Here is a 144,179-nt window from a genome sequence, read left to right as displayed (position 1 = left end):
TACTCACCCCGTGTTGTGCTTAGGGACACGCTTCTGCCAACTTAAAGGAAGAGACTGATTTAAAATTACAGAATTCTTTAAGATCAAAATACTCTTTGAGCAATTATCCTGTATGAAACATTATAGCCAAACCACCAGAAGAAGTGCTACAGAAATAAACAATAGCTTATATTATTAACTTGTTTGCGAAATATCATGCACATTCTACATGTTCAGAGAAAGACAGTCACAGCCCAGAGAATCTAGTTAATGCTGTAATGACAGCATACTGGAGAGAAATCAAAGCACATGGAGAAAGCAAACATCAACAGAGGCACCATTAAAACACAAATGAGACATTTTGCCTTACCTAGTAGTAAAGTGGAGGGCATAATAATAGCTCTCCAAACATTGAAATATATACAGCTATATAGTAAAGAAACTTCCAAAATTTATCGTCATTTCAGTTCATCTTAGACAAATCTAACTGAATCACAGAACCCTGCAAGTCAGATATTTGTGTGCATGCTGCTGCTTGTGTAATTTACACTCCAGCCCTAAGTGATTACTGGATCAGACAACTGACATATGGGAAATATTTGCACAGAGCTGTGACACAGGGAAGTCTGTGGTTAAAAAAAAAAAAAAAAAAAAAAAAAAGGTGCTGTTAGTAAGGAGACTGTGCCACTCCAGCTGAGCGAAGTCAAAGTTTCGCTTGGAAGTTTTCCCACCAGAACTTCCATCCTCTCAACAGTGTTAGCAAGACAAGTCTTTGCATTCATAATGCTTTGCTTTTACAGGACCTTACAGGAGAGATCTATTGCAGTGGATCAACAAATGCATCTCTCTATGAGAATCTATCTATTCAAAGAATTGCTACAAATTGGAACATTACAAAGTGAAAATAGAGCTGCCACAGGAGCCAAGATGTTGCTCTCTACTGATGTCTGCAGGGTGTTGTTGTAGGAGAAAACTCAGCTGCTCCTGGCAGCGCTGGTAACACATTCAAAAGGTTCTTCTCCTTTTGAGCCCACATGATCTGCTGCCACTCTATGGTGAGAGCGGGCATTGAAGTGCCATCTTCTAACCGAGCCTTGACATTGTCAATCACGGACACTGATCAATAACAACCTCCAGCTGTTTTTTTTTCCATAAGTCAATTCGAGTTGCAAGTCCTGCCTAAACATATAGTGCAATTCAAATTTATTCCTCCTGACATTCTCTGGGCCCTTTCAGCTGGAGACGTTCTCTGCGCTCAGCGCCTCCCGTGCTGCACGGTGCTGCTACACGCTGTTGAACCGGTGCCATGTTTCAGTCCACAAGTGGCTGGCTTTCGACGGCAGGAGACCTAATACACATTAACACATTGTATAAATGAGCCTGGCTGTAAAGCCCTTTTAAATCCACCTGAATGATAATTGTTTACATATAGCAAAGGCAAGGGAGTCCACGTTCAGTTTGTCCTTTCTGATGTTATTACCCCAGATGCTGAGTGACTTTGCTGAAGAGGCAAAAATCTTGTATGGTGAATCACCCACCTATTTACGTGCTTTGGGTCTGATCCAGTAGTCATCTTGGCACAGCAGAGACACCTCTAGGCTCTCAGGCCTCAAGTTTGCATCGAATAATTTCTTGTCCTTACTGATTCAGTTATAAGAAAATGGCTTCTCCTCAGTATGACTCACTCTTAATATTAAAAAGACTGTTCAGAATTCTTTCAGGGTTCTTCATACTTTCAAAAAAAAAAAAAAAAAAAAGAAAAAAAAGATTCACACTTCATATGTGAGATGAACCAAACCAATTCATGGAAATGTACATCCTATAACTAGGGAAAGTATTTTGTTACTATTGGTGTTACTAGCTTATGAGAACTGACAAGATCACAGCCCATGGTGGTGTGGCTAACTGCCTGCAGAAAGAAAAAGGCTTTTGTACATTTGCTGGAAAGAACCGACTTGCAATCCTGACTTGTGACTCCAATGGAAGAAATATCCTACTTTCAAATGCGAATCCAAGAATATTGCTAACATATTTCTCTCCATCAGCCAAACGATTTGTCTTATAAATGTGCTTTTTTGCTAATTCCTCAGAGGATGACAGCTGGGTGGTAGATTTATACAGCTAAGAAAAAGTTTTGAGCAGAATCCAAGCATTCTGAGGCATCTGAACTTTTCCAAAAAACTTCCAAACCTTTAGAGCTTCATTCCTCACTACTGAACACACAGTAGTTCCTGTAACATTAGGGCTTACTAAAAAAAAAGGGGGGGGGGGAGGGGGGAAAAGAAGAAAAAAAAAGAAAAAAAAAACCCTGCATCTTTAAATTGCTGAAGATGAAAATAAATAATATCTTGCAATTTAATCAATTTAATCTGAAGTAAAGTATCGAGTATATTCTTGTCATTCAGTCACAGAGCATTCAGTGACAGGGATATTCTTTCGGCCAATAATTATGGGCCCAGGAAAACTATAAACAGGAGAAGAAGGAAAAATAAAAGAGATGGCAATTCTTTGAGTCTCTCTTCCTCTTAACTCATTAAAAAATGAAAAATCAATTAAGCCTCATATCCTTTCTCCAAAAGGTTCTTATAAATAAGAAAGGTGCCAATGGAGAACATGGTGGTGTGAGGCAGCTCAATAATAGAATTACAACCAGAAACCAACCCAAATTCAAAATTCTAGAGCAGGATTTCAGAAAACTTACAAAAGATGTTAATTACCACTAGCAAGCAAGTTTGGAAAAACTTCAGAAACCTGAGACATTTTCCTGTAAACTTAAAAACTGGAATATATAGGTACACACAGACACACATGAAAAGGATAAACAAAAACTAAAAAGAGTACCCCTGCATCTCTGGCTACACTGAAAAAAAAAAAAAAAAGTTCAAGATAAATGAAGAACCAAAAGATATTTGGATTTTCAAGTTAAAAAAATAACTAAATAAACCATGTTTGATCTGAACAAATGTAAATAAATAATTTTGGATCAAAGAAGTCATACAGGATGAGGTCTTTTGAACTGGCAGCAAAAAGCTCACTGGAGATGGGCAGACAGTGCAAGGTAACATCTCTAAAGGAGTTCAGTGCTATCTGTGACACGTTCTTAAAACTGGCATATGATGGGGCAGGTTATACAATGCTCTCAGACATATGGTCACAGCACCTAACCTCTACCAACCTAACTTAAATACTAAGAAGAGCAAGGCACAGACTTCAGTGCAGGTTGTCCAAGCGCTACTATTGACCTCACTGTTTTCTGTGATATCCGAAGTTTTCATATTCTGTTTTTCTGCTATTGGTATCCACCTTCATTGACAAAAATAGCAGATACAACCAACTATGCCACAATCACATTTCCAATTTTAGTCCAATTTGGTCAGATTAGTGAGACTGGTAAGACTGCAGATACAATGTAAGCAGTTTAGAATCAGAAACATGCTTAACAAAACAAAACAAAAAAAGAAAGAAGAGTGGAAGAGCAACGGGAATTATTATATTCTTTGGATAAGTGACTGAGGATTGATAAAATAGCCATTTTGTGCAGTTTTCTTTCCTGGCTCTGAAGTCATACAGTAATGGAGATAAAAAGATAAAAGGCATATTCTGTATGTGATAACTCTGCATATTTTGTATCCTTAAAAATATCCAGTAGTTATCCTGTCTTAAATGCAGGGTAACTTTGTTGTGTGCTTTTAAATGGCAGCCATGTTTTGACACAGGATCCCCATACTGCAGTGGTGAGAAAAATCAATGCGCTACTGTGTAAGTGGTGTGCAGAGCACTTGGAAACCCAACCAGCAAGAGTGCTCTGCATTTATTTCATTATTTATTGTTATTGTGTGAAGGTGGCTATAAAGTCAGCTGGAATTAATTCCTCACGTGTGCTTGATGGCTCGGCGAGGGGACTGAGGGCAGTGCTATCCAATTAGGAGCCTTCCAAGGGAACGCGGCAGTTTTATTTACTTTGCTTCTTAAACAGAAATATCAGCCAGTCTTCTGATGCTGGACCAGTCCTGACAGATCTCATCATGTGGAAAGTCAAAAGATTTTTTTTTTTAATGTACACTACACTAAGAACTGAACTATATGAAAGTCTCTCTTTATTGATACTAGTTATGTACATATGAACTGTATGAGCTATATGCATCGCATAAAGCGGTCAATTATTTAGTCCCCTAAACAAATGTATATTTTTCAGTTTCATCTGGCCAAATATACATGATACTGAAAACACCTCAGATGCCCTGGATTTATTCAGGTGATAAGTTATTCAAATGACACATTTCAAATACAAACTGAAACTGTGCAACATACAAACCCTGTAGCAGCACAAACCCCATGACTTGCCCAAGTTCTTGGCAATTCTTTCAAGGAGTTTCTTCTCTCTAGCACAAACATACATTGCTATTAAATTATGATCAGTCATTTAATACAGGGTTGGTTTTTTATTTAAAACTGAGTGCCTAGACAATAATCACTAGGAAAAATGCAAAACAAACATGTGAACCATCGTCTACACCAATTAATAAACACTAGCTAGTGGTAAGAAATTTCTCTATGTCTATGTCAGGAAATCAACAAAACAAAAATGAAACAATTTCTTACAAATCATTATTACTTATTAAAAATATTTAATGGCATTATCAAACCTTAATAAAGATCTCCTCAAGAGACTTCAAGCTGTTTGAAAGGAAAAAAAAAATCTACTTTTCATATGATCTCAGACCCTAGACCTTCAAAACAACTAAATTGAAAAATTTTCATGGAGCAGCAGAAGGGATTCGACATTTTGAATTCTTTTCCAATCCTAATCAGAACAAAAATTCAGATTAAAAGACTTTTATGAAAGCAGCATACGTTAAAATTTCATAATAAATTCCTTTCCTCTAAAAGAATTCTCTTGCTTTCAGAAAAGCTAAATAGATTTCATCAATTCCAAAGCACTAATTTAAAATTTTTACATTGGGAGATGTAGCTAAACCATTTTCTTTCTCACACAAATTTTGTTTCCACAAGTTGCATTTTCTGACGAAATATGCCTCACCAAAAATTCCTAAGCCTAAGGACCTGGCGCAGGAGAACAACGACAATACAGTAGAACAGAAACGTCTTCTGGTCTCTTAACCTTCAGGCAAGACATCCTGACATTGCCTAGCACTCCTGAACCATTGAGCAGATCCAATAACTGCTCAGACATCAGCTACCCATAAAACCATATGGGTAATTGACGAGAAAGAACAAAGAGATTCATCATAACCCTGAAACCAGCCTTTGGAACACTGAAAAGTTTAAGCTTTTCCCTTGCATAAATGGCACTTCTCTGCAAGTAGATTTTTGTGCATGGCATGAGAAAGTCTTCTTTATTCCTTCTTCATCTTTCAAGAGGAGTTAACAGTAGAAGTTAATTGCAGCACGCACATGATTCTGGGCTTTACAATCAAGAGACCACCAGTCTCTAGATATCAAGATGCTTGATGCAAATATGAGCCTCTCATGAACCAGCAAGGATAATATCCTGCTTGTTCTTAGGACCTAAGCAACGTTTTTGAAGTAGTAGAAATACAAATCAAAGTATAGAATGGACCAGTGACATTCTGACTTCAGAGAGCAAAGTTGCCTTCCACAACTGGGCATCAGCTACGTAAATGCAAAGAGACCTGAGCTCCAGTAATAGAGAAAAGGAACATCAAAGACTCCATGAACTCCATCATCTATTCTCTTTTTTCACCTCTTCTCTCTCCTGCTTCCACATGGTCCTTCTATGTCTTTCTGCTGTTCCCTTCATTAGCATACAGTTTTTTTTTTTACTCAAGTAATCAAATTATCTCCAATTCTTGGAGATAGATTATCATTTGGGCTATGGGCTGTGCAAGTTAGAGCTGCTGCCTTAGAATGTCTGTAAACACAGTGAGGAATAAAGGAATTATCTTTTATTTTATTTTGATTATATGACTGAGTTTTGAGTAACTTGCCCCAAATCCTATCTCATATCCTATCTCGTATCCTATCTAGATCTTCCAAATAAAAGCTTAGAGATTTAAATCAACCTGCTCAGATTTCTTTTACAGTAATAAACAGAAGGAAAATGCAAAAGCAAATTCCATCTGCAACCTTTCCAAGAACAATTTTTCTCATTTGCATTTTTCTTTCTGCCAGGTGCAGTAGGCAGAGAACAACTCATACACCCCAGTCATGTTCTTTCACTTGTTTCCTTGTGGTGTCGTACTCCAAACAGAGACAATTCTGGGGACAAATTGCAGTCTGACTTTCATCCCCATTCTCTATATCTATTAGCAAACTTCCAAAGAACTTGTGGCATGTTCTCTGCCCTACATGCCAGAAGTAAAAACACTTCAGTGAAAGATACAGTGATTGCCTATTTTCTACTAGGGAGCCCTTTAAAATGCAGGATTTCTGGAAAGAACTCTTGGACTCTTGCCTTTAGTCTGGAAAAAATGCAGCCCATAAACCCATAAGGAAGAGAGAGGCAATAAGAGATAAACAAGGGTAGGAAATTTTAGAATGAGGACATTTAAAATCTTTTTATGTCCCCTTCTCCTCAAGAAAGAGACTTATGTCCAGTTATGTTCATGGATACAGATTTAAAAATAGCTGTGTGACTTCCTGGCTGAGAGAAACAGAAAGATATAATTCAAGTTTATTGGCTGCCTAGCAGACATTACACTGAGTTTTTTTCAGTGCATTTGCACAAGTAATTGCCTGTATATACACAGTCCTAGATGTGAAAGTTACATTCAGATTCATGCCATGCTTTTCCAGTTATTTGGGTGCGCAGTGGCTTTTTGAAACCACTGAATATTCCTTCAAATTATATCCAACTTTTCAGATAAAATAGCATTAGAAATATTCAAATATCTTACCATTCAAGTGCATAGACTGAATTCATTGGTTTCTATCTCATTAACATCCATTCATTGCCAAATCATCCACATACCACATTTTGTAAAGAAAACACTAGCTTTTTAGTTTATCTAATTTCATAATTCCACTCCCAGAGATCTTAGAAAGCCACTGTGTTACATTTCATGCAATATTATGCAAAATAAATTAATATGTCTTCCCAGGGCATTCATCAAAATTCAGAAGACAGCCCCTTTGAATCAGGATAGAAAGGGGAAACCCACGTGACTTATGCCTTGTCCAAAGCTATTTGTCCATGAAAATGAATCTACTACTGCCACATGTGAGACTTGGGTGCAAACATTCCCAGGAGAGGAATCCAGAAAGTTTTCTTCTTTTTCTATGCTGTTTTTGTATATTTACTTGTTTTATAATAATCGATCAGATTAAGCATGTTCTTCATATCTGCCTCTCAAATCCTTACTGTCAAAGCTAAGCTCAAACCAAAATACCAAACTAATACACGAAACAACTACCATTTGAAAACAAGCAGCTCACAGCATAGTCTGAACTGCTAAAAAGCACAAGAAAAGATGTCTTCCCTAATTCTGCTTCAATACAAAAAATAGCCACATGAAGATATGAGCAAAAGGATGGTTAACAGTAGTAGAATATAGTCCGTCACAACATTCACAAGGAAACAGATCTCTGACTAAAGCATAAATTAGTCAACTTTACAACCCTTAGATTCTCAAAATAGCACTGTAATAAGTAGGAAATATTTTTAATAGGACACATCCAGAGATCTTTCTGAGGAGTTTGACTGCTCATTGCTTAATATCCATTTGAATTACTGATTCCACAATTCTAGCTCAAACAGATGCCAGCATAGGCTTCACTCACCAAATAAATTTTGTCAAGAATCATTAAAGAGAGGCTTTCTGCAATGGACATTAAGGGGTTTGGGTGACCCTTTCACAGTCCTTCTTTCCCCGTTTTAGTTTTTGAAGGAGGCAACTCAAGTAATATCCCAGAGGCAGAGATACCAGAAGCCAGACTGAATAGTGTTCACTTTGCTCTAGCAAAGCTAATGTACTACATGTATTTCCTTGCAGTAGGGCTCACAGAGGAAGCATGTGTGAGGTCCCCCGCAGTGAGAAAAGAAAATAGAAAATCTCAAACTGGAAAGCTGCATACGGACTCTAACATCTCACATCCCAGTGAACGTGTCCAAGTGACCAAACAAACTCACAGCTAGAAACAGTAACTTAATCCCCCCATCCAAACACAGTTCAGCAACATGTGGAAGCCAATAAGTGTCAGAACAGATAAGTGACCACACAGAGCAAAATGAGACTTATCAAAATAGATATAACTGTCTGAGAAGAGGAAGTTGGGAGTAAGGAAAAAAAATTAGCACACTGGAAAGCAAGCATAGCAAACCAGGCCTGGTAGATCTCCATAAAACCTAGTTTGTCTAACTTTTATAATATAAAAGTTGGTTTGAAAAGGGTGTCTGATTTTAGCAAAGCCTTTACCTTTCAAATGAGCACAAAAAAGGGTTAATGGGAAATGTGTTGCAGCATAGCATAGATCTGATATCAGAGAGAAAATTTCAGAGTAAACTGCTTTCAGCTAGCAAGGACAAAGGTGGAATAAATCCTTGAGTGAGTAATATACCTATTCAGTACAAATGTGAATTAGTACACAGAAAGAGAGAATCAAATCCATACCTTTCTGAAACCAAACTGCTTTAAATAGAAATACTATATACATTTATAGAAACAAAAGGGTGACCCCCTAGTTGGATGCAGGTTTACTTAATTTTTTTTTCCCTTATTTGTATGTTTAATAGGTAGGTGGTCTCCTCTTTTCGAATGAATATTTGCACCCAGGCAGCTACACAGCTTATAAAATGTTAAGATTTCTTTCAAAAATCCTGCCATTCTGCACTATTTAAATAGCCCAACTCTAGAATCCTACACTTTTTGAACTCATTACCCACCCGAACTACTTGACATTATATGAACACCTGTGCCCCAAGGCCTTATGTGGATTGGAGGAATTTGGAGGATCCCAACTTCAGTGTGGGATCTACCGACCCACACTGCTCCTCATCTGGTGCACTTAGACAGGAAATGAGGCCAATGTTTCAAATGCACCTCATCACCTTGCTTTGCTTCATTCTTTGTGCTTTTCACAGAGTGACCTTTTCAGTCACCTGCACATTTTAGTTTAGAGGTCTTTGTTGGTTTTCTGAATAGCTCATATTTGTGGCTATTAAGCATGTGCCCTTTGACTCCATCTTCCCAAAGGACAGTCACTTTGGTCATACCTACTTGCTTTTTCTAAACCACAAAACAACACTCCAAGTCTCATGATAAGGTGGTTACTCCTGCTGCTAAGATCTAGCCACACAGCACTTCACATCTGTTGCTATTGTGTTAATTCTCTTTGGAGATATTTTAGTTCCCAAAGTTCATTTCTCTTTGAGGTTAACTGAGATGATAGATTTATTCCAGATTTGGTCAAAACAAAGGGACATTTGCTTGTTCCTATCTTGGGGAATAATTTCCATGAGACCATTTTACATTGAAGAATATCAAATAGATAAAAATGTCTCCTTGTTTGATTTCAGGTGAGTGCCACTGGAGACACCTTTGGATTTTCCAGCCCTGTCTTTCACAGGTCCTCTATCATGTCTGCCAGTTACATACAGCATACAGTCTCAGATACCCTTGTGAGTTCCTATAGCATGGATGATCATGGCTGGACAACAGAGATGTCCTACATCTTTTGTATCATGCTAACAATACGCTGAGCAAACAAAATATCCTGGAAATCCTTCACGCCAAAGAGTGAACAGCAGAAGTATAGGTAGGAGACAAAATTGTAACAAAATCTAGGCGTACTTGTACCTGCAAAGCCACTTAAGATGAGGACTGATCAGGGTATAACAGCTGATACAAACATTTTGCTTTGAGAGAGCAGAACAGTAAACCAGAGAGAAATGCAATTTCTTCATTGAGCAAGAGCTTAAAGGAAACATGCAGAGGTGAAGGATCGAGAAGGTTTGAAGTTTTTGCTTGTTTGTTTGCTTGCTTTATAATTTGCAGAATAGACAGCAGTAATGTATCTAGAGAGGGGCTCGCATTAGCAGCTTTCAAAGTCAGAAATCTCTCTGTAACTTGAGAATATCTAAAATTAGAAAGATTTGATCAGCAAAGGTGGGAGGTCTCCAGGGTTTTATGTGCTGCATGTTATGTATAAACACACAAAGAATGCCTTTTCCCCCATTTCCCTCAGACTCTTACGAATCTAAATAGCTAAGAAAAGACAGAGTTACTTAATAACCCCTCTATGTGATAGAGGGGTGGTTGTGAAATTTTACATTGAACAACTCCATAGCAAAACCGAAAATTTAACCTAATAGTCTGAATTCTATGTCAATGCTTAAACATATGTATATATATAAGCACACACAGACTCAAACAACTAATATATCTAATATAAATATATGATTGGAAGATCTAGATTCTGTTTTAAGCAATGCCATAGCTTTAAGTTATGCCATCGTTATGTTATAGTTATAACTATAACCATAGTCAGAGTTAAATTATTCCATAGTTTTAAGTAATGCCATAGAACGTAAGCAGTTCCCAGATAACTGAATTCCCAGATAATTCCCTGATAACTGAAATGATCACAACTACATTGAAATGAGCTATCCTGAAATATTCTAGAAGAGTTCAGAATCATTAGTAGGTTCAAGACTGTCATCTGTCACCTGACTTTCTGAATAGGTTGACCACCTTTGGCTGGCATTGATTTCAACTGAAGCGTAGTTTGCATGCCAACTCTGCACCCATGTACGCACAGAAATAATCAAGAGAAGAGTTACAGAGAAATAACAGAATGGAACAGAATGGAGCGAAACATCCATATATGCCAGTGACCAACAGTAGATCTCATTTGTATTTGACACTGAGAGGGAAATCTTGCCATGCTTTTGAAAATAGCTCTACTGGTAGTTGTAGAAAAGCTGTCAGAGGTACCTGGCCTTCTGCTGGTAGGTCACTCTCTTGTGGAAGATTTTTAGCCAGTTCAGCCTCCCACTAATAACAAACAGATGTACTTAATGCTACTGAATGTAAATATTATTCTAACACACTTTTGCCTAGTTTTCCATGAGGCCCTATTTTGAACTGTACATGCTTGTGCATCCTTCTGCCCAAGGGTTGTGCAGGTGGCCTATCTCACAGTGCCATTAGAAAGTTAATTACCTACAGGGGAAGTTTAAACAAGTTGTTCCAAAAGCAGTAGAACTAATAAAGCCTGGTTTCCTACAGATTTGTGGCTTGCATCATTCCCCATCCCCCTGCACTGCAACAGCCCAAGCCCCTTTTACATATTTCTTTGATAAATTCCCCTCATTGCCATTGACACCATCCGTCCCCCATCCCTCCCATATCCATCAGCTTCAGGTCAAGCAAGAGGCAGCACACACCGTCCTTGTTTCTGAACATTGGGTATGCTGCCTGGCTGGCCACGATGAACATGCTCATTGCCTTCAGATGGAAAAGCAGAGGACTGAATGATAAATACTGGCCCTTTGCCTTCCATAGGGGCACTAATTTCTTTACTAGCTCCAGTTTTCTTGCAATATGTATGTGTGGGAACTACACAATTTTGAGAGATCGGTGGTGCTCAAATTTGGTTTAAATGGTCCAACAAATTCAGAATTTGTTACTTCTGAATAATTTTCTCTAATCATAGTTAGAAAATGACATTGTTAGCTACACTCCTTCTCAGTTACTCAAAAAGATTCCCAGCTGTTGGATCATCTGTGTGTATTTTCCCAAATAATTCTAAGGATGTTTTGTCTCTTATTCCTTGTAACTATTAATACATCTTTGAGACCATTTTAATAAATACCTCCCCTATTATGTTTCTGTTCCCCCATCTCAAAGGAGAAAGTACAAAAGCTCTAAAATGCACTCATAACTTATCATACACCATTAAAAGTAGAAACAGAATTTTAATGTATATCTGACACACAAAGCAGATCACGTTTTTTTCTCCCTGCTTGTCCCATAGCTCTCCTGACATCTTCTCTTCAATGGTCTGAAAGCAGTGATTTGAAAGTATAATGCCCTACAACAGTCCACTCGGTCCTGCCTCAGCAGGGTGCAAATGTCAGAAAGGACACTATATATTATGTCAGCCAGAAAGTTTAAGCTTAAAGAGATCTAATCTAGAGGCTGAAAGTATGAGAGTCACATGTTAAAAGGTATGAACCAAACCTTTTTGTTAGTTACTTTTCCTCTTATGCTGGCCTGTGAATGTCATGTGTCTGTAAACTATACAACCCAGGTTTCCTAATCCTTTGCTCATGGAGAGATTAGGCTTACACCAGAGACCTTGCTTAGAAGAAAAAATAATAAACGTACCTCCTTAAATAGCATCTCTGTGTTTGGCCCAACTCCTCCTAAGATATTTTTCTATCACCCAGTAACTATATAATATGAAATGCATATTACTATCCCTGAGCTTTCTGGGCCAGTTCTGATTAATCTTTCCCCAGAACACAGCTCCTTCCAAGCCATGAATCATTCTGCTTGATTTTTGTCTCCACTTTTCCATGTCAGCAGTTTTCCTGCCCCACCACATGATGACAAGAGCAGCATGCAGCACTTTTTGATTGCCAAGCGCTACGCTAACTGTCACACAAGTATGAAAGGCGGTGAAAACAAATCTGCTTCATTTGAGGATGTGCCGCATCTCCCTGCTCTCTAGCTCCATCTATAGAAACAGCAAAACTCCCTTCCCAAAATATTCCACAAGTATGTCAGATTCCCCACAGAGTACAGGAACATTTGAGGCAAAATTGCTTTACCACAAGAGAGTTTGATACATCCAGCAAAAGCTTAAGTGGTAACTGCATAGTTACAACGCCCTATTATAATACTAATCTTTTCAGACTGATTCCATCTGAAGTGCTTGACCCTCTAGCATCAGAAATCCATCGTAATATATTTGGCTTCCCCAACATGCTTGCGTTGCCCTCTTTAATCAGTGCACAGCTGCTAATGCTCTTTCCAATGTCCATCATTTCCATATCAACCTTGCCCTTTGAGTCTCTCCCTTGGTTGCTCCCATTTTGATGTGTTGCTGACTCCACAGCAAAGCTACACCCTTTTTCAGCAAAGAATACGTTAACTACTTTTTCATGACAATAGTCATTAAAGGTCTATCATGAGTCAAGTCTTTGTTTATTCTGTATGAGAGCTTCAATGAAACTTGTTCCAACTGTATGCATTTATCTTAGAGCTGATGAGAGACAGAGAGAGAATTTTGTTTTGATCTTCCCAAAACAAACACATTGAAGAAAAGAGATACAAACCAAATAGTAAAAAGACTGTAAAATATTAAGAGGAAACTCGGAATGTCTGAAAAGATTACATAGTGTCTTTCAGTTTCATGAGATTAATTTCTTCTCAAACTCATCTTTAAAAAGTAAATTATCAAATAAACATCTATTTCAGTAATTACTTACAACTTTAAAAACAGAGATGAAAACTTAATGGAGAGAACCATTAAAGGAAATCAGGGTCCTAGCACTAGTCCTAGCTGAAATCTCCAATAGGGTGTTGGGCACATGGGCCTCAGCAAAGGAACCTAACAAAACAAAGAGGCTCTCACTGCACCGGGCTTGGAGGAAAGAAGCACTAGGGAGCGCTCTGAAGCCTGAGCCTGGGAGAGGTTTACTCCCAAACAAGGAAAAGGGTTTTTTTACCTGCAGTTCCTCCACTTCTTGGAGGAACAAAGAGAGACCGCAGAGAGGAGAAGGTGGGAAAGACAATGAGCACCTGGTTGTTCCCACTGAGCGCAAGGATGAAGAAATAAACAACTTGCAGTACTCATAGGAGGGGCGAAAGGAAAGCAGAGGCAGACTGGACAGGCTGGATTTTTCTGGCTCCAGCAAACCCCTTCTGGGGCACCTCACCCGCTTTGCTCCTGTATCTGAAATACACAGTCCGCTTGTTCGCTTTTTGCCTTTACACACAGTTGTGCCTCCAACTGCTTCTTTAGGCAGAAAAACAGAAAGCAAAGGAGCCCAGAGGCACAGGCAGACTCAACAGAGAAGGCTACTGAAGTCCAAAGGAGATAGAGCCTCCACTGCCACCCAGGAAAGAAATGGGAATAACCAACAATATTTGATGTCCTAGATGTAAAGTTACCAGCTTTTCTTCTGATGAGTCAGTTTTCATTTTGATGACTTTTAGTCACCTAGCTAGCATATAGCAGCCTAGTAAACTGCAGAGAAGAAAGTAAAAATAAGATTTCTATTTACTACATCTGACTCAAGATTTGAATGGCAGAGTAGAAAATTGGCAACAGGGGGTAAAAAAAATAAAAGGAAGGAATAGTCACTTCTAGTGTATTTTGCCTTCTTCGGAACTTACTACACCTTACATTAGCTTTAGCAACTCATGCACAGTATCAGAGAGACGGATTTTCGCTGATCATTTCTTTATGCTTCCCAGTAAGTAAGCAAAACGAGAAAATAAGACACAAATGAGACCATTGTGACAATTTTACATAATCCCCCCAAATTACAAAACATAGTGTGTTTAGCAGCCCAAGTCAAATGGCACCCTGAACTAAAAATCTGACAGCCATCTTCATTTCACTGCGTCCTTGCCTGCTTGCGTGTTTTGCATTAAGAGATAAAAAGTATGAACCACTTTGCAGAGAGGTGCTGAAACCAGGACTCCCTCCTCACCATGGGGCTATAGAATTAGGTTCTCTTCATCCTCGTTGATTTCTTTGCCTTAGATATTTTGCATTCTAGGCTACATAATAGTGCAGCCCTGGACAAGACATGAATGGATCAGTTCCCTTCTCCATATCTTGCTTCTAAACAGCTAAGAAGGGTAGTGGTGTGAATCCCATAAAGAGGAAGGCACTGAGCGCTGGTCTCCTTCTGCCTGGGTTAACACTATAGCCTGCAGGATAAAAAGAAAAAAAAATCATTAGAATCCCAAGCAGAAGCTTCCCACTGGTTGTCCAACATTTACAACACAGTACTTTGACCCAACACAGTTTCAGGTAATCCATTGTCTAGCAAATGTACAGATTTTATTATTGAGCCCCCAGCTATCATCAAAATATTACAAGCTTCAGCTAACAGGAGTCCATGCTAAAATCATCAGTGATGTGCTTTCCAGAAAGAAAATTTCTTGGGAGTCATTTTGCAGCCTGGGGCCAGAATGAGACAACTTGCAAGACAACTTTTGTAAAAAATAATAATAATAATAATAATAATAATAATTTTACATGTACTTCCACTGGAGCTGGCCAATAACTGAAAATTAAACAATTCATAGACAAAATCCTGACCTCATTGAAGGCAATGAGCAAAAGTCTTACTGATTTCAGTGAGATCTGGATTTCTCCCAGATGTGCTCAGAAAGAGGGTCAAAAAAAAAAAAAAATCACCCTACAGGCAGAGCCAAGCACTCACATTCCTACTTCTATAAAGAATCCAAATGCTCTCAACCCCAACTGCACAAAAACGCCCCCGTATCTAATGTAATTGCTTTTATCTTCAAAAACATAGCAACTGGCCCAGAAAATGGATCAAGAGGCTTGTTAAATGTTAAACAAGTTACACTCTTCTGTCTCTCCCCTGTGTTTCCTCCTGTTTATTTTAAAATGGAGCTTTTTAATCCAAGAACCTAATTCCCATCCTGCAATGTTTCAAGTGTGTGAGTTATGGGTATTACTAGGCCGATAAAATACTTACAGGATTTCTGAATTAGCTTTACCTTTTCTAAAATCATCAATTCTTAAAATAAAGTAAGAGGAATATCCGGTGGATGCGTTTTATCAAAAGGAAAAAGAGTGCACCTATATTTAGTCCCACTCAATACAGTCAGTTTCAAAGCAAGACTGTAAGTAAAACTCTTAGACAACACTGTATAAACACATTATTTAAACTACATTCTGGATCTGATTAATTATAACAGGAGATCAAATGTTAACAACTTAAGAATCTTCACTCCCATCTACACATATGGAGTACTTTAAAATGTACTATAATTTCAGAGTAATAAATAAGAGCTCTCACCTAAATTATACAAGCATTATCTTTCAGCTTTAAAGGTGAATACAAAATACAGAGTTTTTATTGCAGGTCTGTTTGATAGAAGTTGCCCATATATGGCCTATGAGAGAACCAAAGAGGAAAATTATGTCCTTTGTAAGAAGATTTAATTCACATTCCTGTTCTGTTTTCTGTACAGCAGTTATGCTTATGACAAGTATGCATTCCTGCACTACTTACTATGTGTTTTTATATGAAAAAGACATTCCCATTTGTTCTTAGCTGAGAACATGTCATACACTGAAGTGAGTGTTACAGTAATCCTCAGTTTCTGAAAAGAATAAAGCAGGCCAACTTCCTTACTATTCCAACCCCAAATTCAATTTGTATCCGCGCTATTTTGCTTCCAGTTATTATTCTCAAATACTGGAAAACTTCCATTAAGCTCTAAATCTTATAAAAATATGTTGAATGTTTATTTCCTGATAACAATTACAGCAATTTTCAGTATAATCAGAATTGCCACATCCTGTAGTCACCAATTTAACAGAAAAAGAAAAGCTATCTTCCACCCAAACCACAACACAGATAGTCAAGCTCATTCCAGATGGAGAACATATGATTCCAAGCTACCAATATGGGATATTTGCCACATATCACTTTATAAAATTCAATAATGGACATGAATCTTCCATTTAAGGTTTCATTTATTTTCCTTTCCCTTCTCCTTTTCCAGAAGTAGAAATAACAGGCCAGAGTTTCATTTTGAATTAATACTTAAAGTGATCAACCTTAAGATGGTAAACTTGCAAGGAAAGTCCAGTATTTCGGTGAAATGACAACCATAGCAATAACCTTGAATTTTACTTCTACAAATTTCTGTGATGCAGGATCAGACTTCTAGGAGTAACACCTTTTAGATTAGACTAGACATACAAGTCTAGCATCAATCACTAAATTAGCCCTTTTGCAAGTACTCAGCAGTATCCAGACCCTGAATTTGGTTGACCTCAGATTATGAAACAGTGGGGCAGCGAAGGAGCATGGAAATGATGGTGTTTGCTATTACTCTTACTTCAGTGCCATGTTTGAATTAGGAGTAGGCTAGTTATATCCCATCACAGGTGACACCATGGCATTCTCTTCATTCAAAAGGTACATTATCTTTCTTTCTGCTGCTCTGACTACTCACCATTTACAAATGAACACCAGAGACCAAACTATGTTCTTACTCCCATGGCTGAAACAAAAGACAAAGGATACTTTGGAATTCAAATGTCTATTCATCAATAGAATTACCTGTTGCATATTTTTCCCACTCATAAAATAAAAATAAAAGAAAAAGTTGAATTTTTTCCCACTTTTTTTGCCTTAGAAATCAGCAAATATAAATAAAGTTAGGAGCTTTAAGCACAAACAGAATGGAATCATTCTAAACATTGACCTTCAAAAGTGCTTTCCGTTCCGTTCCATTGTTTTCTAGTGATAAATGTGAATTAGAATACTTCTAAGCAGCTGAAATCGTCATTTCCAGAAATGTTAAGATACTAAACATAAACAGGTGATAGGTGTCAGATCTCAATGGAAACCTGGCTTGTCCAATTGCTAACTGTCTCAAAACGAGCCTCAAGGCATCACACCTGAGCTATGCTCTCTCCCTCTTCACTATCCTCCCAAGAACCATCCCACTCCACAGTAGCACTGGAGGCAAAGAACTCATCTGAAAAGTGACTGTATTTCAGCACCTCCATTTCCTTCTTTGCCCACAGAAATTTACATTGTGTCCACAAGCATTCTTCACGTTTTCTTTAGATATTAACCTGATGCTTGCACTTGAATGTGCAGTACAGGGAATCCTACAGTAAGGTTGGCAGAAGACACATGCTAAAGCTCAGGAGCCTGGAGCTCTTGCATGCTTCATCTTGCTAGGCAAAACAATTTGCTGTAGGTCTGATATGACATTATATTATTCTTCAGCCCTGGCCAGCAATGGGCATATAAATATTCCTATACAGTATCATTTCCTTCTAGAATATGCCTGATATTTAAAATGTAGATCTCAAATCAAAGGATGATCTATGTAGAAAATTTTTATGAGATGCTACAGCAGCAGTAGCATTTACTTGTAAAACTATCAGTATATATTTTTTAATTTTAATATTTTTCTGCATCATAAGGACATGACTCTGAGTAGACACTCAAAATAGCAAATGTCCACTCTGAGGACACTCTAACAACTGGATAGTCATATGGATAATTGTATTTCTTTAAAATGTTCCCAACTGCAAAAATTCCACAAGGAAAAAAGCAGGCAAGAGACCCTCCAAAAGTTAGGTAATACTTTAAAAACAACTTTGTGTCTAAGGAGATTAAACATATAACCTTTGGGTATGCATTTAAGCAATTATAAAATATGCTAATGCACATAAGAAGAAAAATGCTGGAGCCTAACACAAGCAAAAGGGAAAAAATACACGAGGAAGCCAACATATCTTTTCTTCCTCACTGGTTAAGTGAATTAACAAAGGTACCAGCTGCTAAAGGACTTAAAGTAGCTGGTATTAACCTTGTGCAGTATGTTTGCTCTTCTAATCTTACCTCAGGATTAACGACAGCAGTAAGAATGAGAATTAAATCCAGAGACTGGCTCATTGGGAGATAAATGGATAGTATTAGCTTATAGAAACAGCTCTGGACATTTTACTTAAATAAAGGGTCAACAATACAAAAACTGGCTCTAGGTTAAAGGCACATATTTGGCAAGACACTCTGAAGGAAACAGGTATCTCTCTCCCTTTCACTTAGCAACAGGGCATCTCCATCACTGCAGTTTTCAGTCTATCACTGCTTTTCACTGCTTCGATGTTAAAGTTTTAGGAGGATGGAGTCCTAAGTCTTTTACGTGATGTAGAATCCTTGGGGTGAGAGCCAGCCCTCCAAATGACTGCATACATGATTCATGGCAACAATCCCCTTCATTTATTCTGTGTTCTAAATGCTGCTAACAAATTCCCTCAGAACATATCCCTCTTGCAGGTGAACACAGAAAGAATCATGATCTCTTTGGCCTCCTTGAAACTAGAATGAGACAAGGTATCCTTTGGCTTTGAAAGTTCCTAAGTCCTGACAAAAAGATGATGGATCATCTCAGAAGGCCTAAGAACTGGCTGTGCGTGCCTAAGAACTGGCTGTGAGTCCAGGCCTTGTGTGTGCACAACACTGAGACATCTGAGCATGCAGCCAGCTCATGTCCAAACAGCTTTGGAGCAGTAAGCTCACAAGGCATAAGCTCTGTGTTCTGCTGCACACAAAGTCAGAGACTATCTCCATGAGGGTCCTCTTTGAACATGCCCCTTCAATCCACAGTTCTGACTGGGCTGGCCCTAAATGTAAGTGAAATATCCAGAACAAAGATCTTATTCTTCCTATGTCTCATCCCAGAAAGCCATAGTAAAAGCAGATCTGTATTAGGAACCTATTAGTTTTCAGCATACATGGGCTCAGTGTCACTGAATTAACTATAGGAATTAACTATAGGACAAGGAAATCACATACATTATGTGTAGCTGGGATCTGAAAACAGAATCTGCTGCAATCAGAATGAAGTTCTCTGTCTCTAACCAGAAATAATGTTGCATACATAAACACAACTCAGCGATACTGAGCTCTAGGAAATGGTTAGATTAGGTGATGCGGCCAATCTCTTTAGCATTAGGAATTGTTGGTGTCTGAGGGCCTCTTGCAGACCATGTGAACATAATAACAGAGAGGACCAACCTCGTAGGTTTCCTAGTTATGGGAGGAATCTCATCCATTGCCCTCATCCAGTAAATGAGTTTTGCTTCCAATAAATGATTTTTTTAAGGATCATTCACTGCAAATCATCTTCCGTGAAAGACACAATTGACAAACTCTGCTATGTCTATAATTGATAGAGGCTGGTTTTGAGGGGAACAAACTGCTGAGGAGCAGTAGAATCTGCTGGAACAGTTGTGTCTCATAAATATCTTGCTGTTATACAGGGACTGTCATTAACTTCTATATGAATGGAAGTTTTGCAAATTAATGGAGGTCCCCCCTCCTTCAGAAAATAAAAATAAACAACCATGGGTGAGCCAGTGTAAAAATTCACATCGAAAGCACTAGAGTTCAATGTGTTAAAACCCATTAATCACGTTGAGGTCAACCAGCGCTTTACATATTTCCTCCCCAAACTCTGTCTTGTGGGTGATCTGTATCCTAACAGGTTTTGTATTGCTGAGTTGTAAAGCATTTCTGATGAATTGTTTTTGGCACTCAGTCCAAAGCCTTGAAAGCCTGAGTCCTTGAAAATAAAAAGCAGAGCCTTCCTTTAACATTCGTCTTGGACACAACACTGGAACACAGTTTGCACTGTAGGCATCACAAGAGAATAGCCTATAGTCTGTTCATACTTTTCACTGTGACATCAGGAAGAGTCAATAGGCTATCAGCAGTGCCATAAAGTAAAGCCATTAGAGAAGTGATAGCACATTTGAGCTGAAGGCTATTAATATTAGATTTATTCTTCCTTCACTCTGTCACAGGATCTGTGCGACTTGCTACTCTATCTCTAACTCCCACCATCAGACCATGACCCAGTCCATCCTTTCTGCTGTCCTTCTACACTCCCTGCATTTCTTTAACCTTAGTTTCTGGAGGCTTTTCACAGAAGTGTGCCTTCAGCTGTCCAAAAACAAATACTGGATGGCCTTCTCCTCTGTGTGAGGAGCCATAAGTTTTAAAACAGACATATTTATTATCTTCAAATTTATATCTCCTCCATTTGTTCTTAGGAGTAACTTTCACTGTGGCCAAGTTATACATCTAACTTATATGTCTAGGGTATTGCTCCTGCTTTCTTCTTATTTTATTATATCACTATAATATTAATTTATCTTTGATTCTTGCCATATCACAAAAACTTTTCTTCAAGTCTCTATCATCTCATGTCTTTCTTGTTTAAAGACACTTTCAGTCAAACCTAGAGGTGTCAGGCATTCCCCTAGTATCCTCCACTTGTCAAAGAGCCTATGATAAACACTTACCTAAAATAACTCCTTCCACAGGGTTGGTGAAGTCTTCAACATGAAAATTTGAGCAACTTAGTAATATATAAATTCTGCATTCTCTCAAACTAAACTTTAAGAGTTATGTACACCCAACATAAGGTTGTATGTTATGTACGCCAAAAGGGAAATAAAAGAGGTAAATACTCTGTCTCCCAAATAGAAAAAAAAATATTAGAGAGTCTGGAGAGAAAACAACTAATCCACCATTAAATTACATCTTCAGTCATTAGAAATGTGTAACTAGGGTTAAATTTGCAGGAAAATCTCTCATGTAGAATGAATTTATCAGCTGTGTATGAAAGAAAAATTCATTAAGTGCCCCTTTTTTGGAGGAATTTTGACTCCACAATTTCTGCTTCTCCCACAAATAATTAACAATTCTAAACTAGCAATACTCTGAGACTGCAGAGAAGGACAGAGAATATATCTTTTTTTCTTTTTGTTTTGGTTCTGTTAGCATATAAAGTTATTTACTGAAAACTGTTATACTATTGTTAGGCAATTAAAAAAATACATTGAATAATTCATTGTCATATGGCATAGTATATCACATCAACGCACACTTTTTCTATTGCTGTCATAATTTATTCTACTCTTCTTAAAACCACTCTGGTATTCCTAAATGAGTCATAACAGTGTAAAAGAGCAACCCTTCCATCCTCAGACAAATAAAACTGCTTATCTACTGATAACCTCTTATAGGTCTAAAAATCATAGTACTGTAGCACTCTTATGGCTGAGAATTTATGTGGTTTGTACTCTGAAGAGTAATTTTCAATATAGCTTGCAGGATAAACCAGAGACCATTTCTCCATTTGTTTTTGCTAAGGTCAATAGGAATCTATTTATGGATTTCAGCAGAAGCTGGATCACATACCAACTTTCCATGATGCTCAGATTCATTCATCATTGTTATCTACTATTTATTCTTCACCACTTGACTAGGGTTGTGATTAAAACACAAGTAAATTAAACAACTCAAAGTTAAAAGACATTAAAAAACACTCCTGTTTTAATGAAATGTGTTAATACATGGCAAATAACCATTTACAACATAAGACAAATATTGTCACATAAGAACTAAAATTTAATAAATTTAATAAGATTCTGCAGTGTCAGCATTCCAAACACATTTTATTTAAAAAACAATATATAGTAGCTTTAAAAAATCAACCACAAGTTGTTCATAGTAACTACTCTTTTATCCATGACTGTGAAAAAGAATATTATGTTAGGGCTGTACAGATCAGCTGTACTACTATTGATTTATATGGGCACTTTCATTTTATTTTCCTTTTTGTTTGGTTCTTTGTCCATGTCCTGTCATGTCCGTTTTTTGCAATTAACTGCTCAGAAAGTATTTTCTATTCTATGTTTACAAATAAGCTGATACAACAGGATTCCAATCCAGGTTAGCAGATTCAGGTATTTCCAGAAGTAATTTAATTCCTAATTAATGATTTGATATTTATTTATGCCCAGCCACAAGAAAAGTCCCATTTAATTGTGTTAAATAAAACCATAAACATCATAGCTGTCAGTTCCTTGTTTTTATGATGGAAATTGAATTAAATGAAAGCTTTCAGTATTATAATTTTGACTCTTTGTGTATGAGAAAGGATTTTATATAGCCTCTCATGTCAATAACGGAATGTATCATTTAATTTCTTATGGAAACCAATGATCGATGTTCCACCTCAAAATTGCTAAGCAGCACTATGTTAGCCTCTAACCTTAGCTGCCCCAGTATCTGCTGGGGGTAAGTGGATGTAGCAAAAAGTTCTTGGTTCTTAGGGCTTGCCAGTGGTCTGATTTAGAGCAGCTCACGTCACATCTGGCTAGCTGTGACCCCAGAAGGCTTACTGCCAGCTGGGATTTGCCAGAACATAGTGTGCTTTGGACATTCCCCTGTTCCCACAGTAACGTTCTTGTCAGGGACGGCAGGGAATATACTCAGCCATGAGAATACCCAGCTGAGGAGACACGGCAATTTTCCAGTCATCTACAGCATAGAATAAAGGGGCTCAGAGTGACACCCTCTGAATGTGTTTGCATGAACAAATCCTCTTATTGCAGCATTGAAAGATCACACCACCCTATCCCAGTTCCAGTTCTGGAGGAGAGAAGGGGAAATGTTGCCTATTTAGGCATTTCTATTTTAATTAATTAGCTAGGTAAGATAAGTAGCATTAAGCTAGGGCTATATTTGGATAGTGAGCACTAAGAAAAATCCTGATAACAAGCCTTTGTGCTTACAGGACATGATTCTGTCTTGAAGCAGTACTGTCAATCTTTTGCAGTATTTTACATTTTGCATTTATCAGCATCCATCCATATACATATGAAATAAATATTTTGAAATAATATTTTAGATATTTATTAATAATTATTATATTTATTATTATTATTAACTAATTATATGTAAATATCTGTGCACTTCATCTCTCTTTGTAGCTTCAAATATCTACTTGGACAATCCTGAACCAACACCCAGCAGGCCGTTAAATACTGCTCCTCAAAATATCATCCTCTGAAAGAGACATGGAAAGCAAGTCTCTAACTACCAAGAGCGCTTCAAAGTCCACCCCGTTTTAAACAAGGACCTGATCAACTACCTTGGATCACTGTTTTCCTCTTTCACTTCCTGTCCCAAACCACTGTCCGGGATGGCTCGATAGCGTTGCGCAGTTATTTAATTCCTAGCCCATCGATCACTGTGCTCCAGTGCGGTGCTTCCGAAGCTGCAAATAGTTTTGCAAATCCCTGATGAAATGCATAGAGCACTTTAGGGGAATGTTGATAAATGAAAGCTCAGTAGAACTTTTTTGTTTAACACAAAAACTTAATGGAGCATGAGCGTGGTGGGTGGTGTGCACCTCTGATGGGGGAGAGGAAGGAAAATTCAGAGAACAACTTCACCAAGTTAAAGGAGACAGAGACAGTAAACATGAAGCCATGGACTGTTTGAGAGATGATTTCTTAAACAAGCATATTCGAATATGCAACACACACTTTCTATTGCTTTGAAAATGCATCTGTTTCTTATAAGAGTAGGGTGATTATTATATAAGAAAAGCCTATTCACTTGAGTATGTGGTCACAAATTTTCTACTGACTTCACAAATTGTTCAAATTTCAGTATTTGTTGGCTTCATTATAGACCAGTGTTATTACTGGCAGTCAACAGAAGGTATTAAAAAGACACTTTTTTGTTGTTACGATAGCATGGCATTAAAGATCAGAAATTCATCTGAAAAAAGTTAAAGCTAAAAGGGAAAGAGTCTATCCTACATCAAAGCATTGCCTTTTAATTTAAAACTTCAGTAATATCATTTATTATGTTTTGTTTACTATTCTAACATACCAATAGTTCCATGAGATGCGTGACTTCTAAGATTTTGCTGATTGGAGTTCTCTAGTTCAAATCAAATCACGGCCTGAACACCAAACCCAGTTAAGGAGGCTAGCTTTGACTTGTCCTTGTACTTTTATACATCTTCTGTCAGATCCTCCTTCTGGAGGCTTTTAGAATTCATTATTCCCCCCATACTTTAATATTTTCTACCAGTTTTAAGTCATGCTGACAGAGAACATGCTTTCCACCAGAATCATCCACAAATATAAAACAGTAAGGAGGCAGCCACACAGTGACAACCTATAACACAAACTAAAAGAAGTAGTATAGGCTACAATGAGAACAAGCCACAAGTTTTTTGACATACTCACCCTTCTGTGCAACATGTTCCACTCTTGCATTCCTACTACTGTGAGGCACAGTGTTGTGGATGGAAACAACAAGGATTAAAGCAAATGTTCATCAAAGATAACATGGTACCTAACATTCTACAGCATGAACATAGGCTCTTTTGTAGCACCACAGAACTAGATCAAACTTTATAAATGGTTTCCAGTAGAAACATAGGCTTAGAAAGACCCTGCAGGTCAACAGATCCAGCCTTGGTTATCACAAGCACCACTTCACGCAATTGCTTTTGCATAACTCACCCCACATAACTCAGTGTTCATTTTGTTTGCATAGGTTTTGTTTTCACCATTCATTTTATTAGAAAACCATTTCAGAAATTCACTCTTTGGGAGGGTTGGAACCTTCAGATCTCCAGACTAACTGCGTTTATGACCAGGTTGCATCCATCTGTTCTTCTCGTCACACTTGTTCTCTGAAGGCTGGAAAGCAGAACATTTTTCCTCAATGAAGCCTTTGCAAAATCACTAGTTCTCTCATCATCTGTTCTGTCATAACCATCATAAACAAAGCTGGGGGGTCTGAATTTCAGAAGAGCAACTTTCTCACCTAGCCTATGCTGGGGATCCTCACCAAAGCTTAAAGGTTGTCTGTTTTGCCACACATGGGTGGATCAAACCTTAAATAGTCTAAATCCAATAATAGTCATAGGTTCTTGGCCCTTCACAAAAATTTGGTCATCCATATACAGTCACCTGCAACATTTCAAGGAAACCAGAAAATCATACAAAAATCTATTCCCAAAGACGACTGGTAAAAATGTTTCTTGGCTATCTCTCTCTTTCTTTCTTTCTAAACTCTATTTCACTAGTAAATGAAGGTTAGAATGTGGTTTATAAAATCTCAGTTATGGACCAGGTAAACATTTCTCTTCCCAATATCCCAGTAAAATTGTACAAACATATTTAGTTTTAGGACAGCAAATCTGTGCCTACCTTCATATCGGTAAATTGAGACCGCAGAATGTACTCGTATGCATTAATAAGTAGGAACATTTCAAGCTGAAAGGAATAAACATATGGGTGAATATTATGAGATCCTGGAACACAGCATAAAACCACTTTTTGATATTTTTAATGTAAATTACTTAAAGAAAATGAAAATTGCTCGTATTCCAAATGTACTAAACACAGAGGGTGCTTAATTTTTCAGTGAAGCATAGAATGGAAGAACAGGTAAACTCTTTCACTGCTTTGTGACTTCTCAGTCTTATGGAATGTCAAAGGCAGCAGAAACCACCTTGCACTTCTAGGGGCAAAACCAGGTCTGTTCACACGTACAAAAAAGCTCAAAAATAGGTTAGGTCAAATGTGGTGCAACAAAAGGGGGAAAAAAAAAGAAAAAAAGTGAGCTACTAAAAATCAACAAAATAAAACATTTAAATGTGGAACAAAACTTACAGGCTATTTAGAGAGCATACATGGAGTTTGCTACTGGTTCCACCAGATTTGCAGCCATACCTGTCACATCTTTCTTGTCACCAATGCTAAACCCTTGGGAAGATACCACAACTTCAGCTCTGTTCTTGGGCTAAGGACGCCGGACGCTCGCTGACCCAAGCTCTTCATAAAAAGTGGACAAAAGATCTCCAGTTCCGCAAGGAGCACCGCGGTGTTCAAACGGCAGGTTATTTTGACACCTACTGGCCAACTCCGAGTATAGCGCTGTTGAATTCCCGCATTGAGATAGTGCCAACAGTAAGCAGATGTTTAAGCCAGCCTCAATAAAGTAAAAATCCTTTCTTTCTCCTTTTTTTTTCCTTCTCTTTTTTACTGGAAGCCAATGTACAGTTGGAAACTGGAAAGTCAGTGTGGATTGCCAAAGAACCCAGGCTAGTCTGACTCTTGGGGGTTACTTTAAAATTATTTGAGGGAATAGGGACAGGGAAAGGGAGGGGAAGGAAGAGGAATATGGGCCCTGAGGAGCAGGATGCTTCTTGGAGTGCAGCATTTACATTTGTAAGCACTGGTGGGGCTAATGGCGCTGAAATAGCTCTCAGGCATTGATGCATGAAATCCATTGCCAGATCCAGGTGTTGAAAAAGGACTTGGCTGATAAGAAAAGGCTGGTCAGAACTGCAAGTGCTACCAATGATATAAACAACTGCCATTTGGAGGAGGGAAAAAAGAACAGAAAAAAAGAATCAATCACTGGAAGCTAATCAGAGCACCATCGCCCCCAAATACCATTTCTAGGTTATAGGATTTGGGTCAATTCAGATATATGAGTATTGTTAGATTTCAAATTAGGTTGTTAGGTTTCGACTCAGTTATAATATATGATAAAGGATGTAGGGGGAGGTGATGAAAAATCAATGGACCTCATCAGCTTTTGATGCTGGAAGTCAAAAAGTGCCGTGATTGCCCATTCTATCCCCATACTCACAGAGATACAGAGACACTAGATGTAGGCACATAACGACAATCCTGCCTCACTGGCATGGTCTACAAAAAGATAAGTCATTAAAATCCAGAAATAGAAAGCATGTGAAGGGAAGAACCAGGTGCATCTGTGTTTTAATTTAAGTATCAATGCTGGAATTTTCCATTCTTCTTTCCAAGAGCTTCCACATTCCCACACTTTCCTGGCTGTGCATCTGAACAAAACAGGGATCTTACACTGTGAGACAAAGTGTTCAGTGTTCTGATAAAAGCCAAGTTAAAGAAGTTTTCTAACCTTCAGCTGTTCCCAGTCAATCCTTTGGATTCAGCTGAACTGTAGGTAATGTGAACAACAAATTATGACATACCTTTCACAAATAAGAAATATAAGCAACTTGTTGCACACAAGCAGGTAAACATACTTTCTGATTTTTTTTTGTTTATTATTTTTACTAAGGAAATTTAGCAAATAGCACAACAGTTGTCATTATCACATTGCGCGTTGAGACGGGGCAAGAGATGGGGAAAAGACAGACTGTCATGTAAGTGGTGAAAATTAGTTCTATCCTATCTCAACAAGCCAAACTTGGACAGCCAGCAACTACTTAGTTGTAGCACTGAGAAAATACAGAAAATAGATGAGAATGTGCAGATTTCAGTCATGTTTGGAGCAGAAATAGCAGTAGAGATAATACAGAGTTTCTGCCCAATTAAAGGACTGGAGCAAGGTATGGACAAATTTTCCCAAGGCAAAAAAAGATTGTGAAAAATCTTCCTTGTGAATAGTGGTAGTAAGAATGATCAAAGTTTTCCAAAACGAATCTCCCTTTTCTATTCTCACTTTTTTAATTTAATTTCAAACTTTTTTTTTTTAAATTGCCTAATAAAATGGAAACCTGTTCTTCATGGATGGGGAAACCTTTCCAAACCCAGCACAGTGACTGTACTGTATAATATAGAAAACATTGACATTTTCATATGAATCTTTCTTCTTTCTTTATTCCTCTCAACCTCTGAATTGGTTTTCCTGAGGGAGAAACACTCCACTGCCCTTTTTGCTTTATATTTTATCTGAATTTTATTTTCTATGCTCCTTTACCACTGCCTTGAAATGAAACATGAAACTAGAAACATTCAAGCGTGAGCTGAACCTTGAAAGCCACAATATCCGAATGGGTTTGAAAATATAGACACAAGTTCTCCCTTTCCTCATTTGAAGGCTTGGGAGAAGGTGTCAACCTGTTTATGGAGATATAGTGACTGAGTTGTATTTTCAAACAGCACAGAATGCTTTTACAGGAAACCTGTGCAGGTTTGGGATACTGGGCCACTGAAGATCGACCCAACTATGGAGAAGGTACCCAGTGTCGAGAGTGCTCATCTAGCTGATTGAATTCCAATTTCACCTTAGATAAGAGAATGACATCCAAGACAACGACTAAGCCATTTTTTGACAATGGCAAAGCCATTTTTGAGGCAATCGATCTAACAGCTACCATAACCCCTGCATAGTGACTATAAAATAGCAAAGCCCATACACCTAAATAGCACCAATCATAGGCAACTGCAGGGTGAGAGCTGCTGAGACTAATTCCTGAAGTTTGCTTAAAATCATCCTTGTTTGTCTTACACATAGGCTGTGGGAAACACAAGTGCTGAACCTGCACATTATTTGTGCAGTAACCTGACTGTGGGCAGAGGAACAACTCCTGCCACAAAAACCCCACAGTTCAAGCAGACAAGAAGGTACAGGCCCATGCAGAGGAACACATGAGAAAGTATAAAGAAAACTGAACCCTGAAGTGTCAGCATGTCATATGCTTCATGAAAAACAAGAGAATTTTAAGAAGCAATACTTAAAATTTATCCTCCCAGAAATTATCAGGGACTGTTATCTAATAAAATAAGGAGAAATACTCTTGAACTCATACCCTCCAGAAAATTCAGCCAAAGAATTAGAGGCTACATCCACAGCGCCTGAAATGTTAGCAGAGCAGAATCAGTGTTCTTGAAACTTTATACCACCAAATGATGAAATCCCAAGGAGCTATTAAGCCTTAGGTCAGATATTCCACAGCTGCAGTCCAAACACAAAAACAACTTTTATCTTAAGCCCTCCACAATACTTCAGATGCCTTAAGCAAAATTCTCCTCTTACACATGCACTCTGGGTTTCATCTCTGCTACTCTTTGCTCTCCTTATGTGGGCAGAGACCTTTGGAATTCCTGCATGAGCAGGGCAAGCAGAACAGCAGAGCTGAGATCTTCTCTGTGATTCCTGAATGGAAGAAGCTGGATTTTAGCAAGGCTGCCCAGAAAGACCAGATGCATATTATCATAGAAACATTTACTTTACATTTCTCCAGCACGAAAAATGCAAGTGTGTCTCTTCCAATTCGATAGATGGGAGAGCAGGAAAAATTTGGGAACAAGATCCAAATAAATGGCTTGATCGCACTACCTCAAAGATTTTATCTGCTCATTAGATTTTCTTTTTCTGATGGATAAGGAAAGATACCATATTGTATCTTTTTGTGTAGTATTTCAGGTATGTCTTAAGTGAAGCAGCCACAAAAGCACTTAAAAGCAGATAAGGCTTTAGCAATGACCTTTACTTGCAGGGATCAAGGGTACATGCAGGTACTGAAGAGGATAATCACAGGAGTGCTAAGGGTAGCCGTGGAGTTGCATGCTACCATCACTGCAGCTATAGTTTGCAAGACTAGAAAGAGGTCATGGGCAGGGAACACGGAGACAGTCATTGGCCAAACAAGGTAATTTTGCTGTGTATGGGCTACGGATATATTTGGGTGAAACAAAGGAAATTCAAGAACCAATTCCCCAATCCTCTCCCTGACTGACTGGCCTCTGATCTCCAGTCATCTGTTTGCTCTACAGCTATACCTCCTCTACTTTATCTGAGGATTTAATTTCAAATTATACATGTGAAAGTGCAAATTGAAAGCCCATTTTACCACCAGTTTGATCATTGTCCAAATTGTAATTTTAAAATGCAAGGACTGTAATATAGCCATGCTTTTTGTCTGCTATTTCTAGTATAAGATACAGAAACCAGGAATCTCCTGTAACAGGCACTGTGCAAACATATTCCTGTACAGTTCTTTCTCCACGAGTTTACAATTTAAGTATACAAGAGCTGAACTATGTTAACAGTACTGCTACTTTTTTTTTCTCCTTTCTAGATTGTAAAAGACCTAAACATCAAGTTCACTTATGAATAGTTCATAAATATTTCTAAATACCTTTTTTCCCCCTGAAATAGGCAGAGTAACAGCTTTGAAAGCATAAGTACAGTGTAGCAACACTAAAAATACAACCAGCTTTCCTATATCTCTCCTCCCATCCAGTGCATTTAAAGGAAATGAGCAATACTGTTTTCTCCTAATATCCTTATCTCAAGCATTTCCAACAAAAACTTCTCGTTACCTTCAAGGCACTAGACATCATCATCCCCACTTAACAGTCAAGTCGTTCCTTCATCCAGACAGCAGTATCTTCTAGATGTTCCCTCACATATTTTTTTCTGACTGTAGCTTTTTCATACACTACCAGCAACAATTAACACAACTTTCAAATAGAAATGGCACAATACCCTTAAAATTACTTCTGTCCCAAGCTAATTTCTCATTGCTATATATAATTGCTAGCAAGCTTCTCTGTTGTGCTAAGCTCCCTTTTTTTTTGTCCTGGATTATGCTTAAAGATGGCAAATCCTCCAGGGACTATAGCTTCAGAATGGGTGCTCCAGTACACACTATGAAGCATTTTGTAAAAGAGAAAGAGAACTAGAGTTTATGATAAATACAATGCCACTCTCACTCCTGAATCAATTCCATCTTCTTCTGTCAAAAAACATAACTTGAAAGTTAATCCTTCCAATGGGTTTCCCAATGAATATATTCTTTCCATCTTTAAGCATTAAACACAATGAGGAACGGATTGTTTCCATTTTGCAAAGAACTGAGCAGTTCTGGAATTCGTGATGCATTAGTGAAAACTAACAACAGAATTTACCAGCTGAAGTTTTCACACTACGAAACAAATTCATATTGCAACCTTAAATGTGAACGCCTTTCAGAACAGACTAGAATAGTTTCTCTTTGATGACCCACTAGCAGACCTCTTGTGACTTAATCTTTGTCTTTCAGGAACCATAGTTAGACTAAGAGCTAAACTCATTACGAAGTTGAATAAGTTTATGATCTCCATGGAGATTCTTATTTGTTTTAACAATTTGTCTTTTCAGTACTCCTGTTAGAAACTATGAGAATCTATTACAGTCGTAATTTATTTCAGACACTATTAGTAATATAGAATAATGCCCTAAAATCATCTATCATGTGCACTGCTTAGGAAAAGCTTCCATATTTTAACAAACAGCTGGTTGTCTCTTACAGCAAGTATATTCTTCTTAATATCTTGAATTTCAGAGAAACCATTTCAGTGATTAAGGAGATCCAGAAATTTCTTTAACGGGCATTTAACTGCCAAAGAGGCTACAATTTTAGAGCTATTCATCATGTTTTAAGTAGTTTATTACACATAACTGGCCCATTTAAAGCTCAAGGAGCTTTGATTTCACTAATATTAATATTTGTCCTAAGTTACTACTAATGATGGATACCAGTGTGAAATGATCCATTTCTTTTATATATGTGACCTGCAACCACCCAAGCTGTGAGCCCACTACAGACGCACCAGAGAATCCATCTTATAGTTTCAGTCTAGGTTTTCCTCTTTGCTTTATAACTTATCAAAACAGCTGTAGGAGTTTGGAGGGATATGAGCAATTTTTAATTATTGTGTATTCTAAATAGCTGACTTCTCAGCCAAAATAAACTTTGGCCTTGTAGTAGCTTTAAGGCAGTATGGGCACATGTAAAACAAAACATATAACAATACATACCACGATGAGTGCCAGATGTTCATGGGAGAAAACACACAGCTGTTGAGCTTAGATCACCTGAACTCTTCTAAAAGCCAAAGAAACTGGTCACCTTTGTTGAGCTGTCAAATTAGAAAGGACTGTAAAGACTAGAAGCAAGGAAGGGTTGTCTCAGTTTCACTGAAGAATGCCAATTTATACCTCATCAGTCAGCTGTCATGTAAAATTCCTTATGATAGACAGAACTAAAAATAACTAATTTATCTTAAATATACTGTAGACACATTGAAATAATCTAGTCGTTGTTACTCTTTTATTAGGAGGTGAGTTTTTCCTCAAGTTTACTGTAAAAACCCAACTGCCTCCAATTTTTCTGTTCTTCTATCCAGAAATAGCACCGAGCAACTCATGATTGAGAGGTAATTCAGCAAGGCTAAATTTCAGCATGCCGTGAATTATAAGCAAGTGGACTACAAACTCCTGAATTCTGTATAAAAGTAAAATATAAGAATATTATATTTTTATATACACAAACAGAAGAAATAGATTGGGTCAGACATATCCTTGACATGGTGTATCAGTAAGCATGAATTTTACTCAAAGGATGAAGATGGATTACAACAATTTTTTGGACAATCAAAGGCAAAGTTACTCCAGTGTCAATATGACTATGGAAAAAATTGTCCTAAAAAGAACACGTCACAAAGATAGCTCTAGAATGTTGAGTAATTTTCTTTATATTTTTATTAAAAAACAATCAGAAGACTAAACAGAATGTTCAGCACCATTCCTAGGGCTGAACAACAGTAAAAACAATAAAGTTTCCTGAGCATCCAAAAAGAAGAATCTCTTAATTCTTCTTATAAGAAGAATTTGGAGGTTGTGGTCTTTGGATCAGTTATCTACAATTGTCTTAACTGTGAGAAACATAAGCATTTAAAGGCATAATAAACAGCTAAATAAAAATCTATTTTATAATGCTATTTTTACTTAGTTTATGTTATGCAGGTATCAAATTTTTAAATATTAGATACTTACAAATGTGACATTTTCACACTCTGTTTTTTTCTCTTCTCTAAAATTCACTTAGGGAACATCTTTTCCCCAGAGATGTTTATCGATGTCCAAATTTCTGTATCACACCAAAATGTGTAGATTAAATAGAAATTGCTAGAATCTTTTCAGCTTCCCCTTGTATGTCTGTCCAACAGAATAGTTTTGTCTTCAATTTTTAGAGAAGTCCAAAAGACATAGAGAGATTTTCAACTGGCTGGCCTATGCTCACGGTGAACCTAGAATTCACTCAGGCATTTTGAAGAGTTTTTTTTTTCAATATAAAAATAATTTATTCAAAAAACTCTTCTGAAGAATGAGCATAAACAGCAGAACTTTACATTTTCTATGTTACATATAGCTGTACAAACATGGCAGCCAAACAAATCAACACAGCGACAGTATGTAAACAAATACTTTGCTACCATGAGTAGTTTCACTGGAATTATTAGAACTATTTACATATAATGAACTCAAGCCTGTGTTGCTAGTAGATAATTATTATTGTACATTATTTTCTCACCTTCTAACTATTCAACTGATTGATTTTGATATTTTTCAATGAAATTCATATTTAAAGTAATGATCCTTTAGGACAGATATTCTTGCCCATAGTGAGCAAAAGGAGAAGACCTGTTTCTGATTAGCACCAAAAAAAAAAAAAAAGAAAAAAGAAAAAAAAGTGTTCAAACAAAGCCACATCAACATCAACTCCTACCTCTTGCTCAATTACTGTTCCCTGGTTGTAGTTGACACTAGTTACAATGTTAATAGTGAGTATAAGACATTTTCTCTCACTGAAGCTGAAAGCAAATGTCAAAAGTTCTAATTTGGCTCTGCCCTTGCCCTTTATTCCTACATGTCTACCTCACTTCTATGCTTTAGCACATGTAGGCAATACTTTCCCAGCATTACTACATTACTACACAATTACTCTCTAATAAACCCATTTTTTATGTCCCAGACATACTCCCTGCTCACTTGGAACCAATATGTACTAATATTTGTTTGATAAATGATTTTTTTTTCATGGTAACAAAATTCAGTATGCATTTGCTGAGAAGTTTAGATCAGTCTTTAGGGAGTTAGACTTTATGCAAAGGGTCTATTAGCTCCATCTGCTTCCCATAAAATATGAGACTCTACGAGATTCCTATTGTTCCGTATTCTGCTATTAGTTAAGGACTCCATTGCTCCCTAAATAAATATAACAACTCAGTCCATAAACTCACTACTGTGTAACATTTACTACTGCAGGCTTGACATTACAGACCTAAACATATCATTACAGAAAACAAGTGAACAATTTTTTGTTCAAAACATCATACTTCTATATGAGCTGAAAGAAACTTAGAGAAAACATGAAAATAAGATAGCTGTTGCATTGCATTAAGATAAATACTTTGCTTTCTGAAAATCTTATGAAATTTCATGGAAACATCTCCTTTTTGCTAAGCATAAAAAATTCAATGCTTCCCTAAGTTGTTGCCTCAACTGAAGATTCTAATTGCTATAGCAGCACAAAACATTTATTCATACAACTAGTTAGAATTCTTTTTCCTTGACAAATTTAATCAGCATAATTATCTATTTGACAGATGCATAGTTGTACAAGTAGAAACCTCAACAAGATGTAATTTACATGCTCCAATTAATCTTTCTAAAAATTTGTACGATCTAGCAGATGGATCAAACTCTATGCAAGTATTTGACCAAAGGCTATAAATCAACATTGACGTGTTTTCTTTTAGGCAGTAGCTTGAAAAGTTAATATTGTTTCACAAAGTCAGACAAAGGAATTGTAAATCTAATGACTGGAATAGCTTCTTTCTTCATAAAACTATTTATTAAATACAGAATAATAATGATGCAGCTTTCATACCTATGACAAAGAAAGGATTGGTTTAAAAAATATCAACATTATTCAGTAGTTTTATTCATGTAAAAAAATTCATCCTTCTCTACTACCAAAACTCAAATCGCATAAAACTTGACAAGCAAATAGGCAAGTTCCCCAAAGGGCAGACAACACTGTTATCATCACAGCATACTTCCAAAGCAGAGAGACTTCCCTGGTTTCATATTTTCTATCAGCCCAAGAAAAAGGCCTAAAAAGGCATGAAAAATTTTGATACGAAAACAAAAATAACACGGGAAATCTGGGAACATTATTCTACTGAAGGCTCTAATAGACACTTTGTGCTGTCCAGGAGAGAGGATTGTGTCACTCTTGACCCTGCTCAACCTCTCTACGCAAGATGTCACAGCACTACTCACTGTCCATGGAGGCAGGGACAGGGAATCCAAACTGCTCCACGGCCTCCTGAGCTTCGGCACCATGATGACCATGGTAGATGAGTTCAGCACCCACAGTAGACTTAGGTGAGAATGGCTCTGGGAGTATAGGCTAAACGTCCCTCAGCTTAGATCAGCCTGGACCTCCCAAGCAGCCTTCAGAAGGATAAGTTAGCTCACTCCTCCACTCTCCCAGTAATCAAAATACACAGTAGCTGAAGTGAGACAGTCTGCAGAAGGTCACTGCTTTTCTATTCTTAGCAGCGTTTTGTGCCCACGTGGCCATGCAAAGAGAAGCCTTCAAAGCAATGACACGCACAGTGAGATCCCTGGGATTCTCCCACGGCAGAACAAAGCGGCTGATAAACTGTTGATCTCACCAGGGAAAGGGCTCCTGTTCTAACTAAGTTCTTGCCAGACTTATAGAGATAGCCAGACTTGCTGCCTTGTACGGAGAGAAGATACTGCTGTCAGCAGACTAATACCATCTATCCACGATCATCTATCCTCTCAGCAAGAAGAAAGACTAAAATGTTTAAGTGGAATGCCCAATTCATTCACTATTTAGGCAACCTTTCAAACACAGCATCCTTTACTAGCAGAGCATGCCACCATGCTGCTGTCACAATATACTTTTAATATGAGATGCATTTAAATGACAAGTAGTATTTCCTGTTTTTACACTAGCACAAGTGAGAGAAGCCAGAGGAAGAATGTCTGGGTGGCATCAAAATGTAATCATACAGTTTGTAGCCTTCCTGGTTCCTCACTCGGAGAAGTAAATAAGAACATTGACAGTGCCTAAGGAGCACACTGCATGCAGTACAATCCACACCAAGTAGGAGAAGTTAGGTGGGAGCAAGAATTCATTTAACTTGATCACTTGTTAAATGTATGTTTTTATCTGTCTCTCAAGAGAGAACAGAAAAGCCTCCAAAGTATTTTCAAACTTAATTTATAGGAGGCAATGTTTTAAAACATTTGAGTTTTACCCTGCTTTAAAACTGGGAGGGTTCCTTTCTGAACCATGAATATGCTCAAAGGCAGGCTCCTTTCACTTCAGTGTGAAAGACAAAGACTTCAAAAGCCTCTGAATACACTAAAGTCGTCATGTCCAAGTGCCCTTGATGTCTTAAAGATTATTAAAAAAAAAAAAAAAAATCAAAATCAATACCTGAGGAGAAAGGAGACCAGAAGGAGAAAACAGATTAAAAAAAAAATCTGCATTTACTTTTGGCATTTAACATTGGTACTTTAATCTTCCCATTCAGCCTGCTGTGCTATGACAAATTCCAAGCTTAAATGGTACTGACTAGTGGCAGCTTTGCTCACTTGTCAGATAATCACAGCAGCTGCTTTTCCATCTTTCATTTAACAGTGTTAGGCAAATATATCAAAATTTATTTGCAAATACTATTTCCTTGCCTATTATTTCTTCTGTTGATTCATTCCACTGGTATTTGCCACCCTGTTTGTTTACTCAGGCCTTGATCCTGTTAGCACTTTTGTTCATGCCTTGCAGCTCAGGGAGAGCCATGCACGGATCAGGAACAAGACACGGAGTTTAAGTGCTCATGTCAGCAAAACATTCTTTGTGAGACTTGTGGACTGCAGTGCAAATGTTCATGAATGAAGATAAGATGCAAAGAGCAGAAGTTGCAAACACCGTGTGTGTATTTAGGGGCAGTACAGGGACAAAGGGGCATGACAGTAGTCGGTTCACGTAGGAAGGAGGACCAGGACAGAGCACTCCTATCTCACATAAACCATGGATACGTGCAGTCAAGCTCTGCATCCTCAGAAAAAAAGCTTTTCTTTTTCTATTTTACAGCAATAGAAGTAACGGTTACAAAATCTTCAGGGAACTTGGAAACAGAAAACAAGACAGTACATTTTTCAGTCTTCAGATTTCCTCAAGAATATTGCAAGCACCACAATGATTGTGTTCTATTTATGCATAATCTTAATGCTCAACCAGTAATCTGTGTAAATTTACACAGATTACTGGTTGAGCATTAAGATTATGAATAAAATCAGAACACAATCCATTTGTGGTGACTTGCAATAATCTTGAGAGAAATATTTTAAGAAGCCAAAAAGGTACATTTTTATAGTATTTGTAGTTCAACCTAAGTGAAATAATTGAAAATTCAATTTAGAGGCAAGATAATTTGATTTAAAGTCTACGTCTACTAGCTGTCACATTGCAGTCTTGGCTCCAAGCCCAGGGTATTTATTTATATAGGTATATCATATTCAAAAAAAGCCATGACAGAAAACACAGAGTTCAAAAAAATCCAAATAACTGAAAAGTTAGCAAAATGCCAGAGTTAAGGTCGCCTGTTCCACCATAACGCTGACTGCTTGCACATACCTATTATGACACCAGATCTAATTACACGACAACTTATGCATTTTCCTACAGAGCCTCTCTCCCGCTCAGACATTGGCCACCTCGCTCTCCCTCCCCGAGCAAGGTGTGGCAAAGAATTTTTATTTACTGCCCCCGCCTGAACATCTTGCTGAGAGGGCAGAACTCATTTCCTCGGTAGGCTATTTTGTGTTGCACTTCACCATAGAAACTGAGTGCTCTAACCACCCATTAATTTTCACAGCACCCCTGCCTTCCTCCTCGGTCCCTCCTCTTGGTCCCTGGTCTTTGGCAGCCTCTTGCCTTTCAGTTTCTCACGCCCCAGTCACCCAGTTCCTCCCATGCTCTTGCTCAAAGCCCCACCTAGACTCTCTAACAATGAGGTTTCCATCTGTGTTCTAAGTCTGGAGGAGGGGAGAAAAAAAAAAAAAAGTGGGTTTATTTCATGACTTTCTCCTTTTTTTTTTTTTTTTTTTTTGGATGAAACCCATCTCACTCAGATTCCTATGGAGGCACTGGAGGGGAGAAACGTCAGGTCAAACAGCTGAACTTTAGCAAAGATTTTTGGAACCAGGTAAAGGAAATTGGAATAGGGAACACTGGATAGATCTTTGTATAAGGAGTTATAGGCAGCTCTACCTATACAGGAAAATACCAATTTCATCAAAAAGCAACTCTATTGATAAGGAAGTCAGTTGGAAGCACAAAAATGAATTCACAAATTCCCTTTAAAGCTTGTGTTTCTCTGCATCCCATTCTGCAGGCTCTCTCAGACCAATCTGCTATGGATGCATTTTTCTGATCAAATATGTTTTGTCCACTTTATCTCATATATTCCTGAAAGGAATCCATCATGAACACTATGCTAATTGAAATCTTCCCCATCATAAAATCAATCTGAATGCTCTTTTTTGGCTTCTGAATAGATGCCTCCCAAACACTGAATCCCCAGCAGTTATTTTAAATTTTGGAAGAGGAGAATCTCAGCGCTATCTTTACACCTTAGTTAGAGTGTAGACCCTCAGTCCTGAGACTGAATATGCTGCAATCCAAATGCTTGCTGGGAGGCCTGTCTTGGCTCCTCTGCTTCACATTGTACCTTGAAGGTCACTTCTCCAGCGAGCAGTACAGTACAGTTAAATATATACGTACTAGCATGACCAAAAACTAAGCAGTTTTGTTTACACAGACCAAACGATTCCATTACATTGAAGAAGGACTGATATTCTTTGATCATCTCTCGTAACAACACCCTGTTAGAGGTGTGAGGCTTTCTTTTTGTATGTGTATCTGTGTGTGTGTATATATGTGTATATGCATGTGTGTATATATGTATGTATCAAATGAATCATGGAAGAATCACCCTTGTAATGTGAGATTCTGAAAATCTCAAAATGACCAGGAGCACCCAGTTCTCCTAGGAAGTGCTGAGCACCTTCTGATACCAGAAACCAACAGATATATTTTTTTTTCTAACTGAAACTTCAAAAAAAAGTAAAATATCTGAAGTTCATTTTGCTTAGCAGCACATTGACAAAAAGAGTGGGCTTGGGCTTACTTAAGCTCCATCAAATCCCAGTGACTTTTTAGAACATTTATTCAGCTGGTGTGGATAAAAAGTAAGATCTAAAATATTTTAAAGTATCATCAGATGCAAATTATAATTTGAAAGGTCAATGACTGAATGTTAAGAGTAGCCAATTAGTAATCTAGGGCAGGAATCCAACTACTATGAAATCAATTTCCTGACTCTATTAAGTAGCAGATTAAGTACTGTGCAGCTACATGGATAAATTCTCAGCCTTTTACACATCTATTATTTATTAGCAAATGTTCAGAAGGCCATAAAAGCTTAGTGGCAAAACAACCTTGAACGAAGGAGCCCCTGCTTTCTGCCATAGTTAGCTCTTTTTAACACTTTCAAAAAGACCGTGTCTTCAAGTGGACAGAATCCCACCCTATTAAGCTTCTAGCTCTTGGGCTGTGAAGTATTAATCTGATTTTGATAGAAAAGAAATACTGTGATCTCGACACACAACAGATTATTGATTTACTCGAGATACAACTACAGGTAAGCAGTAGTAACAGAAGCAGAACCCCAATCCTCCTGACTGCAATTCAGCTCTATCAGTGAAAGTTGACTCCACTTTAGGTGCCCAGCTGACAGCATGTAACAATAACTGACCTGGTGTATCCTCTTAGATCCCACTGTTTCGCACAGATGTGGAAATTTTTCAATAACACAGACGCTCCTGTACATTAGTGTGTGGTCTAAACATTGCAGGGGTGGCTCAGGTGATGCTATTGAACATGCAAGCTATGAGCCCCCACCTCTTGACTCCTACCTGAAAGAAGCCGCAGTATTAGCATCTTTCTAATGAATATATGATGTGAATATATTACCATTTACATTATATGTGAATGAAAAATGCTGAATACCAGGAACTTGAGGACAGACTTCTTTTGGTCTCTCTGAGAATCCAGGAAACCTTCTTTGAGGGACATATTAAACAAAAAGCCTACTTAGTCTGTACCAAAGAGCACCACCAAGCACCACAGACCTTGCAAGACAGTGAGCTGTTGCCTTTGGCAAAATCCAACCTACCTCTAAGGGTGCACCCCACCTCTATCATCATCCACACTTGTCTTCTAACTTCTAGTGACAAGGCCAGCTCTTTTGGCCAGGGGCCATCACTTGTTTCTGTATCTGAACAGCATCATAACTCAGGAATTAGGGTTCTAGCACATTTTGCTAAAGAGGAGACATAAGTCTTCTGCTGCACTTTCCCTAGCAAAAACAAACAAACAAACAAACAAAACAACAACAAAAAGCAGTTGACACTTAAATATAAATTAACGAGCGGTACTTACAGGTTCTAATTTCTAGAATGGCATGGGGGACAGCTTCTTCTCTGGTGCATACAGGCACAATTACATTAGCTTCAATTGCAGCCATATACCAAGTGTGCACTTTTCTCATAGATAAAACCTTTTTGATTCAGGGGCAGAACTCAGCAAGAAAACTTCTAAACAATATAGAGCCATCTTTATCATCAAGTTATACTCCCTTCCTCATAAGTCACTTGTTCACCATCAGACACAGTGGTAGTTGAAACAACCATTTTTTAAAATGAGAAAAACATTTACTGAACAACGAAGGTTCATGTGGACAAAGGGCAGCAATCATTTATGAACAGTCACTTTGAAATGTGTGGGCACAAGGACGTTATAGGACTTTATCCTAAAATGCAGAACCTATAGCCCAATTCTTAGGTTGATCCTGTGCAGAATTTCTGTGACTTACCATACATCCTCTCCACAGACCTAAGCGGAATTTACACAGTAGAACTCATAAGCAATATAAAAAGTCCTGTACAGACCCTAAATATAGCCTTCTTTAAACATGCATCATTTGTACCACTATTGAGGTGTATACATAAGCACAGACACATTTTTATTCTGAAATTGTAGCATTTTTGCTGAGTCTGTTTTCCCTCTGAAGGTTTTTTTTTTTCCTCTCTCCACTCCCCAGTATTAAACACGGAGCTTCCCCCCATTTTTAATAGAACTCTGTTAAAATGGCATAACTGTGTGTGCTGAAGTACATAATTTTGCAGTATATCTGGAGATGGCAACATGAGTTGATAATATAGATATAATTTAACAGCACAGCTATATTCTTTAATTGCTCAGCTGGTGACAGTGTTTGTCATGTATACTCGCATCAGGCATAAAACAAAATTTTGCACTTGCGTTCACCAAAAAGAAAGCCAAAGTATATGCCAAATTCACTTGGAATACAAAGAATACCTACAATGGGAGAAAATCACCTCTTGGTTACCTGTGTACTAGTCAAAGTAATTACACCTCAGTCCATTAATTTATGCTTCTGCAACTGCACAGTCTGGCTGAACTGGCCCCAAGCATGCTCTCCAGCACTTCGCTGGCTGACATCTCACTCCTTGGTATTAAGATTGACTGAAGAGAACAGAAAGCTGTCTCAACAACTCACCTGTTGACTGCATGAAAACACTTAAACTCAGTTTGAAAGTTGGAGTTTAAGAGAAGGAGTATTACTAGAACAACAGTGGAAAAAAACAGGCACGTAGCACTCATAAGTCTCTTATTTATAATACTTCAAGTTTATTTGCCACAAAAGCAAATTGTACTTTTGACTGAGAATGGGTGACCTGTCTAGTACAGGCTCATTTCCATCTCTGAATTTCTGGGTGATAAAACTAGAAAAGAGATTTAACCAAAAGACTCCCATTTCCTTTCTTACATCAGTGTGTGACTCCTGGGGGATATGATTAGGTTTCTTGTCGTTTACACGGGCTTGTGAGCTCACTCACTTTTATAAATGGGTTGTCTGTATAATTGTTACCAATTACATGCAAATTGCTGCTAAATGGCACAGACAGCCAATTTGTGCAAAATACTGGTTTATGCTTTGCTCTCTTTCCAAGACAGTGAGGAGATAAAAAAAGCAATTGGATTGATGAGTGGGATGTCAAAATTTCTCTCCAATTTCCATTATGCAGTTAAACATTGCCTCAACATTCTTTGACAAATACTGGAATATATCCAGAAATCACACTTCATTTTTTTTTTCCAAGATGGTGATCAAATACCTCCCCAAACTTGAGCAAGAAGAACCAGCTCTTTATTATCCTCCGTGTGAGTCAGACAAGGGGTAGCTTGATATATTTTGCTGTACTGTCAGTGCATTTTCAATGAGACTTACCTACACTAAGTTTCTCCAGACTCCTTTGTCTGTTTCTGGTTCATTTTGGGTCTGAAAAGCACTTGTTCCAAAAGCAGCAACTCACCAAATGACAAGTAAATGTTCTGACTGCACACTGGACATTTCAGATTTTGTATTTGTGACTTCTGCATTATTCATGCTAGAAATAACTGTCTAGAAGACAAATAAATATATGAAAATATATATTTTTTTTCTTATTAACTTTGGAGTAGCTGTAGATTATATTTTTCACAATAGATAAGAAATTTAAGAAATTTAAGAAATACTGAATATTCCTGAATGAACTTTCTCTTCAAAGGCATTTATTTTAGTGGACCCAGAATTTCAGCATCAGCAAGGTATGACATAATGTATTTAACTTCAAGTGTGTACTTAAATCTTAGCGACTTCAAGGCAACTTAAATATATGCTTAATTTTGAACATATGCTTAAGTGCTTTTAGTGAGTAGTATTAAACCACAGCATTCACCTCGTTCTAAAGTGTGGAATGCTTTCCAAAGCAACATTTACTTCTCAGGCACTCTGTGTCTCTTTTAAATCCTCCTTTGATGTTTCTAGGTCTATTTTGTTTTTAGAAGCTCACCAGAAATCAAAAAGGATTAGTAGGTCATGATCTTGCAAGCTACCTGGTATGGATCAGGCCAGGAAAGGACAGAAATTGAGTTTTGCTAGCAAAGAAATATGTTTGCCTGAAGTAGTTTGCAGGATCCATTTTTGAAGCACAAATTAGTTAAAATTAGTTTGATATTTTCTTGGGTATTTATAATGATCATCATTCTAAGAAATATGCATTAAACATCATCTCCTACACCAGTGATGCAACATAAGCAGTTTTGTCCATTCATCCTTAAAAACCTCTGAAAGTCTAGCTACCATGTTTCATTTTTTAAACAGGAACTTAATTTTCATTAAAATATTGATTGCAAGCATTACTTTGGAGAGTGAAGAAAGAAAAGTCTCAGAAGAGAAGGTCTGGATTTCTAATCATTTTCCCTAGAACTCAGTGCTCCAAATGTGGTTATCTGAGCAAATATAAGCTCTTGACCTCAAATCTATATTCTTCTCAGAGGTTTGCCCACCAGAATGAGGAATTCTGTGTAGCAGTTAAATACAAAACAAACCTGAAATTGGTACTTTCTTAGGTTAGGTTCTGACAAGCCTTTGAAACAAAATTGCTTTCAGTGAATTGGTTATTTCAGCACTTGACATCACCCCCACATAAAACAAGGCAAAAGGCCAATTAGCTAACTGGATATGTTCCAGTTCAAAAGCCTCATCAGTGCCAAAATGAATGAAGATGAAGTGGAGGAGAGAGCGATAGAGAGAGGAAAAAAGAGGTTTAAATTGGCTCAACAACCAGCTCTCTATGGGGAGCTGAAAATAGAAATCAGTTTGTGGAACTCAGGGAGCTTCACTATCTTCTATTTGGGGAAGATCAAACTTCAGCATTTGCAAGTTAAACAGGGATCCCCAAGGTTTCTAGAGAGCACATTATAAAGAGAGGTATATATAGGATCTGTGTATTTTGCAAACAAAACTGTAGCACATTAAATTCTAATCACATTCTATTCATAGTACCTGAAATCAGAGTATAAACTTGCTTCCTATGGGTAATTAGCTTGACTGATATTTTTATCTTGTATGTATGCTATTACTCCCTTGCAAGCCTGGATAAATTTTGACTTTTTCAACAGCATTCAGATGTTTTAACCAGTTATGAGTTGCTTATAAAGATGACAAAAAAAAAAAAAAAAATCAGATGATATGCTACAGACAAGTTCTTTAACTGAGCACCATAACCTCTTTGCTTGGAAAATAATATTAAAATTCTGGAAAAAAAAGGTAGCTTTTAAAATATACTTTCTACAACAGTCGTTGCTGCTTTAAGTACTTCTTTCAGGGCCATTGTACAGGCATTGTGTATATGTAGTTAAATTAATGAGAAATGAGTGCAAGTATTCTCTGAAAATTTCTGATGGTTATAGAATAGTTAATTATGCTAAGGGACAGCATTTTAGTCTTCTATCAATGACAAAATATGAACAGTACAGTACAGATTTGGTTAGACACCAAGATTTATTTTGAAAAGGTGGTAGATAAAATTAAAGAGTATTTTTTGCTGTATTTCCAATCAGCTAAGGCTGTTACATTAGCTCAATGTTTCAACCATAGCAAAGGCATGTCCTGGCAAGACTTCAGTGCCACGTGAACCTTTGGTCTCAGATCATTTAAGAATTATATGCAAAAGGCTTCTTCCAACGTCCTTTGCTGCATTTGTTGAGTGTGAATTTTGTAGCTTACCTGATCACCTGCTAGAGTTCCTCTTTCCACCCTAGTCTTATAAGGTCTCACCTTAATTTTACAAAGGCACTAGAAGCAGATGTTTCAAAGTTTAATCCAACCTAATTTAAGCAGTTTTACAGCACAAAGAACAGAGATACCTTCTATACAGTATTCTGTACTGCAACTTGTATGAAAAAGTCACAAATAACATGAAAGATTATCAATCATTACCCAATACACTTGGCCCCAAGAGACAATATCTTAATGCTGCTGTTTATGAAAAAAGACTAAATTTGGTCCCAATAAATTTTTGAAACTACCAAAGAAAAATTGTATCTATAAAATAAACCTTCAAATACATGTTTTGAAAGCACTTGCAATCTACCACATAATCAGACAGAATGCAAGTGTATTGGTATACAAGATCATGTAAAGCTGACTGTAGGGGTGAGCTGAACTTAGAAACAATCTTTAGATACAGAACTGTTACCAAAATGAGTAGTTTTAACAGCTTCAAGCAGGCAAATCATTTCACCACTGTATATCTGTGCAAGATCAAGGCCTGAACTAGGTCCTTACCTCCTCTGATGTCATGGAAATTAAGCAGATGCATTAACGCTTCTACAAACTGCGGCCTCACTCCTGGCAAGCGCTGCGCTATTTAACTTCATTGCTGTTTGCCGAGCTGCTTTCAACCTATTCTCACCTTGCAAGGAACTTTTAGATAGATTAACAAGGCACATGTTTAAACTCAGCTGCACGTGAATCATGTGGAACAGCAATGAACGGAATATGCTTACAGAAGGACCCTGGATACACGGTGAGGGCTTGTGTGCCTCCCCACCCCACATCCCCTGACCAAACTTGCTTCGGTCGCTTCAGTCTCCAGATAGCCCCTGCCTTCTGTGGATGGCAGAGTCCTCCCCCTCTTTCAGGTTGCTTAATCCTCCAGAATTATCTTTGACCTTTCTGCTCAGCCTTGTGGAACTCAGGCCTTACAGATGGCAAAGACACCCCTGAATCTGTAACAACAGCTGCTGCACTAACTACTTCAAAGGTAGCTACCCCAGCCAAGGATTTAGGCTGCAGCTGGAATCCAAGCACTCAGGGTGGGGTCCCCAGGGCTGAGTGAAAAGAGCAAAGCTCATTTGTAAGGATTAAAACATGGACAGGTAATGGATCTAAATGGAGCAGAGAGGCTACAGAAAGGCAGGGAGAGTGGAAGTCAGTATACAATACGGAAAATGTGAGGAGGTTAAGAGGGGCAGCAGAAGAAGGGGCTGGGGGGCATAGAAGACAAGAGATTCATAGTGTAAATAATATACATACATGCTAGGGAGGAAGAATGAGAATGGCTTTCAAATATAAACACAAATACGTTCAGAGAAGGTAGAGCTGAAACAAAAAACAGTGAGAAGAGCCATGAGAGGAAAGCACAAAAGGAAGCAAGAGTCAAAGACAGCTAGAAAAACAAACGTTGAGAATAGAAGTATGGCTGTAAAACAAATTAGACCAGCTTTCATAGCGAATATTTTTCTTAAGTGTTTAAAAGCTTTTTTATTATTATTATTTTATTAATAATAAGCATTACCTAAAAAGCTAGGAAAAAGCATACTTTTCCAGAAAGATTAAGGAGTTCTTACAAGAAAATCACTATCAATTGTTGCTCGCCTTTACCTACCAAGGCCAGGTCATACTGACATTCTACACTAAGGAGGACACCTCACTTTACACTGCAAGAAAGAAAGAAAAAAAAACCTTCAGCAGACCTGCACTTTTTAAGGATTCCTTGTAACAGGCTAGCCAAGTTACTGTTAATATCACTTGTTGCCTCAGTGCTGTGCTATCAAATACACAGATAGCTTTTTAGAGAAGGCATAAGTTTAAAACTATGAATCTGCAGAAGTCACAAATACAAAATCTGAAATGTCTGAAATGCTTTTCAGACCCAAAATGAACCAGAAATAGACAAAAGAGTCTGGAGAAACTTAGTGTAGGTAAGTGTCATTGAGCCTGCATGCCAGAAGCACTAATGAAGCAGAACCTATCACAGCATTTGCCTGCCTAGGTCCTGCAGATGGAACTTCCACAACATCAACAGCAGCAATGAAAAGCACAGAGCATGACAAGATCATTGCCAATTAAGTACCTGAGGATCTTTGATATGACTTCAACACAGATCAATGGGCATCTTATTTCTATGGAGGAAGCAAAAAAACAAACAAACAACAACAACAACAACTTTCTGAAGTGTCAAAAATGCTCATGTTTCAGGACCATGCTACATATATAACTTGGGAGCAGTACTATTGAGTTGACTTGTGCTCCGTCCTCACAGAAGGGGCAGTTGTCATGAATATTTGAATATGCGAACAGAGTTCAAGACACAAGAAAAAATTTCCGAAGATACAAATGAAAAGCTTATCACATGCTATGTATAAATTTGCAAACTCACCACCTATTTCAAGATATCTGTTTAAGCTAGCTTTTATCTGAATAATATTTCACCGTTCAGCCACATTTAACAGTAAGGCAATGTGTACAACGTTTTTACCATGTGACAGGAGCAAGAACACAAACAGCAAGCTAGCATAACTTACTGAAAATTCACACCTAGCTCAGTTTGGAATAAATTCTCAGTATCTCATTTTTGAGAATTTCCAACATTTGAATCCTAAAAAGAAAAAAAAAAATCACAATCTTTAACATACAGTAATAAGACTATTAGTCAAATTGCATAGTAAGTAGTTTAAAAAAGTCTTTCAAAGAACTTGGAATATACCAAAATAATATCACACATTCTTGTCATTTGAAATCTCTTTTTTAAAGCACATTTGCTGAAACCAGAGAGCTTAAGCTTAGAGAGCTTAATAGTAATACTCACTTGAAGGACCTTGTCATTTTTCACTTGAGATATACAAGGTTCCTTTGCTCAGCCTCATTAACTTTCTTAATCTCCAAATGTTTTGTTATGCTTTTTAGAAAGCACATTCTAGACTTCGAAGAGGAAAAGCTTTCTCTGGTTTCTCTGCTGAAATCGAGTTGGCTGAAATCTCTTTTCTTCGCTTAGCTCCCTGTTCAGATGTGCCAGGAGAGAACTGCATTACCTAAAACACTTCTAGAAAAAGATCAGAGGACAAATGTGTTGACCAGAGTAGACAGGAGTGAGCAGTCAACTTTTTCTGTCTTGCGCTCTGAACTAGAAAGAAAAGAGTATGAGGCCAAAAGTCATTCATTCAGTTAGTTAATAAAAATGACTGATCCTAATTGATCTATCAACAGTTCCTAATGCATGCTGAATATATCACTCAATATGAACAGCCCAAGCTGCCAAGTGAGGTTCATCCATATTCATGAGGACATATGAGCATATCTACTGCAGAAAGTATTGCTAATCTGGCAATAAAAATACACAAACACACTAGCATTTTTCAGAGCATCCATGAAGACAACTTGAGACTCCAGAAAAGTAACTGTTTTCATTAGAGCTTTATTTCAAGCACTGTTTCTTACTGAATACAATTTATACATTCTGCACTATATATAAATATATGTAATAATGGAATATTTTCCAAATTATCCCTACATAAAATATATTACTTGCTCAACATTATTCCAACAATAGCTTTTCCAAGTTACATTTTGCTCAGTGTCAGTTTAGTTCACAGGACGTGAGGAGGAAAAAAAGACGACAAAATACTTTGGCAAAATACTTTTCAGCAGTGATGTCCAAAATTATTTAAAATGCAGGACTTCTAATCCAATTGAATTCTATTATCAGTCAAATAGAGAGGAGGAAATGTATAAACAGAATTTTAACTGCTTTATTGAATAAAATTTGAAGGAATATAGATCTTAATATTCCAAAGTGTGTGGTCTAATATTTGAAATCTGGCCAGTCAAAAGACTGCCTGCTGCTTTTCAACATACAATGGTGCAACATGTTTTTGGAACTCCTACTTGCATTGCAACGATGGTCACTGTTCAAACAAAGTTCCTGGCAATCCTGGAGGCTGTGTCAAGGTAGGAGGACTGCCAAAGGTATCAATACAGAGAAAAATAGTATGGTCATTGAACTGCACACATTGAGCTTCTGGGAGGATTAACGGTTCTTGTCACGGGTTCCTGAATGTAGTTGACAATATCTGCCTTCACCACTCTCTGTTATAAAAGAAAACAGAGCAATAATTAGACACAAAACAAAAGCATTCAATGAATATTTTACTCTCATTTTACTACCAAAGAAAAGAAAAAGAACATCAGGAAGAACAGATAATTCAGTTTTATTCAGCACCTTATCGGGTGCTAATTCTTACTCCAAATGCCAGTTGATTTATACCAAGGAAGAAGTGACTTAGTAAGTTTTCGTGACAATTTTACAAAGCTAATACTGTAATGGGACTCCTTTGCAAAAGGACTGAATGCATTTTCTCTTTCAAGAAAATTGTTTTGTGTGGAAATAATAAAACAGTATTAGTTTTATAAGGGCTACTGAATGCATTCTTTATGAATAAATACATACACTGTAATTGGAAATTGTAGGTTTGTTTTTCCCTCTTTGCCCCAACCTCTTCACAGAAAAAATAAGCAAATTTCAAAGCAAAATAATTCAAAGCAAATTTCAAAAACAACCATATTTCAAAACAGCTTTGATATGCAGAAAGTCTAAAGAACAATATAAAACAAATCTTTGCAGACTATAAATATTTATTTTCTATTACAGCTCCAACAAGTGTTACACATTCTATTTATAGCGCATTTGACAGGACTTTTGATCTCTCTTATACGTGGAGAGAGACATAAGATTTTAATTTTGCAACTGTTTCCATTTGAGGCAGCTATGTAGTATTTTGAATATTTGTCACTGAAAGCCCTTCTAATGTATTAATACATAATAATAGAAAGTTGCTATGAACTAACTGTCTAGAAATAAGTATCATACTAAGTTCCAAGCTATTATTACTGCTTACAGATATAAAATCAATTCTCCAAAAGAACTTTATGCCACTACTTCATTTACAAGCAACACATCCTTGGAGGAAACAAACAAACAAAAACGGGGTGGGGGGGGGGACACAAACTTTTACATCAATACCTGAATTACTGCATTGAGCAGATTTTGCTCTGGCAGTTGGAAGTGTTGTGATGCTGGTTATCTTCTTCAGGATATCTCACTAGTTCTGCCCTGACAACATGCTGTTACTCATGTATCAACAAAATGGATAAAGAGCAAGGAGAAGAATGCAAAAACAAAAGAAGGAAAAAATGAAAAGTCTGATCAGTAGTTGAAAAGAAGGAATGAATGACATGAAATGACAATACAGATGCAAACTCAAAGTACATTTCTTTCCAGACCCTAAGCTGAACAAGAAAAACATGCCCACTTGGAAGCTTCACTAGCAGGATCAGAGCTGCTTCTCAAGCTTCTTCAGTGGCATGCCTTTTCAAAGCACCCAGGTGAAATATGTGCAACCAATAAAAATATGATAAAGTTCAGACAGGAGAAGGATAAAAAGGAAGACATTCAGTGAAAGAAAAGATGACAATGGACTCTTCTTTTAAATCTAAGGTAAATAAGCATTGTATTAATCAGCTTCCAATCAACTAATAGCTGCATTATAATGGCGCATGCATCTTTCTCATTACATAATTATTGCATTAAAACTTTATGTACTCCAAAAGCAGCTAAATAAATGGGCAAGCTCACCTCTACATGCTTTATGTAACAGTTTTATTGTAAGCCTTAATTTTCTTCCCCAAAACTTTACCACATGTAAAAATAAAAAGTCTCATTTTCCAACTTAAAGATATACAATACCACTAAAAATATGAACATTAATATAGTATTTACATATAAGGGAAAAAATGTATACTTCAATGTGAACAAAGTGACTAGGGAAGTCTGTTATGAAACATGCTATCAATGTAATCATTTTTCTTAAATACTTCATGTTTTCCTCAGCATATTTTTGAGGTAAAAATGAATGGAGAAATGTTACTATTTTAAAGGAGACACTAATAAATATGATTATATGATATATAAACAGCATATGTTAATGATTACTTCTGCAAATAAAACCCTTTCATCAAACAAGCAATAATGATCAAATCGGGTGGTAAAGGATCTGGATTTATTAGCTGGTGATGTACTCTTCTTGGGTTTAATTGATCATGTTCATATTATCTTATCTGGTGGACAACACTCATGATTTACTAGACTCCTGGCCTGATGTTATCAAGTGAAAGGTTGCCAAATCCCATGTAAGGCTGTAGATAGAGGTTTAGCATTAAACAGTGTTATCTGACCTCACAAGACCTAGTTTCTTCATACCAATCTGTTGACTGGAGCTGAGGAAAAAAAAAAATGCTTGCAATCAGTTGGCAATTAATTGTTCCTCGAAACACTGGTCTAAATCCCATCATGTAAACACAGAGTTCGGTTAGTGACCCAGGTTTAGTCATGTTGTAGCAGAAATCTGACTAACATAAATGACTTGGATTTTCTAAGGAATTTCAGCTAAACAGGAGGGGAGGGAAGAAAAAAAAAAAAAAAAAAAAAAACACCACACACCACAATTTCTTTAATTAACTTCATATTAAATAAAATCTTGGGCATCTTTGTATCAGCTAGGAGGTCAGGCATATCAATGCCAAGGTTCAAACCACTGTCAGCAATCAGAAGAAATCCACTTAATAGGGACAGGTGCTCTAAATTGCAAATCTAGTATTTGCCATTTTATTGTGCAAAGCTGGCACGCACACACACACCAAGGCTTCCTAAATTGGCATTTAATTAAAGAGAAAATTATATATCCCTTGCAAAAATGCTAGCTCTTGCCAATACCAAGGAACAAAGCTGCACCCCATGTAGTCTTTATACTATGGCTGAAAGTAAAAAATATAGAAAGAAAAACATTTGATTAGTAAAGGATCTATTTCCTTAAATTTCAACAGACCCTTGTGATTTAAGGGAGAGAGAGCAATTTGAGGACTGAAAATAAGAAAATTGCAGATTCTGACTTATTTTGGAACTGTTCCACTTCAAAAACATTCTCTCCTTTCCAGGCCCGCATAAACAGCAATCTATTCCTTTGTTTCACCACAGTTTCGACTAAATAAAGTTTGGATTAACAGCCATCTCAGCACGTTAACAGACAAGATTTAGCAGCTCTAGCTGCGAAAGTTTAAAAACCGGCCACCCCAAACGTCTGCTCCAGTTTTCTGCTGGAGATGCCGGCTGCCAAAGGAGCGCTGCTGGAATGCACCGCGGCCTCGAGCGCCAAGGCCGGCGGCTTCGCCTCACGGCAACATGCACCGGGCGGCCGAGCAGAGCTGCCCGGCTTCACCCCGGCGCGGCCAAGGCGAGTGATCACCTTCCATTTGCTGATCCAGCTCTGGGAGCAACAAATTCCTGCAAGGGGGCAGGAACAAACAGCTTGTCTTGCGTTAGCATCTTAAACTGCTTACACGTGTGGTAAAGATTTTATTTCCAAGGCTTGTTCTTGCACTTGATTAACAACTTAATGAAGCTGCTGATTAGAAAGGGGATCGAGAATCACATCCAACTTCTCAGAAGGTTTTCTGGTGTTCTGTCAGTTCGGCAATGTTGCATGAGACAAAACTCAAAAAAAAAATCACACGAGTTAAAATAGTGCTTGGGTTCCCATTACTTCTAATCATATGTGAATCATTTCCAGGATCTTCCTAGTGACCATGATAAATAGTTTAAAAAAAAAAAAAAAAAACAACCACGCACACACAAAACACACAAAAAAAGACCCACCATGAGAAACATGATCTTCGGACATAAAATCACAGGTGTTGGAAATACTTTTAAAGAATATTCACATTAGACAACCAGGAATTAAAAAGAAAAGTGCAAAAAAACATAAAATAGGAAATCCCTGTCCGTAATTCAGACAAATTCAGTATTTCATTTTATGCTTAATTGTCACCTAGACTATGTTACATGTGAAGATACTTGATGTCCTGACAAATGTCTTCAAGCAAAAACTTTCTCATTTCTCAAAATCAAGAAACCTAATTTCTTCCTCATATTACACAAAATATTCAAAATGTAAAGACATAATCCAAAATGTAAACACTGCACATTTGCAAAATGATATATTTTACTCTTTGTTAAAACATGCAATCCAAGTTCCAAGTCGTGCTTGTATATTTATTTATTTATGGCCAACTCATGATTGCTTCTTTTTCTGTTTGTCTCTCTTCTGTTTCTTTACAATACCTATCTAGATACTTTTATGCTAGAATGTTCAGTGCCTAAAAGTTTGAATAAACGCATGCACATTAACTGATCTACAATGTAAGGAAGCCAAATATCCACTTTGCAGAATAGGGGGGTGGGAGCAAAGACACATTAAATGATCTGTCCCAGACATGAAAATAATCTGTGGTAAACCAGAAACGAACTCCTCATCTCTGTGTTTAGTGCAGCACTTCAGCTACGTAACAGTAAGTTCATCTAACACCTCCCCATCTCCGTCAAGAGACCAGCTCCATGCTTTATGATATACACATACCTCCACATACAACTTCAACCAGGCCTTTGCACTGCAGACTAATAAATATTCTTCTCAAGAAATGTCCTATTCACATCTCAGAGGATATGGAGATTAAAGCTTTCATCCTCCTATCTTATGCACAGACTTTCCTTTTACTATATTAAGCAAGGGCTGGGAATTCACTCCAGCCACCAACACATTCAGATCCTGCTACTGCCTGATGCTCCCAAACAATTCCTGCTGGTTTCTCACTGACTTAAGTTTTGGGAAATTCCTACTGTCCACTCAAGATAGTGCTCTCTGTTATCCATTAAGAGAACAGATTGAAACTATGCTCCATTAGCAGAATCTTGCCAAGACTGAAAAGCTGAGTTACAGCTCTCACTCCTCAGTTACATGTCCAGTATCTCGCATGTAAAGATTTCTGCTGCACCTGAATGGCAAGACAGCGAGTTTCGGTTCTATCCAACTTCACTTACTGGCCTAGGGTTCTGTATTCTTTTGTTTTGAAACCACTACAGCTTGGACTCACATTAACAGTAGCGTGCACAGGCCACAGTAACTAAGTTTTGCAAATGATCTAGTCATAGGCTATTGTTAACATAATTTACATAGTAATGACTGCTTCTAATCCCTGCTTTGCACATTCCAATAAATTGGTCGACAATTACGACTTTAAATTATAATATTAAGGCAGAAAGAAGTCCATTTACAGCTGATATGGATTTGACAAAAAGTTATATGCTCACAATTCCGGATTATAATAGGTTCTCATTTAAAGAAGCAGCTTTCTTTAGAAAGGTACAAATGTTCCATGCAAGTGCCGTCCCATTTCTCACATCCCTTTTAACTTAGCATGTGCACCTATCCAAACTCTTCACCCAAATTATTAGAAAAGATTTCTTTTTCCTCTTACACAGACTGACCTAAGAATCATGCTCCAAAGCAAGTTAAACAACCAAAATTCAACTCCTTGTGACAAATTATTTATACACAGTCATTACGGAGCAGTATGGAGCACATGCAGTATTCCTCTAGCTGCAATTTAAAGTTTTTCCAAGCAATTTTGCTTTGCTCGTTAGGTATGAACTCTAAGTGTGTTCCAGCCTTTTCCTGTTTGCAATACAGTTTTGTTTGACCACTTCAACACAACCTGTAAACATCGCCGTGGTGAAACACTTTCAGAAATTACATATTTATTGTGTGTTTCAAGAAGCAGGAGACCAAGCTGTACATAAGAAATGTTTAGTTTTTTGTAATAAATTTGTTGACTTATTTTTGGGGTCATGTTTAATATTAGTAGCCACTAGCAATTCCAGAATACTAAGCCACTAACATGGCTTAGTATTTGGTTTAAAAAGTGCATTTAACATAACAGCATTGTAGTCTCAAATGTCGTGATACAGTAAGGATTGCCTCAGTAGCATAATCTCTGCTACTCTGAGGTTTCTGAATGCTTTTGGTTTAAACCTAAACACACAGTTATCCTGGCAGGAAAATTATTTTTAAAAGCAGGAATGGGGAAGGAGGTGATATGGCAAAAGGGGCTTTAATTAGAAAACGTCTTGCTTGATTGCTTACTTGAACAATTAACACATTTTGGTTCTCCCAACATTCACTAATATAAACTAAGTGTTTGCAAATTCTGGTAGATACAGGTAAGCAAAATGTAATTAATTTAATGAAATTACAGTTACAGCTGGGCTTTTCCATGTGTTCACAACAAAACTGCTACATTCACATCTCTACCTCACCAGAACTCAAGATAAGAGACTGGAGAACTACCTCTTAGACCATCCCATTTGCTGGTGTGAAATATTCTCCTCTCTCGTGCCTTATTCACAGCAGAAAAACACCAGAAAATATCCAAGATAACACTCATAACACAAAGGACAGAGCAAGAAATGCAAGGGCAGAAGTCCTGAAACTGCTTTAGGGGGAAATTATTTGGGATTGGAACGATAATTACAGGAGCCAGGGAGTTGTAATATAGCCAGCTAGATGCATGTTTCCTCAGACCTGCTTTTGAAAACGGGTACGTTGATCCAAAATAGACTTACTTCTCGTCAGGAAGCAGCACCTAAAAATGTCTCTATTCCATCCCTGAGGCAGTCACTACTTAGGAAAGACCTGTGTTCTTTTCCTTGTGTAGACTTTCAATCAAACCTAAAATCTGAGCTCAGCCAAACAGAGGATTTCACAGTTAATTCCTGGCTCTGAGATTGACAATATTTTTTCCCCTAAATGCTTACAAGGAACATCAATCGACAACATTTCCAACCACAAAAGTTCATACCCTCTTAAACTTATGAAACTTGTAAATTGTCTTCCATGCTACCCATATATGGCAGATAACAGAGTTTTAGTATGTAATAAATAAATAAATAAAAATAGAAAATATTTTTAAACAAAAAGCTCTCACACTGTCCTTTTTTCTAATCTGTTGAACATACGTATGCTTGTTTTAGCAAGTTTACCATTCTGGATATATAAAGATATATATAAGTATATAAAGATAATGCAGATTAAGTTGCAAAAATGCCATTAGAAAAGCTAATAACTGTCTCCAGAACAGATGCAGTTTGCTTTGGAGGAAAGCTTTTAACTTTTAGCGAGTTTATACACACACACACACACACATATTCACACACAGACACTCTAAGTAAAATACATAAGAAAAACATGGAGGGTTTTTTGTTTGTTGTTCGTTTTGGAAAATCACCTGTGATTGTTCCATTTCTGCTTTGTTTAATTTGATGCCAAGGATGTCAGCAGCAATTCTCTGAAAACACAGGAAGACCTATGGAAAAAAATTAACTGAATATAAACAATTAAAAACAGACATCCTCAAGGTTCTTTCAAATATATCAAACCACTCTTGAACTCTAAGCAATGAGATATACAAAATTATGACCTGTATAAAACATATCTGAAAATAACCTGATCTGGTACATTCAATTTTGTTTAAAAAATGAGAAAATAACAATGGTATAAGGAATGAACAGTATGCTAAATTGTTAGGCAACACTTCTACCTTGCCTCCAGAGACCTAAATTTAAACAAGCTTTTACACAACCCACCTCTCAAATACTACTCTCAGTGCCATAAAATATGAATAAGGGTATTCACTCATGTTTAGCACAGAAACATTTTTTTAACAGTGTATTGTGCAATAGAGACGCAGGCTTTTGAAACTCAGAACAACATACCTGTGCATGAACATCAGCGAAACCTCCACTGCAAACACTTTGTAAATAGGTTAGCAATACCAAAGTCAAGCAATGATATATTTTTTCCTCAGGTATTTACAAATCATTTTAAATATCTTAAATATTTTAAACATCTGAACAGCAATAGCTGGGGAACATCAACATGTAGCCTGGCACGAAGCAGCCCAGCAGAGCTGCACTTTGACCAGTCTGACAGATAGCACTGGATGGCAATGCTGTCTTAAATGATGCCTTCCCTTCATCTCAACCTAGTCCACCAACTGGACTGTCTAGACATCTGCATTGAACACCAGACTAGAGAATATGGCAGATCTTAAGGACTTTCTCAAACTGGTGTTGCAGCTGAACACTATATACTGTACAACGACATCCTCGACCTACAGGGTTGTGCCACTGAGCTCAATGTAAACCACTAGCACATTATTGCCTTGCTGCGGGGCAGTTATCAGCCTCAAGGAAAAACTTACGTAAGCACTTTTAGGCATCTTAAATGAAAAGAAAAAAAAAATGGTACTACCCAAAAGCTCAGTAGCCTCCTCAATCATTTCTTTAGCTAGTTGGTCTAGTCTAGGCTATTCTACCAGCATCCACATGACAAGAAGGGCAGTCCCCAACAGGCAGATTTTTGAGGTACCTCCTTAACGCACATCAGGCCCTCAGGTAGCCCAGGCGAGATCCCCAGGCCAGGAGGACGTTTTAGACACAGAGCCTCAGGCAGGAGCTCAGGGCTGCAGTCACGCAGCGGGCGGCAACCGGGTCACTAAACTACAGCAAGTCTTTCATGAAACTTAACTCTCCTCTAAGGAGCCACTTGAGCTGTTCTGTTACGAAAATTTAGCACTTCCAAATGAACCTGTTAGAAAGATAGGATTTAAACAAAACAAATAATCTACTTAACTGAGTGTTTAAGACTCTCCTAGTCTATATACACAGTAGCAATGGATTGCCCCCCCTTTTAAATCACTGTCTAGAGTAAATAACCTGTCCTCCTTGAGCAACTACCCAAATAAAGGAGCTCTGGAAGATTTTGAAATGCCAGCATGCTGTAAAAGTCAAAGAGTTAATTCAAGTCTATGCTGAAAATAAAAATGAACTATTGTAAACTATATCTCAGAGCTTCTTTTGCCCGCAGATTTTGAAACAGAAGCTACATATATAAGCACACACACACACACATATACACACGCATATGAGTATTGCTGTAATTCATGAATCAACTACAAAAAACATGGTAAAGATTCATTAATCAGTTGCAATATTAACTGTACAAATATTTTTAAAGAGCTGCTATTTTGTGAAAAAAGGATTTTTTTCATGTGAGATATATATCTCACCGAGAGAGATATATTTTTCTTCTGTTTATAACATAAAAAAACAGAAATTTGAAGCTTATAAAGAAAAATCCATACCAGCAGATTTAACGCAAACTACAAGGACAATCAAGATTCATTGCATTTGTACTGGCAGTGTTCTTAGACTTTTACACAGTAACAAATTTCTTATAATCTTAGGCAGTCCATTGCAAAAGTCAATGACCTCTCATTATAGCTCTTAATGATTCCATTTTTATCACAAAATCAATCTTCTATATAATTCAGCATGGCCTTACTCTTCAATAAAAGATATCAAGCAGAACAATATAAGTTAAGTTGCCTGATGAAGCCAGTTGGAGAAAGGAAGAAAAGAAAAAAGAAGAAAAAGGAACAAAAAAAGAAAAAGCACCTTTTCTTCCATGCCCTTCCAACAACAATAACTATCTAAATATCTCAGATAGAACAGCCAAATGATTGTTCAAAAATGTACTTTGTAAAGTTTTAAAAGGGCAGCATCCTCAAATTTCAATAAACATGCAGATGAAGCATCTCCCTTTGCTTGAGACCCATGTTAAAAATTTTGATTGTAACACCATCTCATCACTTTGTCAACTTTGGAAGTCTATATAACAGTGGTCTATAGACAAAACTTCACCTGGAACAAAGGAATACATTTCACTACAGGCTGACAACAAGCAGAGACCCAGCTGGTCTCATTTTTCAAGCTGATGTATATGCCAAGCCATTTTCATATTAAAACCTATACCTCAGACTTCCAATCTGATTAGAAGCCACTGCCATTAGTAAAAAAAAAGGATCTGTACATGCGAGTATGTTTATCACACAAGCAGACAAGCAGGAAGTGTCTTTATCTGCCAAAGTTCTCAATGGTTTGATATGTGGGAGTACAACGTAGACTGCATCAAATCTCAGAATAAAAGTTTTCTAAAAAGAGAAATCTTTTCTTACTTACAGAATCGCCTGTCTTGGCTGACACGAAATGACTACTGAAGTTGTTTTCCTGACAGAATCGCTGGTGTTTGTCAAGTTTCACTGTGCGCATATGCTCCAAATCAACTAAAAAATAAATATATATAAAAAAAGGAAAATTATTTGGGTGAAGCCTATTTATTTACATTTATCTTAGAAAATATTCATTGGAAACACCTCAGATAATCTTTTTCTTTATATACATATAAAAATGCAAGTTTCCTTCTTTTTTGTCATTATCTGACAAAAGACAAACAATCCATCACAGCAGCTTTTATTTGAAAAACTAAAAGGAAGTCACAATTTAAATTGTATGGTCAAATGCATAAATTCACATCCAATGTAAAAGATAAATGCCTTTTTGGATACACACAAGCAGTTTGCAATGCCTTTACTATTAAATACATGCAAAATCTGAGACAGAACTGCATTCCGAGCATTCTGTTTGCCAGCATGATTATACTGAATATTCCAATGTAATCTAAAGACTCTTACAAGTAATAGTAGTGTTCACCAAGCATGTCTGGATCTACATATTTTTCTCTAAGTAAAAAATGCAAATGAGTTATAAAGAATTTTATTGCAGAATATGGTAGAGCAAAATATTCATTAAATTAAAAACGAACTGAGTAAATGCATTCATGTTCAGTTATTTGTATGTAGTGTTTTCAATTTCACCAGGACACAGTGGTTCAGAAAAACCTTAAGAACACGAAAATGCTCTATTTCAAGAATCACGTGCATTGTTTTCATTTTTACCATCATATACCTATTGGAAGTAAAATAAAACTTTCAAACAATATTTTACATTGAAAAGCACTGGTTGCTTCCAACCACCTTGGAACTGAAGTCTTGCACAGGTTTTATTGTGTACATTCCAATTCCTCCCAATCTGATCCTAAGGTAACTGGAGACTATATTGAACAGTTTCTCTTTTTATTGCATTACAGTTCCTATAAGGGTGTTGACTCAATGCCGTCAAATTATAAGGCAAATATATTCAGAAGGATTTAAGGACAACTAGGCTCTTTGAGTCAATACAGGAAAAAAAAACTTAAACTGATTTCCTGAGGAAGGGACCCAACTGACTTGTAAAAACTTGTAAATTTGCAAATCTAGTAAGCCTGCATAATAGTGTCATTTGATTATCAGCTGAAAAAATGCTCTCATACTACATAAAAGGCTTTATTTTAAAATGATATTGGAGGTCTTTAATTTGTAGGCTCTAGAGATTTTCTCTTGGAGATTTTTAGTCTAACAGGGGATTCCTACACCCCATTTATACTGCTTACCTTGGTTAATGTGAAGCTCTTGCCACATATTACTGTTCCTTGCACATCAGTAAGGCCTTGTTTATAAGAACAGGCTTAAAATCATCCAGTTACCACAGGCATTAATTTGTGAAGGACTAAAATACTAAGCTATTAACACTAATGTTTATAGTACAGTTTTTCCATAATATTGAAGGTAGAATATATCTCTTTTCACAGCAAATAGGAAGAACAAAGACTTTTAAGATAAATCCCAAAGTTGATACCCATTAAAAAATAAAACTCCTACAGCTAATACAGCAGCTGCTTAACTCGTTTCTTTTAAAAATCTGTACCAGAAAAGAGACCCTCTGTCGAAACACTTTGGAGAATAAAATGCAGCCATATCTAGGCCTTATCATTTTTAACTATTATTTTTAGTCGTCACATATTTGCTTTAAGTGAAGCCTGAAGAATACAATAGTGAGATCACTATTTAAGGAAAAATTAAACATTTTCTTTGTTTTAACTTGACAAGCCTTTAGAGGCCATCACCACCTCCAAATTTCAGATCACTATTTCTTCGGTTCTATCCTAACTTTAAATACCTATCTTTAAATACATCCTAAATAAACAGCCTAAATGCTAGCATGACAGGCTTATGTAAGTCCATAAACAAAAGCAGAAGTTTTTCTCAAACTCTTTTTCCCAATAAAAATAGAGTAGATAGCAGAGGGACACTAGGTTAAGGAGTTCTAAAGAAGAAAATGCCTCCACCACATTGAGAATCATATTCCCAAAAGCTTTCTTTTCTTTAATTTGTAGAAATATCCATAATAATGCAACGCCAACAAAACATATATTTATTACAGTAGAGAAATTAAAACATAAGAACCTAAAACCTAACATGCTGGAAGTGGGAAAAAAATATATATATTTCTGAATTTTGCCTTTTTCTTTTCCCCCACTTAGGAGGCTGTTTCACCTTGTGCCTTCTGAATTATGGGCAGCCGGCTGTGAACTGTGCAGTTACTGTTAGGCCAGATAAGTGCCAGGTAACTGTCCATGTGCACACTCTCAAGCTCACAGTAAATGCACAGGCAATTCATGTCACATTAGCCCTCAATGAAAGAGGGCACAGTCTTAGTACAAGAAAGGGGTTTCAAGCATTAATAAATATTTAACTATAAAAAGTTGCAGTTTGCACTCAATGAAAGACGACTATGCTAACTCAAATTACCTTGCATTTGCCACAGGCTAAGAGCACAGCTATAGACAGTTACTGAAGATCAGCTGAAATACAGCAAGTAATTACTCTCTGGGACTTTTTCATTTATTTATTTATTTTAAGATGATACTGGTCAGCTGGATAGAAAAAATTCTCAGCCCACCAAGAGATTAACTCTTATCCAGCTTTTATACAGATTGCACAGCAAAAAGGCTTTAAGAAAGGATTTGTGGGTGAAAATGCTTTTCTAAGGGGACTTCAGAGAAAAAAAGAATACTTTTAGCAGCTGGTCAGTGTGGGCTAGTAAGGTCAGTCAATATAACATCCAGAAGAGTTTTCTGGGGGACAAACAATGGCATTAGGGTGCATACAAGCCATGAAAAAGTTTAAAGGCAAAGCAAGCTTGAGAGGGAAAATAAACAGAATGATGCAAAGAGCATGGTTTTCACAAAGCAGGAAAATGAACTTGCAGAGTATTGTAAATGACTAGATAAGATTGCAGTTGCCAAGGAAATTAAATTTCAGTAATTAAGATGCAAAATCTTAATTTTGTAAAGGTTTAACTATGCCAATAGGTAAGATAGGACATATCTACCCAAAAAAAGAAAAAAAAAAAACACAAAGTAAGAACATGCAAAACTGGACTTTGGACACAGATTGAAAATGATGATTTAGAGAAAGATCCGGACTGAAGCTGTCCCACCAGATGGTGCAACCACCCCATCCACTGCAGTGAATGCCAAAGAAGGCTAAGGCAGAAGAAAACTCAGATACGCTTTTATCAAGTAGAATTTAAACTGGTGGCTAGACAGCCATCAGGAAATGCCAAAATGTGGCACAAAAAATAGTAATAAATAAATAAACATTCAAAAACAATAGAATCCCCAAATAGACAAATGTTACAAGGCAGTATTTTGGGGAAAATGTCTAGGTGGCAGAGTTTGTATCTATTTTAATAAAATCATGTATTGCCATCACGAAAAGCTAAAGCAATAAGAAAATATGCAAATTTTACAGAATATTGCTTTGATCTATGATTTCTAAGTTCTTTAAAATGGGAACAACAGGAAGATCAGTTAAAGCAGAAGGAATACAACAGTTAAAATATAGGATAAATATAATTCCTGAATCCTAGACTATACAGCAACCATTTGCTTGACTTGCATTAATTGTAGTAAACAATTACAGAATTGTTGGATATTCTCAAACTATTATTGTCTTATTTTTCCTCTCCCATGTGTTTGTTTCTAACTTAGCAATTCAGCCTGACTTTTCTTCTCTTTGGAATCAAATGAAACATTCATTTTTCAGCTTCTCTATAGTGTGAAGATTGGTGGCAGTTAAACCTAGTGAAATAAATTGTTCTCCATAAGTAACAGATCTGTGCTTGTATGTGTGCTGGTATCCCACAGAGATACTAGCAAAATAAGAACAGCTCAGGAACTTCTGGAGTTCGGACATGACTCTACCAAGCCAGACACAGGTCCCCATGCAAAATCTCTCCTGATAGACGAAAATTGCACAGACCCGAGTCCCCTGTGGCAGAAGCAGAGGTAAAGCTTGCTGGCTTCTCGTGGCTTTGGAAGCCCCTGCCTACAGAGATCAGTATTTACTGGTAGGTGAGATTAAGCAGAGTTTGAGCAAGGAAAAAAATGAAACAGAATCAAGAAGAAAAGCCCCTGGCACTCCCAAGAAATCCAACAGATGCTCTTTCTAGCAGCAGACTAGCTCCTGAAAATGTGAGAACAACCGGTGAGAGTGATAGTGTAGAATCCATGGAAAGAGAAAAATTTAAATACTGCTAAAGGCAGTTCTGTAGGGAACAAAAAAAAAAAAAAAGAGCAACTTTAAGAGGCAGAGACAAAATAATGGTTTTAGGATAAGCCTAGAGAGAGCTGATTAGATCATATCTACAGTTAATTTATATAAACAAAATTTCCACTCTCTTTTGAAATACTGCTATATGTAACCTTATTTGCAATGGGATGTGCACAGACCATGCTTTACTAGAATGGAAAAGGCAGACTATACCCACCCCACAACACTGAGAAAAATGCTGAGCAGAATAAGGGGTCTAAGTCGAATCCCTATATAATTTTAAAGTGAAATATTTTTTTGACTAACAGCTCCAGAACAGAAAGATATAAAGAGGCACTAGCTAGCTAAACACAAATGGGTACTTCAGCACACACAGCTGTTGAAAGCTGTTCAGTCTTGATTGAATAATTCTGCTATTTTTGACATGAGACTCAAACTACTAGCAGTAAATAAGGCCAAATTTCTTTCTCTTATGCTATTTAGATGTATGTACCCTTTTTCTAAGATAGAAAAGGCTTGGAACAAGCTACTTAGCACCACTGTGCAGGGAAAAATTACCATTTCCATTTTAAAACACCCTAAATATGTGAAAAAATAATAGTCAAGCAGCTTAAATACTAGCCTAGCTTAGCCACTTCAATGAAATGAACTAGAACAAATATTATTAGATCATTAGAGTTTACTTCAAGGAATAAAGTATGGCATCAAATTCCACAGCTGTATCATCTTAAAATAAAGGCAATAATCAAACATATATAACAACTTGCCAGAGTAAAACAACAGATATAAACAAGCCAGAAAGCATTTTGAAATATCTATCACCAATCAGTCAAATGAGGAATGCTGTTTTTATAACCATTCAAAATGCCACAAAATGTGATAACCATTTATTTTGATTTACATACATACACATATATATACACATACACTGTTACCAAAAAAAAAAAAACCCACACATACACACTTTTATGCAGGACGTAAAGGCTGCTACTCATGCTATTTATCTCTTCTTGCCCCCTTGCCAGTCTTGCCCCCAGGGCTGCCAGTCTCTTCTTTCATAACAACACTGGAAAAGAACTCCACGTAAAACTACAGTTTTCAAAAGTAGAAAAACATCCCTTTTTGCGTGGATCTTTCCTTCAAGTAATTCTGGAAGAAACACGAATATGTAGCTTGTACAGGTAGTTCTAGGCAGCTGAAAAAATAGTGGCAGTACTTGCTCTAAGTGGCATAAACAGCAGAGGAGCACGCATAACGTATGCTAAGCGAGTGTGAATGTTTAACAGTTTGTTGGCATTTCTCCTGGATCATTGAGATTCCACTTGTAACCTATAAGGCACTATACATTCATTTTGGTTGATTACATTAGCCATAACTAACCAAGCCCTTTCTTAAACTACACATATGAAAAAAACACTAAAGATAGTCTATAGAGACTAACACTAAAAGGACGCCTGTCCACCCAAATCTGATACCCTTTCGCTTTCAAAGTTTGCTGTCGTAATAACTGAGTCTATGAACAGTCAGTTCTTCTGTTTAAGCTGAACTTTTCCTTTTATCAAAAATTACAGTGTTTGCCACTAAAATTGGTATTAATACATAAATGAATTTACAACAATCTAATTTTATAATTATCATATATATTATAACAATTTCATATTTTAATATTATTAAGGTTAGTTTTAAACTTATGAGTTATTAATCCATGGTAGTGCACAAAAATATATTCTTTTATAGTATGTTGTGAAAAAAATATATAAATCTTTCTGCAAAGTATTTGCAGCTGTTCACACAAGGTATACAATTACATAATGTTTAAATAATGAGCTATCACGATTAGCCCACACAGACATGACAAGTAAAATACTTTAATAATTAATAAATTTGATTTACGTGTGCTTAAAATTACGTACATATTTTCTCCTCTGAAAATACTCCAGGGTCATAAAAAGGGGGGCTATACGAGATAATTTCTTTTTTCATCCTATTTTTATTATAATTTCAAATACAGTTAAGAACAGATCTCGCTCTAGCACCTGAACACCTACTAGAGAGGAAAAGCCAGCCCTGTTACCCAGTATTAGTTTCAGGCAGGACAGGATACAGTGTTCACCATGCAGTTCAGTGCCCGACTGTAAAGGTTCTGCTTCTGCTGTGCGTAAGGCAAAGTGCACGAAGAAGGGAACAGGCAAGAGCTTTTTCCTAACGTGTGCCCAAATATCCACCATCCGTTAGAGTAACCATGATGCATCCTGAGGGCAGGATTTACTGCCCAGTTTATCATGTCTGGTTGTTAAGAGCGCGCTGCCTCATAACACCTCAGCGGAGCGCATCTTGGCAGCTCCCCCAGCTCTGGCCAAAAAGAGCCCCTCTCAGGCCTCTAGTGCCATAAGCAAAACTGCCTGGTTTTTCAGCTACTTCCACCATCACTCCAAAGAAAATGGGAGGAAAAAAAAAAAAAAAAAAAAAAAACTTTTATTTTATTTTATTTTATTTTATTTTATTGCCCAGCTTACCAGTAACTTAACTGTTTTCCTACTAAGTTACAGAGCTATTTATTTCAGCCTTAATTTTTAAGGAATATTTGAATGAGCTGTAATTTCAAGCAAGTGCACTTGCATTTTCTAATAGGACACAAAAGTTCTTTCTGTGAAAGTAATAATTTTCTGCAATAGAGTTAAAGAATAGAAATAAGAATAATAATCAATAACAAACTGCACGGTATATTCATTAAATCACTTCTCTAGCAGTATCAGGCTTTGTCTTTCACTCAACTTTTAAAATATGAGTTGCTTTGGTTAATTTTAAATTAATATAGGACACACTTTTTTAAAGCTGAATACTCAAAGCTCAATGTCAGAGTGCAGACTGCAATTTTAATAGTTAATTTTTTATTAATACGTTCAATCTTTTTCTCACACTAGAACTGTGTAAGTGCCAAGAAAAGAACACTCTTTCATGGGAAGTCCTGAAAACTATGCCACTGCTCTGATTTAAGGAAGCTCAAAACAAAATATAAATACAGTTCCAGTACAGATTTTCTCAGTAATTTTTTTAGGTTATCAAGAAAACATCTAGAGTGTTGATCTGGTTATACTCATGTCAGACAAACTACATGTCACATTAACTACCTCCAGGAAGTTATTCCAAACACAAAATAAACTGTTTATGCCCCTTCTCAGATAGATAGCATGACAGATTGTTATTAGTTGAAGACAGATGAAATACATTAATTTGATTGCAAGCCTGTGTTTACTTTCTCACTGTCATGTACACTCTACTGCTGATGCTTCCCTACGAGGATATAGTAACAAATCAAATGTTGTATTAGAAGACTTGCTAAGGAGTAATAACAGCGGGTGCTGCTCTTTAAACAACTACATTTAACATTTCCAGCTACAATAGGAAATTATTGATCCGAAAGTAATGAAAAAATACAGCTTAACACACCTGTAATTTACACAAAACATTGTAACACTTCCTCCTCTAAGAAATTAGAGGTATCAAAAACATCACTTCCTGAACGCTATATTTCTAAGCTAAGCTCTTTCAAAAGCAAGAAGCAAATACGTGCAGGGTAAAAGGAAAATGACAAGAAAAATAATGCCCTACACAGGAAATGCAAAGTGAGCAGTTTCCAAATCTCTCTAGTTAAAAACAGACTTGATTGCGAAGTGAGGCTTGCCTGTTTGCATGCACCACTCCTAAGTCTCAATTTATTTGCACAAAGCCAATGTGGAATTCTTTTTCTTCTAAAGAGACAAAATTTCTGGAATAAGTCACACACACACACACACACACACACACACACACACACACACAAAAAAAAAAAAGTTAAGGATTTTGGGCTAATAGTTTGTTCTAACACAAGAAATAGTAAGAAGATAGAATAACAAGTTCTCTTTCATTTGATCTGAAAGTGCAGAAGTGGCAGTAGTCTTATACTGTCTACACAAAACTTCCTTATCAAATGAGGTTTTCAGATACTGCTAAACAGATTCTGAAAGATAACAGCACTTTCCCCTAAAATTAGAAAAACATTCTTGTTCTTATACTTCTTTGGATGTCATGATGATAAGCACAATTTAAAAGCTAACCAAGATTTAAAATGGATTTCAGTCTGCTCCTCAACGCCACCCCCCCAACACACACACACACACAGCAGACACAGTGGGAATTACCCAGGCACAGCAGCTGCGGCCGACTTTGGAGGACACAGTGTGGCAGGGTTCCTGCCTAAGAACAAGCACGCACAATGTCTGGTAGATGACAGTTATTTTCAATCAGATACGTTAGCCTTCAGAAATACCAGCAGTATGCATCTTTACATATCTAGGGACAGTTCTTCTGAAAACAAAATATATATATATATATATATATATATATATATATATATAAATATATATCCACACGCACAAGTTCCTTTTAAAAAGGAGGATGACACCGACGACAGATTTACACAGCTTGAAGAGATAGTTAAAGAGAATATAATATTTTTTTCTCAGCTAGACATTTCCCATTTTCACTTTTCCATAAATTCTTGGCAGAAGTTCTTACAGCGATTTTACAGTTGTCTAAACAAACTAAGATTACACTGATAGTTAGAATATGATCTCTTCCCTTAAACCTCTATACTTATCCCCATCCCTAATCTAGCTGTTTGTGAAAACAAAGAAAATGTTCATAAAACATGGTATTATCAAAAATATACAAACTGAGTTACCTTGTAATATTATCTTGGGTTTAAAACTTAACTGGGGCAAGGCTCCCTCTTTTTTCCTTTCTAAAAGGCCATCCTCAAGACCCAGAAAGCAAGACTGAAGGACAAAAGCTGTGTGTCAATCCTGTCATCCTCTCCCCACCCTGCAGCTCAAGTGACTAAACACATTAAAGATGCATCTCTACTGCAGACAGCACCATGGCACAGAGAAAACCTTCAAACGCACTAATCTGGGTGCCAGCAGTTCAGGTGCAGCACTGGCTTCCACACAGCTAAACTTAACATGCATCTCTGTTTACTGCCTGCAGTGCACAGACCTGAGGAAATGTTCTCTTATGGTAAGAGGAGCCGGTCAAGTCAAGGTGTGAAGGAAAGAGTACATGATGCCTAGGTGCATACTGGCATGCAGCATAAACAGCCTAGCTTAACCTACAGCAAATTAATGCTACTTCATCTCTAAAAAACATCATCTACACAAGGCTTTAATGTACTTCATTTTCACACCTTTAGTTAATTAGTCTTTACTTTCTATATTACAAAATTGTCCTAAGATTACGAGCCACACCTGGGAAGATGACAGCTTGTTTACTGATGCTGTTCCTGGAGACAACCACTTACCACCACCATTTACTTTGCAGTTATTAACAGATCATTTTCTGACTGATTCTTTTCCCAACACATTAGGCAAATACTACCCTTACTTTCACAGATAGAAAAAATGAATTATGTATCAAAAGATAAATTAAAAGTCTTGCCTAAGACCATATGAAGTCCTGCTGAACTGTGAATTTATCGCTTTATGTGTTCAGGCCTTCTAATCTTAGTGACAAACAGAATTTTCATGGCAATTAGTTTCACTTCCTTATTAAGTTAGAACTGTTAATTTGGACTCCAAAAATCTTTTTAAATAGCCATTTCCTGGAGACAAGGAGAAACAAGAAAATGAGCAGGACTGAAGAAAATCCCCTCTTGGATTTTTATTGCTATATTAGTTCAGTTAGAATCACTAAGCAATCATCATGATCAGCATAGCACAGGGGCAGTTAAGAAGCTCTTACCTTCCAGAACCACATTGAAAAAGCAAAACATTTTAATTTTTACTCAACACAAACCATAATCCAGGGTGCCAAGCAACAATATAACCTACAGAGATCAGAATTCTAGTTCTTTCAGGCACACTCCAACACATCTACAGTTCGAAAATGAAATGTCTAATGCAATTAGGCATACTACAGCAGTAGCATTAGGGTACCCATATCAGAAAAACAGCAACCCTATTCATCAACTAACATAACTCAAATACAAAATAAGTACCCATTGTTATGCTCTATTGTAACTCTGCAGCTCTAGCTGCAGAAACACAAACACACAGGACAAAAAAGTCTGAAAAGATACTTCATTTTCAAGTTAACAACACTTCAACAACACTTTCAATTTAAAAAAATACATTACTTAAATTTGCATTTTCTCATACAAACATAACTCTTCATAGAACAGTACATGAAATTTATAACTACTTAAAAAACATTTTCATACAATTATGGTTTATTACCACGGTGACCGTAACATATATTTTCAAATGCTCCTATGAACTCATCTAGATGAATGAATTTTTAGGAGTCTAACTGCAAAAAATATATTTCTCTTTACAATTAAAAATTAAAATTTCGTCCATAATTTCTAAACTTGACTATACTGAACTATAAGAACTTTCCAAACTCTGAAATTAAGCTTGCTGACAGAAAAATTTCAAAAGGCCCTTATTTAATTCAGCATGAGGTTATATTATCAGAATTACAGAAGACACATAAAAATACCTTAATGTAGTTAAAGTACTAGCAGCAAGTTTCTGAACTTCAATAAATAACCTTTTTCACATAATATTTTACCACTGTATGACATTAGATCTACTCTCTAGAATGTAGATTTAAAAAGCAGAACAAAAACACAACTATAAATATTCTTTGTTTTTAACTATTTCATAAACTCAGCACAGCGTAAACAACTATAATTGCACTATGATTACTGACATTCAACTGAATTTTCTAATGTCCTTTAATGCCATACTGATGACATAAAGCTGTAATGTACTAAACATTCAGAAGATGGTGCTAGTCCAATATATCTGCAAGCCAAGGATAGATCGGCCTCTCTTCATCTCTCTCTCTTTCTAATATTTTCTCCACTTTGATGTATCTACTATATGATCCTTGAATTTATCCATTCCAGGAAAAGGTGCAGTTACCTTTATCATTCTAAAGTTCAAAGATGTAGTGAATGGACAGCCATAAAGTTAATTTTAATTTCCACATCTTAGAGTCCTGGAATCGTATTGGAAACTCATATAGCATTTCTAAGATCCTGGATGTCAGGATGTCAGTCACACCTGACTCCTTTTGCAGTAAACACTAAAAGTTTCAGGCCATGGTTTTAATAAATACTCATTCTAGCATCAAATCTCAAAAAAAAATCTCACCTCCCTGTCATACTCCTGGTTGCTCAGTCCCATCCTCAGGCCACTATTCTCCCTTCAACTGCTTATGAAACCACGCAGCTGATATGACCTTAGGGAGCTCAATGAGCTGACCCATGCTAAAAATAACCATTTATGTTATTTTTAACTCAGATCAACTCACCAAACCAATTTCCAGTGTGGCAGTGGTGGCAACTTTTAGCTGTTAACCAGCTTCACCACAAAACCAAAAACTATGGTTTCCACAAGCTCAGAAAAGGCTAAATTCTTTATGCACATTCAAAAGGGCTGACAAGTTAACAAGGCCAGTCTTGCTATTAAACTAACACACAAAAAGAACTCTGAAATCTCATGTTATTAAAAGTAGGTATTTCCTTATTAAGGGATTAGATATACTCTGTAATTATAAATGTAGCACATTATCAAAAATCTCCATCCACCCTTCCCCACAATAAAAAGACACATTTGCAGTTGTGCCTACAGCATAATTAAAACATTCCACAATGCTTTGTTAACAAGACATAGTTGTACAAGACATTTCTTCAAAACAAAAACAAAAAAATCCAGACATATAATAACATCAAACAAAAAAGTTTTGTCTTTACATAGCAGTCCTATGTCCTTTGCATCCTCTCAAAATGGAATGTATTTCAGAGTGATATATTTCATGAAGCCATAGAAAAAAAACTATTAATATGGAATTCTTCCTATAAGAACATGAATTTCTTCCCATTTCTACATCACGCTTCTTCACAGGACCTGCTCCAGCATTCTGAAAGGCTGCCGTCTACCGAGACTCCTTCCACAGGTACCCTTCTGCTGACTTCATGCCAAAATCCACGTTAGAAATTTGGCTGTCCTCTCAGTGCAATGCTTTTATCCAGTATTCTGAATCACTTTCTCCTAACAGGGCCAACCCAGGTCAGCTCCAGGGCCCTTCGCTGCCTCTTTCCAGTGCTGCTTCCAGCAGATGTAATAGGGAGTTGGAGACACTTAGTGCTTCTCCTATACACCCCTCTGGGAACTCTCCCACAACAAAAATTATAAATGAACATGAAATCATTCACTGAGATATAAAACCAAGCCATAAATGTTCAAGGATCAGGCCAAGTCAGTATTATTGTTATTAAAATAAACCTCCAGCACTAAGCAATTTCAAACATCACTTCAGTTCTTCCAAACGTTTTCAATGTAGAGGCAAGATTGGCACATATCTGAGTGAAATTACTCAGTTACTAAGCAATTTATTACTACTTAACTGTTCCATGCGTATCAAATCCTGTTCGACAACAGCCCAGTTTTTCTTCCATTTGGGAGCTGTTGTAACTAATTACCACCAAGCCAAACTGTTTTTGACTGGAAGTTAGAGGAAAGAGGAAAAAAAAAAAAAAAAAAAGAACAACCACACCACACAGTAGTACAACTCAACTTTATATTGCATTAAATTATATTTTATAAGGAAAAAAAAACAAGATGGCTCAGTAATGTAATGCAACAGTATGCATTTCAACAAATATATTTCAACAAAACAAAATTTTCAAACAAGACCGCAGAGCAGATCCATACAAACTTCTTTCATGTTTGCTGACTCACATATTTCATTAATGTTGCCTAGTCACCCAGACCAAAAACTCTAAACTCCAAATCATCAATAAGATATTCCTCAGCATATGTGAAGAATTTTCTGGTCTCCAAGAAGGGATAGCTCACTTCTTGACATGGTTTTCGATCATTAAATGAACACTTTGGTCCAAAACACCATTAACCATTACAACCATAATTGGGTGAAATACTTAGGAAAAAACTATGCAAGAGCTCTTATATAATCTCTCACAAAAAAAAAAAAAAAACAACACACCTTCCATCTGAAGAGTAGATGGCTCAGTGAAAAGTGGCGGGCCTAAGATCAGAGTTAGTTTCTATACCAGTTCATGCAAATTTAACTGCAAGTAACTACTCAGCTGAATGGCCTTGGCTTCCCCTCTATTGCTGTACAAGCATTTCCAAACCTTCTCATGGGATAATCCTACTAGAGTATTAGAGAAATCCACAAATTCATTAAAATTAAAATCTCTTTGCTTTGCTGTACTCAATTTCAGCTGAATCAGTGAACTGAACTGACTCTTTGCAGTACTACCATAATGGCAGTTGACAACACGGAAGCTGGATTAATTCAACTATAAAACCACATCCTCGGATTTTCAGTGTTGTGAGGAAGCAGCACTGAAACCAGCTGAATTCGGCCACATGCACGCACTGCTACCTTTTTTTGTAAAGATTCACTTAAATTTGAAAATATTAAGCAAGCAGGTTAAGGTTCAGCTGGGACTTCTATTTGTATTTTTTTAAAACACTTTTTCTAACACTTTCCAAAACCAAACAGGACTTTAAGGGTTTCTGCTTCTTTCATTTTAAGCTGGAGAAAAAAAAATCAGTTATGCCTTATTTATACAAGAATTCAGATGTTGAAGGTATATTACCCAGACCATTTGGTCAGTTATAACCTCAAACAGTTAAACAAACCTACTCTATTTTTTATAGCTAGGAGTCCTCAAGAATAAGCAGCACTTCCTTTGCTAGGTTTGAAAAGGAAAAGGAGAATATGAGTCAAGAAGTTAACAAGTCCCTTGTAAATACCCCCAGGATATTATCTATTAAACTTTCAGCGCAGGCCTGATGATGTCCTGGTTGCTTTGTGACTTAACACACTCCCTCTCTTCTAGTATACATTAAGAGGGCATGGAGTTTCCACAGGCATAATTTCCATGACTCCAATTTTCAGAATGAGGATAGTAAAGAACACTTTGGCTCGCACTTCAGTTAATGGTGAGGCAATCATTGAGGCCATCACTGAGCACCCTTTAAAATATTGTCACCCACCCTACTTCTGTTTAAAAACAGAAAGAGGACTAAAAATGTTAGATTTCTAGAACATTTCAGCAAACAAACATCTTTAACCCAATCTAAGCAAGTGAGGTTTTCATAAGAGCAAGTGACACTTCTGAATTTAAGAACAAATACTGTAAAGGTTTTAAGAGCCTAAAATTGATCATTGGTAAACACACTTCTAAATTATTTTATCTAAAAACTGTTTTACCAGAAAATGAAGAGACTGTGGAGCAACAACCAGAATGCTGGTCACAGAGCCTTACCTGCTTGGTGCCAACGGAGAGGTTACCCACTCGTCCACATAACGGAGCCCCCAGCGCGGGGCACAGAAAGGCACGTGGGTTTGTTTCCTTGGGGGCTTTCCCCTTCCTTCTCCCTTGGGGCTTGGGGAGCAGGGGCTGTAACAGCCTGAGTTTAGGGGCTATTTTTTAAAAACCTTGTATTTAAAAGTTTGTTATGAGGCATGCCACAAGGAGCTGTCAGTAGCAGATATTTAAAAACAGCTCAAATACAGCTCTACTATTCCTCAATATAAACCCCACTTGTGGGCAGAATTCAGGTTACTAAACTCAGCTGAAATGTTTAGTAATCACTGGTGGACCTGCCCCTTCATGAATCTGGGCAATTCCTTTCTGAATCCGTGCACACTTACGTCTTCTCAACCATTAGTGACTATGACTGCCACAAAGTAACTTCAACTGCTTACTTTAAGCTTGTTGTTTGATCAAGTGTCATGACATTCCCTCAGTTATGCCCTGAAAAAAAATGCTGCAGAACAGTGCTCAACACATTTCTCCACAGCATCCATGGGTTTTATACATCCATGGGTATATACATTTGTCTTTCTTCTAAGGCTAAAGAACATAAACTATTTTCTCTCTCCTCATATAAAAGCTGTTCCATTCCTTCAGTCATTATTGCATCCCAATATGCACTGTGTAGATTGGACCATCTTAATTTTTCCTAAGTTTTGAGGGCAATTCTCTGATTTATTCCCAAAGTTCCAAACTCAGTATAGCCAGAGTCCTAGAAAGACATTTACAATAGGGCACCAGGGATTCTCACTGTGACAGAAAGAAACGACTGACATGGCACTCTGTCCATTGCACTTGTCTCTTTTCCTTTCAGAAAAGATGTGGGGAATCTTAAGGAATTCTGCCTGACGATGCAAGAGTAAGATCTCCAAGATGCTGGAAGTAGTTATCAAGCTATTTGATTCTTGTTTGCTAACAATGTGAAGTCTTAATACACTTATGCATTTAAGTAGAAAGTAATGACAAAATAAATTTTAAATAATTTTACATTGCTACACAATTCAACTCTGCTAGCTGGCCATGATATGGCAAATGAGAATCACTTTGAAACTTCAAACAAAACACTGGGTTGCACAATAAAGGCTACACTTTTGGGGACAAAGATGATAGCAAGGGCACAAGAGATGCATGGAAATCCCAACACAGCAGTTAACAGTATAACAAAGCAACAAACATCAAGCCAGACTATTTAAGCGAAAGCACCAGTAACACGGGCTGCAGTCTGCTAATAGTCTGAAAAGATTAAAAGAAGAGATACCTCAAAAGCAGCAGGAAAAAAAAAAAAAGGTTCAGCTTGGCAGAAATTCCAAGAGCATTTATAATTAATATCATTCTGCTGCCTCAGGAGTAAGTCAAGACACTTGGTTATAAAGTATGTCTCAATGGACCTCTCGCCTCATTGGATCAGCACAGATTAAGACACAAGGTGTCATAAGGTGTCACACTTGCACACTGGAGAGTTGTATATATGTTTTACATGTGGGTCAGTCCTGTCCTAGAGCCAAAAATCTGTCCAGCTTCCAAGCTACAGGAAGCCAATCCCATACCCATAGAATAGCACAGACGCTCAGAAAGGGTGCTAGTGCACACCAACAGAACATGAACAACGGGACCTAGTGTCCCCCTACCACGGTGGACAAGGGTGGGCCTGAACATGCCTGCTCATACAGACAGCCATCGTATGTCTCGGAGGCTTTAGAGTGATTACATCTGGCTTATGGAATAGACTAACGAGGGCAAGTCCAAAGAAAAGTGACCCAAATTAATACCAGAGATACATACGCATGCTTATTAGGTCCCAAAATGTTTTACACTGTAGCCCCTCATCACAGAAAAGACTTTCTTACAGGCACCCTTCCTGAACATTACTTATAGGACAGAATCCAGATTGGAAAAGGAACATCAAAACCTCCATCTTTCTTAAATATTTTCAACATTTGTTCTCCATCTCAGCCGATTAGCCAGATTTCATAATTAAGATTCAAAAAAAAACATTCTGTAATTATTTCAAAATGCTTAAGTGATGGACAAGACTATAATATCTGCAAAACATGGTGCAAATGAAGTATTACACTTTCACATTTAATCTGAGGACTCTGGATTTTCAATGAACAAGATCACTCATCAAAATCAGATGGGGACAGATGTACCTACATGGTGGGTGGGCACTGGTGGACATCAATCCCTTCCACCTCTTGTACCTCTCTAATGAGCAATTTCCCCAGATTCGAAGAGAAAATTCATAAAAAGTTAAAGAGGAATGGCAAGTTGCCTCCTATTACCACTGGCCGAACTGCTTGCACTGCTGCTTCTATAAAACACAGGGTTTTTTTCAAAGAAAATTATTGTTAAAGCCATTTGGCTGAAAACGAAGAGCAATTGCAAGGTACAGTCGAACTGGCAGCTTGCTCTTAAAATTCCCCCCACCACTTTTATAAGTATCGTTTTGCTTGTGGCTTTTAACAGCTGTTCACACACGCCTGGGCTAGATGTGAACTTTTATTTTCCCAAAACTAAACTGGAAGCTTTAAACAGCATCCAATTTAATTTTTTTTTTAATTAAAAGTGGAGGTTAAAAGGACCATGGAAACGGATGATGCAGCTGTGCTCATGCTAGGGGAAAGAATTCCAGAACAAGAAGTGAGGTAGAGTAAACAGACAAAATACATTTCAAAAAACTGAGCACCACATTTAGGCAATTTTATCAACTAATGCAAAGTTAACCCGCTGCTTCAGAAATGTTTTCAAAACTTAAATTGAATTGCATTCTGAAAGAATGCTACAATTTACTCATCTTCTATGCTCCTCCTTCAGAATGGACCTTAAATTAACTTCAGAAGTGGATTCACAGGTATTATTCCAGAACACATCTTAATATAGAATATGCACATAATCAACTTGTTCACTAATACTACCATATTTTCTACTTACTGTTTTGGTCCCCAAAGGAATTTAATTTCCCTGCACTTAATGCTGTTTCTTGGAGTAATTAAGCATTTAATATCAGATTTGCAAAGCTACTGGGGTAAAGCACAGACCAGCAGTCACCCTAGTGGGATTTTTAAAGGCATCAAAACAACTTGGCAACAGAGCTTTTGTTAATCTGCATTTAAAAATCACACCAAATTGCAATCTGCATTATAAAGCCATGGAACATTCTTGGAAAATTCTGCCCTTGTGGCCTAATTACTAATACTAGCATTAATTACTAAAATTAAAAAAAAAAAAAAGGAAGAAAAATGAGCATAGAAAGTGTTCAGTTTCACTTCTGTAGGGATGAATTAAGTACAAAAGCACAATAATGACTAATAGATAATTCTATATATTTTCAAAGGATTTAAAAGGTCTTTTCTACAAAAGCACTTTAGGAAAGCATAAAATTATTGGGCACAAAATTCATAGGACTAGGAATAAAATACCACATTAATTTGGATTATATACCCTCCAAAGGATCATAATAGTTCATCCATCAAGTTTTTTTAGCCAGAAGAGTGGCTAGAACCTTTATGAGATGTCTAATGTACTACAACAAACACGTGCATGCAAAGCAACCATACTTCTCAAAACATAACCAGGATACTTAAAAACACCACCAAGATACGGGGATGAGCCCTTTTTCCTCAATAAAGGGTTAAAAATGAACATGGCAATGTGTCCTAATTAGAACCAGAAATCCAGAATATTCTAGTCAAGCCCCATAAAAACACTACAACCAGGATCTTGGGCAAGGGTTCCTCTGGGACATAATTTGACACTGTCTTTGATGATATGAAGTCTTGATTTCTATTAGGTTAGGTTCCTCATTCAATTCAAGGCACTGTTTGCAAATGAAATCCAGGTTACGAGTGAAATACCTTATGCAGGTGCATAACAAATTACATTTGTGCATTTTAACACATCAAACCTAACAAACAGAAGTTGACCACAGAAAACATCACACTGGTAAAGCAAACATAACATTAATGTTTCTGAATTTCTATGATTAAAATCATGCTTTGAGGACTGAGATTATATATTATGCACAGTTCACCAACAGTCACCACAAAACATTTCACAGTATACCAATTATCAAAATGTGCTTCGTATTAATTTCCATAACTATGAAGTGATTTTGTAATGAGGAACTTTTTTGTTGTTTCAGTTGCGTAATATAGTTCTGCTCTCACACTTAGTGATACACACACAAAGTATCAGTCAAAGAGAAGGCAAAAAGAACCAGCACTGAAAAATATCCACTTGGCAGAGTTCTTAATATTCCACAATTTAGCTTAAAAAATGGCCAAACACTCTCAAAAATGGCCCTATTTGTAGGATATATTCAACCACACAGATGTACCCGCATTATAAAATGCTTTAAAGTGGATTTTGTAGGAAGAGAAGATGCCTCGTTTCTCTGTCAAGAAGATACCACACATCCTCTTGGAGGGGTTCTGGTTTTGAACATAGACTTCCTCTCTTGAGGATTCTCACTTGGAAATTTTCTCTTCAGGTTTAACAACTATATAATAGCATATGGCTCTTTGGCCTAATAAAGACATAACAAGGTGAAGTTTAAATTTAAAAAGGAAAGAAAGTGTAACCACTTTCATTGATAAAGCAGCATAAACTGCTCAGGACACAGACAGTATTTTTACTGCCTGTTTGCTCAGCGTTTCCTTCACACCTTGGTCTCCTTCTAATCTCTGACTGTGGGTCCCTGGCAGTCAGAACAGCTCTCAGAACAACAGCAGCGTTTAATATTGTAGGGGATTCTGCATTGATGGAAAACAAGATTGATGCCTTTCATAATGATCTGCTCTAGTTTAACCTGAATTACCAGACTTGGAGCAGGACTCAGCAAAATACAATCTGTGCTGAGGTCTTGTTAGATGATAAAATAAGGCTCTGAAGGGAATTCTGGTTACAGTAGTGTTAAAGACAGAACAGTACTGATGTTAATGGAAATTCATTTCTGAATGTATTATTTCTTAGTTCTCTCTTCAAGAAGAATCAAAAATATCCTAAAGGACATGAACAGGTATCTGTCAGTGTCTAAAGACTTTAAGGCACAAATCACTGTAAGCAACACAATTGCTCAAAGATACGAAATACAACATAGCAAAAACAGCTGACTTACAAGTATGTTTCATTTACAGAGAGTTTTATGGTTATGAACAAGACATTTTTCTCTCCATTTCTGCTTTCCAGTGACTTGCATCCATCATTATTTTGTTGTCATGCTTTAAAAGTTTAGATAAATGAAATTTCAGCGTTCATTCATTGCTTTTGAAGCCAGTACGACTGCTTGGAAAAAATCAGGATAACCGTGCAGCATGTGATTGCAACATTGCTCTAATTTAACTAAGTAAATTACTCCTGCAAGTGTGTAAAAGCAGGCAGGCCCAGTTGCAAAAGGCTCAATGCAAGTTTTATGAACTGCAGAAAAGCATGATTAGAATGGGGGGAAACATGTTTCACACTTTTATTATAAAGAACACGAGAATCTCACAGAAACTGCCAGAACAGATGTTCATAAATTGGGCCCTTAATCTACAGCACTTTCCAGGTTTTAAGCTTTATCCACTGGTCTGTAGAACATACTCCTCTCTTTTTAATATAATTCTTCTGTTTAGTTTTTTTTAATAAATAAGTTTATGACTTTAGTAGTGTTGCCAGCTGTTCAATTGTGATTTACTGTCAGAGTCTGCTTTAATATATAGTGGCTTTTGTGGCTTACCCATATAGATTACATTTTAAGCTTCAAGATATCACTATAAAGCAGCTGGAAAAAGTACTGGCTGTGCTCAGAAACCAGCATTATTGCCCTAGTGATCAACCATTTAAATACTGCATCAGTAACTATTCATTTTTCTAAAAACTTTCTCAAAATAAAACTGCAACGCTTATGGTATAAAAGGAGGATTTTAAAAGGACAGCATAAAAAAATAGTAAAAAGACCTATTCTTTATTCTTCCATTTCATTGCTTCCTTCCACTGTTTTCTTTAAAAAAGAACTTCAGAAAAAAAAATGCCTTCACTTCTAAAAAAAAAATCTTCAGTTCAGACCTCAAAAAGATCAGAGGGCCTCAGCAATCGTTCCTGACAGATATCAGTAGAACTGCAGTAAGTTATGCTTACTGCAGCAAAATAAGAACTAGCAAGGTAAAGAATATAATGAATAACTTCCAGAAAAAATACAAAACCTTCCTACATTATGGGCTTGTCCCATGTATTTTACAACTCACTATACAGTGCCTTATAGAAAATCATTACAGCACCATGGGTATTTACTGAGTAATGCTCAGAAAAAAAAAAACAATACAAAAACATTTTTAACCTTACAAACTTGCAGGGTAACTGGGAAAGGCTGTTTTTCCCCCACTTACTGTTATCTGCAAGTACAAACTACCACAAAGTTGTCCTCAAATTGAAGAACAGAGCAAGTCAAAAACTCTGCAGACTTCCTACTGGCTTAGTCCAATGACCAACACAGAAACACAGAGCACAGCTGGACTAGTCCACAATAACCAGCCAGAACCACTGGGGTTTCTCCTATAACTGAGGAAAGCTTTTTCTGCTCAGATTTTTTTTTAATTGAAATTTAAATACCAAAAAAAAAAAAAAAAAAAAAAGCTAATTGTTAAAACAGAGTGGTTTGTTTCAGAAACACCACTGCAGTACTTAATGGAAAGGTTTTCTTATTAGTCTTATATAGCTATTTTCTCTTAACTTTGGATTTGCCAATCGGCCCATGTCCATGATGTCTTCCTTTTACAAAGCCCTATCATTCCTGAGGAAACAGGCGTGGGGAAGGAGGACAACCTTTAGAATGGGAACAGAAGCACAAAAACTCCAGTTCCCATCAGGCAGGGCAGCAGCATCTCCAAATGAGAATACTTCTCAATGTGGGCAGGAGAACACACAAATATTTTAGACACAGTTCTACTAAGCAGCCTGACCAAGACAACCTACACACCTGCTTTCTTCCTTCTGCAGGGCTAAAGCAGGAAGACCACCAACTAATCCAGAACATTCTAATCTAGCCACTAGTCATGAAAACATCAGAGGAACCTTGGAGCAGCTCATATGAAGTTACTAGACTTGCTCTTAAGGTAAATCTACATAAACAAGAGAAATTTTGATTAAAGACAGTGACTCAAAGCACTAGTGGTGCACTTAATTAGAAAAGCGCAGCAAGAGTACAGTCAAAGGGCTCATGACCAGATGAGATAGGATGGTTTCTCCTTTTGTTCAGAGCAGAGTGCAAAGGGAAGAACAGATGGAATGACATTAAATGCTCTCAAAGGGTTCAGGAAGAGTTAATTACCTGCTACCTATTTACAATTCCCTTGTCATATTAACTAAACACTCTAAGTCACACACTTAAACAAAGGAGACAAAACATTTAAAGTACTATTACTGTAAAAAGTTTCAGTTAAAAATGCAAAAATATAACATAAAAATTCTATCAGGGAACTCAAAGTCCTTCTGAAACAGAAATCATATATGAGGTACAGAAAGCTCTCTTCTGTTCAAAGACCTCATTTGAAATAAACTGATTAATTTCTTATTTACTCATTACTGAGTAAATTTACTCATTTCTATATTCCATTTCTGCAATGAACACATTTCAGCAAACCTGAATTGATTTTTAACACTCTTCCTGGCACTAGAGAAATTTAGCTCCCTCCTTTAAGGACAACAAGCATATTTTCAGGTTATCCTCCATATCACGAAGGCTGAAAGAATGAAGAGAGTGTTAATAACCAACAAGGCTGTCTGCCTTTTTTAAACTAACTTACTTATCTTGGAGAGCTATTAAGATTAGAGAAGTATGATAATAGCAGAGTACCATTACCAGCATGACCTGCTATCGTAACACTTTCATAGTCCCATTGCATGGAAGAAAAATTGCACATAAAATATCCGTTTTCATTTTTGTTTTTTTTCTCCTAAAGGACTGACCTAGAGAATAAATCAAAGTAGATAGCAGAAAGAAATAGCAGTTCACGTAGAAGTTCATTAAGAAATACTACCTTATATTCTGGAACAACGTAGAATTTATTACCAGAGGTGCCAGCATCATGAATGTTAAAATATGCTAAAGAACAGTCAAAAAACACATTTAGCAGAATCTATCTGTTCACATACTGAAAGAGTCATCATCAATTCAGAAAATTTCTTCTTATCGTATCAAGCACATATAGCTATAATTAGGAGCAAGCCTGTACCATTATCTTCTCTTTTCTTTCAAATCCCTGAGGGACTAAAGAAAGTTATGTCAGGACAATCATACAATTCTAAAATACATCTAATGCAATACATGCCTCATAACTCTTCATTTTTGGATCTGCAGGAGCTATACAACTAAAAGGCTGATTTGAACACTGCTTACATACTGGTCTTCTATTCTCTTTTGCTCCTAAAGGATCTGATGCCAAATCATTTTGCTAAGTGGTAACACACCTGGAAAATCTTACAATATTATCTTAACTTCTCGTCAAGAACTTTTCTAAAAAAATTCTAATTTTTTCAGGACAACATGTCAGCATTTTTTCCACACTGTAAACTGCTTTTAATCATATTAACAGTCATTTTCCCTTATACTTGTCCTTCATACTAACATAAGTTATCCTTAATGTAAGTTCTTACATTTTTTTGGTTTAATGGAATGGAGATGCATTTCTCCCTTCTCTAAATGGGGAATGATTAAATTCTCCCTGCTGATCAGGAATTAACTTCTCTTTAATGTTTTCTGCCCATAGTAACTGTAGTGGTAAACATAATTCGTTTGAGATATATATATATATAAATGCTTTGCATGCATACTGTTTAATTGTTACTACATATTAGTCTGACCCAAATTGTGAAGTTACAAAAAAAAGTCAGTTTACTGCCTTATCCAGTTCTTAAATAAAAAATGCTACAATAGCACTTGTCTCTTTGTCCACTTTGTCTAAAAGCCTAATATTAATGCCCTATTCACTCTTGAACATTGGTTATCCTCTATCATCAACTTCCTTCAATAATAATATATGAGAATATATTTTCACAGTAGCTAATGGAGACATTCCTACAAATCAATGTGCTGCAGTGATACAGAAATAAAAGCTTATTTCACTGTAATGATGCTTCCAGACTTCCCTCAAGTCAGGTGGTTACTTGCAGTTAATGATCTGTGACATACCACACAAGTAGTCCTAAAAAGACTTATTATCCACTGCATGTGCAACAATATTTGCTTTATGGATGGCTAAATGAATGAAGACATTCAATGTAACTGTAAAAGTGAAATCAAAAGAAAACTTACAAGTAACATGTTTTCTTTGAGTAAAAGAGCTGTGAACATTTTCCATTAATACTTAACCTTTTGCTGGAGCAGTGCAACCACATATAATGCTTGAATCCATAAAGCCCAAGAGCTGTTCAGGGTTAACACTGATTAACTGCCCCCAATCAAATGTCCTAACTTTTAAAAATTTCAGAGCGCTTCACTCCACTAGTGAAATCAAACTGTATTTACATCCTGTGGCAAAGACAGAGGTGATACTTTACAAAGAAAAAGAATGTCGTGTCTTAAAAAGTGGTGATTTTTTTTCAACCCAATAAAATAGATATAATAGATTGTTCAGATTTTTAATATCTACTTTTACGCTGCACTAAGAATTCCATTACTATACTAACAGAAAAGAACAGCAAATTAAAATAAGCTACACTCCTACAGCACAGTATCTCCCATGACTCTCAGACTGTGCAGACATTCACACATTTTCTGTTTATAATTTTTTTCATTTACTAGACTCAGCTTTTGTCCACCATATGTCCACCATAGATTAACTATTCCCTCAGGTACAATTAAGGGCTTTCCATTTGTTGTAAGAAGACCTAAGTATGAAGGACGCAGCCAGAAAAAACATTTCTACCTAAACCAAAAACAGAAGCACATTCAGCCTGAACTATGGTTTATGCAGCATCTTTTTTTATTAGACATATGTCTACATGGCTAAATAAACTACGGACAAAATCCATGGAAACAGTAAGAGATCTCTCAGCATTTCGTTTGTGTATTATTATAAAAATAGGATACATATACTGTTCTAATCTTTGTATTTAAACCATTTACTTCTATTTCCATTTTTCAATGACATCTTTACAGATTTCTCTGAATTTAAGCATAACTGTTGCTGAATGTGGATATATTATTTAGTGGCATTTGAGTTCCAGTAACAATATCCTGGCTAGTTCTCTGAATTTGCTGTCTTAGGCAAGACTTACATGCATAAATAAAAAGAAGGAAGAGAAATCTCAAGATTTTAAGTACTATAGGAAAAGAAACCAAATTAGTAATGCTAACTAGAATAAGTAAACATTACATAATAATAGTTTTCAGTTGGACTAGTCCTCTCTTTTTAGACAATCTCATTTTCTTGTTAAAACAATATGACTAGAATTAGAACACGTTACATTCAGCAAAGTTTACACAATATTACTCTTAATAGGTTCAAATGAACGGAAATTCATTTACTTCAATAGAATTACACCTGTTTACATTGGGGTTCTCCTCAACTGTACAAATCTCAAAGTCAGACAACTGGTATAACAACCAATTTGTACCTCATAGATACATGTGCGAACTATTCAGCCTCACTGAATAGTTAATAAACTGCACACACTGCAGCTGAATTCTATACAGCAGCAGAATGCAGCTCAAACAGCGGACTCGCAACTAGCTAATTGAATCCATGCTGAGCATCAGAAATGGATCGAAATGCAACAGGGTTCAAGAAAGCGATAATGATCATAAGGTGCTGCTTTCAGATCATTAGGATCTGCTTCTAACCTGCTCCCCACCTCAGAGATCACTTAATGAAAGGTTCTGAAAGACGACTGTGGGTAAAGCTTGGGCAAGCAGATCAAACATATACATTTACCACAGCAGATAACACAGCTATTTGGGGCAGAACACAGCAGATATGTGCTACACTCTCTTAGGTGTCCTCCCTTCCCAGCCAGTGGAATATTCCTAAGTAAATATAACAGCACTGCAAAGAGCCATCCACACATACCCCTCCAGCCATCCACCTGTGGCTCTGTTCCCCTTACCTCTGTGTGGCACATATCACACTGGCAAATTTGGCAAATTTTTGCCCAAATGGCAATTCCACTGAGATAATTAAATAGATGAGCTTGGCAGTGCTCGTAGCTAGCAACGTCTTTGCTTCTACTACTAATAGTACGCTTAACATGAGTTGGGAACAAGGTCTTACAAGACGGATTTTTTTTTCAGACAAGCAACATAATTTTATGACTCAAAAATATGCATGACTTTAAACTGCTCTCATCCCTGAAGTAATGTACAGTATATGGGATCCTGAGGTGTATTAAGAAGAGCGTCTCCAGCAGGTCGAGGGAGGTGATCCTGCCCCTCTACTCAGCTCTGGTAAGGTCACATCTGGAGTATTGTGTCCAGTTCTTTTCCTCTTTTCAGTGGTGGCCCCTGATATAACTAGAGGAAATAGCCATCAAAAAAGCATCAAAAGTTCCACAGGAACTTAAGGAAAAATTTCTTAACAGTGAGGGTGACAGAGGGCTAGAACAGGCTGCCCAGAGAGGTTGTGGAGTCTCCTTCTCTCCAGATCTTCAAGACCTGGAGATCTCTTGGACGCAGTCCTGTGCCACGTGCTCTAGGTGACCCTGCGTGTGCAGGGGGTTGGACTAGATGAGCTCTAGAGGTCCCTTCCAATCTTAAGCATTCTATGATTCTACATAGTAATATATTAATTATATAACTAATACTATATAAATACTAAATAAAATATAGTAATTCTAAAGTAATAAGGTAATAAGTACAGAATTCAGACACTGGGATGCAAGCATATTATTCCTAGGAATAGAAAATTACACCAAGAATGATCTTTTATTTCACTAATTAAATTTTTTCTTAAAAATAGTGAATAGACCTTAGTTGACAGAACTGCTAATTTGATAGAAGAAATAAAATACATAGGGCTACCTTTTCTATTAATCCTGCAAGCTTCTTGAGGCAAACATTCTATACATATTTTCAAACAGGGCAACATTTTACATTTATTCAAATGAGTAGGTAAATTGACTGTAGCACAGGATAAGGTTTTCTTTTTAAGGGAGTCTCTCCATTTAAGCAGTTTACCTCCCAGACCCAGGAGCACATGGAGGCTCAGGTGACCAGTCCTGCTGTCCCACATACAGAATCTGTGGTTTAACCAGGCAAAAGACTCAGAGGAACCAAATCTTTGCATGGGCTGCTCTGCACTTGTTTTAATTACAGGTGAAGGTCCCCACAAGTGTAAGAGCTTAGGAAATGAGAATAGAAAACAGCTGGGAGGGCAAGAGGGACAGGCGAGTGAATGTATATGTAGTCCTGACCTTTAATCAACCAGCATCTTGCGCAGAGGATTACTGAGGAAGCATTCCTGTACAACAGCTAGGAGAGTAACACATCCAAAAGTGGTCTGGATAGGTCCTGTTAAAGGCCAGATTCACATTAGTACACAGTACACTCAGCATTCATTCATTTGTGGGCTGGAAAATGTTTCTCCCTGCGGTCAGATAAGATAACTAAAAAGATTTAACATTGTATGTAAATGCAAGTTAAAGGGTACACTAAAATGTAACCTTTAAACTCCACAATATAACAGGGTATCACTTCCTGTTCGGAGATAGCACTCCAAGATCAATTAATCATAGCTAAGACGAACAAACGGTCAACATTCTTAATTAGTGTTGTTGCACTCTCCTCTGTGCCCTCATCTGTCATGAGGACTGTTTAAAAATCTGAGTTATTAGTCTTTATTGAGGAGTGGATCTGGTTAATATCTCTAAGAACAGAAATCATTCATCCATCCACTATACACTGGTACCTGATAATTCCTACCCCCTATATAAGTTACAGATAACCGCCGCCCTGAGACCATCTAAGTAGCTATAAATCAAAAACAGTGCAGCTCCCATGCAACCTGGGTTAATTTTTGTTTACAGTATATGCACTGAAAATGTTGGTAGGACACTTGAGGAGCCTGGTTATAGATAGCGCAGAGGAAAATATACAAAGAACCAGTTCAGGCAGGCAGGAACGAAACACATCAGTTATAAAAACACAGTAAAAACCTCTCTAATTCACACAAATGACCAGACAACCTATTGTGAGTTAACAGAAATTCAAATCAATACCAGAAGTTTAAGCAAAGTTCCTAAATGCATAAAATATACTTCATTCTTTTGATAACTAGATTTTACTTTATACTGTGCAATATCATATATCAAAGCATTCAATAGTACAATATCTATAAAAGTTCTAGTTTACTACACAAACTCTAAAGCATTTTTCATTGTTGGCAATAAAGCTGAGACCATTATTTCTGGTACGACTGAGGTGGCATACAGCTACATAGGTAAATGTACATGAAGTACATTTCAAATATATTTTGTATTAAATAAGATTAAAATACTCAAAAGTAAGCTACAGAAAAGTCATAAGGAAATTTAAATTTAAGACTCAACACTAAGTTTCAGGATTTAATCTCATGACGATTAATTTAGATTGTGTCTTTTTTAATTAAGTTCTATGATTTTATACGTCGTTTACTGAATGAGCACATGTGTGCGCGCACACACACAACTATGGAAAGACAGAGAACTGAGAAAACAAGACAAGTGTAGGATGCAGGTCTGGGCAAGATCTTGGCTCAAACCATTCTCCTACTCTCACTGGATCAGTTGGTCAAGCTGTAGAGAAAGACATAAGGAACTAAAAAAGTAAGAAAGAGTGAAAAATAAAACTTAGCATGAAGGAGGACAAATAGCCATCTTACAATACTCCTTTCACAAAGGAGAATGCATCTCTAAAGCTCTGGCGTTTTTTCGGTTGTGTTTAACAATTTAGTCCCTCCTTTTATGTACTCCAGAAGAAAATAAGTAAGTAGCTTTGCATGCAGGAATTTCCTTAAATACGCAGCTTCATTTGATCACTAAATTTTAATCTCTTGTAATCACAACAGGACATTTTAATAAGTCATCACTCTAAAGTCATCCTTTCAGCAGACACACAGGAAGTTTGCTGTATTCACACTTCTAATGTATTACAATGCAAAATAAAATGCAAGAGTCAAAATTAGTGCTGATTCATTTAAAATGAACAGCACAATTTCTTCAAGTTCCGTAGAATACTGAAGAACTTCCTCTAAATTTGACAAACTTAACAGCTGCAATGATTACAAATTTATGGAATAATACACTAAAAGCCATGCATTTTTATAGTAAATTTAACACCTAGTACATAACATTTACTGTTATACTTGAAGCAATCTATGTTTTCAATGACAGAATTACCTGAGAAAATTATTTAGATCTGATGTAATCCACGTGTAAAGTCTTCCATATTTGAATATGAATACATATTTTTCATTGTTTTCTTCCAAGCTTTTTTAACTATAATTTTGTTCCTATTTCTAAAGCACTGTAACAAAGACCCCAAACAACAAAACCCAAAACAAACAACAACAATAACAACAACAAAAAATGTCTCTTTCTGGTTAAATTAATAAATGAAAAAAATCTGACAAACAGGAGCCTAACCCCAAGCTAGGTAGACTTAAAAGTGCTGCACTACATTAAGGTCAAGAGTTTTGCAAGTGGATGCTTACAGGTAAATTCTTAACCAAATACCTAAATACAAGCCCAATTTTCCAAAGTAATGAAGTATAGTGAGTGAAAACATCAGCATTCTTGTCTTTAAATAAATAAATAAATAAAAACAAGAACTTTTATCAGAAAGAAAGAATAACCTGACTGTGGATACTAAGTTTTCTAATCTTTCAGTGAGTATGTTTGGATTTTTTTTCTAAATGAAATGCTATAACTCACAAATTAAACACAGGTCTCAGACAATAACAAAAAAAACCCACCACTACTGATTGAAAGTATCTGCCCTAAACCAAGCACGAGGTCAAACGAGTTTATGAAATGGCTTTTTGTACCTTGAAACCTCTTGCTTTTGCATTCTACACAAGTGTCTTACCACTTACTGACTAAAGAAGTTGACTTATTCTCTGCACATCATTCCATCTCAAAAAAAAAAAAAATTGTTAGCAGTGGTAGCTCATCCTTTCACAACATGCAGGAATCAACACAATGCTTCTCTCTAAGCACTTACCTTGTTTTCTGTTTACATAACAATAGGAGCCTGTTATAACCACCTCTCACATGCCATTGAAGCATTGAGATGGAAGCCCCCTGAGACAATGTTCTGCTGTGAAGTTCAGGAAAGCATTGATTCTCTGAAAGCTTAAATATTTGTCATGCTGAAATGAAAATAAACAAAAAAGGGACCACGGTACGCAACATTCCCACAAACTTTCTTTTGAGGGATACCAAGCAGTTCATGTGTGCAACAGCAGCAAATATCCTTAGGAGGACACAAAAGCAATAGTTTGCTTTTCTTCTTCACACAGTTTCTGAAGTTTACTTGCTGCCTGTTTTTTCCTTTTCCTTCACATGCTGCTTTCATGAAATGAAAGCTTTTTCCATATATCTGTCTTATAACCGGAAATTCATTCATATTTAATTTGCAGATGCTAATGTACTTTTTGCTAAGTTACTAATGCTAAGTGTGCTTTTAAGAACTACACATATGTCTGAGGAAAAAGAAACACACACACACATACTTAAGGTAAAGAAAAAAAAAAAAAAAGAGATAAAACATTCTCTTTTAAATGCAAACAGAACCAGTAATCTGGTTTTCTGCCTATATGGTGTCATTCCAGCAAAAGAAATTACTTATGTCTACCCTACTGCAAATACTTTGCAAGATTTGTAGAACTCCAGTTAGGAAGTCCAATTTTGGGGTAAAATATAAATCAGTGAAAAATATTTTTCATTTGAATTTCAACAAAATCCGTATTATTGGCTCTGGTGTGCTACAGTACAACACAGTCTATGTTATACTTTCAGAAGTGCTATTTATATATTGTAACTCTAAGAGCTTCTCTGTTTTCTTCCCAGAAAAAAGTAGTAGTCTTTCATAATTAATATCATAAAAAATTGTAACACTGCAGTAGTAACACCACAGTTAACCATTATGAATTAAAACATTGTCTTTATATTATTTTTAAATGCTTTTGAACAATACTACCATTCTAGATAAGGTCTTCTCTCTCATTTTCCAGTGATGTGGACATTGTGAGAGAGGTAATAAACAAGAACATGGAACAAGTAACCTTAATGGTAAAATTACCCTCATTAACAAAAAAAAAAAAAAAAAAAAAAAAAAAAGCTCATTATACCTATATCTAATACCAGATAATAGATACCAATTATTTAATAGGCTTTAATTATTTGCAAAATTGCTAGCATGAAAAAAATTCTCTCCATTCCCATGTGCTGCTCTTCAGGTAAAGAAAACGGAGGCAGAGAGACTGTATCCCAAATCAAACAGGCTCCAGCAAGTCCCTCAACCTGGCTGCCCAGGAACCAGAACCCTTAGGGGCACCCAAATACGTCATCTGAACATAGTCATCATAGGCTTAATACACAAGACACAAATACAGAAATGAATTTCCTTTTGCTAAAGATGAATACCTTGTGATGTATCTTTAATTGCATATAGTAATACAATCAATGTTCAAAAAAATGAATAGCTTACTTTTATTTCCAACCAAGGCCACAAGAGGCTGTGTTTCCGAATCTTCATTTGCTTTTTTTACCGCATTATACCAGTCTTCTAAATTTTCAAAGCTCTGGCAGTTTGTAATATCATAAACCAAAAGAATACCCTAAAGGAAAAATATATTTCAAATATGACAGGTTATAAAATATTGTTAAACAGTAAAATTATTACTTAATTATTATTATAAAAAAGGTCTTTACAAACAATAACACTTTTCCTTAGGAGGAATAAATAAACAAGTAAATATAAACTTCTGTAGTAAATATACTTTACATGGAATTGAGAAATACTGCAGTATTTCAAAATCACATGCTAAGTGAATCATAAAGGGAGAAAAAAATGGCAATTCACAAAAGAGCACAATTAGTTATATGATAAATATTCCAAGATGCATATATATTGTTTAAAATTCCAAAACAAATTTCACACTACTATGGAGAAGCACCTCTATTTTTGTTTGTATTCTGTAATTTATGGCTCTCTTTTTGAAGAAAGAAAAAAGAAAAGAAATGCATGACTGAACTGTTTTTTCAAATCACCTGACTGCTGCTTCTCTGCTCTCCTTTGGGAGGTGAACAGCCAACTCCCTCACATTGATGTTATACTGCATTCAACTATACCATAAGAAGCTAAATACTGTGTCATTGAGGAATACAGTCAGAACTGCCTTCTCTTGTTGTTCTTCTCATGGAGTTCACATCTAAAAGAAAAATATTCCCAGAACTACATACAGTCCCAAACATTGAGTTTTCATGAATAATCTAGAGATATAATATGACAGAAGCAAAAGTAGCCAATTCAATAGCTTTTTGAAGATTTTTTTCAAGTGGAGTTTTTCAGAAGTTGGTCTGGTGTACTTGATTGTTTCATGATCTGAGGCAGTCATGAGACTAAGCACATGCTTATCCGATTAATTTCACAGACGAGGACAAATTGGTAAAGACTGCAAGAGTATTTGAGGAGAGCTGAGATTATAAGATGATCTTGCCAAATGGAAGAAACAATCTAAAAATAATAGGATGCAATAAGTACCAGGACAAGTTCAAAGGCGGCAATAATCAACTGCACAAGGTTAGGAAACATCTGGCTTTGTAGCAGGTTCTACAGTAAAGGATCAAGGAGTTAGAGTAGACCATAGTTGAATACAAGTCAAACTTATTTTGTAGCAAAAATAAATAAATAAAATAAAAGGCAAATATCAGACTGGAATGAAACATCCAAGTGATATATTGCATCTAGCTTTGGGCACTGATTGTCTAGAAAAGGTAGACTAGAGTAGGTAACAATATCAGAGGTTTAGAAAGCATAACTGACAAGAAAACTGAAAAAAAAAAAGAAAAAAAAAAGGACTGCATCAACAAGCACAGGATGGATGGCAGGCATGATGCAGCTGTTAAAAACACAAGGCAAAGGTAATAGAAGTTCTCTTTGTATGTGCTTTTATAGTCAGTCTGCAGATGACACCGCACGAGAAGGGGCAGTCAATATGCCCGAGGGCAAGACTTGCCCTTCAGAGGTACGCAGACAGGCTGCAAGAAGGGGCCAACAGAAACCTCACCACCCCCAGCAAGGACAAACCCAGAACCCTGCAGCCGGGAAGGAAAGAGCAGCACAGGCTGGGGAGGAGGGCGCCGGCTGGCTGGGGAGCCACTGAAAATGACCCAAGGGTCTTGGCAGGCAGCGAGCGGAGCACGAGCCAGCAGCATTCCCTGGCAGCAATGAAGGCCAACGGCATCCTGAGCTACCAGCAGGAGCCCAGCCACATACTGAGGCGTGATGATCCCCCTCGACTCAGCACTGCCTGGATCACATCTGCAATAATGCATCCCAACTCCCTCCCCCACATACATAGAGGATATGGATAAACTGGAACAAGTCCAGTTGAGAGCCACCAAGATGGTCAGAGCCCTTGTCCTCTGAGGAGGCACAGAAGGAACTAGCTTGTTCAGCATGGAGAAGAGATGGCTCTGGAGGCTTAACAACAGCCCTCCCTTTGAAGACAGAGCTCTTCAAAGCACTTCATGGCAGGAAGGACAATGCAATGGGCATAAATCAGAACAAGAGACATTCATATGGAAATAAAATTTCTTCACTGTGAAGAGTCAAGTAGTGGAACAGGCTGCCTGGAGAGGCTGTGTGGGTTCTGTCCTTATAGGTTTTCAAGAACACACTGGATAAAGCCCCAAGAAACCTGGTATGATCTCACAGCTGACCATGGTTTGAACAAGAGGATGAACTAAAAGCCTCAGGAGGCCCCTTCCAACCTGAATTTCCTATTATTCTGCTTGTCTCCTTGATCACAGAAACTGGATTAATTCACAAAGACAAAATTGTAAGAGAGGAGCATGTACTAGAGAAAGCATGTAAACAGTACGAATAGTGAAGTTCTGAAAAATACTTTTGGTGGTGGCAAAATTCCCAAAACTAAGGAATTTTTCAAAGTTGATAAACATGAAATAAAAATTATACATGTATAGCTTCAGAAGAAGGGAACAGACCCTGAGATATCTTCAATATCTATTTCCATATGACTGTAATATAAATTCATCTCTTACTTCAAAGCCATCAACTTGAGAAAAATGAGCCTCTTGTTCCGTAAAACAACTATGTCTATTACTTTCTGAAGAAGTCTTCATTAGTTCCTCCAAGGAAATTAAGACTTATGACACTCATTTCCCTTTCCCTTGCTCTCTTCCTCCTTTACTGGGAAATAAATCTATTATTAAACCTCCATTACTCCCAACTTTTCTATTCTTATTCCTTAAGACGCTGTGTCTCACTTCTCCTGACCATTTTAATAACAAATATACATGGAAAGGCATTTGGACTGTTACAATACAAGCCTTGTTCCAGAAATGACACTCTACTACATCTTGTATTTACAAAACTGAAATACTTGAACCCTAGCTTATACGGTTCTGCATCTCCGCCTGTTTCCTTCTGACCTGTATACTACACTATTGTTCTAAATCATGTTTTCCAGTTTTTCTCTACCCATTCCATTTTTTAGCTCATGAACAGAGAGATTATTCTCAACCTGTTAGATTCCCACAACTTCTTCTTTAATAAAAGATCAGTGAGATCTTGATACCTACACCATTAAATTTTTGTAAAATTGAAGGAAATCAGCTGTAAATACTGTCATCTTTCAAATATCAATTCACACTCAGGATAACTGCAACAATACCTGTGATTTCCTACAAGACTGGTAACTGCAGAAAGAGCACACAGTGTCTGCTTCACCAACAGCTTACTCGGGTTTTATGCCAGAGCAACCCACCCAAGCAGGGCAAAGCTGGCAGGCGTATCACCTCAGAGGTACAAAAAAAACAGCAGCAGGATGGCATCTGGGTCAAAGAAAAATTATGACTTAAATTTTGACACCACAGCACTCTAAGCAGCTCACTGTGATATGGATAATTAATGAAGAACTAGCCACAATTCCATAGCTAAAATTAATCTATAATTAATTTCTTTTTTATTTAAAGGAGAAACTCCATCTTTGCTTTCACTAAAAATACATCATATTTTCCACAAACTTACAGTTTATTGAGTGCAGAATGAGCGGAAAGCATAAAACCTGTTATTTCCCCATTATGCATGAAGAATTAAGGCAGAAAATTAACATTGGCCTTGTAACACAGAAGTAGCACATTTCTCTACCATGAAAAGGGTTTGAAACACATGGAGGACAACATGCTGAGAACAGTATGTCAATTCTCCAGTCTCGACCAATGTGGCAAATATTCCCTGCTTGCATAATTGCACTCTAGTAATAGGGACATTTTGCCTACATTACAGCATATGTGAGCGCTTTTTGTTTCTGAATTATAAAATATTTTCAAATATAGGCCACTGGAAACCGAGAATACTGCAGAAATGATTTGCTGGTCTCTAGAGAAGGTACGGTCTGCAGAACTCTTATTCTATTAACAAGCCAATTTATGAGGTAGCATATGCCAGCTCTTAAGTATACTTTAAACTAGATATGTGGATAGCAGCAGCAATTACAGCTAAGAGATGGGAACAGCTCTGAAATATATTTCCCATACAAACACCAGCACTGCTGTTATACAGGATCTACTATATAGCTGTGCTACAACTATGAAAGTGTCAAAAATATCCAACCAAGTAACATTCACACTAGACAGTCAAATATTAGAAGGTGTCATATATATGTCAGGGTTTTGTCACAATCAAAAAAAGCTTAAAAAAATAGGCCAAAAAGTGCAAATGTAGTTTTATCCTCTGAGTTTATCCTCAGCTGGCCCCATGCAGTAACTGACTTTTATAAGAAATAAATAAATTGATTTTACAGCTTTTTAATATTCAGAAGATATTTTAGAACAAAATCATAAAGCTTAAGGTTTTCTAAATGCAACATATTCATTTTAGCAAAGAGTAACTCTTCTGCAGGTGAGCAAGGTGTCATAAGTTATCTTTACAGGAAATAAAGAGTTCACAGTCTACATATGCTTAACCACTGTCGTCTTTGCTGAGACAGAGGATATAGTTGCCTAACTGTATGCAACTTAGTTGCCATGACTTGGAATTATTGCCTATTAGCTCAGCTGTGGTCACTTGGTATACAATTATTCCTAGCCTCCTACAATTTTGAAATAAATGTGTCAGGTTCAACTGCCACTGAAAAAAAAGGCTGCTTACAGCATTATAGAGATCTCTTATAGAGATCAAGGAAATCTTTTCCCACTTAGTTTCAAAATTCTTCTGACTTATGAGTGAAATTCAGCCATCAAAGTGGGATGAAGCAACTGTATTTTTCTGGATGATTCTCCCTTCTCCCCCCACCCCGAGGAAACCAAAGTCAAAACCAATGGCACCTTAGCAATAATTTAACCAAAAGTTCTATCTTCAATATATCTTCATTCAAGCCTGATTCAAAGAGTAGGGAACCTCTAGTAGCAAATTTTGCAACATGAAGTATAGACAGATTCACTGCTTAACTGGCACCTGGTATCCTGAACACATTTAGCAGGTATCAAATAGACTGTAGACATGTTATCAAGACAACATTTTCAGTTGTGGATTCCCAAAACTTCTAAGACCAGCTGCTCTATTGTTCTATAAGCAGGTCTACCATACATGTAGTTTTCTGAGCACAAATTCAAGAATTTAGCCAACAATGCTTTCTGAATCTCTCCAGATGATCAGTGGGGTGAAGAGCAGCATCTTCAGCCTGGCTACAGACACCTTCAAATACTGAATAAAAGCAAGATGCATACTGTAGGCACATTGCATGCCATTCTACACATGTACTTTCACGCACGTAGATCAACTCAAAGCTCCTGCAGTGGATCCAAATCATTTGTTTTACATGTATATTGCCCATGCACATTACAAATAAGATGCTTAAAATGTCCGTTGTACCCTGGCTACCACACCATAGGTATACATGCTTCTTTCCTAGAAACTTTGTACAAAAACATGACAGTTCCACTTAAGGTCTGAAGTGACGTGAGCAGACTGCTCTTTATCTAATCTCTTGCTTTTGCTACGATAATTCAAGCTGGAAGGTACCCCCCATCTAGACCTTCCATCTCTATGACAAGTTCATTCTGTCTCAGTTTGAGGACTTTGCAGCTGCCCTCACTGAACTTCCTGAGGTTTCTATCAGGCCATTCCTTAGTCTCTCTCTATCTCTTTCAACAGCAGCTCTGCACTCCAGCACACTGACCATTCCTGCCAGGTTTGGTGTCATCTCCAAGCCTGCAACATGCTTGTGCCATTGTTCAAATCATTAACAAAGACCCAAAATAGGACTGACTACTACAAATAAGATATTGAGCTTTCAGTGCAGCTGTCAATCCGTTTTTCCAACCACTCGCCCAGTCTAAGTCTCCCCAGTTCGTCAGCAACCATCTAATGTCAGATGATGATGAAAGACTTGTTGAAGTCCACGTAAACACTGAGCCAGCCACCTCCTCACATAAGACTGTCTAGTTGATTAGGCACAAGGCTTACTAAAGCCAGCCTTGAAGGCTCTTCTCAGGTACATTTTTGCCACCTTGTTGTCCATTCATGGAATTTTTCTATGTATTATTTAGGAAGATTTTTTCCTTCTAAATACAGGCTAGAAAAAAAAAATCACTTGCACTATTTTACCTTTCTCTTTTTCTTCCCCAAAGCTACAGATCCTCAACAAGAAATAAACTTCAGCCTGGAAATAAACCAAATACAGCATCCTTCAGAATTACCCACAATGGTTTCCATAAACACAGGAATATAAGGAGGGCTTTATCTGCCTTTAAGAAATGCTGCAACAAAGCTTATTCAAAAGTGTATTCAAAGACAGCCCTGAGGATAAAAAACCTGCCACAGACTGTGGTGTTATATGCCAACAGGGGGAAGGAGAAGAGCCACTAGTTAATTAAAAAAGGGGGATGGGGGGGTTGATAATTGAGGGTGGAAGAAGGTTAAAGAAGAAAGGCGATGTAAATTATTTTGTTGATTTGCTTAAAATAACTAAAAATCAGATTACTGTAAAATTTAGGCTTAATGCTATGAACCTACCTTGGAGCACCGCCATTAGCTTTTTGACCTGGTATGTTGATAAGAAACTCCCAAAGTTTATCACCAAATTCAATGCAGAAAAGAGTTAATAGTCTTTCACTTCTTCCACAGAGCTCACTTTGTGCATATGGCAACAATTTGTGATTAATCAAATTCCCTCTGCTATGGAAGCCAGTTTCCCCTGTTGCTTGGTAGATCTTTCACAGGGCAGCAAAATATTTTTTAATAAAAATAGCAAAAAGCATTTAGGCACTTTTTGAGAGCACCAAATGTGAGACTGAGACATTTGTCTTCACCTGTCAATCACTAAACCCTAATTCCCAATTAGCCATTCCTGCTTTATACTTATCAGAACAAAGCTTCTATCCAGTGGGAGTTTTAAGATCCAATATTTCTGTTGCTTAAAGTAATGGAAAACACAGATACACTTGTCTTCTTCTCAGATATATCTATGAAGTGTATTATGTGCCTATCATTCTCGACAGACTCCAGATTAAAGAACAGAGCACAACTTATGATCACTCATGTTAAAAAGTTTGGCATACAGCATATGATGCCAAACCACCACATAAAATATGACAGTATATTGAGCTATCTTATATTAACTCTTAATTCACTAAGTCATGTCATTAACCTCCAGATAAAGTTTTCATTGGATAAGAGTTCCACAAAAATATTTAGCTACCTGGTTGCCTCCTTTTGTTTGCCCTCTTAAAACACCAAATGCATGCATGAGTTTAATGGTGTAGGATTGCTCTTAATTTCCTCCTTCTACCTCTTCTCCCCAGGAGGCATCTGCCCTCAAAGCAGCCACTATATCTACCACATGGATATCCAAACAGCTTTTACTATTTATTATGATTGCTTTTCTCAACTCAAGACATAAGGCATGGAAATATACATACGTTTTTTAGAGTTGTTAGGAGCTACTATCAATTAAGTTTAGACTAAATAGATATTCAACACTGAGATCTACGAAAAAAAAAAAAACCTCTGTAAAATAGGTATAAATTTGAAAGTAGAGTTCCAATGAATTCCATCTCATTACTTAAACAAAATTACCATAATTTATACCATACCTGAGCTCCGTAGATATATTTATCCAGCATCTTGCCTCCTATTGTTTGCCCCCCTATATCCCACACTTGAAGAGTAACATTCAAATTTCCTGTAAAGATAGGGGAAAAAAAAAAAAAACACTACAGATGTTTTCTTTGATATGAGTAACCTAGAAATTTAGATACAAATCAAATTAAAGACATTATCACAGCTGGCAATACAGCTTTAACATATCAACAGAAATAACTTTTTACAAGTATGCAATAAACATAATAATAAACTCAAAGACTACTAAAGCATTTGAGAAAAAAAGTCTCCAGAATCCAGCTATGCTCATTAAGAGTAGTAAAATTATAGATAAAGAACCCAATATAATTATTTCAGAGATTATTATAATTGCATAAAACAATTCTACATCACTAACTAGAAGCTACACAGCATATTTTATACCATAAAAGTTTTATATCACAGCTATTGCATTTAACTTCTATTAATATCAATCTAATATTTCCCAGTAATTTATATATATATATATTTAATTCTTACAACTGAAAAAGAAGAAAATGTACAGAATAAGATTTGGCAGTGATGCTTTTACTGTTACTAGTGTTACTAGAGCATTACAGAATTATATAATTGACAGATTAGAAAGAAATGCTCACACCAGTCTATTTTCAATAGTGACTGCGGCTTTCAGGCAAACTATGATTTTATTTCTTCCTCCTACCACCCTGAGCAAAGCACAAAACTTGACTTGATTTACATAATTTCATCTTTCAAGAATTTTTTTCTAAATCAAGAATAGATCTTCCTTTCAAAATGAATCTCTAAACAGTCTTCAAACCTGATAATAATACAAATACAGCTTTACTAACAGACAGCTTTTCAAAAATACGACTAACGAAATATACATCTAAGTGTACCTATTGTGGGATATTTAATATCCTATAAGTCATACATATTCTGCAAGCTAGCAATACACAAACCCACAGACCAAACGTGCACACACCAACCTATGTCTCCGCACCCCTGCAAACGTATCAGAAAGCAGCATTTTGCTTGGCTAACACGGTTTTCACAACTATACTGATTACCTGGAAGCACAGAGACTAATTTTTTCTAACCTGCATGCACTCACAGGTTAATAGCAATCCTCTGTACATAAGAGAAAAAAAAAAAAAAAAAAAAAAACACAGCCTACAACTGCCGACGTATTTTATTCCCAAATACACACATACACATATATACTACATACATATATACATATGTATCCAAAAAATCCACATCAAAACATTTGAGAGATGAGTAAAACAGAATAAAATATTAATATGGATTGCTAAAAAAAAAATTTGCTCTTAAATCACTCTATTTTATGTTATGAACAACCTTACTTCACACAATGTGATCTATTCAGCCATCAATTTACAACCAACTGCCTTGTGCATTGCAGTTATGCAAGTGAGTGTGCTCCAAAGAAATATATCCTGGCAGTCAATGAATATAAATAATAAATCACAACTATACAGCTGAATATATGCTACTTGTGGTATTAAGTATAACCACACTACACTTTTATGACGCATCTAACTTTATTCACGTTAGAAGATCTTATTCCTAAATTGGTACTTTGGTCTCAAACACATAGCAATGAAGTGAGACAATCTTTAAGCTAAATTGAGCTTTATCAAATATTAAAGATAAATAATTATAAACAGAGCTTAGTAAACACATCATAAACACTCCTGTTTAGTAAATTTAACCTCTCATAGAACAAGAAGGTTATTTGTTTTGACAATGAATCCACTATTTATTAACAGATTCTTTTAAAGCTTACAAGATAAGTGACTGCAAACCACGCAGGTAAGTCTTCCACTAAGAAGAATATAAATCATCCCGGATGAATAACCTCATGAACGGCCTCTGCATTCGGAAACGCCTGTGCTTCTTCAGAGGGTAACAAACTAAACATACCCAAAAGCCCACCCTGCTACACCCAACTTGTTTGCACGCGTTCTACTGGAAGCTCGCCACTTCATTCATACCTGCTATGTGGAAAAAAGCTTTATAAATATTATAGCTTCCAAATTCTGCATTCTTCAGATGCCTAATTTTATATTAAAATGCTTTAATAAGTCTCTCGCTTTTCCCCCACTGCCTCCCTAAAGTAGTAATCATGCGCGACGTACTGGGCTTAGTACCTGGGTAAAAACAGGAAATTATCTGAGAAAGTTTGAGAAACGTTTTTAATAGAGATGTAATCATCTAGCAGTGGTTTCTCATCTTAAAATGATTATTAAATACTTACTTTTTTCTTAAATTTCTTAATGCCAGGAGAACCCCTTCCTCTCTTTCTCTCCTCAAAAATGTTCATTTAAACAAAAAAGAAATCTGGGAGGTTCACTTAAGTTTAAATAACCATAATTAAGATCCCAGGAGCTCATTAAAATCACGCTGATCATACCTACTGGAAATTAAAAAAAAAAAATCATTTTTGCTATTTCCCTTGGGAGTGTGGGAAGAAATGATGCTAGGATTACTCTGACAGAAGGGAAAAAAATACATTTTTTTCTAACACAATTAACAACTATCTTAGTAATCCATGAAACTATTTTCTGGAAAAATAAAGTCTCAAATACTCTATTTGCTGACTGCTTTTAAAAAAATGAACCGCAGAACATTATTAAAACAAGAAGTACCTATGCATGAAATCAGACAGTTCTCAGAAACAAAGTTGGCATACCAATAACAAAAACTGAAGAATTCCAGAAAAAAATAGTGTCCAAGACACTGATAAGGAACAAGAAAATGTAAGCACTTCTTTGCTCTGTAGGAAACACATATAAGTGAGAAGTTAAATTAAGAGTGGAAACATTGTGCAGGTATCTGGATTGTTTCTGGTCTGAACTGAAGCCACTGGCTGATTCCACAGCGAGCCTATAAAAATATGCTTGGTACATTGGTTAACCTTACTTGAAGTGCTGCATAGTCAGTCAAGATAGAACTAAAAACACATGCCTGTCTGCTTCTTGTACTGAAGACTTGAAAAATAATTAAAAAGAAATCCTTTTCACAGAAGAACCCTGTTTACTGAACTGCACCTACAGCCCTCCTAAAAGTTTTGTGACTAGGGCTCCAAAGAATCTCTGTCAGCCCAACCTCTGAACAACCTCTGAATAGCAGGTACACTACTGTAAACAGTGAAGTCTGCACAGTGCTTGCATACAGACTATACAACATATAGCATCACAAAATATACTTTTAACAAATCAATTTCAGTGTATTTAGATACAAACTGCATGAAGATAATTTGTGAGCAGTTTAATTTGTAAGCAGTTACACACTGGAAGTCATATTGCTCACAATTAAATAGGTCAAAAACCTACTGTTTGCATTAAACCATACTGTTCCTCCATGGAAAATATGGCCTTCCCTCCTCCCTCCCACCAGCTCTCTTCTCTCCATGGTAAAACTGCATCTGTTACTAAAATTTCTGAAGACAAATAGAGCTTTTATGGAAAGTACTTTATTTCACAAGTTCAAGCCTATTTCTAATGCATGTCCTAATATAAACTTCCATGCAATTTTAAAAATTGATCTTTTAAATGTAAGCAAGCATTTCAGAAGTTAAAAAAAATACTATAATAATAGTTAACTGCCAATTCTCCTACCAAATAATAAAAATCAAGGCTACTTTTTCTACCAATATGCACATAATGATTTCTGTTCACTAGCATAAATTAAGCTTTCGAATAAACATAGCAACTTTGCAAGCCCAGAACTAATCAAGAAATCAGAAAAATCCATTTACTTAAGTACTGGTAAGGAAAGCATTACTTAAGAACTCGATCCCCTACTCCCCTTTTCTCGTGCTCTCCCTTCCCTTTCACTCCCCCCTGACCACCGCTCCAGCTCCCCCATAAAATACACAAGTCTATCTACTCACATGTATATACAGGCATAAGCAAAGACAGAATGAGAACCCACAGCAAATAATAATAATGCTTCTTCATGAATCTGAACACACTGTATGAATGCTACTATTTTGTTATAAGGATAAACAAGGGAAATAGATGCACAGCCTTTTTGGTGTTTTATTTTCACCTACGTTCTGATTTTGCCACAAAACAAACTTGAACATCATAAAATATGAACACGAATGAGTTCAACTTCCCCCCAAAAATCCAAATTTTCTATGCAATAAGAGTATTTAGAATTCCAATAATGTACTAATAGCTTCTGTATGCTTAACAGCAGGAAAAAAAAAAAGCTTGCAAAAATACAAATTTTCAGCACGCACACTGCATGATTTGTGCACACATTTCACTTTCAAATACTGGTCTAAGTGTTCTACAAACTGATATTTTTAAGAGGAAAAAGCAGAACAATAAAAAAAAATCTGTCAGTTATTCTGTCAGTTTTACAGAGAAATAAACACTGAAGTTTTGTATTTTATCTCTCACAAGGAGATATAGTGAAATGTCCAAGTTAAAAGCAAAACAAAAACCAGAATAATTTTTTTTTCAGAGTTTTCCTGCATTTGGTTTTACTAAAAAAAAATAGCATAATCAAGAAAATATTAACTTAATAAAATAAGTTCAAATAAGTTCAAAAACTTAGCATATTTTCTTAAGACTTCAGGTTATAGCTAAAATATTTAGTTTCTGGTTTTGCATCTCCTCATAAAAGACAGAACTTGCACTTTATCAAACCTCACTACGACTGATTTCTAAACATGTCTTCCAGCTCTAGTTTCTGAAACCAGAGTAAACTGCTTTAATGAAAAATTTTCATGCTTGTAAGTTGAGCAGTCACAGATCAATCAAAAAAAACTCACTTGAAATTCACGATTGTTAAGAAACAAATTTCCAGAAACTTTTTTTTTTAATTATTTCTTTGCATTTTCTATGCAGTGTGCAGTAACTAGCATCTAAATAGTTTCTTTGCCATCATGAAATGAAACATCTTGAATGCTCAAACTGTATTTTTATGAGTGTCGAGGGACCCTAAATTTTAGTGGTCTATTAAATGCCAGCAATTTCATGCTGCCTTGCATAAAACAGCATTCACATCTTAGAGCACTGTGATTCCATAGTTACATTACTTTCTCCTCACAACTGGCATTTGGGTTGCATTTTATACAAAATTGTTTCTTTCGTAAACCATTTTTTTTCTTCAATTAATATATTTAAAATTCTATTTCTTTGTTACATCTTATTCATGTGGACAAACTGTATATTTAAAAATTATGAATTAACTCACTGCACTTAATTGAATTCAGTATTTTACTACAGTACTTAAAGATAGAAGTTGCAAATGTATGACCCTTTATCATCAGGTAAGAACGTACTAAGAAAATTCTTTCTTAAAAAACAAATTTACTTTTTCGTAAAAAGCACTGTAGGGAGCTTATTTATTGTACTGTACATTGAAGGCTAAGTTTTTGAAAGCTTTATTCCTACCCAACCTTTCAACGATGGGTTCTTTATTCTCTTACCTGGCAATGTTATCCTTTTCAAGAAGAAGTCCAGTCCTATAGTTTGTCTGTACTGCTTTCCAAAAGTTTCTTGGGCAAAACGTGTGGCTAAGGATGTCTAAAACAAAAGAGTATCAAATTAAGCTGACATTTTGAAAGGCTGAAAACTTGACGTGATACTGCGAGCATGTAATACAGTTAGACACTTTTTTAACCCACACAGGCTGACAGTGTTTGTGGATTTGCACTGACATGCATTCCAGCCAGTTTCAGTATCAGAGCAGGAGGTGGCACAGGCTACTAAGGCTACAGGCTACAAGAAGAGCAAGGCATATGTTTATGTTATACTTCATATTCAAACTAGAGAGTATTACACAGATTTGCATGAAATACCATTAGTATACTCCACTTGACACAAATCTAATGGACACTGCTCATAGCTGGAGTGCTTATATTTTTAAAGAGTTCTAATTTCCTAACCAAAGGCTCATCCCTGATACAGGACACCGCAATCTCAAGCCAACCCCCTGGGAGGGAACAGGCAACTGCACAGTGCAGAGGCCCACAGCGCTCCAGAGAGTTGCGGGATTGCTGACACTGTATGTGAAAGATTCAGGATTGGGGACTATATGAAGCTCAACATGAGGGCCAAGCATGCAAACATTTATATACAGGGGGGGGAAAAAAAAAAAAAAAAAAGGACTGAACTCATGTTAAGTAAGTATGTTTGCAAAAACATTCAGAACTTTGTAAATTTATTTCTTAAATTTGTATTTCGTGGCTTTATGAAAATAGACCAATATACCATTGACTTAGTAGAATAACAACTTTCACTCTTTTACTACAGAACATTGCTTTTACTACTACTACCACCACTAAAAGGACACACAACCAATTTACATAAAGTAATGAAGCAGCATATTTCACTTCTTTCACTAGAAATTTAATCTCTCCAAGCAAGGGCGCAGGGGGGAAAGCCCCACTATCTAAAGAAAAAAAGAGAAGTACAATTAAAAACCATTTGTACTGTCTATATTATTATAAAAAAAAAAATGTAATGTAGCTAAACACATATCCTATGCTAAATTTGAGGCATACACTTACAAATCTTTTCTTAACATCACATCTAAAATACAAAAACAAAGTAATTGTAAAAAATAAAACCTATTTATGCAGGGAGAAAAAAAAATATCTTCACACACACACAGTGTTGTCCAAGAAAACTCAAAATTAGCAAAATAAATAAATAAAATTAAATTAAAAAGTAGTTTTTCCATCACCTTTCAGTTAATCAAGACCTAAAGAGGTAAGTCACATCAGCAGCTATTAGGAAATCCTGTTAGGGGACATTTGGTTAAAAATAGTTAAAATTGGTTAAAAATTGTTACATTTGGTAAAATAACGTCAGCAGTTCTGAAAAGTGAAAGCGGGCAGGTTCTATTAACAGAATGGCTATAACAAAGACCTAAATTACGCTAGTGAACATGTTGAGCAAGTACACAGAATGAAAATGCAACTTACTTTCTGCACGAAAAAATGACCACAAGAGCTCCAGCATTAAAGCTCTAGCATGAACAGGCAAACATTTATTCAAACATAAAATTACCTGTGAAGCAACTAACACAAGATTTACTGTTTTCTTGCTTTGTGTTCCCGTCATATAGTAACAGGTATTTTGAGATGGGAAGATAAGTTTAGGAAGTAAATAAAAAAAAATCATTTAAAGACTATGGCAACATTTTCATTTAGTTCATTGAACTCAAATCTTGGAAGGATTAAAAATAAATAAATAAAAAGTATGTAAACTACGAACAGCGGTACTTAATAAACTACTTTGCTTATATATTTTTATCGCTGCAGAAAGGCTGAGAACCACACAGAACGAGTCTTAAGATTCTTCTAGCTATAGCTATGTGACTATAATATTAATGACATGCAAAATAAAAATCAATACAAATTTGGCCTGTAATACTAAAAACTCAGTATCACTGACTTTTTAATCTCAATAGTTAGAACTTAAGGATTATAAATACATTAATTTAAAACTGTCCTGATCCTAAATAATGTAGACAAAAAAAAAATATGCAATGTTCTTATTCTTATCTTTTCCTTGCAATTTTCCTTTTCACTAAGGTAACTAGCATGCAGAGTATATCATCCGACTGCATCACAGTATTCTATATGCTCCAGTACGTTAATTTAGATCCCCATTAAATAAGCAACCACTCCCTTCTTGTTTTAAGGGCTCAGTAAATATTAGCTTTATCACTCTGTGACACTCTATACTCCCCAAAGGTTTCTAAGGGTGTTAGTAAAAACAACATACATTCAATTAACAGCCACCCAATAAGAGCAACAAGTGATCAACAGTGTGGCAAATTTCTCTTAAATAGTTTTCTCTAGTGCACTCCTGAATGCAAAGGAATTTATAGCAGAAAATCATTGACTAACTCTTTTTTATATTTTTTTTCTAGCGAGTGCTAGTGCTCACGAAAGGTGTTGGATTACCAGACTGCAGTCCTCTATTTATTCACAGAACAAGCCATTTATCCACAAAGTACTAAGACCAACAGCTCAAACTCCTCCACAACAGGAAATGGAGAAGTTACCCTGGTAGGCAGGTGCTTTTACAATACAAATTTTCCCTTCAGTCCGTGCTTCTCAAAATATTCTGAAAAGCTAATGATGGGTAGGACCAATGTAAAATGTATATAAAAACAAAAGTAATGGTTTAGAGCCACTCTAGCTTTAACAATAAGTGATCAGTGGTCATTCTCCAATCATAAAGTTTTCAGACATTAATCTAGCAATCAGATAATCTAAACAAGGTCTTATTCCTTGACATGTCCACTAAGCCAACCAGGTACCAACTGTCATAGTAGACCTTTCATTAGACTTAATTTGATAGCTTCAGACATTTGTTTTAAAAGCTTTAAGCAAATGCTAATACGTTCTTCCAATATGGCAATACATTTTTGAAACTTAGTCTTGCAAACACCTTATTTTTATGGGTGGGATGTGGGAGTTCATTGGGTACTAATGAACTGCGATAAAGACAACAGTAGAATATATACAAAATATGTATGACTACAAAGGGATATCTGGGCAGTTATTTTGCAGATAAACAAAGATGCAATTAAACTTTAAGGGTGAGGCAAGAAAGAATTTCTTGCTTTTATTTTTCAATGTCATCAACTCACTGTATAAACGTTGCTGGCAAGCTATTCTTAAATGACTACATAAGTAAATAAAAAGAAAGCAAAAATATTTATAAAGTAGTAACAGGCACAAGTAATGACAGACAGCTCTAACTGACACTTTTCACACACCAGGATAACATGGGAACTCATAGAGAAAAGGCTGCCAAAGATAGGATTTTACTCAAAGAACCATAGAAGGAAACTTTCAGAAAAGGATGCCAAAGCATAATATAATAGTTACAGCAACAAGAAACTAAAGCTAAAAGTCAACGCATGTAGCACAGAAGGGCATAGTCCTAGAACCACAAGTTTCCATTTGTGCTCTCAGCTTTTTATCAGCTCTCTGATAAAAAAAATATAGTATCTCAAAAGCAAATGAAATTTTTCTATCCTATGAAGCAAATGTCATTCTACCTCTACTTACTGAAATAGAGGTAGTTATCAAGACTAAAATTATCAAACTAGACATTAACCCATGAAGAAATATTCATATAGGCCAGTCTGTATAGGACTCTGGGCACAGATTTCCACTTACAAGCCTAGTACAATGGCAACAATTAGTTAACTTTTTTTAAAGATTTTGACACCAAGAGCCAGGATTAGCACACTGCTTAAGAAAACTGGTGTCCTCAGAAATCCAAAAGGAACTAGCACCACTCGGCTATTACAGCCTACGTATCAACACCACTCAGCTATTACAGTCTATATATCAATTCCCACAGACACCCATGCCAGGCTGGGCACTGTGTGTGTTATTTTCAGCATCCAATGGCAAGAGAAGAAGGCAGAGACAAGGGCTTCCAGCTACAATGGATGGCAGGAAGACAGATCCGCGACTGCTCTTCTCCCTCCACGTGTCTGATTTTCAGGACCTCCTCTGCTCTGAATAGCTCCACAATTTACTTTCAGAGGCTCCAAGTCTTGTGGTGGTTCCCCCCACAACAGGAGTGGATCAGAACAGTTCCAGTTCAAATAAACCTCACTGTATACTTTAATAATAAGAGAACCACTGCAGAGCAAGAGCAGAAATACATGAATTATAACCTTTTTTTTTGCCATTCCAGTGTTGATTTATTGTAATGAAAAACATAATTTGACTCAGGACAAGCGGGGCAAGATAGCCCATTTAAGACAAATATATACACAGCAGCCTTATGCATCTATATTCCTTTTAGTAATTAATATTCAGGAAAAAAATACTACTAATGATAGCTGCTTATTTTTGTCTCACAGTCCCCATCTCCAATTTCTTTTCAGAATGCTTTCCTAGTTTTTGCCTACTTTATAACTTCTTAGTATTGTTTTCTTGCTCACATAGCTCACCTTCCTTAATTTTTCTTTTCAACAGCTTATTTCATGACTCTGTTTTACTGCAAAGCTCTTCCAACCTCTGCCCCATTCTCCTCATGCTTGTTTTCCTGTCAACCCTCCTCTCCTTAGACTTTACTCTAGCAGTGCTTGTTCCTTTAAAACTGCTTGAACTTTAAAACTCCCACTTCCTTTAAAACTCCAAGTATCCAATTATTCATTGAGCCACCACAGAACAAATGAATCTAAGTGCAACATCCCTTCTTGCCTCATGAACACAGTTAATTACCAGCCAGTGGAAACATAAACATTGTCCTCAGCTTGAGCTGACAATTTGTTTTTAAACTGCTGTTTTAAACTGCTACCAACAGTTTCACAGGACCTGAACCACATTGCTTCTAAATAATGTGTGATGTTGGGTAAGGAAAATAAATGCAAGTTATCATCTTCAGTGTCCTGACAAAAGGACATCGCTTTTCTGGAGAACTGTCGAGCAGACAACTCTTGATAGCCAAGAGGGAGGGTATTAAAAGAAACTCTGCGGAACTACGACAGCTGTGGAAATTTCACACTGAGCACACAAGACAGTATTTCAGAGGTATCTCCCACTATACCCTACACTCCTCCAGTCCAGCAATTCCAGAGGAAGAGAAAAACAGTATCTTCAACAGTAAATGACAGGCTAGGTATGCAAACATGTAAAAACTAGGTGTGAAACAGATGTGACAGGGGCTAGAGATGAAAACATATGGACAGAGCCACGTTCCAACAAGCAAGCAGAACAAGACCAAGAAAAGAGGGAAACTGGGGTGATTTAGTCTTCAGAAGTACTTGAATCAGAAGGTCTTCAGAGGTGCTCTTATCCCCCCCACACCAAAACCCAATCACTTTTCTATTTTTACCAGCTTTTACTACGAGCGTGGTATTACAACTGTTCACTGCTAGAGCAGCAGGATGGCTGGAAGAAGCTTCTATTACAGCATCATCTAGGGGGGATAAGAGGAAAAGCAGCCCACCATAACGTAGCTGTTGCTTATGCAAAATCAGCTGCACTTGAATCACAGGATTCCTAGACCCAGCAGGATATCCAGTGAATGGCAGGTCCTACATGAGAGATAGGAACCAGCAGGAACACACGTCAAAACTCAAGAATGCCTTAAAATCCACATTTGGTACGAGGTCTTGCCACAAGGTGCTGAACAGCAGTAGCAAAAGGATTCAAATTCCATTTTGAATGGAAAACTCCTGGGGAAAGGAACCCAAGAAAGCAGCACTCCAGACGTCAATCCCATGCAGTCATTAGGCTCCCATCACACAGACCCACAGAACTGCCCATCTCCTGACTCTCATGAAAACAGCATCATTTAAGGCTGCACATAAAATCATTACAGTCAGAAACAATTTTACAATAAAACTCCATGTAAGAGAACAAAGCCATGGCCATACTTTCACCAAAAGTTTACTTTTGATAACAGCAGGTAGTTTTTTAAACCACCTTTGAGAATATTTCTTTTTTTCACCCAAACTCTAAGCAGAGAGGTCCTCCCATCTCTCTGTATTTTCAAAGGTTAGTGACAAATGAAAACGTGTATTCCTAAAATATATGATAAAACATAACATTTTCAGATGTATTTCACAAAAAGATTCAAACTACATATAGAACTGGCTATGTTGTTAGCACACATGTCTAGCGAAGACCAGTGATAGCCTCCCTAGATAACAAAGTGGTCTCTGCTTTGCCTTAATTGGTCCATATTTGTCCAAATTTCCCAGTATCTTTTCAAAAGCCAAGTATAAAGTGCACTCACAGGGTAATAAAAAAAAATAAAAAAAAAGCAGGACTCAGTTAACCCGGAAGGTCTTTGCAGACCTGGGAGAGCAGCTCGCACAAACGCCGAGCGTGTTGCCCATCTCGGCGCGCTCTTAGCTCCGAGTCCCGGCTGCAGGATAACGAGAGGCCCAAGGGGCAGCTCTTCGCCGCAGCCCCCCCAGTTTAGGCGGAGGAGCCAAACCCCGCCCCGGGGGCTCGGGAGCGGGGGCGGCGCCGGCGGGAAGCCCAGCACGGAGCGGGGATCACCCCGCCGGCCACGGCGGGAGCCGCTCGCTTCGCCAAGAGACCCGGGGAAAGCGGGACTACCCAGCAGGCGCCTGTGCGCTGGCGCAGGACTGCCCCCTCGGGCGCTACGGAACCGCTCCGCAGGTTTCGCCGCCGAGCGCCGGGGCCGCGGCGGCTCCTCGGGGCGGGATTGGCGACCCCGAGCCAGGGGGAAGGCGCAGGCCGGGAAGCGGCCTCGGAACGCGGCGGGGGCGCTCGGGGGGCGCCGCCGGGGGCCGGCACTGACCTTGCCGCAGGTGCCATCCCCCAGCAGCGCTAGCTTGAGCTGCCGGTCCGGACTCTCCTCCTCCTCCGAGTCCGACATGGCGGCTGTGGCGGGGAGGGGGCCGGAGCGGGCAGCCGGGGCAGGCGCGGCGCTCACGGAGCCCGCGGCGCCGCGGAGGCCGGAGCCGCCATCTTCCTGCCGCCGTCGCTAAGGCCCGCGCGAGGCGAAACCAAGGAGAGCGGAGGGGAGAGGGGAGCTCGAGGGCGGGCGCTCGAGCAACGAGCGCAGCGCGGCTCCGCGAGCACACGGGGGGCAGGCGCTACGCAACCCCCCTGCGGGCGGGCCAATGGTTTAGCCCGGCTCGCCAATGGAGCGGCGCCGGTTGCGCCCCCGATTGACGCCCCGCGCGGTAACCAAGCAACGCGGGGTCAGAGGTCTGGCGGGGGGAGGCGGTACCGGGGGCGTGGCCTCGGCGTTCGGCCCGCCCAATGGGCGGGGACTCACCCCCTAGGTCACGCCCCCAGCGCCTGGCTCCTCCCTCTGGGGCGGGGAGGGAGCGGGTCGCGGCGGCCCCCGGGCCGGGGCGAGCTGGGAGCGCCTCGTGTTCGCTGCCGTCAGCGGCCTGGCGCAGGCAGGGCGGGAAGCCTGGAGGCTGCTCGAGGCTGTTTACCTGCTGCCTGTCATGAGGAGTAATGAAAAGCCTTTTCCCGAGGGGCTATGGCTCGTGGATTAATGAAATTCTTCCTAGCAAGCGAGGGTCCACATATTCCCTCAAGCGATCTGTATAGTCTTGTAGTCTACACAGCTTTGGTTGAATAGTTCATACAGTATCACAAAATCCTACATTAATCTAACTGTGCTTTTCTCTCACAGCCTTGCTGTACGAAATCCCCATACAGCCTTGGAAAGGTTTTTTTTTTTTTTAATATATTTATAAGGAGCTTCCCAAGGAAGTTAGCTGAAAAGCACTGAACTGAGACCAAATGGGGATTGCTACCTAGAAGCACAGTTCCCCCACACTGCCACACAGAGATAAATCGTGTTAGTGCAAATCGCTGACCCTTCCTTCGTGCTGCCCCGCTTTTCCTCCAGCGCCCTCAGTTCTGTCAGCACTACCTGCAGGCACAGGGACCTCCTGACAAGTGAGGGCTGTGCCAAGTGCCACATCCACCCCAGGCTCTCATCCCCTTTCACCATAGCGCCTCGAACTTTCTTGGTAACCAGACATCTCCTGAAGGCCACCACACAGACTCCACTTTTTTCCTAGGCAATCTCCTAAGAGTTTCTCTATCCTTACAGAGAAACTCTTTCTAAACACTCCAACTGAATTTTAAATGTATTTTATTATGCACAGTGACCCTAGATAACAGTCTATAACCTCCTCTTTACAGTAGACCTTCACATATTTGGAAATTGTTAGCATGTCTTCACTCAGTCTTCTCCTCGGCAGACTAAACAACTCTTCTTCTTTCAGCCTTTCGCTGAGTTGTCTTTTCTGGGCTCCTGATGATCCTGTTGCTTTCCTTTGGCCCCTCTCCACTTTCTTGAGGTGCTGTGCCAAGAGCTGGATGCAGTGCTGTGGCCGAGGCCCGCGAGCAGGGCGCAGAGGGGAAGCGTGACTCCATGCGCCTCGCATACGAGGCTCCTGTGTATACACCCCCCTGTGATGTTTGCTTTTTTCACAGTATGACATTGCTGACTCATACTGTTTCTGATTTAAAATAATAATAATAAAAACACAACTCTCTTTGCAGAATCCTCTTTGCTAGAACTAGTATCAGCATTTTGCGTACTTTTAAGGTTGTGGTCCTATTTACATCTAGAGTGTTGTACATGTCCCCATTGATTTTCATCCTATTCCCCCGCCCAATTATTTATCCAATTTGACAATATTATTTTATGTATTACTTCATTTTTTTTATTTACTGTCCTTCAAAGTCCGTGCAACCCATCTCAGGTTTGCTTTATCTGCAACTTTGATAATCATATTCATTAGTTGAAAGTCATGAGTAAAAATATCCAACAGTACCAGATCTCTGCAAGGCCCCATACAAGCAAAGAAGGCAGCTCTTTGGGCATGGTTTACATGGCAGCTTGAACAAGAGAGGGTGCTAAAGGTGTTTTAAATAAATATGTGCTTTACTGGATGCAATATCAAAATAAGAATATTCACAACAACCTTGTATAACATCTGAACAGAAATCATTCCTCTCTCAGTCAGGTTTTCCTCCTTGGAAACTATGTCGGTAGTTTCCAGTCTTACAAATACACGATTTTACTCAATCCTCAATGGGCTCAAGAATATTCCTTACTCCAAAAAGCTACTTATGTATTCAAGTGTTTGCAGAAGGGAGGCCAAATGCTTTTCCAGTAACAGTCTGAAAAGGAAAGAAAAAAAAAAAAAGTGATGAGACCTTAATTCCTACTGCAAAGCCAGACAGAGGCACCTCTTGGACATTTTCCTTATGCTTCACAATGAGCGAAAACATTTACTCATCAGCTATTTTCCATTTCAGGCATCTTTAGCCTAATTATACTGCAGCTCCCACTAACTAGGCACTTCGGCAAGATCTGCACATGAACAGGGCTCAAGTGACTGCTCCTGGAAGGGAGAGACGCTGGAACTGGCTTGATTTTCCTTTTGGATTGCTGAAGTACAGGAGTGTTACAATCTTGCACTATTAGCCCTGCACATTTAAACTTCCACATCTTCCAACTGGGCAGAGCCGTATCTGACAAATCATTCGAAACATTAAGGGAAACAGTTTCTATTTATGCTGATATTTATGCCTCCATCACCTCAAAAGGGGAAGGGCAGAAAAGAAAAGAAAAGAAAAGAAAAGAAAAGAAAAGAAAAGAAAAGAAAAGAAAAGAAAAGAAAAGAAAAGAAAAGAAAAGAAAAGAAAAGAAAAGAAGAATTTCGAGCTTCCCAACTAAATTTGCCCCATCTCGCAAAGGAAGAGGGCCCCGCTCCCGACCCGCTCAGCAGAGCTGCTGGAAGGCAGCGGCAGGTTAGCAGGTAAAATCCCACTCGTGCTCCCCGTCCTTCATTACTTGCACATTCCTCCACTGTGAGATTAATTTAAAGCTGCTGCTCTGTGAGTAGCACTGCTGGTCCGGGGAACTGTCCCGCCACCGACACGCGCTTGGGGGAAAGAGAAGCGTCAGCCCCGGGAGAGGCGGCCGGGCCGGGCCGGGCTGGGCCGCCGTTTGGAACCGCGCTGGGGACGGTAACGGCCGGCCCGGCCGTAGCGGCTCCTTTAAGACGGATGAGACGTGCACGGCGGCCGTTGCGCGGGGCAGCCGTTGCGCGCGTGTCCGCGGCGCGCGGGGAGAGCGGCGGGAGGCGGAAAGGGGCAGCCTAAGAATTCCCGAGGAATAAAAATTCCTCCAAATGCCCGGGCAGAAGCGTGGAGGGTGGCGGGAGGACGGACTGAGGATCAGACGGGACAGCGTCGGTGTGTGCTTATAATCAAGTACGAAAAAGAAACGTCCGCGTTATAATACACATTCCCAAACTTAATTTTGTTATTAGAATATTTTTTTTCCTGCAGAAATCTGCTGAGCTTGCTGAACAAATCGCCTATTCAACTAAGCAACGGAACACTATAGAAAGAACTGATTCGTCTCAAAATCAGCATTTGCAGGCTTATAATTATATTGTTTCTGTTATTCTCACTCATTTTCATAAGGCACAGTTTTGTCAACATAAAGAACGCCTGGTATGACTAAAGAGGAACATTTACTATTGACCAGAAAGCTGAATCAGAACTAATTCAAGAGACGGCAGAGTCACACAGCTCAACCATCCAAAGCCTCCTGATGCCTATGAGGTACATAAAAGGCAGTGACGTACCAAAATCTTTTATTTTCCCATATTAAAACTCAATGTAGAAGATCAAAACTGCCTGGGAATGTTAAAGCAATAACAAGCTTTAATTAAAAGCAAAATAAAACAAAACAAAACAAAATAAAATAATAAAAGCATTCATTAATGTTGTATTACTTTATGTTTCCTTTATCCACTTATTATTTTGTGGTGGGCAGTCAGGCTACAAATCTTTATTATTTGTCAGTTCTGCACAAGCTCATTAACTTGTGTCGATTTTGCATGGAGCAGCTACAGATTGTCATTAACAGCATGTCCTCTCAAGGTGGACTTCCAATTAGAAATGTTACTGTCTGCCCAATATTTTAAAGGTAAAAAGGAAAATATTAAGTCTGGTGAAAAGCACCAAATTAACAAACTGATCACCCTGCAGTCAAAAATATTTCTCTTTTTCTTCATTGGCACTGTGCCCATAATTTGAAGCTCCTCTGTACTTTTAGAATACTAAGAAGATATATTATACTTAACTCTTGTATAGAGCTCTCACCTATATATACCTAGGTCACCAAATGACATAGATAATAAATATTTATAGGTTAGTTGATATTTAACCTTTTGTAATTGTCCTTCTGTTGTTCATTTTATGTTCATTTTACTTTCTGTATACTTTACATCAATTTATTTCTAAAGAAATATCACTGACAATGTTGAAAATATTTTCAATGAGGTGTGAAGCAGCAAAATTTTAGAAATACCTGATAAGATCTATATGCTTTCTTCTCAATTCCATAACCCTGTAGTTCTTAGTCTGGCATCAGCTGACATTGCATATTTGAAATACTTTTCAGGAGTCTGTGGGAGGTTGTTGGGAAAATGAAACTGAATTTCAGAAGGTTTAAACTTAGTCTACACAAGTTTTCACTTTCAACTGACGAGCTTTAAGGGTTTATAAGCAAGGATTGATTAGGCCACTACTATCTTTTTCACCAGAGTAGAAGTGAATGACTTCTCCAGCAACTCTCATCTTCTCTCCAGTAACATGGATTTCCTAAATACAATGTATACAAACAAGACAAAAATCACTACCTATATAGGAATTAGCTATAAGAATCAAAGGTTTGTGCCATCTTTCCCTTGGTGTTGCATATTTCTCCCAAGATCTGACAGCAATATGTGCTAATCAAGCTGAATGAGATCAAACTCTGGACTGATAGACTCCACAACCTTTTTGCCATCCTCATGTTCTGAGGAATGCAGATTCATCTGTGCTGGAGGCTTCAGTGCTTGATGGAAACAGCACATTTCTCAGTTTAACTGACTGGGAACTGGGTCCTCTGCTATCAACACAAGCCATTCCTTCAACCTTTTTTCTACCTTTTCTTCTTGTGCTTACAGAAACACTTATTTCCTTTTGTATTTCATTCATATGAATGTTAATGTTTCTGTTTCAAAGCTCTGCAGTTAGGAACCACTCTTTTTCCAAATGAAAATTCCCATTTTATCTGTTTGAACAAGAAAAGTGTTTCTTGAATAGAAAATTTGTCCCCCAAAGTGAGAACTGTGCATTAATAAAAATATGTAACAGATCTACTTGTGATATTGAGTTGTTCTTGCCACTCAGCATTTGCCAGCCAGAGGAGAAAACAGCCATTACTTTTCATTGCATTCGAGATTAGCAAATTAAAATGAGCTATTTCTTTTTCATTAGTATCATCTCTAATGTCTTTACCAGGTCACCTTTTTTCTCCGTGCGGTTTGATTACTGAGTCAGACTTAGTCATTCATGCAGCTAGCTACACTAACAACTGAATGGAAATGGTAAATAATAATTTGTTTTTAATACATGTAAAAACCAGTTCCTACTCAAGTTGGAAATCCTTGCCTTAGGAAGGAGGGCATTCTTCTGTTTGCTTCTTGCTAGTCTAAGGTCATTTAAGGAATAACCACATTTAATGCTTGTTGATTACAGTGATGTAAATGTGTCTGGCCCAGATGCTGCAGTGAACAAGACTTTCCACACAAGAACATGGTTAAGCTGAAGGCCGCAGCTTTTATGAACTACACCTCGTAATAAAACAGGGAGGAACCGCTAGCCAGCTTTTCCCCACAAGCTACCCAGTAAATTAGGACCAGTGAGGTTCACCAAGCACAAGACTATGAAAGCCAAGCTAAATGTTTAAGAGAAGGCTAACCTCATTCTCCCTCCGCAAAACTGACCAAGGCATTTGCTCCCAAATAGCCCATCTCTTTCTACTCTGTCTATGTTGGAGAGAGAAGAGGAAAGTAAGTATAAGTACTAGCTTTTTGCCTCGTGTAAGACACTAAATTTTCCCTGCATTGTCAAAAGGGAAATAGCCAAATAACACCTGGCTAGTATTTAAGACCTCAGCCGTAATTCTGGCCACAGCTGACATGAAGAACCCACATTTGGAGCTGGCTCTCCAGTTGTGTGAATACATAAACAAGTCCTCAAGTCTTTCCATTAGCCAAATTTGCTAGCAAAACCAGACCATATTTTCAGTGTGGTAAACATTTTTTTTCTCACTGTTGAAAGAAAGCACATTGGCCAATTGCAAGTAGAAAATCAGATTGAGAGCCAGACTAAATAACGACAACAGCGGTAACATTGAAAAGGAAAGAGGAAGAGTCAAAAGGACTTTCAGAAATGAAAGTCACCTGTAGCAGAGTCAACTTATATTCGCACACAGTAGGCCTAACTTCTACTGAAAGAGTCATGTGGCTCTGAAATTATTCATCTGAACAACAGAGGATCACTGGGAACTCATGTTTCTTGTCTCCAATCCAAGATTCTTAGGTCTAAAATCTAATTATGCTAGAATAGTAGAGGAAAATTTTTCTGACACATTCGGTCTTTGTGGTCAGTCCGTCCATGATTTTTTTTCCCCTTTTGTAAAAAAAAAAAAAAAAAAGAAAAAAATATTTCTTAGGAATACAGGATTTCAAGGAACCATCCATATCTTTGCTGTTCTGATCCAGTATTCCTGAAAGAAACAATTAAGTTCCATCACAAAAGCAGAAAGGTCATTTTGCCTCTACTGTCCTTGCTGGAAGCTTGTCCCAGACCCTAATGGTTTGACTCCAGAACCTAAGCTAGTGGCTACAAATTAAGTCCTAGGCTATATTTCGTGAATTTTTGTACCCATTTACTCAGTACTTAAATTGTCTTAGCTTAAACAGCTTTTCCTGTCTTTGGTGCTGAATATGCAAGAAACAGTCAGATAATGTCTTACTGGTTTTGTGCCCAATGTCGCCTGTTGGAAGTGTTCATGCTGATATTTTTATCAGATAAATCAGTGGTGACTGGTGATTTCAACAGATTGAACAGAATCTTCAGCTGTTAGTCGTGATCTCTTATCTTCTCCTAAAGATTTGGTTACTAGTTTCCAAGTGCATGAAACTTTTGCGATTACATTGCAGAATCCTACCCCACTTCTAGTCTTCCTGTCTGCAAAATTAACTGGTCCTTTTGGCCAAATAGTTTAGGCTACTTCTATAGCTTCCCAACCTCCTCTTACCAGCAAGTTAGCCTGACCCTGCTTTTTATGATCATCTTATTAAGAAATGTGTTATGCAAACTGCAGCTGGAGCCCATCCTTGAGCTTCGTTCTCGAGCCCATTCCCTCAAACTTCATATTTCTCCTTTCAGCAACATTTATCATTCTTTTCCCTTCAGACAATATACCCTTCTTACAGTTTATATTACAGGTTTCCACTTTTCTAGCTTAATTAGTAGCTCCTCTCTTCCTCCAAGTCCATATAGAGAATATCTACACTGTCTCCCTTGTCTAAGAAATCTTTCAGCAAACAAAACTGCCACATTAATCTGACACTGTCTACCTGCTGCAATGTAACCTATTTTTCACTAGCCTGGGGGTTCTTATTAATTATTCTTTTTCACACTGAACCTTATGCCAAGAGAAATCCCTTGGAAGTACATCAGTAAATGCCTTTATATAATTTATCCATCTATGAAGATATGATCTACTTGTGAATATTTCACAAGACAGGCCTTTTTTTTTTCTGAATGAATTATTATTTGCATGGTTTTAGTGGGGTTGTTTATGTTTTGTTGGTGGTGGTGGTGGTTTTGGGGTTTTTTTCAGTTATCTTGAAAGTGAATTTATCCCTTTCACCATTTTTATGGTCAGGATCTCCAGCAATACCATCTTCATTGAGCTAAGTCTAACGAACTGCACATACCTGAGCTGAATGAACCTCGACATGGAAAACTCATTACAATCCCATTTCTGCCGAATCTAACTGACCTACTCAAAGTCATGCATGATGCCAGTCTCAAAGGCAAGATTAGATCTCAGCATTTCCTGCCTTGACATCCCCAAATACATTGCATTCACTTTCATCTTCCATCACTAAACTGGAGATGCTGTGGTTGTAACTACTGTACCTAAGTTAGTCTTTGTTTGCTGCAGTGAATGCCAACCATGCTTTCACTGTGCTCAAACCTAATTAGTTCCCCAGACTTGAAAGCTAATTATTTATCTAGTTCCCGTATAGCATAAAAATATTCTGAATTATGATCAGCTTGAACCTCTGTTCCAGCAGCCTTTTTCCAGAAAGAGATCTCTATAGGCATAGGGTGAATTTGGTGATGAACCTGCATAGCTTTTCAAGAAGGACCCACATGGTATGGGTAAACTCTACCACCAGAGTGGGATAATAGACAATAGTCCTATTATCCAAGGACTGGATGATGACTAGATGAGACCCAGCTCCTCTAGTTCATCACTGCTCCGCCTGTTGTCTATCAAGATCTGATGATTTCATTCAGTTTTCTATCATATTGAGTAAAAATGTTCTACGCTTACTTTTTTTTGCCCCCATGACTGTGGCACGTTCCTGCTTCTCTCTTTATATCTAGATAGCAAGTTGTGGTTTTATGGGTCAAAGACTATCTATTGGTAATGACTGTATATACTGTCAAGTGAACTAGGATCCTTGTGCCTGATTAGGAATAAACAATATAATCCGTCAGTTGTATATCTCAACCTGGAATCACTCAGTTGGGTGTAGACTTTCCCATGAAGCCTTAATGCGAGCAGTAGGATTGCACCAACTGCACACATCTGAGTTTTATTTTCTTGAGTGGACACCTACTCCAGTCCAAAAATAATTTTAAATATTCATAAAAAGTCATTTAGCATCCTTCTACTCATATTACGCACTGCTGCTAGTGACAAGAGAGGGTCAGGTCTAGTGTTAGCTCCACAAGCCATTCAGTAATTTATCAGCTGTGCCATTTCAGCACAACGTGTCAGCAAATGAAGGCAAAAATGACTGAAGCATAAATGTCTACTGTACCCAGCAGGCATTCTTGTCACTAGCCAATGTGACAGAGGGCTCTGACTCAGGCTCGGAGAGCAGACAGCTGCAGCAGTTCAAGATGTTATCATCCCCTGTGACTTGCTACCCCACCTCTCCCTGCAGTTACCACCGCAGCAACACATTTGGCAGAAATGAGCAGACACCCACGTTTCACCCTAGCTGCAGCCTCATGTTTTAGCATAAACTTCTCTTCGTCAGTGACTTAAGCCGTGACATGGCACGAGCAGTGAGGCTGGGCACACATCCCACCTGCCATTTTGGCTGCTGCCACATCCAGCAAACGGGGCAGCTGACGACCCGCCAGGCAGTGGGGAATCACAGTCAGATTCAGCAGGTAGTCTGTCGTAGCTCTAAGAAACATATTCTTTGGGGTTTTACTGAGATTATTTAACACAGGAAAAGGTCATAACTTAAAAGCAACATATTTTGCCTAGAATGTTTAAGGCTAGCATTTCAGATACTTTTCCTGTCCACCTTTCTTATTGCACAGAGCAAACTAAAATCAGACCTAATTTCCAGTACTTCATAAGTGACTTTGTGCAAAATTACATAGTTTACAAAGATTTATTTCTCAAAACTCCATTTTGTATTGGTTTATTTCTGCTGTTATCAAAAGTCATAACTCTCTCAAGATGCTCTCATCTAGTGCTAGTCTGCATGCTTCCAAATTAATCTCCTCCCAGGAAATTTGACATCTTTGAGGGCAGTTAATTTGTATCTGTTAAAACTACTGGTGTTCATGGCAAACCTAGATTAGTTTTATTATTTATATTTTATACATTATTTATTTTTATCCATACTACAAAGGTGCATTAGCATCCAGATGAATATAGAAAATGGCCAGTAAAGAATAGAGAGGAAAATTACACCAGAAGAAAAAAGAAATATTTGTGACATAATTTTCATGTATGATTCCCTACTCATGTAAAACAAGATGAAACCTTACAATTAAGGTTTTGAAGACACATAGGTGTTACTAATGAGAGACCAGGTATTATCCAGTGGTAGATCAGATCATGTTGTTTTCACTGAGTTATATCTCAGGAAAAATTCTTGATGATAATAAAGAATAAAGAAACTCAGTTTCCATTGGGTAGTGTATTAAAGAAATAAACAGATTGCACAATTTATTGTGCAGACCTGATGGAATACAATGAGAAAAAAATCTTGAATACTAAGAGAAGTACAGAATGCTAAGATTTAGTGATCGAACTAGATGTAATGACTCTTTTATCATTGTAACCATGCAACACAATTTAAAATGTTTTGTCTGATTTGCTAGGGTTACTTGCAACTAAACATTTTTAAAAGAAAATTAGATATTCCAGTTGATAGTGTTCCTTTAAATGGACAAACGGACACCATTACCATGACTCTTGAAGAACATCATGTGAAGGGACCACATTTCAGATTGCCTCAGTCCTCAGCAGTCGCCACTGACAACCACATTGCTGTTGGATGCGGTGCAATTCTGTCACTTCGCTTTGGTGCTTCAGTGGCAGCTGTAATTTGAAAAAAAAAAATGCTCTCATGTTTGAGCTATTTGGCCAGGTTCCTGGTATACCTTTGCCTATGCAGAATTACTTTCTCTTCCATCTTTGTTAGTACATTAAAATGTTACCAGAGATCTCCATTAATCTCACCTGGTCATGCAAGAAGTTTCCAAAATGTTTCCTGCTTAGATTCTGCCTTTAACTGACACGTGTCGCTATCGTTTCATTGCCCTGAAGCATGTTTCAAGTGCAAACCAAGGATCTTTGAGCCAATTTCTTGCCAAACGCATGCAAACAAGTTTTTGTTTTGAGCTCTAAGGAGCAAATCTGACAGGAAGGTTGGCCTAAAGGGTGATATCACCACTAACCCTGTTTTATTTTCGGCCTAGTGAGAATGAAGAGGAGAAAGTTCTGTATAATATAGAAAATAAACACAACAGAGGGCATAAGCCAGTCAGCCTATTATTGGCATGAGACATGCATACCTGGATCCTGACAAGGATATTTGGTGAGCAAATGCAATAATGAGTCTTTTAAAAGCGCACATTTAAGAATGGTGAAAGATTTAGAGCTGTGCTTGTACAAGTTGTGATTTAAAAGGCTGGAGGCCTCAATTTGAGCCACTAAAATTCAAAGCGACAGAAACTTACAAATTTTTATTGCTCTGCATTTAATAAAATTTATATTTACAAGCTGTCAGTTTGAAATGATGAATAACTCGTGGTTTAGAATACTGAACACCAGCTTGGATTGTGCTCAAAGTTTACTACTACCTGCTTACAATGTTTCTCAGGTATTCAGAATAATCCTTCAATCCTAACACTTCTCTGATCTCTATTAATTCAGCTCCGGACCCCCAGAAATACTGGCTCTAGAAGAAGGTCGGGGGAAAACGTGTCCCTTGTTGCCATAACGTGAGCCATAATTAAAAGCCCCCTTTTTGCTTGTTTAATGTGCTAATATGAGGACATTAAGGCTGATGGACCATCTACTGCTTGGTTGCTCCAGCTGTCTTGGCTTTTTGTTAATTTAGGAACTCAATCATGTAGACTCTTAAATCCACAGCATTTGTGGGTGGTAAGGTAGATGGTTAGTGAAGAAACATAGGGTAGGAAACTCCTTTAATGCCTGTTTTATACGTATCTTGGGCAACATTTTTCGGAGAACAAGGATCAAAGATTGTAACTTTAAGAAACTCTCAAGACAGGAATAAATGTACATGGTTTTAAGGCACCCCTAAAAAATATGAGATGGCTAATATCCCCATGATTCTGTGGTCTGTTCTAAAATGAAAATATTAAACCAAATGTTTGGCTCTGTATAATAAAAACAGATTATCTAATGGTTTCCAGTGAGAAATATGAGAAAGACCATTCATAAGGGCTCCCTAATCGTTATGAATTAGAAAGATTTCCTCATTTTCAGTATAAACTGAGACCCCAATAGAAACTATTAGATATTTATTCACATGCCCTCAAAGGGACTGCACGTGGACATTTTTAATTAACATTATTTGCAACACCTTCCTTAAGTTGTTTATTATTAATTTGATGTGTTTTGAAGTCCTTACCAGAGGGTTTTCATCACTTGCTCTAATTACACCATTCTTATATGACTTTAATATTTTTAAAGGAATATGGCAATTTGCAATCTATACTTATTTTAATTAAAAAAGAAAACTGTGCTTAAGTAATTTAGGTCATAACATACCAAAGGAAATTCAGGAAACACAAAATAAATATTGGATCATTCTCTCTTACATGCCACTATGTCTTTGCTTTGAGGGAAAAGAGAAGAAGGAAAGAAGGAAAGAAAATGAGCTGATTTAAGAATAAAGCCACAGTTTGACAGACATGTATGTCCAGACATGTCTTGGTTGTCTCCAGTTTACCATTCCCTTTTCAATTCCCCCAAATATTTTGTTTCATGGTGGGTGTAAGTGGTAAGTATCACCCTCAGTTCATCTTATGTGGTTTAGAAGAGTCCCACACTGTCCAGCTGTCTATGCCAATATGTGGTGAATTCCCTGTCCACGTGCATCTCAGGTTCAGTTTAGAGTGATGAGTAAACCAAGACAAAAACGTCCTTCTTTTGCTTTAGTTGAGCCATTTTCCTTAACATTTCTTTGTCGTGAAGTTTTTCCTATTGAAGCCATACACCAAACCTGCATAGTTAGCTTGGCCAGTCTGCAGATATCTGTTTGAGGTTACACTGATGGGAGAAAAGATAGAAAATATGCAGAAAAAAATGTTGACACAACCTCATGTTCTTGTCTACAAAGGGTAAATAAACTTTGCGAGTTTTGTCCTAGAGAATAGTGTAGTTGAAGAAAAGTGCTACTGTAGAAACCCGGGAGATCATTGAAGCCAAAGTTGAACCACGATGGTTCAGTTCCACCAGCTCATTCTTCAGTAAAGATCCTAAATGCTCAAACTTTGCTTAAACTCAGTCCTTTAGCTAGAGGCTAATGTGTTCAAATTCAGTGTCTCAGCTAAAATGAACCGGCACATTATCTGCCTTTCAGAGCATGTGTTTGACTGCCTGCAAACTCAGCTATGCTTTTACTTTGGAAACTGAACCTTGTCATTGAAACTAAGTGACATCAGGACTGTGGGGGGTTTTTGTCAATAATAGCTTAAGCTGTAGGACACAAGATGGCAGTGTCAGAGACCGAGTGTCAGCCCGGCAGGCACCCTGGCCAAGCTGCTTCAGCCTGACATCCTGGAAGTGGGACCAGAGCAAGCAGTGCAAAGGGTTTGCTGCTTTCCTTGATACCCATGTGGAAAGCTACACCTTGATACCCATGTGGGAAGGTCAAAAGAAAAAGCCTTGCATAAGGAATGCAATATAGGAAAGAAATACTATTCTCCGTAGAATGGCTCTTCCTTCCTTGCAGGTCTCCAGGTTTGAAATGGTGAGTTAAGACATTGAAGTGACACGTGTCTTCCAAGGTTACCCAGGAAACCGACCTCCTGTTGTTGGAATCCTGTTTTCCTTTTTCTAGGGTTGTCTTACCAGAGATCAGAAATTTAAGTTGCTAAAAAAAAAAAAAAAAAAAAAAAAAAAAAAAGGAAAAAAAAAAAGAGTTTTTTTCCAAATTCATATATGACCTATCTCCGCAGCTGTCCGAACTTTTGTCAAAAGCATACAGGAAATACTATTTTACTAACTCTGAAATATCCTCATTTATTTTTCTTTGGGAAGCTCAGTGCAATAAATATATGAGAGACAGGAAAACAACACCTAGAAAACATGGCAGAAGCCCCAGCTCAAACCTGGTAGAAACTGAAGAGTCTGGAGTCCAAACTCCTGCTGTAGTCCCAAAGGGGAGACAGCTACTACAGACTCTTTAACGATACCAGTATTTCTAAATGCAATTAAGATAATTAACAGGGGCTGCTCTGCTGAGTTTAGGGTACCCTAATTGGGGTATTGGTGATGACTTCCCTAGCACTACACACCTGAGCCCCAGATCTGCTCCCACCTAAGGTGATGGGAATATTTCACTGCATGATACAGCAGCGGAATCTCAACCCTCCCCCACGAAGGAGCGGGGCGAGGGAGGTGGGGAATGGTTGTTCCAACGAAGTAAAACTTTCATCTTTCTCTTTTCTCTCTCTCTCTCTCTCTCTCTTTTTTTTTTTTTTTTTTCCTTCTGGAAGGAGACTGATTACAAGATCTGATCTTTTCTTGATACTGATTTGATGGCACAAAGCCTGTTACTGCAGAACTTTGCATGAGTAAAGAAGGCTTTTGACAATAAATATTTTGAGAAGAAATGAATGTTTTCGTGGTCACTGACGGGAAATAGAACTTAATCTCACCCTGTTCTTCCCCATACTAAATAAATGGGATTTTGTCGCTTCAGAAAACTGTCTGTGTCTGGAGCTTTTGTTCTGAACCAAACATACAAGTATCACGCGAGTGCTTAGTAGTGAATGCCTGAACTTGGAGCAGCGCCAGGACCCTGGCTCGGTCTGAACGATCCAAGGAAGAGGGTCGGGGTTCACTCATGGCGGGCAGATGAGTGAGACCGTCTCTGCTGAGCTTCACCCCACAACACGGCCGTGCCTCCCATGAGGTCTCTTTCCTAAGGGACCCCAGGCGTAACCTATGCTATGGGTGATTGCTACTTGAGAGCAGGTTTTGCTGGGACCGTTCCCATTCTGAGCCCATGTCCCCACCAGGCAGTGATTCCCACCCGTTCTGTCCCATCCCGCCGCACTGCAACAGCCCCCAGCGGGGCTGAACCAGAGAGCTGCCGTATCTTTTCTCACGAAATGGGCTGATTTCTTCCACCGCTGTTCTATCTAATTGAGAAAATTGCAATAACACCTCAGACGTGCCGTGAAAGACTACCTAGAAATAAGCCTCCCAATGAACTCGGTCTTAAGCTCGTGCAAGAAGGGGCGATGGAGGGAAGAGGCGTAACGCGCTGAGGGCGCGCTCCGTGCTGCCTCGGGAAGCAAGTCCGCCGAGGTGGGCGGGAGGCCACCCCACGTCCCCCTCGTTTCCTCCTTCTTTGCCCCTCTGGGCAGCTGTGACCGGGACACCCGCGGTCCTCACAGAGAAAACTCTCCCTACAGCTCTTTCAATAGCAACGCCGCAGAAATATTTGAGGGCTTAAAAGACATCGATGCAGGTCTTTAGAGAAGCGGAGCTTTCCAACACTTGGCACGGCCTCTGTGCCTGCGCGTGCGGTATTCCCGTGGCGCGGCGGTTAAAAGCAGACGCTGTGGACTCACTATGAATGCATATATGTATGTATATATGTATCACACAAAGTAAATTCTCTGCCTTTTGCATGCAGCAGGACGTGCTGCAGCGCGGGGGGACAGAGGCGCCTGTAGCCGCCACCGAGGGCATCTCCGGGGCGCCCCGGGGAGGCTGTGGCGGTACCGGGACTGCGGTTCGTGCTCGGGTAGGTGCCCCGGAGGCCGCAGCGACACCGGGCGATTTCCAGGGAAAGCGCCGAGGCGACAGCCCAGGTGCTGCCCTGCCTGCTCGCTGATAATGTCACTAGGGCCTCGCCGCCGAGCCCGGCGCGTTTCTGCCACATATGGTGGGTGGATTTAGGTGTCAAAAGCCGGCGAATTAGAAATGGTAATTGTCCATCATTATGGGTGAAACGCGATCTATCACAACAACTGGAACATGTCTGGGCGCTAGCGAAAATAATTTGAATGATTAGCGATCATTATGGATGTCAGGCAGCGTCCATTAAGTTGTATGAAGAAATTACCCTTGACGTGCGAAATCAAACTACAAATACACAGGCCTGGCATTGAGGAGCCCCTCGGTGCCAGGGCCGCCCGGCGCGGCCGCGCTCGTGGCGTCGGGGCGGCCGCGCGTTGGATGCGGCGGGTGCCGCGCGGCGCTGGCACCTTCGAGCGGGCAGAGAGGAGGGAGGGAATCTCAGAGAGATCCTGGATGTGCCAGGAGGGCTAGCGCGGGGCGGCCTCTTGCAGGACGCGGCTCCTCTTGCTGCTCCGCGGCGGCCGCGCTCGCTCCGCAGCCCGCGGATCTCCCAGGGCGCCCTCCTCTCCGGCGGCTTCGCCTCCGCTCCGCAAGCCGGACCAGGTTGCAAGAAATTTCCCCTTTTGCGAAGGCTTTTCTTTTTCGTTTCCTCAGATAAAATGTCTCTTTCGTTTTATATTTTGAGTCCTCCCCATAAAGCTAGGGTCTGCGATAGGATTTTTTTCTGCACACTCTCCCTTCGATTCTAACACTTCTTCAGCAAAATCATTCGATCACTTCGCTTTAAAAATTGATATTTCGGTAACTTGGGGCATTACTTTTGATAAAAACTACGCTATTCTCATCTCCCGGACAGTAGCCCGACACGGACATTTAAACAGAAATCTCCGCGGTCCCCAAGTCCACTGCACATATTTCAGGTTTTAAATGGACGCGCAAAAACTTTTTTCTAAGAGGGAGGAAAAATGGCCGTTTCTTCCAGACATTTCTTTTAATCCCATAAATAAGGCGAACCCGAGACAAATTAAAGGCAGGTTGAGATACACTTGACAAAATGACAGGCTGAGCCCCATCACGGGGGTAATCAGAAAATAAAGGCATATATTATTTCATTCCTGGAAAAAAAAAAGTAGAAATCTTTTGATTTTTTCCGTTTATTAATATTCTTCATTCCTAACTGGAAAGGGAGAACGACGAATCATCATATATATATATACATATATAGTTAACCATGACTGAAATATTTCTTTGCCTTGCTCTGTGTTCGGATCTACACAGCAGGGTCGCGACGTCTTGGCCTCGGCAAATCCAATGCCTTCATCGGCAGGGAGGAAGACGGATCCTCGGCTTCTCCCCTGAGCGTTTCAGGCAAAGCGCCTCCGTGCCTGGGGTGTCTTTCCTGGGAGCTTCCCGCGGCCACGCGATTTTCTCGCCTGCATTTGCCGAAAGACAAATCCCCGACACAACCTGCCCCTCGTTTTGCGTGTGGCTGTCACAGACAGCCGAGCCCGGCACAAGCCGCGCCGGGAAAGCCAAGCGCTCCTGGCGCGCACACGATTCTCCTTCCTTTCCCCTTCCCAGCGAAACTCCGCGCAGGTCCGAGGCAAAGCGTCTACGCCCACCCAGGAGAAAAGCAGCGGGTCGGGAGGCTTTAACGGGCGCAGAACCCGTTTGCGCCGAGCGGGGCTGCCACAGGGAGACCGGAGCTCAGCGCTGAAAGGCGGGGTCAGCTCCAAAGCAGCAGAGACCGACCCAGCGCCTTTCTGAGCCACTTGCAAGACCTGCTTTCCCCATAGAGCGATTGGGAAACGAAACGGTGACCCGGGCCCCCAAAGCTGCTCCCCGCCGCCCCGTCCGCCCGAGTGTCGCGCACGGAGCCAGGAATGGAGCCCCAGCTCTCCCGGCCTCCGCGCCGCCCCTGTTTGGGTTTGCAGGCCGCCCTGTGTAAAGGAACTGCGGGCAGCGTTTTCAGCTCTGTTCCTCGGGGAAAAAAAAATGTAATAGAGAAGGCCCCTACTACTCAGTATTTTACTACTGATTTTGTCCCTAGGCTGACACGAAGGACATGAGCCCTGGTGGCCACTTGCACCAGTTTTGTAAAGGGCAGGTAGCGAGGACAGGAGCCTCCCCTCTGCAGCCAGCCCCCGCCCCGCAGCCCCTTTGCTGCCCCCAGAGCCGAGTAAGATTTTCGGTCTGAGCAATCTGAGTAAGATTCCAAAAAAAAAAAAAAAAGGGGGGGGGGGGGCTGCACCAGAGATCATGGAGGTAACGCGCCGCTCTGCCACCGCCACTACCCGCTGTTATTTCCGAGCACGGCAGCAGTGTCGCGAAAATTGCACAGATCGCTGGTGAGGCGCTCTGCGGCCAGCGCTTCTCTGCTCTCTCCTTCTAAAACAGAAATAAAGACTATCACATATAACGTTAAAAAGGGACGAGCCTCCCCTGCAGGTGAGACCTTCCCCCCTGCTCCCTCTGCCCTCTTTGGCCCAGGCTGCTGCGCACGGAGCCGTCGGGGCCCCGGGGGCGCGGGCGGCCTCGTAGCCCTCAGGCCCGGCCGGAGGCTCCTCTCCGCGCCCATCCGCGCCCGCGGAGGAGGGAGAGGGGGAGCTACCCCGACGTGGGGCCCAACGTGGAAGGAGTTAATGGCCTCCTCCCTGGTCGCTCAGGGCAGCGCCAAAGCAGAGCCCATTTTGGTGGGGGCTTTCGAGATGGTGGCAGCTGTGACTCCCAGGATGTGGCGGGGCCGCAGGAAGGACCCCCGATTTTTTTTCCCCTCATGGTGGAAAAACTCAGGCTCCGGAGGAGCTGCTCCTGCCGCGGCGCAGGGCCCTCCTGCCCGAGGGGGTGGGTCCCGGCTCTCTGCATCGTCCCCTCCCGCTGCCCCCACCGGGGGCCTTTTCCTGCCGCCCGGGCTGCCCCAGGAGGGCTCCGGCGCCCTCCGCCTCGCTCCGGCACCTCCCAGCGCCCCCCGTCCCGCCGGCAGCCCCTGCGCTCGTCTCGCGGGCTCTCCAAGAGGAGCTGTTTACTCTCAAGGGCTACGGTGCTGGAGACGGGACGGGAAACACCCGGTGGTTCCTCGTGTCTGTGGACAGAGGGGCCGGAGGTCACCTTGAACCCCCGCGTGGGGCGAGGTGTGGGGGGGAAGAGGACGTGGGGCCTGTGGAGCTCCCCCGGGCGGGCACCGCGCAGCCGTCGAGGGCTGCAGGAGCAGAGGCCACTGACCCCGGCGCCCCCTCCGCGCAGCGCCGCGCGGGGGGCCGCGCAGGTGCCGCGCATCGGGGCGGGCGCGGGGCTGAGGGCGGCCGAGCAGCCTCCATTCCGCGCAGAGCGGCCTCCGTGTCCCTCCGCCCTGGCTTCTCCTCTGCTCCCGCGTGGGCCGCGCTGCTCCCTGCCCGGGGAAGCTCGACGTGGTTCCCTGCGCGACGGCCCCGCGGGCGAGCAGGGGGCACCGAGGCACAGGCAGCTGCGGGGTTCGCCTGTGCAAGTGCAGAATACGCAAACACAAGCGCCTATGGAGGCATAGGCAGAGCTATACACAGTTTACATTATATTTCAACAGCCGAATTTCTCGTGGCTGCGGTGGTTCTCCCTCGCTTTCACTTTGCTGCTCCCGCCCCCCTTCTATTTCGCTTGCTTTCTCTTCTGTATAAATGTGGCTCGCCAGCGGTCGAATGGAAACCCATTCCCACGGGATCTGGATGTTTCTGAGGTGTGGGAAGGAGAGCGGCATCGCGATATATTGTTAGGGCGATGATGTCCATTGCGCGGCTGTGGACGAGCTGGACGCGCGTTTAGAGCGGGCGGGGAAGAGAAAGGATTCCGGCGCCCAGATTTCTCGGTCAATTTGTGCGGTGAAAATCCGGAATAATTCTTCTGACCTTGATACGATTACACAGGGTTTACTGGGTATTTTGTCGGTTACAAAAAGACAAAAGAATCAGAGCTTTAAATCTCAGATTGTAGAATTTTCAACAGAAACAGGAAAAGAAATGTCCCAAACTCCCGTAAATTTGCATTAAAATTATCAATTTATTTTTTCCCATGTAAAACAGCGACCTTTTCCAAATATCAGATGTCGTCAATGACAAACGAAAACACCACGATCTTTAAATATTCGATAGTAAAAAAAGTCATAATTTTCTAATAACTTCACTAGGGCCACCGTTTTCAGCAATTGCTGCCTTGAGTTAAATGCCTCTTAGCTTCACAGCATTCAAAGAAAAATAGATTGACATTTTATCCTGCGCTTGTGTTATAACCCGAGGAAAAAAAAAAAAAAAAAAAAGAACGGGGACGGTCTAATGATCGACACTTTCTTTTCCTATCAGGCCATTTCCTACAGTGCTGCATCCATCAGCAAGCACGAATAGAAATAATGAAACGCGGTGACAAATAGGAAAAAAAAAAAAAAAAAGAGGAGAGGAGAGGGGGAAAGAGATTTCGAAATATCCCTCTTCCAAGATGATGGCGCACGATAGCAACAACAGGCACCTTGAGCGAAAGCCCCCCCAGCATCTGCCCTCCCCAGGCCTCCCGAGGCCAAACCCTCCTTCTGCAAATCCCTGCTCCTGGGGGTCACTGATGCCAGCGGCTCTGTGTCTCTCGGGTTGCAGGTCTAAACTATTTCGGGACGGACAGGGCAGAGAAGCAGCCCCGGGGGCGAGGAGAGGAGCCAGCAGCACTCTCTGCGAGGCAGCGCCTCCACCAGTGCGCGGGGGGCTCGCTCCCTTCGTGTAAAACTTGAGCTTTCCCAGGAGAAGAGAGATGGAAACGGCAAAAGAAAACATTAAAAAAAAAGGAAAAAAGAAAGTCTAAAGGTTTCAGGATTGGGCCTACGAAATGTCATTCCTCCCTGTATGGTCCAAGATCTTGGCTAAAATCACCCTTCCCCCGACTTCGGACCCCCAGGACTGCTAGATCCTGGGCGCGCTCCTGTCGCGAGGGCGATTTCCAACACGCCCGGAGCAACGAAAACAAAACCAAGAACAGAGACAAGCGCCGAGGTGCCAGGACGAGCGAAGGCCGCGCAGGAAGCAGCGCTCCACGCGTGGGCCCCGGCGCTGCCCGCGCCCGCTCCCCGGCTCCCATGGCCGCACCGGCCTCGCGGGGCTCCCCGCGCAGAAAGCGCCACTTTCTCCACGTTTTCCCTGGAAAATAACCCCGACCGCACAGTGTGTAACGCGCACATCCGCACTAGCAAACCCTGCCTAGCACCGCAGCATCCAACGCGCGGGGCCGAGCAGCGCTGCGGATGAGCGCGGCGAGATCCACTCCGCGCTGCGCGGCCCCGACGGCCCCGCGTTCAACCGCGGCCGGGAGAAGGCGCCGGGAATCCGCGCTTAGGAACGACACAAGCGACAGGGCCAGGTGTTAAACTAAAGTTTATAAATAAAAAAAAAAGGGGAGGGGGGGGCGGGGAAGTACAGCTGTAGCTTACAAACATTCACAATTCATTTGATGTAAATAACCTAATTGAGTGCACAGTGCCATTAAAAGAGAAAGAGAGATAGGAGAAAAAAAGAGTTAACTTGAAAAAGAGACTGTAATTACATTGCTGAGCAGATCAGAAATCCCGCTCCAGGGGAGAGGTCCGCAGAAAAGCTGTAGAAGGCACTGATGGCATTAAAATACCCTATTACATCGATTTCTTAAAAAGCCTGACTAGAAATATTCACATTGAATATAAAAAAATAGTAACAACAACTTTAATACAACTGGAAAGTGCGAAAAATCTGTAACTCCTCCCTCCCCAACACAGAAAGATCTCAGGAAAGACGAAAAAAAAAGTCTTGAGTTTTGGTACAAGTCTCACCCTTTTGTGACATATTTATCCTTTGCCAGGGATCATGGAGTACAGAAATAACATGGAATTCAAGAGCAGGGGGAATCTGAAAGCGGCTTCTTTACATTCAGCACCATACAAGGCACATTCAGTCTGCAACAAGCTGGAAGAGCAAGGAATCGGACGTCAAAAATAATCTTTCTTACAATCCACTGAGGGAGTCCCTGATCTCCTTGTCTGAGTTGCTTTTGTTTTTGGTTTTCTTTTCCTTTCTCTCTCTTTTTCTTTCCTCTCTCCCACACAACACCGGGTCTCTACCAATCCGGAGCGGCACAACACGGACAAGAAAGAGGTCTGCACCAAACACACGGAGAGCGGGGACACCGGGAACTGGCTGTGCCCCAGCGTGCGAGTCCTGGGCTGGTGGGGTGGCAGCCGCAGCGCGGGGGGCGGCCAACAAGTCCTACGTTGGAAGAGGAGAGGGTGAGCAACCATCCAAATAATATTAATAATAAAAATAACAATAAAATAATAATAAATACTGTCCAAGGCGCCGCGGGCTGCAGCGGGGCGCTCCGCGTCGGAGCGGGGCACGGAGGGGACCTTGCTCTCCTGGCTGCCAGTGTGTGTGAGCGGGGGGACGTGCGCGCAGGGGGTGCCTGTCACTGAGTGCCGGCGCAGGTGGAGAGAGCCCAGCCGGGCAAGCAGTAGTAGGGGTAGTAGTAGGAGGGCTGCAGGGAGAGCAGCGAGGGCGGCCGCAGCACCTCGCCGGGGTGATACTGTCTCTGGTCGTCGCGCACGAGCACCTTCACGGCGACTTTCTTGGCGGCGGGCGCGGCGGCGAGCAGCTCGGCGGCCATTTGGCGCCGCTTGGTCTTGTAGCGCCGGTTCTGGAACCAGATCTTCACCTGCGTCTCCGTGAGCTTCAGCGAGGCGGCCAGGTCGGCCCGCTCGGGCCCCGACAGGTAGCGCTGGTGGTTGAAGCGTCGCTCCAGCTCGAAGACCTGCGCGTGCGAGAAGGCGGCGCGGGAGCGCTTCTTGCGCGGCTTCGGCGCCGCCGCCTCCTCCTCCTCGCCCGGCAGCAGCTTCGCGCACTTGCCCGCTCCGTCCTCCTCGTCGGGCGGGCTGCGATCTGCGCGGCGGGGAGAACACGACGGTCAGGGCGGGTCGGCAGCCCCGGGGAGAACCGGACCCCCGTGCCCAACCGCGCGGACACCGCGGAGCCGCTGCGCGGTTTGCACCGCGGCTCCTCGTCTCGCTTTGGGCGCGAGGCGCCCCTGGGACCAGCCTGGCCAAGGGCTGTCCGCGCTCCAGGTCCCCCGTGGGGGATTTTTTGCGTTTTTCACTCCGCTCAGTTCCCGCAGGAACCCCGTCCCGCGCGGACACTCGAGGGCGCGGCGGGAGCTGCACGCGAAGCCCACGGCCGCGAGCGCCTCCCGTCCCCCCGCGGCTGCGCGGAGCCTCCGCGGCCGCCGGGGCCGCCCTTACCTGAGACGGCGGCCGACATGTCGCTGTCGCTGAGGGTGTCGCGCTCCGCCGGCGCGCGGGGCTGCCCCTCGGGCCGCCCGCCGGCCGTGGCCTCGTCGGGGCGGGCGCTGCCGCCGGCGCCCTCGTCGCCCTCGGGGCGCCGCTCGCCCTCGGGCTCCTCGCTGAGCGCCGAGTCCGAGTCGCAGGCGGCGGGTGCGCGGGCGGCGCGGGCCGCGGCGGGCGCGGGCGGGCGGGCGCCGTCGGCGCAGAGCCGCCAGCCGCTGGCTCCCCCTGCGGGCGGCGGCCGCGCCGCGGGCTGGCGGGCGCGCTCCTCCTTCTTGTTGAGGATCGCCTGGATGGAGAAGGGCGTCAGGGCGCTCCCGGCGCGGACGGCCATGGGCCCGGCGGGCGGCGAGCGGCGGCGGCCGCGGGCGAGCAGCGGGGCGCGCCTTCAGCTCGGCGACCGCATCGCCGCCTCCTGCCGCAGCAGCCGCGCCGCCGCGCGGCCCTTCTGTGCCGCCGCGGGGGCGGGCGCCAGCGGGGGCAGCCTGTGAGCGCCGCTCCTGGCCCGCCCGCCCATAGGGCCGGGGCCGCCGCCGCGCTGCGCGCTCGGCCGGGCGCTCCGCGGCTCGCAGCGGCGCCGGGCGCTGCCTCCGCCCCGCGCCGTCCCGCCCCGCCGCCCGCCTCCCCTTTGGCCGCCGCCCGCCGCGCCGCGCCGCTCCTCACCTCGCCGCGCCGGCCCCGGCCCCGGCCCCCGCGACGCCATTGGGCGCCCGCCGCCACGCGCGCCCGCTCATTGGCTCCCGCCGCGGGGCGACGCGCGGCTCCGCGGGGCGCCCGCCGGGCAGCGGGGGCGCCCTAAGCCCCGGCGCCCCCCGCGCCGCCGCCGCGGGGCCGCTCGGCCTGCCCCGGCCCGGGCGCTCCGGGCGCCGCGAGAGCGCCGCTCTTTCCCTCCTTTTTTCCCCTCTTTTTTTTCCCTCTCTTTTCTTTCTTTTTTTTTTCTTTTCTTTTTTTTCCCAATCGGAGAATTAGGGATAATGGTTTCAGGGTGTTTTTCCCCCTCTTCCCAGCGCAGTCCCTATCAAGGCTCCGTTGCGGGTGGGACGCCCCGTCTGCCCCGCGCTGCGAGGCGCCCTGTGCGCCCTTCCCGGCAAGAGCGGCCCGGGGTTCCTTGCTTCGGAGCCTCGCGGGGGCCGTGGAGCCGCGTCCCGCGCGGGGCTCGGTGCGCTCCCCGACTTCACGTCGTGGGGAAAAGCTCTCAGGCTCTTGGCTGCTCGCTTTATGAGCATAATTCAGAATATAGCTATTTTCTAAAATGGGCTTTTTACTATTTTATTTGTTTTTAAAAAATGTGGTCTTTTCATTAGTTACCTTCTTCGGCCAGTGGAACCTTTAAAGTCCGTTTTATGATGACAGCTTCTCCAGAATAAAAGGCTGTGTTTTTATTTTTTATTTGTTCATTTATTTGCGAGACTATTCTTTCCCTGAAATAAAAGAGCTCTAAGCAAGAACCTTTGGGAAACGATTCTGCTCATGTGAACTGTATAAATCCAACTTATTGCGAAAACATTGCCGCGCATCGTGCTTTTCTTTATGTCAAGCACTTTTTGATGAAATAACAGCAGAATATCAGCGAGGGAGGGTATTTAGGGTACCTAAAAACGAAATGCCAGCACTTCAGGAACCTGATTTTTAGTGCTGGGTAACAGGGCACGGTACCGAGATGGAGCGTAGCAAAATGATGCTGCCTTCGCCCCGGCTCGGCCCGGGACACGGACACACGCGGCGTTAACCCGCTGCCTTAGAGGAGCGGATCCACCTTCCGCGTTTCTCTACTTTATCGATCGGAGATCGGCGTCCGTTTGCAGTCGGCCACGAAGCCACGGCAAGTGATTATCCATGACTCTGGCACGAAAGAACCAAATAAATAAATAAATAACGCTGCTTTGATAGGAAGCATGAAGCCGAGGTGTATCTCTGCTTGATTAAACGAGAACACGATTTCTCCCTTTGAGCAAGTCCAGCCCGTTTTATCATCCTTCTCTGGGCTCGTTTATTATCTCTAAATCCCACTCAGAGGTTTCCCTCTGCCACGCAGACGTCGGTGCAACAATGCGCTCGGGAAATATCCAGAGAGGATATTTTTTAGGAAACTGGGAGGAGGGTGGAGGAGAGCTAAGAGGCACCTGGGGCCCCTAAGAGGCACCTGGGGCCCCCGCGGGTGGGTCGCGCAGGCAGGGTGTCCTTTGCGGGCATGTGAAGGGGCGAACTGGATTTGGGAGCGCACTGAAGATGCGCGGATGGAGGCGGGGAGGGGGGTGAGGGGCTGCGGGCGGGAGCGCTCTCGGGCGCGGGGACTTGAGGAGCTCTGCTCCCTTCCGGGGCCGCCTCAGGTGCAGGCGGAACGTGGAGCTGGGACCGGGGCAGGAGGCTCCTTCGGGCTGCGTGGAGAGGAGGAGGAGGAGCAGCAGCAGCTTCTTCTGCTGCAGCTCCCCTCTAGGCTCGGGCACAGGCAGTTTCCAGCCCACGAAGCCCTTGATTTACACGACTTCGCGTCCAAGCCCTTGGAAATACCTGCGGTTAGTTTACAATGGCTGTAATTCTTCTTCGCTAATTTAGCAAGTCTGCCTCGTAGCCACCCCGTCTGCGTTTCCTTTTTTTTTTTTTCCCTTCTTTTTCGGTGTTAATCTCCCCCCTCCTCCCCCATCGCCTTTGGGAGGAGGAAACGCTCGGGAGGAGGAGGAGGCCGGGCGGGAGGAGCGCGCAGCGGCGGAGAGAGCCGCGAGGCCGCTCGGGACGGCGGGCCCGGGGCTGCGGGCCGGCTGGGTGGTCCCCGCGCCCCCCGCTCCGGCCCCGCCGCAGCCCCGGGGCGGGGGGACGGGCAGTGGGACGGGGGCGGCCCCGGCGCTGCTCCGTGCGGCCCGCCCGGGCTGCGGGGCTCCGAGCTGCTCTCCTCCTGCGCCGAAAGCGGAGGGCGAAGGCTCCTCGGCCCGGCCCGGCGCGGCCCCGTGGGCGGGCGCGCAGCTGCCCCCTGAGCCCGAGAGAGGAAATCGGACATAAATCCTCGCCGCGGGAGCAGAGGCGGCCCGAGCAAGCAGCGAGCAGCCCGGCGGCGGGAGAAACGCTCCCGCGGCCCGAGCCGCCGCCTTGCAGATGCCGTCGTTAGCAAGCGCTGTGTTAACGCTGCAACGGAGGAGAAGCGAGCACTGCCATGCCCGGCACTACATCTCCCGTGGGGACTTCCCTGCGGACCCCCGCGTCCCCTGCAGCACCTTATCCTGCACCCACCGAGGAGCGCGGCTCGCCCGCCGCCTCACTGCGCCCTTTCAGACCCTCGAGAAGCGCGGGCCGGGGGGGAGAGACGCGTTCGGCCTCGCAGGGCCGCGGGGAGCGCCGCCCGCAGCCCGGCCGCCTCGTCTGGAGGCGCCCGCACCGCTCTGCGCGCCCGCGGGGCCGGGGGACCCTGCCCGGGAAAGCGCCGCTTGCAGACGTGACGGAGGAGGGGGCCGCAGGAGACCTCGCAAAGAGCACGTGCAATATCATCTTGTGTAAGGACAGCTCATGGTCTTGCACATGGAGAGTGCTATAGGCGGTATGTTCTGCTATAAGGGAAGCCCCCTGGGTGGAAGCAGCCCACGCCGGGGAAAGGAAATGTTGCAGCCTTCACTTCTGTCCCCGCTGCCTTTCCCAGCGCCGAGGAGGCCAAACGCTGCCCTCTCCAGCGCTACCCCGCACTGAGACCCCGGGCGGCAGTTCCCGAACTGCTCCTGCGAGCAGTACCTGCTCCCTGCCTAATTCAAGGTGCAAGTTTTGTTTTCCTGCACAGATGCTGTATCCCAGGCTTGTCCCGGGTTTGCCTCCCCCTCTGCACACAGACAGAAACCAGCCGAGTCTCCTGCCGGGTCCCACAGGTACTGAGGCAGTGGGTGGCAGTATCCGAACAGCACCTCCTCCTGCAGAAATTCCTGATCCTCTGGACTCGCCCAGTAATGGGAAGATCTTGTTCATTGTATTTACTTCATTTGTGCTCCCCTGTGCAGCAAAGGCTGTGCAGCAAAGTGATGTAAAAGCCTTGCGAAAACTCACCTGTTTCAGAAGAAAATCTCAGGTCATCTTCTTTTCTAGCAGTATTTAACTTTATTTCTTAAATAATAACTGTTTTGCAAATGAACGTCACCGTAGCTACAGAGTAGGTCACATTTGTAGCCCCCTAAAACAAGTTTCAGGAAAGATTGCTCCGGGTGTTCCGGGGAAGCCTCCCGTGAGTGACTGCTGCAACAGTCGGACTTCGGGTTGTCAGCCGCGATGTTGACACCCGGATCCCATGTCGCTGTTGAGACATCAGCTGTAGGATGCCGCTCCTTCCGTGCGAGAAGGATGTGCCTCCTGCAATTACGAGAAATATTTTAATGGTTTTTAGAGTCCAACTCAATGTTAAACCTGGCGAACGTGCAAATATAATGCCGACAGTGAGAATTTTAATCTTACTGACTCGAGAAAATCTTACTGAATCAACTCAGCCAGTGTTAATAGATGGCATGTAATCCCCTTCTCCATTCATATACCTTATATGGGGAAAATCCCGTGTTCTTTTAAGGCTGGGAGACTCAAACACAAACATTTCTATAGAAGTTTACAACCAAACCGAAAGAAATGACTGAATCTTGCTGGTTGTGTGTGTGTACAGTCTTTGGCCCGGTATTAGTGCTCAGAGCTGCTGTTTCTGGAAAAAAAAATCCCAAATCTCTTTCCTGTTACTTTACCTTTGCAATAAAAAGGGAAGGCCTGGCATGTAGAGTACCAAGAAAGAAAACAAAACTACCAACACTTCATTTTCAGCACTGCATGACAATATTTCTTCCATTTTATTACTACTTGTAGGACCCCGAAAAAGAGAAGAAATGCAAATTGCCTATTTAAAATCACCAAGCTCCTAATAGAGATGAGAAATGTATGTTCATTTTTCGGGGAGACCACTGGCTACAGATATACCCGGAGACTTCGCTTTCCATTATCTTCAGACTAGACCATCTTTGAAATAAAATTTTACTTTGATACTTTCCCTACTATGTTTCCTATTGCTCAAGTATCTTCTTTACTTTCTGATTTTTTTTTCCTATAGGATAGAAATGCATCCTTGAGAAGATTAACCCAACATACTAATAAAAAGCAACACAGCATACTGAGACAGATGCATTTTATAGTCATTAATTAAAACTTTTCTTTTTTCCTGTGAAATAACTATATTTATCTGACATATATCTTTTCATCTGTTTCAAGAAATTTTAAAGGGAAAAGGCTATTTATTTTAAAGACTATTTATTTACACTCTAATAGAAAAATTGAAGCAGAAACAGATTAGGTGACTTGTGCTAAAGTCTTATATGTGTGAGAGTCACTCATACAGACTGATACTCAGTATCTACTAGCTCTGAACTCCCTCTTGTTCTTGCTAGAACATTTTAATGAACAGTCACTGCATTTTAGTAGATGCACTTGTCATGTGCAAGTGCCTGGGCTCCTGAGAGTGTCATAATAGAGATTAATCCTTTGGTATTTACTTGGTACAGTGTCCATGTTTCTGTTACCATTGCTCCTCAATGTATAAGTAAGTAATAACCTTTCTCCCCCACTTTTTTTTTTTTTTTTTTGGAAATAGTTTGGTTCTCTTTTCACGTATGACAGACTAATTGGGTAATTAAATCAACTATGTTGGGGCAATTGCTTATATATTTTTATTGCTTCTGACACATAGGTAAACCCAGTAAACCTGCCTTCCCCTCAGGACACTGGAACTGTTTGCATTTATAAGGTGCTTTCAGATCTTCGTGTGAAAGTGTATCTTTATTGATAATAAGTCAGTAGTAATTTTATGTGTTTTTTTTTTCTCTCTCTCTCTCTCTCTATTATTTGCATCAGGAATAGACACCCTTCAAAGGTAATATCTGAGGGTGCTTGGGATTTATCAAATTCACTGGAGTTCATCAAATTCATGCATAAATTTTATCCCAAAGCTTCAGTTTGGAGCCAATGGCTCATTCATACCATTCCCCTTCTAGCATTGCTTAGGAGATCTAAACTATAGAGAAGAGTAGGAGTTGGGGCATGGCATTTTCAGAGTATTTGTAGGCAGATTCCTGTGTACAGTGCTGACCTCTGTGGCGCCTCCTCCAAGAAGCAGCTCAGGCTCAGAAATCTGGATGCCAGTACTGGAAGCAGGTGCCTCAAACATCATGTGTTGCCAAAAGGAGAGCTGTGGTACCTGTGTCCTGTTCTGGGTCCAGCCTTCCACAGTCAGTTGCCTATGAGGAGAAATCAGAGGCATCATTGCATGAGGTGAGTGCACAGGGTGCCCAGCTGGGGCCATCCTGGTGAGAGGGGTAACTGGGGCCACGCTCTCTGTGTGGCTGTGCCACAGCATCGGCCTTGCCACAATCCCGGTCGTACCCCAATAACCTGGAGCGATAAAACGAAGCTCTTTGAGCACGGAGACCCTAGATCCACTGTTTGGGTTGTGAAATTGGGGCAATTAGCAGGTTCGCAATGTGAGTTGTTTCCACTGGCAGTGATTTTGTGTGAACAGTGACTGTACATTTCATTCAAACACAGCTTTTACATTGAATCACTAATGCTCTTGGCTGGAGCAGTGAGAAGAAAAATACTTACATAAACTTTACAAATTAGTGACTCTGCTTTGTCCAGTCCATATGTGCAGTTAATTGACTGCCTGAAGATTAACAAGCATAACACGAATGTCTGAAGGCAATGCAAATATTGTTCTTATTTTCTGTGTGCATCCTACAGAATCAAGAGACTTCACACATATCAGTAAGGAATGGCTGCAAATATGCATGCTTGTCCTTATGATGTTGATTCTTTCCTGTCAAAATTCTCTTCGTTTATTACTTCATGTTGTCATAGCCTAAATTTACTTTTTCTGCACTACAGGTTGTCTTCTACTGAGCATTTTTTATGATGCTGAGGGACCACAGCTTGAGCGAGTTCTCAGAGTATTACTGCTGGGGAAATAACTATTTCTATAATTTATTAGCCAAACATTTTTGGCTTTACCTATCAGGAAACAAGCAAACAAATGACAAGTAGGGCCTATGGCAAAGAGTAAAAGTGTAAGACAACAGAAGTAGTTTGCATCCTACACATCACATGAATGAATGTAAGCAAAAATCTCCTGACTAAGTGGAAAACTCTTGAGATGTGAGAGGGCCGAGACATGCAGGTAGACAAAATGTCAGCTGTGAATCTCATGGGAAAATAAGAAGGTTCTTTAATTTCTCTGAGTTTTTCTTTTTCTTTTCTTTTTTTTTTTCCTCACACCAAAAGGCCACAAAAATCTTCCTGAGAGTGAACGGAGGAAGACAGAGGGGTTCTGGCTAGAAGAACATTTTAGTAATACTTTCAAGATGGAAAGCTGTGATTTCCTTCAGAATGGATTACGTTATGGTTGGCAGGAGATAGAACAGAATGAAAACTTTCTGCTCTTACTGCCTGGGAGGCAGGGTAGCATGCGTTGGGCCATTCTGGTGCTTTGGAATACCATCTGTTTTTCCTTTTTTAAAGCCGATTTAAAAAATCACCACTATAACCATAACTTTGGAATAAAGTAACGGATGCTTTTATGAAGAGTTTATTAAATGTCAGAATATGTGGATAAGAAGATCCTTTCAGCGAGAAGAAGACAAGACTACCAGTGATGGAGCTAAAAAGTGCCTTCTCATGTACAAATCAGTGTCACAGCAGGAATCTGTGTATCACTTCAATAGCAGCAGTCCTTTGGACATGGTTTACAATAGCAGTAATTCCCATGAACATCACAGTGACATAAACTTGCATTAAAAAAAAAATCCTTTTTGAAGTGTTGAGCCTCATGACACATCTTATGAAAATATTGAGTTGTTATTTGCTGTAGGTAGCTTTGCATATGTAGCTAGCAGGGATGTGCATACCTTGTGCATCCTTTACTCTGCTTTCTAGCAGTTAGGCTGTAAATGACATGTAGAAATCACTAGTGCATTTTCTCCAAGATGCAAGGTGCATATCTGGTGATTTCCTTCAAGGATTGGCTGTACTCCTCCCTGTTGGCTTTCCACCTGTAGCTAGTGCTGGTTGTCGATTCCAATTCTTGCATGTAGCATCCTGGAAGCCAGAAAGGTGATTCCAGCTGATCAGAATCAAATGCAAGAACTGAGGATTACAGAAGGCTAGTGAAAAGCTGATTATAATAGCTTCCAAATCGAATTTATTGTGCTTTAAAAACATCTTAAATGCATTGGTCCTCAATAAATTTGTTCTGGCCATAAACATAGACATGTATCATATAGAATTTAGTATGCTTACATATGCATCTGTAGACATAACTCTAGATAGATCTAGGCTGAACAGTATGTTATATTTACACGAATAAAGACGCAAACAGACATTCCTGCTGGAGCTGGGGACATCGTCCCTGCAGGTCGCGACCTGTGAGCGGAGCAGCTCGGGAGCTGGCGGCAGGGCAGCCCTGGGCCTCCCTCTCCGCGCAGCCCCGCGCCGCTCCGCGCTGTCCCGGCCTCCGTCCCGGCCTGGCGCGGGCAGCGCAGGGGCGGGTGCGCGCCCGGGTGCGCGCCTGGGTGCGCGTGTCCGCGCGCCGCGCCACCCGGCAGGCACAAATTGCCATCTAGCGGCTGCTCTAGGACATTTGTGCGCGGAAAAAGCAGGATTTCCAACCAACCCACGACCCTGCAACGGCTTTTCTATAGATTTGGTCTCCACAAGGCCATAAACCACGGAGCATTTTGCATACAAAGGACATAATGCACGTAGCAGTGAATATACTTCTGTTTCTATAGCATAAGCATGACATGAAGAAAGTTTGAACTTGCTAGTTTGTAGTCAGACAAGTCACTTGTTTAGGTTTTTGATTCTGCCTCCTAACAGGTTATTGAAATACACTTAATGTTTTTCATTGTATTATAGTTTATCCAACCTCGCAAGATCACCACAAGAAGAGACAATATTTTACTGCTGGGCAAGCATAAAGCAAATTTTGGTCTTAGAGGTGTGTTGTGCTTTGGCTTCACACCATCTCTCTCAGCTGAAGAACTGTTTTGAGTCTCATATCCTTGAGGGTAAAGACAAGTAATTGAAATACTTTTTCTTTTCTTTCTTTTTTTTTTTTTCAAAAAAAAAAGCTCCCTGGCACTTTTCCATTCTTTCCTTTCTTACAAGGAAAAAAGGGTGATAAAAACTCAGAAAAAAACTGAGAAGGATCTAAAAAAAAAAGATTACAAAGAATCTGGGGGAAAAAAAGTCTGCGCTCACCAGCATTATCTTGAAGCACTCCAATTATCTAAAGAAATCAAACTGGCAAATCCCAAGAGAAGAGTTAGGTGAACCAAGATGGGAAATCCTGAACTGAATTAAATAAATAATAATAATTAAATAAATAAATAATAATAACATACCATTTTCTTAAAATAGAGAGTAATTTGAAAGGCCAGAATAATTTTAATTCTTTCCCTCATAGAGTGCCTACACATCCTAATACATCCAGTAGGAAGCAGTGTTTGCTTGCCTGCCATTGCGGTCCCTTATGATGAATTATTCCATTTTGGATTATTGCCGCTCATCATAGTAGCAAGTACTACCTAAGTGCGCTTCAAGTACTTATTACTTAAACTCTGATTCCATTGCTGCTGTCAAAAGCAAAACTTCCCTAATTCTGAAAATACAAAAAAAAAAAAAAAACCAACAATGCAATTTCATTACAAATTTATATCATTAATATCGTTTTGTTCCTGCAAAAAGAAAATGGAGCTGGTAATATGTTCACAACATATTACCACAAGTAACACTTTATGGATGGGTTACACGGCACAGCTGCCCTTCTCCTTGCTTGGATACTCTTGAAGAAGCTGAATGGTCTTTTAGCTCCAAGCTAACATGAATTAAGGTATAGCTGCCAAAGCTTGACTGTAGGGCAAAAACCTCAAGATTTTATATGAAAAAGAAATTGAGCAGAAAATTGAAAACATTTTTGATATCCAAAGAAAGAAAAGCAACAAAACTAGACTAAGCAAAATGAAAATCTTCAAGGAAGTAGCAGGTTGGTGAAAAGACATGGTCATATAGAAAGTAAAAGGCACAAATCGTAAGAGAGGCACCTAAGATCAGAAGCAAAGGTTTAAAATCTGATTGAAGGCAAGGGTTGGATGGCGTGGAAGGTCATGGCCTGCCCTGGGAGGCTCCTCTCCTCTGCTCTCGCCCTAGGTCCCCATCCCCACCACTTCAGGTGCTCCCATTCAGGGGACAACCTGGCTGCTCTCCACAGAGTGGGCCCGGGGCGGGAGGTTGCTGTTCCACTTTGACTCAGGCTTTCCAGAAGGAATATTTCCTATGTACATAAGACTGAAGCTTGAGGGCAGAAGAGAGTCCTAAGTTCAAAATTAGTTGAAAGAAGTTTTAGCATTGGTTTATTTATTTTTTTTTTTTTAATGGCCTCATCTTGCCTGTTTACTTAGCCGGAAAAATCCTGGCTGAATAGAGTTAAATAAGCAATATATTACTGAGCAATTCTTAGCTCTTGTTTATATAAAAAGAGCACAGTGAAGCTATCATCGTCTCAAAAGAAAGTCACATTCCAGATCTCTGCTTGCTTTGGGTACTGAAACAGGAATGACTATTTAATTTTAGCATTTTTAAAGTTTATGTACTGGAATTGGTGCTGGAGTCTCATGAATATGATCACTGGCTGATTAGTTCTTCTATGTATTCCTTTTTATTCATTCATTTCAATAAGTGTTGCCATACAAATCATATAGATCGTATACATCACTATAAAATCTAGAAAAGGAAGGAACAAAACTGAACGGTTAAGTTGTCAAGCCATCAACAGGACTGGTGGGTTTAACATTTTCCTGTTATTCTCAATTACATTCTCAGTACGTGACACAAATGAACCATCAGTTCCTGTGCACACTGGTTATGTGATCAGGCAAAGAAATGGTGTTTAAAAAATGGCTCAATTTCTGCTCTTTCCTTTCATGTGGTTTTCCAGTGAGGGAGGGCCCAAATTACCCTGAAATACGTGGTGGA

The 144,179-nt window shown here is 39.5% G+C and overlaps 2 protein-coding genes across 3 annotated transcripts; both read right to left on the bottom strand.

Moving 5' to 3' along the window:
* Window positions 1–48,329: 48,329 nt before the first annotated feature.
* On the bottom strand, window positions 48,330–110,475 carry RAB28 (RAB28, member RAS oncogene family). 2 transcript variants are annotated; one of them, XM_088539989.1, is made up of 8 exons: window positions 110,198–110,472; window positions 103,369–103,465; window positions 97,895–97,983; window positions 90,261–90,390; window positions 58,895–58,998; window positions 56,101–56,178; window positions 49,949–50,049; window positions 48,330–49,014 (listed from the first exon to the last, which is right to left on the bottom strand). In XM_088539989.1, the coding sequence occupies exons 1-7, from the start codon at window positions 110,273–110,275 to the stop codon at window positions 49,954–49,956; spliced, it is 672 nt and encodes a 223-aa protein (XP_088396115.1). In that variant the 5' UTR covers window positions 110,276–110,472; the 3' UTR covers window positions 48,330–49,014; window positions 49,949–49,953. The 2 variants fall into 2 exon arrangements, with proteins under 2 accessions (XP_088396115.1, XP_088396116.1); XM_088539990.1 differs by lacking the exon at window positions 49,949–50,049 and having other exon boundaries at window positions 110,198–110,475.
* A 21,808-nt stretch (window positions 110,476–132,283) lies between these two features.
* NKX3-2 (NK3 homeobox 2) lies at window positions 132,284–133,485 on the bottom strand. The gene is made up of 2 exons (XM_088539918.1): window positions 133,110–133,485; window positions 132,284–132,753 (listed from the first exon to the last, which is right to left on the bottom strand). The coding sequence occupies exons 1-2, from the start codon at window positions 133,483–133,485 to the stop codon at window positions 132,284–132,286; spliced, it is 846 nt and encodes a 281-aa protein (XP_088396044.1).
* Window positions 133,486–144,179: the final 10,694 nt, after the last annotated feature.

The sequence above is a fragment of the Tinamus guttatus genome, unplaced genomic scaffold (genome assembly GCF_059628265.1).
Source record: "Tinamus guttatus ecotype Peru unplaced genomic scaffold, ASM5962826v1 Tinamus_guttatus_pri_ptg000052l, whole genome shotgun sequence".
Lineage (NCBI taxonomy): Eukaryota > Metazoa > Chordata > Aves > Tinamiformes > Tinamidae > Tinamus > Tinamus guttatus.
The sequence above is the reverse complement of the archived record's forward strand: the minus strand, read 5'-3'. Positions and strand labels throughout refer to the sequence as shown.

What these genes read in the sequence shown, in the direction of transcription:
- RAB28 (XM_088539989.1), bottom strand. Translation starts at nt 110,275, where the DNA reads ATGTCGGACTCGGAGGAGGAGGAGAGTCCGGACCGGCAGCTCAAGCTA. An exon ending in CAGCCAAGACAGGCGATTCT is followed by an intron (nt 56,179 to 58,894) that starts GTAAGTAAGAAA and finishes TTTTTTCCATAG; the next exon opens with GTCTTCCTGTGTTTTCAGAG. An exon ending in CAGAAATGGAACAATCACAG is followed by an intron (nt 50,050 to 56,100) that starts GTGATTTTCCAA and finishes CATGAGTAACAG; the next exon opens with CATGTTGTCAGGGCAGAACT.
- NKX3-2 (XM_088539918.1), bottom strand. Translation starts at nt 133,485, where the DNA reads ATGGCCGTCCGCGCCGGGAGCGCCCTGACGCCCTTCTCCATCCAGGCG. An exon ending in CATGTCGGCCGCCGTCTCAG is followed by an intron (nt 132,754 to 133,109) that starts GTAAGGGCGGCC and finishes CCCGCCGCGCAG; the next exon opens with ATCGCAGCCCGCCCGACGAG.